This window comes from Cricetulus griseus, chromosome X (assembly GCF_003668045.3).
Source record: "Cricetulus griseus strain 17A/GY chromosome X, alternate assembly CriGri-PICRH-1.0, whole genome shotgun sequence".
Classification (NCBI taxonomy): Eukaryota; Metazoa; Chordata; class Mammalia; order Rodentia; family Cricetidae; genus Cricetulus; species Cricetulus griseus.
The window spans coordinates 102,061,853-102,206,031 of record NC_048604.1 but is presented as its reverse complement, the minus strand read 5'-3'; the positions used below and the strand labels follow the sequence as shown (position 1 = coordinate 102,206,031).

General features: G+C 41.1%; 2 protein-coding genes and 1 pseudogene across 6 annotated transcripts; 2 read left to right on the top strand and 1 right to left on the bottom strand.

Moving 5' to 3' along the window:
- Positions 1–18,955: 18,955 nt before the first annotated feature.
- Positions 18,956–19,492, bottom strand: LOC100768181 (FANCD2 opposite strand protein). The gene has a single exon (XM_027431849.2). The coding sequence runs from the start codon at positions 19,490–19,492 to the stop codon at positions 18,956–18,958; it is 537 nt and encodes a 178-aa protein (XP_027287650.2).
- A 60,867-nt stretch (positions 19,493–80,359) lies between these two features.
- Prps2 (phosphoribosyl pyrophosphate synthetase 2) lies at positions 80,360–118,250 on the top strand. 5 transcript variants are annotated; one of them, XM_027431828.2, is made up of 7 exons: positions 80,360–80,644; positions 88,920–89,112; positions 99,067–99,165; positions 100,630–100,754; positions 111,523–111,696; positions 113,026–113,185; positions 115,594–118,250. In XM_027431828.2, the coding sequence occupies exons 1-7, from the start codon at positions 80,523–80,525 to the stop codon at positions 115,684–115,686; spliced, it is 966 nt and encodes a 321-aa protein (XP_027287629.1). In that variant the 5' UTR covers positions 80,360–80,522; the 3' UTR covers positions 115,687–118,250. The 5 variants fall into 5 exon arrangements, with proteins under 5 accessions (XP_027287629.1, XP_035305692.1, XP_027287630.1 ...); XM_027431829.2 differs by having other exon boundaries at positions 80,361–80,644; positions 88,920–89,103; XM_027431830.2 differs by lacking the exon at positions 80,360–80,644 and adding an exon at positions 80,881–81,113.
- Positions 100,066–100,187, top strand: LOC113830860 (annotated as a pseudogene).
- Positions 118,251–144,179: the final 25,929 nt, after the last annotated feature.

The following is a 144,179-nucleotide window of genomic DNA, read 5'->3' as shown; positions in this document are numbered from 1 at the left end:
AGCCAGCCACTGGCTTTAAAGGTCAGCCTATTACACGCCTAGGCACCCAACACTTTACCTAGTGAACAAAAGCTGTTCATGCAGTGACCTTATCTGGTTCCAACTAGGCAACCAATCATCATTTTTGTAAACAACTCAGGACTCACCCATCTGACTTCCCCTCAGCACCATCTTTGACTGGCTCATGTGTCCTACAGTGCCTATCTACTGATATATTCCTAGTGGAATGGTATTTTATTATTTATTTATTTATTTTTGAATTTGAAACAAGCTTCTTTTTTCTGCAGTTTTTTATTTTAATTAGAAACAAGATTGTTTTACATGTCAATCCCAGTTCCCTCTCCCTCCCCTCCTTACCTACCATCTCCCCTCAACTAAAACCCTATCTATCACATAACCTTTCTGCTCCACCTGGATGGTAAGGCCTTCCATAGGGGGATCTTCAGAGTCTCTCATATCCTTTGGGATAGGGTCTAGGCCCACCCACGTGTGTCTTGGCTCAGGGAATATTCCTCTATGTGGAATGGGCTCCCAAAGTCCACACCTATGCTAGGGATAAGTACTGAAGGTCCTGTAGATTTCCGAGGTTTCCTCACTGAAACCCATGTTCCTGGGGTCTGGATCAGTCCCATGCTGGTTTCCCAGCTATCAGTCTGGGGACCAAGAGCTCCCCAATGTTCAGGTCAGCTGTTTCTGTGGGTTTCACCAGCCTGGTCTGGACCCCTTTGCTCATCACTTGTCCTTCTCTGCATCTGGATTCCAGTTCAGTTCGGTGATTAGTTTGGGGTGTTTCAATCATCAATCAGTCATCAATCTCATTATCAGGGGAGGGCATTTAAGGTAGCCTCCCTTCTGTTGCTTAGATTGTTAGCTGGTGTCATCTTTGTAGATCTCCAGATAAAAGACCCTGGAGGCTCAGGCCCAGGACTGAGGCAACCCCACTCACTAGGCAGAGGCGAAAGCTTGATGCAAACAGCAAGAGGCTTTATTGCAGTTGTTTAACGAGCTAATGTCATTAGCTTGGGCCTTTCATACATCCACCATGGCAGATGGCTGAGAAAAGACCCCAAAAAAACCCATGGGACAGAGATCTTATTGGGCAGCATAAGGGGAGTGTCTAGGGATACACACAGGCTCAGGATTGGTGTGCCTCCAGGAATGGAGGACTTGCCCTGTGTTGATTGGTCAACTGGTTGTTATGGCCATAGGCCCTACCAGTGTGGTTACTATGCTCTGCACGTCATTGCTGTGCACTTGTCTGTAAAGCACACCCAGAACCGTAAAGCACAGCAGCACCAGCTAACTTCTGATTGGTTCCTTGCCACAAGGCAGGCATCTGACCTCCTAGTGACCAAGGCAAGGTCAGACAAGCACATGTGAGGCTGTTATGGCTGCCAAAATGGGGAGCTGGTCCCTTCACAGACATATCCCTAGTGCCTGATTACTCTGTAAACCTAAAATGTCTCCCTCTATTATGGTATCTCCATTCTGAAACAAGCTTCGTTTACATGCCAATCACAGTTTCCTCTCCCTCTCCTCCTCCCATGCCCCCCACCCAACCCCTATCCCAACCCCTTTCAGCTCTCCAGGGAGAGTGAGGCCTTCCATGGATCTTCAAAGTCTGATATATCATTTGGAGCAAGGCCTAGATCCTCCCCCATGTGTCTAGGCTGGGAGAGTGTCCCTCTATGTGGATTGGGTTCCCAAAGTCCATTCCTGTACTAGGTATAAATACTGATCCACTACCAGAGGCCCCATAGATTAACCAGACCTCCAAACTAACATCCTCATAGGACTGTCTGGAACAGTCCTATGTTGGTTTCCCAGCTATCAGTCTGGGGGCCATGAGCAACCACTTGTTCAGGTCAGCAGTTGCTGTGGGTTTTCCCAGCCTGGTCTTGACCCCTTTGCTCATCACTCTTCCCTCTCTGCAACTGGATTCCAAAGTTCAGCTCAGTGTTTAGGTGTGGGTGTTTGCTTCTGCTTTCATCAGCTACTAGATGAAGGCTCTAGGATGACATATAAGGCACTCATCAATCTCATTATGGGAGAAGGGCTTTTAAGGTAGTGTCTCCTCTATTTCTTAGATTGTTAGTTGGGGTCAACCTTGTAGATCTCTGGACAATTCCCTAGTGCCAGATACAAAAGCAAGAAGATCAAGTCAGGGGAAACAAGCCAGTATGCAGAATTCCTCCATAGCCTCTGTATCAGCTCCTGCCTCTGAGTTCCTGTGCTGCTTGACTTTCTGTGCTGACTTCCTTGGATGATGAACTGTGATGTGGAAGATTAAACTGAATAAGTCCTCTCCTCCCCAAGTTGCTTTGGTCATGGTGTTTCACCACAGCATCAGTAACCCTAACTAAAAAAGAAGTTGGGAGAGTCATCTGAGGCCAGCAATCTGCTCGCCCGATCCGAATTCAGCGGCGGAACCTGACACACACTGAGGCACCAGTAGCAGTTCTGACTCCATCCGCCGGCCCAGGTTGGCCAGGGGCTGTTTTGGGCTCCCGTTCAGTGTCACTGCTCAGAGGCATCTAAGGCCAGCGATCTGCTCGCCAGATCTGAACTCGGCAGAGGTTTCCGATACACCAGACACTCCTGAGGCCCCAGTGGCAGTTCCGACTCCATCCACCGACCCAGCAGGACCCAAGACACCCGAAAACTGCCGAGGCCCTGGTAACAGTACCACTTCCATCCACAAGAAGAGGACAGACATCAGAGTATTGGATTTGTTTGCATCTACCAGAAAGGAACCTTGGTCCCATATGCACCAGAAGAGGAAGAGACTCCTGCTACACCCTCCAGAAGAAACGATGAGAAGAAGACAAGGTAAAAGCACATTCAACAACAGAAAACCCAATATGACACCACTGGAGACTAGGAATCATACACCAGTAAGACCTGAACATCACGATGCAGATGAACCAGAAAAGAATGACTTTAAAAACATCTTCAGGAAAATGATAGAGGACCTCAAAGAGGACATGAGAAAATCCCTTAAAGAAATGGAAGAAAAAAAACCAAAAAATACAAGATATCAATAAATTTCTCAAGGAAACAGTTGTTACGATAAATCTTTCCGCCAAAAGCTGCCTGAGCCCCACCGCCATGTGTGAGCTTTATGCCAGCTGCCCTCCCGAGTTAGGCCCAAATGAATACACAGAAACTTGTATTAGGTTCATCTGTTTGCTCAGTTTTAACTATTATAAACCTATATATTTTATAAGACTTATCTTATCGGATGCCTTATTGGCGTCCCTCCTTGTCGGTGGATCACATTGTGCCGATGGAGCAGGAGCAGAGGGAAAAAGAGGGCCCTTCCTGTTTCTCCATCGTTTAATATGAGTCTCCTTGCTATGTCACTTTCTGCATGGATCATCACTTCTCTACTACATTTCCCAGAATCCTCTTTGACTCCTAATCCCATCTACTTGCTGTCTCATTGGCCAAACAGTATTTTATTTAACAATCAATAAGATAAACATACACACTACATTCCCCATCAAACAGTTCAAGACCTAAAAACTGAAATAGAGACAATGAAGAAAGCACAATCTGAGGGAATGCTGGAAATAGAAAAGCTGGGTAAATGATCAGGAACTACTATGCTTACAGATGTAAGCATAACCAACAGAATACAAGAGAAGAGATGGAAGAGAGAATCTCAGAAGTTGAAGACACACTAGTGGAAATAGATTCAGCAACCAAAGAAAATCTTAAGTCCAATAAATCCCTAGCACAAAATATCCAGGGAATATGAGATACTGTGAAAAGACCAAACCTAAGAATAATAGGTATAGAAGAAGTTGAAGAAATCCAACTCAAAGGCACAGAAAACATATTCAACAAATCATAGAAGAAAACTTTCCCAACATAAAGAAAGACATGCCAATGAAAATAAAAGAAGCCTACAGAACACCAAATAGACTGAACCAAAAAAAAGTCTCATCGTCACATAATAATCAAAACACCAAACATACAGAATAAAGAGAAAATATTAAGAGAAGCAAAGGAAAAAGGTCAAGTAACCTATAAAGGCAAACCTATCAGAATCACCCCTGACTTTTCCATAGAAACTCTGAAAGCCAGAAGGTCCTGGATAGATATTCTACCTACACTAAGAGACCATGGATGCCAGCCCAGACTACTATACCCAGCAAAGCTTTCAATTAATATAGATGGAGAAAACAAGATAGATTCAGACAATACATATCTACCAATCCAGCCCTACAGAAAGTTCTGGAAGGAAAACTGCAACCCAACGAAGTTAACTACAACAAGAAAAATATAGGCAATAGATAACCCCACTTTACCAACAGTCAAAAGGAAAAAGGGATAGAATGATAGAATCCCACACATAACTCACCACCATCATCAAATCAAAAACCAACCAGAATGAACAATCAATGGTCATTAATATCCGTCAACATTAATGGTCTTAACACTCCTATAAAAAGACACAGATTAGCAGAATGGATAAGAAGACAGAATCCTTCCTTCTGCTGCATACAAGAAACACACCTCAACTACAAAGACAGACGGTAGCTAAGAATTAAAGGTTGGGGAAAGATTTTCCAATCAAATGGACCTAAGAAACAAGTGGGGGTAGCAATCCTAATATCCAACAAATTGGACTTTAAACTAAAATCAATCAAAAGAGATGAAGGAGGTCACTTCCTACTCATCACAGGAGAAATCCATCAGGATGAAGTCTCAATTCTGAACATTTATGCCCCAAACACAAAGTCATCCACATTTGTACAAGAAACATTACTAAAACTCAAATCACACATAAAACTGCACACACTTATAGTGGGAGACTTCAACACCCAACTCTCAGCACTGGACAGGAACACCAAACAGAAACTTAACAAAGAAACAAAGGAACTAATAGAAGTTATGGCACAATTGGACTTAACAGATATCTATAGAACATTCCATCCAAATACAAAACAATTTGCCTTCTTCTCAGAGCCACATGGAACCTTCTCTAAAATCGCCCACATACTTGGCAACATAGCAAACCTCAACAGGTACAAAAAAATTGAAATAACCCCCTGTATCTTATCAGACCACCATGCTTTAAAGTTAGAATTCAACAACAACACAAATTACAGAAAAACCTAAAAAATCATGGTAATGAAGCAACACTCAATTGCACAACTCCTGGGTCCACGAAGAAATAAAACAAGAAATTAGGAGTCCAGACACACCTCACCCCTGACTACACCCTGCCCTCTGTCCTGTGGCGGGTGCCCTAACCTCAGGTGAGTCTGGGCACTGCTCTGCCTGCCCCCAACCTCCTCCATCAACACCTGCTCACTTCTTCCTGACCCCACCCAGACAAGAGTGGGCCTCCCCAGTCCGGAAATGTCCACCCTGAGTCAGGACACACCTCACCCCTGTCTTACTCTGCCCTCTGTAATGTGGCGGTTCCATAACCTCAACGGGTGCATGAGCCTATGGAAGGTCTACCCTGAGTCTGAACACACCCCACGCTTGTCCACCCACGAGGCACTTCGAACCTGCTGCCGCCAGAAGCTGAGCCACCTGCACTCACTGGAAGAAGGGATGGGAAGAAGACAGAGTAAGAACACACTCAAAAACAGAAAAAACAATATGACAACACCAAAATCTAGGGACTCCACAACAGCAAGATCTGAAAAGCCCAACACAGAACATGAAGAAGACATGGACCTCTATTATCTTAGGAAGATGATAGAGTCCTTTAAAGAGGAAACAAGGAAATCCCTTAAAGAAATAGAAGAAAAAACAAGCAAAAAAATTACATGAGATGGAGGAAAAGACAAACCAAACAATTCAAGAAGTAAACAAGTATCTTAAAGAATCTAAAGAAAGCCAAGAAAAAACAAACAAACAAGTGAAGGAAGCACTCGAAACAGTTCAAGGCATGAAAGCTGAAATAGAAACAATAAAGAAAACACAGAATGAGGGGATGATGGAAATAGAAAGGCTGGATAAACCATCAGGAACTAAAGATATGAGTATAATGAACAGAATACTGGAGATGGAAGAGAGAATCACACTTGTAGAAGACTCTCTAGAGGATATACAATCATCGGCCAAAGAAAATCTCAAGTCCAACAAATCCTTAACACAAAATATTCAGGAAATATGGGACATTGTGAAAGGGCCAAACCTAAGAATAATAGGTATGGAAGAAGGTGAAGAAATACAGCTCAAAGGTACAACAAACATATTCAACAAAATCATAGGAGAAAACTTCCACAACCTACAGAAGGATATGCCTATGAAAGTAGAAGAAGCTTACAAAACACCAAACAGACTAGACAACAAAAAGAAGTCCCCTCGACACATAATAATCAAAACACCAAACCTTCAGAATAAAGAGAAAATATTAAGAGCAGCAAAGGAAAAAGGCCAAGTAACATAGAAAGGCAGACCTATCAGAATCACACCCGACATCTCAATGGAAACTTTGAAAGCCAGAAGCTCCTGGATAGATATCCTACAAACACTAAGGGAGCATGGATACCAACACAGACTACTGTACCCAGCAAAACTTTCAATCACTATAGATGGAGAAAACAAGATATTCCATGACAAAACCAGACTTAAACAATACATATCCACAAATCCAGCAATACAGAATGTTCTAGAAGGAAAACTCCCACACAACGAAGATAAATACACTCACAAAAATATAGGCAATAGATAATCCACGTCTACCAAACTTGAAAAGAAACAGGAGGCTGAAATCCACATACAATGACACCACCAACAATAAATCCAAAACAAACAAGAACAAACAATCAATGGACATTAATATCCCTCAATGTCGATGGTATTAACCTGCCCATAAAAAAATACAGGCTAACAGAATGGATACGAAAACAGAATCCATCCTTCTGCTGTATACAAGAAATACACCTCAACACCAAAAAAAGGTGTTACCATAGAGTAAAGGGTTGGGAAAAGATTTTCAAATCAAATGGGTCCAAGAAACAAGCTGGTGTAGCAATCCTAATATCTAACAAATTTGACTTCAAACTAAAATCAATCAAAAGAGATGAAGAAGGACATTTCATACTCATCACAGGAAAAGTCCTTCAAGATGAAGTCTCAATCGTGAACATCTATGCCGGAAATAAAAAGGCACTCACATTAGTAAAAACAAATTACTAAAGCTCAAACCACACATAAAACCGCACACACTTATAGTAGGAGACTTCAACAACCCACTTTCACCACCAGACAGAAACTTAAGAAAGAAACAAAAGATCTAACAGAAGTTATGACCCAACTGGGTTTAACAGATATCTATAGAACATTCCATCCAAAGACAAAAGAATATACCTTCTTCTCAGTGCCACATGGCACCTTCTCTAAAATTGACCACATAGTTGGCAACAAAGCAAACCTCCACAGACACAAAAGAATTGAAATAACCCCCTGTATCTTATCAGATCACCATGCTTTAAAGCTAGAATTCAACAGCAATACAAATTGCAGAAAACCTACAAACTCGTGGAAGTTGAATAACACCCAATTGCACCATTCCTGGGTTGAGGAAGAAATTTAAAAAAAAGAAATTAAAGACTTCCTAGAATTTAATAAAAATGTAGACACAACTGGAGAATAGTCACAGGAGAGAATTGACAGAACAATTGAAAGCTTTAGAGCAAAAAGAAGCAAACTCAACACGGAGGAATACACGCCAGGAAATAATCAAACTGAGGGCTGAAATCAATAAAGTAGAAACTAGGAAAACATTACAAAGAATCAATGAAACAAAGAGTTTGTTCTTTGAGAAGATCCACAAGATAGACAAAACTCTATCCAAAAGGCAGAGAGAGAGCATGCTAATTAACAAAATCGGAAATGAAAAGGGGGACGTAACAACAGACTTTGAGGAAATCCAGAGAATCATCAGATCATACTTTCAAAACCTATACTCCATAAAATTGGAAAATCTAAAGGAAAAGGAAAGTTTCCTGGATAGATATCACTTACCAAAATTAAACCAAGAATAGATGAGCAGTTTAGATTGACCTATAACCCCAAATGAAATAGAAGCAGTCATCAAAAGCCTTCCAACCAAAAAAGCCAGGGCCAGATGGCTTCACTGCAGAATTCTATCAGAAAGTCAAACAAGAGATAATACCAATACTGCACAAATTATTCCACACAATAGAAGCAGAAGGGACATTGCCAAACTCTCTTTACGAAGCTACAATCACTTTGATACCCAAGCCACACAAAGACAACTAAAAAAGAGAACTACAGACCAATATCCCTCATGAACATCAATTGCAAAATTACTCAACAAAATATTGGCAAATCAAATCCAAGAACACATCAGAAAAATAATCCACCATGATCAAGCAGGCTTCATCGCAGGGATGCAAGGATGGTTCAACATACGAAAATCCATCAATATAATCCATGATATAAACAAACTGAAAAAGAAAAACCACACTAGATGCTGAAAAAAGCCTTTGACAAAATGCAGCACCCCCTCATGATAAAGATCTTGGAGAGAACAGGAATAACAGGAACATATCTAATAATGATAAAAGCAATATACACCAAACCAACAGCCAACGTCAAACTAAATGGAGAGAAAGTCAAAGTGATTCCTCTAAACTCAGGAACAAGACAAGGCTGTCCACTCTCTCCATATCTCTTCAATATTGTACTTGAAGTTCTAGCTAGAGCAATAAGACAAGAAAAGGAGATGAAAGGGATACAAATTGGAAAGGAAGAAGTCAAACTTTCACTGTTTGCAGATGATATGATTGTCTACATAAGTGACCCAAAAAACTCTACCAGGGAACTCCTTCAGCTGATAAACACCTTCAGGAAATAAGCAGGATACAAAATTAACTCAAAAAATCAATAGCCCTACTTTATACAGGTGATAAATGCAATGAGAAGGAAATCAGAGAAACATCACCCTTCACAATATCCACAAGCAACATAAAATATCTTGGGATAACGCTAACCAAAAAAGTGAAAGACCTATACAGTAAGAATTTTAAGTCTTTAAAGAAAGAAATTAAAGAAGATACCAGAAAATGGAAATATCTCCCATGCTCTTGGATAGGTAGAATCAACAGAGTAAAAATGGCAGTCTTGCCAAAAGTAATCTACAGAGTCAATGCAATCCCCATCAAAATCCCAACACAGTTCTTCACAAACCTTGAGAGAACAATACTCAACTTTATATGAAAAAACAAAAGAACCAGGATAGCCAAAACAACTGTCTACAATAAAGGATCTTCTGGTAGCATCACCATCGCTGACTTCAAGCTCTATTATAGAGCCATAGTTCTGAAAACTGCTTGGTATTGGCACAAAAATAGACGGATAAACCAATGGAATTGAATTGAAAAACCTGATATTAACCCACACACCTATGAACACCTTACTTTGACAAGGATGCTAAATCTATACAATGGAAGAAAGATAGCATCTTCAACAAATGGTACTAGCACAACTGGATTCGGACATGCAGAAGATTGCAGATAGATCCATATCTGTCACCATGCATAAAACTTAAGTACAAATGGATCAAAGATCTCACCGTAAATCTAGCCACAGTGAATCTTCTAGAAGAGAAAGTGGGAGATAACCTTGAACAAATAGGCACAGGAGATTGCTTCCTGAACATTACACCAGTAGCACAGACATTGAGATCTTCATTTAATAAATGGGACCTCCTGAAACTGAGAAGCTTCTGTAAGGCAAAGGACACAGTCAGTAAGAAAAAAAAGTTGGGTGCAGAACTAAATAGGAAATTCTCAACAGAGGAATCTCAAATAGCTGAAAGACACTTAAGAAAGTGCTCAAAATCCTCAGCCATCAGAGAATTGCAACTCAAAACAACTCTGAGGTACCACCTCACACCTGTCAGAATGGCTAAAATAAAAAATACCAATGACAATCTATGCTGGAGAGAATGTGGAGAAAAAGGAACACTCCTCCATTGCTGGTGGGAGTGCGAAATGTAAGACCACTCTGGAAATCAGTATGGCGGTTGCTCACAAAAATGGGAATCAGTCTACCTAAGATCCAGCAATTCCTCTCTTGGGTATATACCCAAATAATTCACGTTCATACAGCAAGGACATATGTTCACCCATGTTCATAGCAGCATTGTTTGTAACAGCCAGAACCTGGAAGCAACCTAGATGTCCCTCAACTGAAGAATGGATAGAGAAAATGTGGTACATTTATACAATGGAGTACTACTCAGCAGAAAAAAAGCAATGGAATCTTGAAATTCGCAGGCAAATGGATGGAACTAGAAGAAACCAGCCTCAGTGAGGTAACCCAGTCACAAAAAGACAAACATGGTATGTACTCACTCATATATGACTTTTAGACATAGAGCAAAGGATTACCAGCCTACAATCCTCTTCACCAAAGAAACTAGGAAATATGAAGTACTCTAGGGGATCCTTGCATGGACCCCAGGAATGGGAAGGGGCAGGAACTCCTGAGCTAATTGGGAGCATGAGGGTAGGGGAGAGGGAACTTCCGGAATGAGAGCAGGAGAAGAGGAGAGGAGGAAATGGAGGAGCAGAAATATTGAGTTGGGGGAATAATAGAGGAGAGCAGGATGAGAGATACCATATTAGAGGGAGCCAGTATAGATCCAAGGAGAGATCTGGCACTAGGGAGACTTCCAGAGATGTACAAGGATGACACTAACTGACAATCCAGGCAATGGTGGAGAGGATAAACTAAACGCTCTTCTCATAAAATGAGATTGATAACTACTTTTTATGCCATCCTAAAGCCCTCATCCAGTGGATGATGGAAGCAGAGGCAGACATCCACAGATACACACTGAACTAAACTCTGGAACTTAGTTGCCCAGAGGGAGGTTTGAAGATCGCAGGGGTCGGTACCAGGTTGGAGAAACCCACAGAAACAGCTGGCCTGAACAAGGGGCAACACATCAACCCCAGATGCTGTCTGGGAGGCCAGTACTAGACTGATACGTACCCCTGAACATGGATGTCAGTGAGGAGGCCTCTGCACTCTAGGAGGCCCCTGGTAGTGGATTAATTTTATTTTTCCTGGTGTAAGAAGGGATTTTGAGAGCCCATCCCACGTGAAGGGTTACAGTCTTGCCCTGGACACATGGGGAACAGCCTAGGCCCAGCCCATGATGATGTGGTGGATTTTGTGGAGCCCCTGTTGAGGGCCCTACCCTGCCTGGGGAGTCGAGGGTGGATGGGGTGGGGGTAGGTCAGGGTGGAGTAGGAGGGGTAGGAGGGGTGAGGGTGAGAGGAGGGAGAGGGAGAAGGGATTGACATGTGAAACAAGCTCGTTCCTAATTTGAACTAATAAAAAAATAGTCTCCATGCTAAAAAAAAAAAAAATAAAGATTTCCTAGAATTCAATGAGAATGCGGACACAACATATCCAAACCTATGGGACACTTTGAAAGCAGTACAAAGAGGAAAGTTCATAGCGCTAAATGCACAAATGAAGAAAAAGGACAATAATCATACTAGAGAATTAACAGCACAACTGAAAGCTTTAGAAAACAAAGAAGCCAATATACCCCAGAGGACCAGATGCCAGGAAATAATCAAATTGAGGGCTGAAATCAATAAAATGGAAACTAGGAGAACAATACAAAGAATCAATATAATGAAGAGTTGGTTCTTTGGGAAAATCAACAAGAAAGACAAACCTTTATCCAAACTTACCAAACAGCAAAGAGTGAGCAAGCAAATTAATAAAATCAGGAATGAAAAAGGGGACATAAGAACAGACACAGAGGAAATCCAGAGCATCATCAGGTCATACTTTGAAAACCTATATTCCTCAAACTTTGAAAATTTAAAGGAAATGGACAATTTTCTGGACAGATTTCACTTACCAAAATTAAATCAAGAACAGATAAGCAACTTATAAAGACCTATAACCCCTAAAGAAATTGAAAGAGTCATCAGAAGTTTCCCAACCAAAAAAAGCCCAGGGCCAGATGGCTTCACTGCAGAATTCTACCAGAAATTCAAGGTACAGCTAATACCAATTCTCCTCAAAGTATTCCACACAATAGAAGCAGACGGGTCATTGCCAAACTCTTTTCATGAGGCCTCAACAACCTTGATACCCAACCCACACAAAGACGCAACTAAGAAAGAGAACTACAGACCAATATCCCTCATAAACATTGATGCAAAAATTCTCAATAAAATATTGGCAAATCGAATCAAAGAACACATCAGAGAAATCATCCACCAGGATCAAGTAGGCTTCATCCCAGAGATGCAAGGATAGTTCAACATATGAAAATCCATCAATGTAATCCACCATATAAACAGACTGAAGAAAAAAACCCACATGATCATCTCACTAGATGAAAAAAAAAGTCTTTGACAAAATCCAACACCCTTTCAAGATAAAGGTTTTGGAGAAATAAGGGATAACAGAAACATACCTCAGCATAATAAAAGCAATATATAGCAAGCCAACAGCCAACATCAAATTAAATGGAGAGAAACTCCATGCAATTCCTCTAAACTCAGGAACAAGACAAGGCTGTCCACTCTCTCCATACCTCTTCACTATTGTCCTTGAAGTTCTAGATAGAGCAAAAGACAACAAAAGGAGATCAAAGGAATACACATCGGAAAGGAAAAAGTCAAACTCTCACTATTTGCTGATGATATGATAGTCTACATAAGTGACCCGAAAAAATCTACCAGGGAACTCCTACAGCTGATAAACACACTCAGCAAAGTGGCAGGATACAAGACTAACTCAAAAAAAAATGTGTAGCCCTACTATATACCGATGATACATTGGTAGAGAAAGAAATCAGGGAAACATCACCCTTTACAATTACCACAAACAAAATAAAACACCTTGGGTAACACTAACCAAAAAAGTGAAAGACCTGTACTGCAAGAATTTTGAGTCTCTAAAGAAAGAAATTAAAGAAGATACCAGAAAATGGAAAGATCTCCCATGCTCTTAGATAGGTAGGATCAACATAGTAAAAATGGCAATCTTGCCAAAGGCAATCTACAGATTCAATGCAATCCCCATCAAAATCCCAACAGAATTCTTCACAGATCTTGAAAGAACAATTCTCATCTTTATGTGGAGAAACAAACGACCCGGGATAGACAAAACAACCCTGCACAATAGAGGAACTTGTGGAAGCTTCACCATCCCTGACTTCAAGCTCTATTACAGAGCTATAGTCCTAAAAACAGCTTGGTATTGGGACAAAAATAGACAGGTAGTCCAAAGGAATAGAGTTGAAAACCCTGATATTAACCCCCACACCTATGAACACCTGATTTTTGACAAACAATCCAAATTTATACGATGGAACAAAGAGAACATCTTCAAAAATGGTGCTGGCATAACTGGATGCTGACATGTAGAAGACTACAGAAGGACCCAAGCCTTTCTCCCTACACAAAACTTAAGTCAGAATGGATCAAATACATCAACATAAACCCAGCCACAATGAGCCTATTAGAAGATAAAGTGGGAAATATCCTTGAATTAATTGGTACAGGAGACCAATTCCTGAACATAACACCAGTGGCACAAACACTGAGATCAACAATTGATAAATGGGACCTCCTGAAACTGAGAAGCTTCTGTAAAGCAAAGGACACAGTCAGCAAGACAAAATGGCAGCCCATAGACTGGGAAAAGATATTCACCAACCCCACATCTGACAGAGGGCTGATCTCCAAAATATACAAAGAACTCAAGAAGCTAGTCTCCAAAACAACAAACAATCCAATTAAAAAGTGGGGTACAGAACTGAATAGACAATTCTCAATAGAGGAATCTAAAGTGGCTGAAAGGCACATAAGAAAGTGTTCAACATCCTTAGCCATCAGAGAAATGCAAATCAAAACAACTCTGAGATACCATCTTACTCCTGTCAGAATAGCTAAAATCAAAAACACCAGTGACAGTTTATGCTGGAGAGGATGTGGAGAAAGGGGAACACTTCTCCACTGCTGGTGGGAGTGCCAACTTGTACAGCCACTTTGGAAATCAGTATGGCGACTACTCAAGAAAATGGGAATGAGTCTACCACAAGATCCCGCAATTCCACTCCTAGGCATATACCCAAAAGAAGCACATTCATACAACAAGGACATCTGTTTGACGATTTTCATAGCAGCACTATTTGTAATACCCAGAAACTAGAAGCAGCCTAGATGCCCCTCAACCGATGAATGGATAGAGAAAATGAGGTACATTTACACAATGGAGTACTACTCAGTGGAAAAAAAACAATGGAATCTTGAAATTTGCAGGAAAATGGATGGAACTAGAAGAATTCATTCTGAGCGAGGTAACCCAATCACAAAAAGACAAACATGATAGGTACTCACTCATATGTGGATTTCAGACATAGAGCAAAGGATTACCAGCCTACAATTCACACTGCCAGAGAAACTTGTAAACAAGGAGGACCCTATGAGAGACAAACATTGTCCCCTGGAGAAGGGGAAAGGGTCATGATCCCCTGAGAAAATTGAGAGCATGGGATGAGGGGTGAGGGAGCTACGAGAATGAGAAGGGGAGAAGAGGAAGGATGCAGAGGTCATGAGGGAGCAGAAAGTTTGAGTCAGGGGAAGAATAGAAGAAATGATATGTAATAGGTAGGGTTTTAGTTGGGAGTGTGTAGGGGAGAATGGGGGCGGGGAGGAGAAGGGAACTTAGATTGTCATGTAAATCAATGTTGTTTCTAATTAAAATAAAAAATGATAAAAAAGTAAAAAAAAAAGAAGTTGGTACCAGGAGTAACAGATATGACCATGTTACTTGGAGGAGGACTTTGGAATTTTGGGTTACAAAAGGTGCTGAGTGTTCAAAACTTGGTGAGATGTTCTGTAGGAGCTTAGAAGATAAGTTTGAGGACAATGAAGAGAGTGGAGACAAGGCTTGGGAAGTTTCAATAGGAAATTTAAAGATTCTATCGGGTCATTTGTTATTTTGAATTAAGAGTCTACAGTTCTCATCTGGGTTGAAAACCCAGCTGTGATTAACAAGATACTGGAAGTACTGAAGTGAAACCTTTGTTCTGGGGGATATTCAATGCTGGTCATCTGAAGCTAAGAAATTAGCAGTGAATAAAAGACAAGCATCACTGATGTGAACTCTTGTGCAAAGTATTTCCAGAGTATCAGTACACAGAAGCTGTGTTCCAGACATGGCCAAGGTTTTACTTTCTCCTGGCAGCTGAACATGATAGTTTAAGCATCACCCAGGTGGTACTAGTTTTGAAGGCATGAAGGGGACATGGACAGCAGCTGCAGCTTGGCACTATAAGAGGCCAATAGAGGCCACTGGTGAATGTGCAACCTCAGTGGCAGTTGAAGGCCCAGGATCAAATAGGTCATGCAGAGAAGTTTAGGCTTGGCTCCATGAAGAGAGTCAATAGAGGCTATTGGCGAAAAGTGTAGCCCAGTTCCAGCAAAAGGCCCTAGCACTGCGGAAATGCCAGTACCATGGGGTCACCAACAAAAACAACAGCAGCCTTGGAGTACAGCTTGACAGAGCTCAGAGGACAAGCTCTGTGTGCTGCAGAGGGCAGAGCCAGAGAAGTGACCTAAACCCTTTGTAGGAGCTCAAGATCATGTGTGAATCCCAGATGTTGTATGTTATTTATACTGTTGGAGTTGGTTTTGCTTATTCAGATTGAGTCTATGCCCTGGCTCTTCCCTCTTAAAGTGAGGAGTTACTTGATTTAATTTTTATTTTTTTACAGGAACCTATAGCTAAAAGACTTTGGACGTTTAGGGAGAGAAGGATTGCAGAAACCAGAGAGGTCAAGGACACCACAACAAACCCACAGAATCAACTAACTTGGGCTCAGAGGGCTCTCAGAGACTGAATGGACAAGCAGGGAGCCTGCATGGGACTGACCTAGGTAGGCCCTCTGCATATATGTGACAGTTGTGTAGCTTGTTCTTCTTGTGAGACTCCTAAGAGTAGGAACAGGGGCTGTCTCTGACTCTTTTGACAGCTTTTGGGACCCTATTCCTCATACTGGGTTTCCTTGTCCAGCTTTAACACAAGAGGGGCGTGGTGCCTAGTCTCACTGCAACTTGATATGCCATGTTTGGTTGATATTTATGGGAGGCCTGCCCTATGCTTTTCTGAATAGAAATGGAGGAGGAGTTGATGATGGGGGCAGAACTAAGAGGAGAGGAGGGAGTGGAGCTGCAGTTGGGATGTAAAAAAAGGTCACTCTTAAAAGATTTTGAATTTTGTAAAGAGATTGGATATTTTAAAGAGACTGTAGTTTTATTGTGTTTGAATTTGTAATGACTGTAGTACTTTTAAAGTGATTTATATTTTATATTGGGATACAAATATTAACATGGGGATAAATGAGAAAGGAAATGTTCTAAGTGAAAAGTGACATATCTGTGTATCAGGTTGACAAAGTGTCAGTTGTACTGGATAGTTTTATATCAACTTGGCACAAGGAGTGGTCATCAGACACAAGGGAATCTCAAATGAGAAAATGCCTCCATAAGATCAAGATATAGGCAAGCCTGTGGAGCTTTTTCTTATTTAATGTTGTGACACCATCCAGCCCATTGTGGATGGTGCCACCCCTGACATGGTTCATAGGTATTATAGCTAGCTAGGACTGCTGATTGCCTCTCTTCTTTGGAAGCTTACATGGTACCTTCTGATACCATGAAAGCTAGTCCTCAGGAGGGTGAATTCAGGTCAGTTCTAGCTAATGGGTCTCTGGGCCCTGTTTCTGATGTGCATGGTATCTTCAGCAAGAGGTACTTCCCTTCCAACCCTGGGGAATAATCAAGGGCAACAGCAGTAAACTAGATTATTATATCTTCTTGTAATTCACCTTTATGGTTGTTAATTATAGATAATTTACACTGTTATAGATCCTTGTATGATGTAACTTATGTATAATTTGTTTGTCACACATCATCTTACTCTGTATATAGTCTTCTCTCTACTTAAGATGATGTATGCTTTGAGTTATGTTAAGATGTTTCGTACACAATTTAGTTTTGTCTCAAGTTTAAATGCTCTTTAGACTAAAAGGGGAATTGTAGGGAGAAAGCCTGATTAGAGGTACCACTGACCACGCCAGCTTGGGGGTGGTCAAGGTTTTAAGAAGCAGGGGGCAGAGCACGCCACTCTCTTTTGGTTGCTCTCTCGCTAGGCTGTGAGGACTGGAAGTATTTCTGGGTCCACACTTGTGTGAGTACCTTTCCTAAATAAACTACCATTGTAAACCTATCTCTGACTCTCTGAGCCAAGACACATGGGGGTGGGCCTAGGCCATATCCCAAAGTATATGATAGACTCTGAAGACCCCCTATGGAAAGCCTCACCCTCCCTGGGGAGCAGAAAGGATATGGGATAGGTAGGGTGTTAGTTAGGGGCGTAGTAGGGAAGGCGGGGAGGGAGAAGGGAACTGGGATTGACATGTAAAACAATCTTGTTTCTAATTCAAATAAAAAAGGAAAAAATAAAAATAAAAATAAACCTATCTCTGGCTACACCTTCTGTTCATCCATATCTGTCTCTTCCATAGCCCTAGTCAAAAACTCAGAAGATTGCTTCCCATGTCTGGTATTGGGGTTTTTGTTAAGTGTTCTTTGGCTCTTTGAGGAAGCACCATCAGCACAGATGAAAATAGTTCAATAAAACTATGTATTATATTTATACACTTAATTATGTGTGTTATAGGTTTCTTAGGTAAATAGTTAATAGTATAATTTCTAGTGGCTTTCTCAGCCATCCATATTGTTATTTTACCTCCTCCCTCCCCCTTCCCTAAGGAGCTTGCCCCCTACATGATCACTATGTCCTGCTCTTTCCCTTTCCCCTTTTCCCATTTTCTTCTGTATATCTCCCTTATTCTCCATACAGAACCTCTCCCTATTTCCCCTATCAGACCACTGTATCCAACCATTCCTCTTTGCCTTCTTCACAACTTCGTCAGTATTTACCTCCCTCCCTTTCCCTAAGGAACCCCCCTTTTCCCACTTCCTGATCAGATCACATGTACCCTGCTATTCCCCACTCTATTGCTCCTCAATTCCCTTTTGCTAGCAATGGTCCCATTTTCCTTTCCTGGTTTCTGTAGTTACTGCAGGCTATGTATTCCTATTTGAAGATATTGAGCTAGGAGCTACCAATTAGAGAACATGCAACTTTTGTAGGATAATTTTTAAACTCACAATTTTAATAGAACCCAGTTACAATAGGGTGAAACTACCATTTGGGTTTTTTGATTATATAATAATTATATTTTTAGTACTGAATTACAGTTTGAAATAAGAAATTTTAAACTCTTTTCAAATGAAACAATTGAAGTTTATTGGAAATATAACACTAGGAGCTAAAATGGGAACTCTCCTGTCTTCAACAAAAAAGTCCAGTCTCAAACCCGCTAGCAGTTTCATCCTTGTCAGGCTGTAAAGATTAATGTTGTTAATATTTTTACTCGAGTTGGTATTAGGGCTGTACAGTTAGGGTTCGTTGTTATCATTTGTTTGATGATAGAAGGCTGATCTCAAACTAGTCCTTAACCCACACAAAGATTTTGATTTTTGATCCCTTCATCTTCTGGTATACAGAAAACCCATGCATGTCTTTTTGAAACATTCCCTTTCTGCCCCCAGCTCTCCGTTATCCTTGGAGCATGAGTGTGTTCACACCATATTGGCTGCTTTGTGTGGTTTAAGAGTTCTTTATCACATGAGCATGCCAATGGCAGTTTAACTCTTAAATGTCTTTTCATCAGGAATGTTCTTCCTTGCTCAGGTTTGTTGGCCCTGACTCTGAAGAAAAAGTTGGGGAGGAACTTCTGGGTTGTCACAGCTTGAAGGATGTGCAAAATATGAGGCATGATATTACAGATCGATTTACAAGGACAGGTCTGTGTAAGCTCCGGGTACAGGATTCATGTCGGGACACTTTACTGGGAATGTTGCAGGACAAAGGTGCACTTTTTGTATAACGCATACAGGAGGAGGATAGAGCGTAACATCTGTTTGCACATAGCCACAGTCATCTCATTCTGAGGATCCTTGAGTCCAGTGGGCCACTTTTGTTCCTTGCTGATAATTTTGCTGAAGGCTGATGTGTCTGAAACTCTGAAGGTTCCAGTCCACTTGGGTGGCTGAACTGTAATATCCCTTCCAAAGACGCTATCCACTCCAATGAGGCGGATGGGCTCCGGCTTCCTAACTAATCCATACTTCTTGTCAGTGGTCTCTGGCTCTGATGCTTGGCCAGCTGAATCCCGGCTCTCTCCATTTTCCAATGGCGGGCTATCTAAGACTACAGCGACTTCCTGAAAGCACTGTTGCACTTCAAGGTCCGAAGGGCTCTTTGGAAATAAAGGAGAACCCCTAAAAGGGTGTTTGGAGCAAAGGGTAGGTGTTGTGTGCCGCAGCCATCGCAAGTTCTCGTCCAGAGGAGTCCATGGTGACCAGAGCTGGTATCCTGTCATTGACATGCTGACTTAACTCCTCCACAACACAGACTAAATGATCGCAGGTGAATCTTTTCTTCACCTGGCACCTAGCAACCACCTTTGTGACCCATACCATCAGAACCTAACCAATAGCAGGGCTGGAAGCTGGAGGCTTCCACTCTGTGAGGTGTCAGAACCCGCCTACTGCCCAATCCTCAGAAAGCCAGATTTTGGACTCTGGTTACATCATCAGGTTATGAGTGAAAGGTGATAGTTTAGAATTATTTTCTGTTGTGCAATAAAAGTGGATAGGAAGTAAGATGTAATAATTATACCACTGGATGATAAAAATGCCACTAGGTCACCTTTAAAAGCCTCAAATAAAAGAACACAATGGAAGTAATAAGCAAACCCAGAAAGACATTTTCCCCTAGTGTTCTTCATCTATCTTCTTTGTGGTTCTTTTCTCATTGGATGTTTTTGTTCAGAAAAACAGCTGTGGTGTTAGAATATGTCTTATTTATCCTGTTCTGTATTGTTTTTGTTTCTTCAAGAGAGAACCTATGTGTTGCAGTTCTAACTCACTAGCATTCATGAGGCTCTGAGTTCAATCTCCAATGCTGAAAAAAATAAATAAAACGATAACGACTTGCTAAGCAGCCCAGTCTAGTCTTGAACTTTCTATATAGCCCAGACTGGTCTTGAACTTTTTTTATATCCCAAGGTATCCTAGTACACTATGTAATTCAGGTTAGCCCCCAAAACATGGTCATTCTGCCTCAGTTTTCCAAATGCTGGGACACATACCATCATGTCTGTGCTTGTTCTCTGTTTTCTTTTCTTTTAGTTTTTATAATCTATCTTTGAAGACAGAGTGGCATTCACAAGTATGAAGCAATGTCACTGGCATTAAAGAGCACAGCTCCATACAGGTGGATAAACGGGGGAATTTGTCTCAGACACTCAAGTACCTCTATTCGGTATCTGAAGTCAAAGTGAAACAAAACCAGTGAGCTTTTTGGCAAGGGGAAAGGACAGATGCCCTTGAGAAGAGTCAACTATAGGCTTCAGGGGAGAAATAGATACCTAAGTTCTTAGCAGCAGCTGTAGAAGTGATATGGAGGTTTTGGGAGTTCACTATTTGAAGTAGGTAGTCTATAACTGAAGTTGAGAAGGAAGAGAAAATATATCTTGCTGTATTCATTTCCTTATAAAAACAAATTTTTACAAATGAAATTATAAGGTTATTTATGAAAGTACTTGGCAGCCCTAAATATAAGGAAGAAACATGGCTAAGATAGAAACATGGATGAAAATAAAAATATCAGTATAATTTTGCTATACAGAGGTCACCCAAAGCAGTTGAGATAGATGTTTTAATAACAAGTATGGTTCACCAGTCCTCTTAATAGTGTTTTTTATGGTATTTCGGGAAGAAAGTGTGATTTCTATGCACAGTTTCCATGTAGACCAGTCTCCTGCCAACTATGCTGAGACTTGACACAGGAGGAAAAATATTGGAGCCATAAAAATTAAGTTAGGTCTGAGAAAGGTTGAATCTTTTCCTGTATTTACATCCTACTTCAGCAACACACAAGTTAAGCAATCATTACCAGTTAAGATTATCATAACAATTGATTTTTGATTAATACATCTTGATTTTTAGTTACAATTTTAAGTGATGACTTTCCTGGAAAGTGTTTTCAGAAAGTGTCTTGTGTCGCTCACTGTACATAGCTATATCAATCACTTTTCTATTGCTGTGATAGAACACTGTGACCAAGGCAACTTATAAAAAAAAGCATTTCAATGGACTTACAGTTCTAAAGGATGATGGTCCATGTAGGTAGAGCAAAGGCATGGCAGCAGGAACAGCTGAGAACTCACATGCCAAATAACAAGCAGAAGGTAAAGAGAAAGAGCTTGAAATGGTGAAATGACATGAGTCTTTTGTAACCTCAAAGACCACCCTGTGATACACCTCCTCCTTTAAGCCCACACCTTCTAATCCTTCCCAAACAGTTCCATCCATCAAGTTCCAAGTATTAAAACAAATGAGCCTACTGTGGACATTCTCACAAAAACTACCACAACAAAATACATTGAGGTCAGAATACATTAGTGTTCAGTATCATAAAACTAAATTTTCAGACTTGATCTGATATAACTCTATATATTGTTAGAGCCTTAGGAACTTAATCCTTTGAGTTGTTTTACTTTAATTTTATTTTATTTCAAGACAGAGTTTCTCTGAGTAGCCCTAGCTGTTCTGGAACTCACTCTATAGACCAGGATGGCCTGGAACAGAAATATCTGCCTGCCTCTGCCTCCCAAGTACTGGGATTAAAAGTATGAACCACCACCATCCAGCATGAGTCATTTTATTTATTAACAATATTGGCCAAATATAAACATTATCAGAGAAGACTCAAATTAATCAAATGATCTCCCATAGCATTCAACCAATATTAATTTTGATGTATCTTATAAAACTAAATACAGAAATAACAAATAATCAAGAAAATTCAAAACATTATTATACATAATTTAAAGCATAATTCTAGCACTCCAAATAAAAATGAAGAATTTGACATGATCAAAACATTTTCACCGTTTTATCTCATATGTGTGTATGAATATTTTTATTCAAAATCATGGAGTAGATGCCAGTTAGTTTCTGGCAAAGGAAATTTTAAGTTTATTCATTTCCCTCTGATGCTTCAGTAATTTTCCTCTATGAAATAAATGAGCATTAGACAGAAAACAGTAAGAGTACACAAATTGCATTACATCTCTAAGGCATGTGACTATTAAATTCACATGGGTCCAAATAATTGTCCCACCGTTTTTCTGTGGTACCGAGGGCCACATCCAGGGCTTTGACCTCCAGGGTAAGTACTCTGTACTGAGCTATAGCCTCCACTCAAGTTGACTGTCATAAAATCCTTTGGGTTTTCAGGATGAAGGAGTGACAGAGGGTATGGAAAGCTTGGAAAGAAGATACACACTGAGCAAGAACTGACTGATACAGATGATGAAGTCTTCCAGGTAGCATCCACCTGTGGCCATCTCCATCTAAGTAGATGTCAAACACCCAATCTCTGCTTTCTGTGGGAAGATCTTCCTAGGCAAAAATTGGGGAAAGTGGAGAAGAAAAGCTCATATCTACACTCATTGTTTCTTTTACTAATGCAGAGATACATGTGCATTGCTCTTTTCAAAAGCATAACTTTACTGACTTTCAGTTGTCTATAGCTTTTTTGAGTTGTCAGCATTAAATATGCCAAAGAAATATATTTGGAGTGAAATATGTTACCTTCCCTCAGACTACACAGTCCACAGTCTTCTGTATTTTCCACTCTTTGCCCCCACAATGTCTTTTCCAATTGTCTTGTTTACTCCTCCAAGGAACATCCTAGTCACACAAGTAAGCCATTAACACCGACACTGAATCTTTTTCTGATATGACTTTGTTGGCACCTAGAGGTTCATGTAACCTGGGAAGGAGAAGAGTTGACTAAATAATGGGTACTAAAAGAGGTCTAGCACACATACTGATGCTCTGAAAAAAAAAGCCTGAGGGGCTTGGTGGTATAATTGTTAATCGTTATCATCTACCTAACTGGTTTATAATAACTAGATGCCTCTGGCCATTTCTGTGAATGAGTCTCTAGATTAGGTTAACTGAGGTGAGAAGATCCAATCTGAATTTGGTTGGTACCATCCTATGAACTGGGGTCCTAACCTGAATAAAAAGGAGTGATCTCAGCAGCAGTGTTCATAACCCACTGTTTCCTAACTAAGGGTGTATATAATAAACCATGCTGCCTCCTGTTCCTGCCATTGTGCCTTCCCTGCCATAAATGACTGTACCCTGTGTTAGTGAACAAAATACTCTTTCATTTTGTCCCAGCAATGAGAGGAGTAACTAGTGTAGTGGAGTCTTCATTATAAATGCATTATGGAATAGAAAAGGAAACAAAAGTAAATACAGGCCCATTTATTTATGATAAGAAAAATTGCAGCAAAATTTCCATAAGACACTGGTAAATACTGTAAACACAAGTCATAAGATGACAATTATTAATCAACTGCTAAAATGTCTCTTTTTTGCTCCACAGTCTTCTTGCTTTATATTCTCTAATTTCCTCTCCTTGGCTAGGAAAACCTATCAATAATACAAATCACACAAATATGAGAATTATCAAATTGGTAAAAACTTAGCAAGTTTATTTCCCATATAAGCTATGACTCTTCTAAGTATTTGAAAGTACTGTTACAGGAGCTAATTTGTGTGTGTGTGTGTGTGTGTGTGTGTGTGTGTGTGTGTGTGTGTGTGTGTGTGTTGACAGCACTCATTGACAGGCTAGTTTGTGTGGTAGTATCACAGCACGAATTTTGTGGCTTAATTGATATAATTTCATATCAAAACCCTGAGAAATAAATTCTAAAATAGTTTAATTCTGACAGAAGATAGTTTATATTTTAAGTAGCTGAAAATAAGAACTGAATGTTCTGCTTGCAATTTTACACATTTGAATAATTAGAGGGTTTTTTCCACAGACTAACTTCTGACTTCATTTCTAGCTCTATTTCTCTTTGCTCCTTGAAATCCTAGGCTCTGTGCACATATCTGCACTGAGATCTAACCTTAACCTTATCACTTGCAGGAGACAGAAGTATTCTTAGAAGGGCTTCATACACCAAGATAGCAAACACTAACTCAAGTGCACACAAGAGCATCCATGAATCATATAACTATCTCCTACATGTCAGGCTAAGCATATTCCTTATTTAACTCCTATTCACAGCTGTCCTTCTGCTTTGAAAACTAAGGGTAGGAGTAACAGAAGACATGTCATGGTGTCAGCAGTATTGTTAACTAATGCCAGTTAAATTATATTCCATTTGCAATACTTTTTGTATAAAAAAAGATCATTCAAATATATTACTAAGGCATTTACAAGGGGTTTGGAAGAGACACCCAGAAGTAAGGGCATCTGAGGTATGATGCATGCGCTTTCATAGTTTTTCAAAGGAGAAAGTAACTTCATCACTGGCCTACTGCCGTGATTCAAATGCGTCCCCAGAACGTATGCATCAGAAACTTGAGGCATTTTTGAGGTAGGACTTCAAAGAAGGGACTGTGTCTTGAGTTTTGCTTTAATGGATAGATTAATGTTGGTATCAAGGGTAAATGTGGTGTTGCATCTCTGCCTCCGTCTTGCACTTTTGTCTCATTCCATGTGATAATGCAGCAAGAAAACTCTCACCAAATGGTGGTTTCTCAGCCTTATACTTCTTAGCCTTCAGACAATTGGAAGTAAGTTGGTATTTATCATAAGTTACTCATTCTTGGGGCTTTTGTCACAGCAGCATGAAACCGACTAAGGCACATCATCTTGGAAGCCATATATTACAACTTCAACTGAATTCTGTCGGTTACCTGGATAGATTCTGGTACGATGTGAATATGAGCTATACAAAGGCATGACTTGTAGGAGGCAAGGTGCATTGGAGGCCATCTTGAATTCTAGGTACCATACTGGATAATCACAAACTCATGGCATTGTGAATGCTATTATTACCTAAAATTTATCTTTTAAAATCAGTTGTTTTCTAAACTTAAAGGCTAATTGATCTAAAAAAAAAAAACTCCTGAAGCAAATTCTCTGAAGGATGTGCTATGTAACATTGAAGAAGAAACAAAACATTAAACTAATTTTAATAAGCATTGCCAAAAAAGCAAAACTGAGAGGCAGTGATACACGTACCTGTAATAAAGCTTTGAAGCAAGGCTCAGGCATAATATTACTAAGGCTAGGGGTGCAGTTACCTCTACAAAAGGAGGGAAAATATGGTTAAAAGGTGATAGGAGGGGCTCTGTGCTCTGAAACATGCCCTAGTTCCTGCCCTGTTTGGTTGTTGCAAAGGTATTTTTCTACAAAAGTCATCATATTGCACATATTTAATTGAGTTATTATTTCATATGCAAGTTACAGGTCATAATTTCAAATTTAAAGTTAAATGTGCTGGAAAAGGGCTTGTCAGCAGGTGACTTGGAGAGTTTCCATGGTTGAGCTCTTTTCTTGCTAGATTCTTCTGCAGAAGAATGCTTTCTGAAACATTTCAAAATGGCCACCAAGAGAGCCTTAGGAGCAACTGGGCTTCCTGGTGAAAGGAGAAAAGTAGTGTGGCGACATCACTACCTGATAGCCACACTGGAAAATGAGCTTTGCAAGATGGGTCAGTGCCGTTGTCATCAAAAGGGGAACTGCATTATTTCACAAAGTGGTAACCCTATTAATACATTTCCATCCAGACAAGCAAAGGAGTATCCCAGATGTGCAGTCTAGTATTAGAGAACTTGTACTCTGAACCCTGTGTCAGTGGCTGTAAGCATGGTTTAACCTCTCTGCAGCAGCTTCAGTGAGTGAAGTGAAAGTTTCTCTGGTGCAAGAAGCTTCCATAAAAAACTTCCTCAGCCGGGTAATGATGGCACAAGCCTTTAATCACAGCACTTAGGAGGCAGAGGCATGTGGATCTCTGTGAGTTCAATGCCAGTGAAGTTTACAGAGTGAGTTCCAGGACAACGAGGGCTACAGAGAGAAATCCTGTCTCGAAAAAAAAAACAAAAACAACAAACAAACAAACAAAAACACAAAAACTACTTTCTCAACATCTTCCCCACACACACCCAACACACACACTTGGACTTTCCCATGTTCAACAGTGTACATGACCAGCCCTCGGCTTTAAGAAAGATTCTGTGGCTGGAGAGACAGCTCAGCCAGTAGGTTAATTGCTGTACAAGCACAGGGACCTGAGTTTGATCCTTAGAAGCCCTGTATAAAAACTCGGGCATGATGGCATGTGCTTATAGTCTCAGGATTAGGGGGCAAAGACAATGGGTCCTTGGGTTCTTTCTCTGTCCCTCTGTCTCTGTCTCTGTCTCTGTCTCTGTCTCTCTCTCTCTCTCTCTCTCTCTCTCTCTCTCTCTCTCTCTGTCACACACACACACACACACACACAGAGAGAGAGAGAGAGAGAAGAGAGAGAGAGAGAGAGAGAGAGAATTTACCACAAAAAGCCGGAGTTTGGGAATCTATGGCTGTTCTGCCAAGAGGCAGGAAAAATAAGGATATGTCACACAATACTTATGGTTTATTTTTAATATTGATCTCTATGATTTAAACAAATAGGAGTTGACTCCACCTCTTACTTGACTTGGTTCTATCCATTCCATTCTTTTCCCCATTCTTCCTCCATATCTTCCATAATCTTCATAATTACATAATTACAATCTGGTTACTCAAGAATCAAGCTTATCCTCTAACTTAGGTAGACAGATACAGCAGAGTTGCTGGTTCAGACTAGGAAATCCTTAGACTCCTAGTTCTATCAGCTGCTGACAATTGCTTATCATGAGCAACTTTGGAGCAAGTTTGGAACTGTCTAAAGGCATTTCTTGTTTTTATATATTAAAATACATGAAATAATACCAGCGGTAGTGGCCAGGGATGCTGCTTTAAAATATTAGAATGCAGTCTGGGGAGATGGTGCCACAGGGTAAAGTGCTTGCTGCACAGCATGTGGATCTATTTGGAATCGCTGGCATCCATGTGAAAGCTGAGGATGCCAGCACACATCTGTATTCTGAGCACTGGAAAATGAAGACAGTTGAAATCCCAGGCTGCTTACTTGGCCAACTGAACTAATCTAACCAAACTGGTGAGCTCCAGGTTCATTGAGAGACACTTCTCCAAAAATAAAGTAGGAAGTGATAGAGGAAGACACCAACATTGACCTCTGACCTCCTCATCTTCATGCATGGGCAAATGCAACACACAAACACACACACACACACACACACACACACACACACACACACACACACACACACACACACCCCTAAAATATCCCAAAATGCTTACAATTCCCCTCACACACCAACAAAAAATAGGAACCAAATAAAATTGGAGAAAAATGTTAACAGTGATGCCTAATGATACTCTGCTATACTCATAGATTGCTGACGACTCCAATTGTCATCACAGAGCTTTCATCCACTAACTGATGGAAACACATATGAAGACCCATAGCCAAACACTAGCCTGAGCTGTTGGAATCCTGCTGAAGAGAGGGAGGAAAGATTATCCAAGCCAGAGGTGTCAAGGACATCATAAGAAAATCCACAGAAACAACTAACCTGGGCCATTGGAGCTCACAGAGTCTGAACCAACAACCAGGGAACCTACATGGGAACAACCTAGGACCTCTACATATATGTAACAGTTGTGTAACTTGGTCTATTTGTGGGACTCCTAACAGTGGGAGCAGGGGGTATCTCTAGTGCTTTGGCTGGCCTTTGGGAACCTATTCCTTATCCTGGGTCGCCTTGCTTAGCCTTAGTGCCAGAGGAAGTGCCTAATCCTACTGCAACTTGATATGCCATGCTTTGTAGATACCCATAGGAGGCCTGCCCCTTTCTGAACAGAAATAGAGGAGGAGTGGTTTGGGGTGGGGTGGAGGGGAGATGGGGGAGGGAATGGGAGGAAAGGAAGGAGGGGAAATTGGCTTTCATATATAAAATAAATAAGTAAATAAATTTAATTAAAAAATATCTGACCCAAAGTATCAGAAGTGCTCAGACTGAGAAGCCCCTTACCCAAATTCCTCTATAGACCTGAAACACCTTGATCACTAAGCTCGAAATATTGGTTTCCCTTTGTCATGTATACAACTAAGACTAACAATGACTTGGTAACAACCAAGACTCTCTAATGAGCTCCACTCATGCCAAGATTTTCACAGAAAACAATTTATGCCTATTATACATGTTTTTCAATTTACATACACATACATATTCTGTAGGCATCAAGCATTCTATGAGAAATCCCTCTTAAAACTGCACCTGCTTGCTGTTTTAATGATGCAATTAAGAAGCCCACAGAGACTTGCCCACAAGCATGCTACAAATGAGATAGCAGTTATGGCTGGCTAACCATTGCTGATCATTTTTGCCCTGGAGTATACTAAAACTAGTTGGCTTGCTTTACAAGGAGTATGTCTGAAGCTCTTTTGCAGAGCCTTCTGGTCATTTTTGTAGAAAAACAGGAATCCCGGCATTTGGGAGGCAGACACAGGTGGATCTCTGTGAGTTCAAGGCCAACCTAGTCTATATATCTACTTCCAGGCCACCCAGAGCTACACAGCAAGACACAGTCAGAAAATAAATAAACATAAAAATGGCAGTAAATAATTACATAGATTTCATTAATGGATGTATGCATATTCTCTTTAAGGTCTTTGAACATATTCATTATAGCTATTTTGAAGTCCCTGTCTTGTGCTTCAGCCATATTGCATTTTTCAGGGCCTTCCATAGTAGGGTTGTAGGGCCCAGGTGGAGACATATTGCCCTGGCTGTTGTCAATTGTGGTTTTGTGCTGGCATCTAGTCATCTGAATTTGGAATGATTGTAATTGTAGGTGTTGGTATCTGGTTATATCTTTGTTGTGGGTGTTCTGTTCTTTTGATTCTGTTGCCCTTTTTGGATCTTGGTAGACTGTTGTGGTTGTGGATCTTTTGGTAGAGTGCTTCTGAGTCCCTGCCAGGTATAGCCACTGGGGGTGGGTCCTGGGTAGAATGTGTTTCTAGGTATTGGGAGCTGACATTTCTAGGAATGGGACTGGACTGGGGAAGGGTGCTAAGAGGATCTATAGGAGGCAAGAAAGACGGGCCTACCATGAAATTCTGTGGAATTCCAAGGGAATGAAGGAAGAGGGAGAAGACAGGCCTCTGTAGGTGGCCTGCTACAGGGCTAAGGATAAGACTGAGAGAGTTGGAAATGGAGAACAGGAAGAAGAATTAAGATCACCTGCCTGATTCCCAGACTGGCATGGCCAGTGGATTTCCAGGTTGTGTGTGCTTCCAGGTGTTGGCTGAGACAGAGTGATCGGATGAGGGAAGAAGCCTGTAGGGTATCTATTTAGTCCCCAGGAATGGCAGCAGAAAGGAGGAAGATTCAAGTAAACACAAAAACCTCCCCAAAAGATAGACAGGAAGTCAAGTCACTCTTAGACTGCTGTGATAGAAGTGTCGGGAGCAATCTCTAATAATTCTTTATCAGTCCTGTCCAGATCAGCTATCATTCAGTTGTGAAGTGAAAGAAAGAAAATATTCTATGATAAACAAAACCAGAGCATTTGTTGCTGACAGAGTTTCATCACAAGAAATATTAAGTAAAGTGGTTTAGCCTGAAAGAATATGGCACTGGGTAGAAAACAAAGGTTACACAAGGAAAGTGTAAATGTGAAAATAAATACCTTTAAGTTAAGAAAGGAGGAAGGGAAGGAAGGAAGGAAGGAAGGAAGGGAGGGAAGGAGGGAGGGAGGGAAGGAGGGAGGGAGGGAGGGAAGGAGGGAGGGAGGGAGGAAGAAAGGCATAAATTAAATTTGATGGGTTATAAAATGAGGACACAAAGTTGGGGGTAGTTGTGGATCAAAAATGTTTGGGAGAGGTGTGAGGATGAATATGATCAAAATATATTATATGAAATTCTAAAATATTAATAAAAATATTATATTTCACAAAAATAAAGAAAGCAGGGGATCCATAATCCACAATACTGTGGTCTTTCAAGACCTGAAACAAGGGTTGAATAAGACATGATGTGTACACAGTTCATAACCTGGTAGAACACACATCATAGCTGGCTCTCCCCAAGAAAGAAGTCTTTCTGCCACCACAATAGGATTTTCCATGACTACACATTTCTGTAACTGCCCATTAGTAGGCACTGAGCATGCGTGGGTGTGAAGTACTTACAACATAGCTGGTACAACAGGGAACTAGGCTTTTTAATTTTGCATAAACTTAAGTCATCACAGGCTTTATCATATTAGAAACCACAGGCATATACTGTCCTAGAGAAAAAAATTTGTTTATATTCTTGATTTTTTTATTAGTTCAAATTAGGAACAAGCTTGTTTCACATATCAATCACTTCTCCCTCTCCCTCCCCTCCCCCCCACACCTCTTCCCACCACCCCTGACCTACCCCCGACACCATCCACCCTCCACACCCCAGGTAGGGTAGGGCTCTCAACTGGGGCACCCCAAAGTCCACCACATCATCCTGGGCCGGGCCTAGGCCCTTCACCATGTGTCCAGGCCAAGAGTGCATCCCTTCACGAGGGATGGGCTCTCACAATCCCTTCTTACACCAAGAAAAAAAAAAACAAATCCACTACCAGGAGCGGCCTAGAGTGCAGAGGCCTCCTCATTGACATCCATGTTCAGGGGTCTGGATCAGTCCTGTACTAGCCTCCAGACAGCAGTGCTCCGCCTTGTTCAGGCCAGCTGTTTCTGTGGGTTTCACCAGCCTGGTACTGACCCCATCGATCTTCATTCCTCTCCCTCTGCAACAAAGATCCAGAGTTCAGTTCAGTGTACATCTGTGAATGTCTGCCTCTGCTTCCATCAGCCACTGGATAAGGGCTCTAGGATGGCATAACAATTAGTCATCAGTCTCATTTTAGGGGAAGGTTGTTTAGGTTATCCTCTCCACCATTGCCTGGATTGTCAGTTAGTGTCATCCTTGTAAGTCTCTGGAAATCACCCTAGTGCCAGATCTCTCCTCAGACCTATAATGGCTCCCTCTAATATGGTATCTCTCATCCTGCTCTCCTCTATTATTCCCCCAACTCAATATTTCTGCTCCTCCATTTCCTTCTCTCCTCTTCTCCTGCTCTCATTCTGGCAGCTCCCTCTCCCCTACCCTCATGCTCCCAATTAGCTCAGGAGTTCCTGCCCCTTCCCATTCCTGGGGTCCATGCATTTATCCCCCAGAGTACTTCATATTTCCTAGTTTCTTTGGTGAAGAGGATTGTAGGCTGGTAATCCTTTGCTCTATGTCTAAAATTCATATATGAGTGAGTACATACCATGTTTGTCTTTTTGTGACTGGGTTACCTCACTCAGGATGGTTTCTTCTAGTTCCATCCATTTGCCTGCGAATTTCAAGATTCCATTGCTTTTTTCTGCTGAGTAGTACTCCATTGTATAAATGTACCACATTTTCTCTATCCATTCTTCAGTTGAGGGACATCTAGGTTGCTTCCAGGTTCTGGCTGTTACAAACAATGCTGCTATGAACATGGTTGAACATATGTCCTTGCTGTATGAACGTGAATTATTTGGGTTTATGCCCAAGAAAGGAACTGCTGGATCTTGAGGTAGACTGATTCCCATTTTTCTGAGCAACCACCATACTGATTTCCAAAGTGATCTTACAAGTTCCCACTCCCACCAGCAATGGAGGAGTGTTCCTTTTTCTCCACATCCTCTCCAGCATAGATTGTCATTGGTATTTTTTTATTTTAGCCATTCTGACAGGTGTGAGGTAGTACCTCAGAGTTGTTTTGAGTTGCAATTCTCTGATGGCTGAGGATTTTGAGCACTTTCTTAAGTGTCTTTCAGCCATTTCAGATTCCTCTGTTGAGAATTCTCTATTTAGTTCTGCACCCCAATTTTTAATTTCATTGTTTGGTGTTTTGGTGGCTAGCTTCTTGAGTTCATTGTATATTTTGGAGATCAGCCCTCTGTCAGATGTGGGGTTAGTGAACATCTTTTCCAATTCTGTGGGCTGTCGTTTTGTCTTACTGTTTGCTTTGTCTTGCAGAAGCTTCTCAGTTTCACGAGGTCCCATTTATTAAATGAAGATCTCAATGTCTGTGCTACTGGTGTAATGTTCAGGAAGCTGTCTCCTGTGCCTGTTCTTTCAAGGGTATCTCCCATTTTCTCTTCTAGAATATTCAGAGTGGCTGGATTTATGGTGAGATCTTTGATCCATTTGCACTTAAGTTTTGTGCATGGTGACAGATATGAGTCTATCTGCAATCTCCTGCATGTCCGAATCCAGTTGTGCCAGCACCATTTGTTGAAGACGCTATCTTTCTTCCATTGTATAGATTTAGCATCTTTGTCAAAGATAAGGTGTTCATAGGTGTGGGGGTTAATATCAAGGTTTTCAATTCAATTCCTTTGATCTATCTGTCTGTTTTTGTGCCAATACCAATCTGTTTTCAGAACTATGGCTCTATAATAGAGCTTGAAGTCAGGGATGGTGATGCCTCCAGAAGATCCTTTATTGTAGAGAGTTGTTTTAGCTATCCTGGGTATTTTGTTTTTTATATAAAGTTGAGTATTGTTCTTTCAAGGTCTGTGAAGAACTTTGTTGGGATTTAGATGGGGATTGCATTGACTCTGTAGATTACTTTTGGCAAGACTGCCATTTTTACTATGTTGATTCTACCTATCCAAGAGCATGGGAAATCTTTCCATTTTCTGGTATCTTCTTTAATTTCTTTCTTTAAAGACTCAAAGTTCTTACTGTACAGGTCTTAAACTTTTTTGGTAAGTGTTACCCCAAGATATTTTATGTTGCTTGTGGATATTGTGAAGGGTGATGTTTCTCTGATTTCTTTCTCATTGGATTTATCATCTGTATATAGTAGGGCTACTGGTTTTGGGGGGTTAATTTTGTATCCTGCTACTTTGCTGAAAGTGTTTAGCAGCTGTAAGATTTCCCTGGTAGAGTTTTTCAGGTCACTTATGTAGGCTACCATATCATCTGCAAATAGAGAAAGTTTGACTTCTTCCTTTCCAATTTGTATCCCTTTCATCTCCTTTTCTTGTCTTGCTCTAGCTAGAACTTCAAGTACAATATTGAAGAGATATGGAGAGAGTGGACAGCCTTGTCTTGTTCCTGAGTTTAGAGGAATCATTTGAGCTTCTCTCTATTTAGTTTGATGTTGGCTGTTGGTTTGGTGTATATTGCTTTTATCATGTTTAGGTATGCTCCTATTATTCCTGTTCTCTCCAAGATCTTTATCATGAAGGGTTGTTGGATTTTGTCAACGTTTTGTCAGCGTTTAGTGAGATGATCATGTGGTTTTTCTTTTTCAGTTTGTTTATATGGTAGATTACATTGATGGATTTTCGTATGTTGAACCATACTTGCATCCCTGCGATGGAGCCTACAAGATCATGGTGGATTATTTTTCTGATGTGTTTATGGAATCGATTCGCCAATATTTTGTTGAGTAGTTTTGCATCGATGTTCATGAGGGATATTGGTCTGTAGTTCTCTTTTTTAGTTGTATCTTTGTGTGGCTTGGGTTTCAAACTGATTGTAGCCTCGTAAAAACAGTTTGGCAATGTCCCTTTTGCTTCTATTATGTGGAACAATTTGAGGAGTGCTAGTATTAGCTCTTGTTTGCAATTCTGGTAGAATTCTGCAGTGAAGCCATTTGGCCCTGGGCTTTTTTTTTTTTTTTTTTTTTTTTGGTTGGAAGGCTTTTGATGACTGCTTCTATTTCATTAGGGATTATAGGTTGATTTAAACTTCTTATCAGTTCTTGGTTTAATTTTGGTAAGTGACATCTATCCAGGAAAATGTCCATTTCCTTTAGGTTTTTTAATTTTGTGGAGTACAGGTTTTCAAAGTGTGACCTGATGATTCTCTGGATTTCCTCAGTGTCTGTTGTTAAATCCCCCTTTTCGTTTCTGATTTTGTTAATTAGCGTGTTCTCTCTCTCTCTCTCTCTCTCTCTCTCTCTCTCTCTCTCTCTCTCTCTCTCTCTCTCTCTCTCTGCCTTTTGGTTAGTTTGGATAGAGGTTTGTCTATCTTGTTGATCTTCTCAAAGAACCAACTCTTTGTTTCATTGATTCTTTGTAATGTTTTCCTAGTTTCTACTTTATTGATTTCAGCCCTCAGTTCGATTATTTCCTGGCATCTACTCCTCAGTGGTGAGTTTGCATCTTTTTGCTCTAAAGCTTTCAGTTGTTCTGTCAATTCTCTCATGTGACTATTCTCCAGTTTCTTCATGTGGGCACTTAGTGTTATGAAATTTCCTCTTAGCACTGTTTACAAAGTGTCCCATAAGTTCGGGTATGTTGTGTCTACATTTTTATTAAATTCTAGGAAGTCTTTAATTTCTTTTTTTTATTTCTTCCTCAACACAGGAAAGTTGCAATTGGGTGTTATTCAATTTCCACTAGTTTGTAGGTTTTCTGCAATTTGTATTGCTGTTAAATTCTAGCTTTAAAGCATGGTGATCTGATAAGATACAGGGGGTTATTTTAATTCTTTTGTATCTGTGGAGGTTTGCTTTGTTGCGAACTATGTGGTCAATTTTAGAGAAGGTGTCATGTGGCGCTGAGAAGAAGGTATATTCTTTTGTTTGGATAGAATGTTCTATAGATATGTGTTAAACCCAATTGGGTCATAAATTCTGTTAGATCCTTTGTTTCTTTGTTAACTTTCTGTCTGGTAGTCCTCTCTAGTGGTGAAAGTGGGATGTTGAAGTCTCCTACTATAAGTGTTTTTGGTTTTATGTGTGGTTAGAGCTTTAGTAATGTTTCTTTTACTAATATGGGTGGCTTCGTATTTGGGGCATAGATGTTCAGGACTGAGACTTCATCTTGAAGAACTTTTCCTGTGATGAGTATGAAATGTCCTTCTTCATCTCTTTTGATTGATTTTAGTTTGAAGTCAAATTTGTTAGATATTAGGATTGCTACACCAGCTTGTTTCTTGGACCCATTTGAAGTTGAGGTGTGTTTCTTGTATACAGCAGAAGGATGCATTCTGTCTTCATATCCATTCTGTTAGCCTATATCTTTTTATGGGCATGTTAAGACCATCGACATTGAAGGATATTAATGTCCATTGATTGTTGGTTCTTGACTGTTTTGGATTTATTGTTGGTGGTGTCATTGTGTGTAGGTTTCGTCCTCCTGTTTCTTTTCATGTTTGGTAAAATTAGATTATCTATTGCCTGTGTTTTTGTGAGTGTAGTTATCTTTGTTGGGTTGGAGTTTTCCTTCTAGAACTTTTTGTAGTGCTGGATTTGTGGATATGTATTGTTTAAGTCTGGTTTTGTCATGGAATATCTTGTTTTCTCCATTTATAGTGATTGAAAGTTTTGCTGGGTACATTAGTCTGGGTTGGCATCCATGCTCCCTTAGGGTTTGTAGGATATCTATCCATGACCTTCTGGCTTTTAAAGTTTCCATTGAGAAGTCTGGTGTGATTCTGATAGGTCTGCCTTTCTATGTTACTTGGCCTTTTTCCTTTGCTGCTCTTAATATTTTCTCTTTATTCTGAAGGTTTGGTGTTTTGATTATTATGTGTCGAGGGGACTTCTTTTTGTGGTCCAGTCTGTTTGGTGTTCTGTAAGCTTCTTGTACTTTCATAGGCATATCCTTCTGTAGGTTGTGGAAGTTTTCTTCTATGATTTTGTTGAATATGTTTGTTGTACCTTTGAGCTGTATTTCTTCACCTTCTTCTATACCTATTATTCTTACATTCGACCTTTTCACAGTGTCCCATATTTCCTGGATATTTTGTGTTAGGGATTTGTTGGACTTGAGATTTTCTTTGGTTGATGATTGTATATCCTCTAGAGAGTCTTCAACAACTGAGATTCTCTCTTCCATCTCTTGAATTCTATTCATTATACTCACATCTTTAGTTCCTGATGGTTTATCCAGCCTTTCTATTTCCATCATCCCCTCATTCTGTGTTTTCTTTATTGTGTCTATTTCAGCTTTCATGCTTTAAACTGTTTTGAGTGCTTCCTTCACTTGTTTGTTTGTTTTTTCTTGGCTTTCTTTAGATTCTTTAAGAGATTTGTTTACTTCTTGAATTGTTTGGTTTGTCTTTTCCTCCATCTCATGTAATTTTTTGCTTGTTTTTTCTTCTATTTCTTTAAAGGATTTTCTTGTTTCCTCTTTAAAGGACTCTATCATCTTCCTAAGATAATTTTTGAGGTCCACCTCTTCTTCATCCTCTGTGTTGGGCTTTTCAGATCTTGCTGTTGTGGAGTCCCTAGATTCTGATGATTGGTCATATTGGTTTTTTGTTGTTGTTGTTGAGTGTGTTCTTACTCTGTCTTCTTCCCATTCCTTCTTCCAGTGAGTGCAGGTGGGGTCTCTCTCTCTCTCTCTCTCTCTCTCTCTCTCTCTCTCTCTCTCTCTCTCTCTCTCTCTCTGCTGGTGGAGGGCTCAGCCTCTGGTGGCAGTGGGATGGCAGAGGGTGGTGGGTGGACAAGGGTGGGGTGTGTCTGGACTCAGGGTGGGCCTTCCTGGTCTGGGCAGGTCCACTATTGCCTGGGTGGGCTCACGCAGAAGCAAGCAGGGGTTGATGGAGGAGGTTAGGGAACAGACCAACACCCAGACTCACCTGAGTCTCAGGTGCTCTCAGCTGGACAGAGGGCAGAGAATGGACAGGGGTGAGGTGTGTCTGGACTCAGGGTGGGCCTTCCGGTCTGGGCAGGTACACTCTTGACATGGGGAGGGGTGTTTCAGGCAGAAGTGAGCAGGGGTTGATGGGGGAGTTTAGGGGAATAGAACAGCATCTAGACTCACCTGCGGCTTGGGCACCCTCAGCAGGACAGAAAGCGGAGAGTGGACAAGGGTGAGGTAAGTGTCCAGACTCAGGGTATGCCTTCCGGTCTGGGCAGGTCCACTCTTGTCTGTGTGGGCTCAGGCAGAAATGAGCAGGGGTTGATGGGGGAGCAGAGCAGCACCCAGACACACCTGAGGCTCGGGCAACCAACGCAGGTCAGAGGGCAGAGTGTAGACAGGGGTGAGGTGTGTCCAGACTCAGGGTGGGCCTTCCTGTCCGGGCGGGTCCACTCTTGCCTGGGTGGCCTCAGGCAGAAGCAAGCAGGGGTTGATGGGGGAGGTTAGGGAACAGAGCAATGCCCAGACTCACCTGAGGCTCGGGTGCCCTCAGCAGGACAGAGGGCAGAGAGTCGACATGAGTGAGGTGTGTCCAGACTCAGGCAAGAAAAAAAAATTTAACTTTGCCTATTAAGGATGAAATCTCCTGTCAGGTGGTGATGGTGCACACCTTTAATCCCAGCACTTTGGAGGCAGAGACAGGTGGATCTCTGTGAGTTCGAGGCCAGCCTGGTCTACAGAGCAAGTTCTAGGATGGCCAGAGCTGTTACACAGAGAAACCCTGTCCTGAAAAACCCAAAAAGAGAACCCATGACCTGAGACCAAACTATTTTTCCATTCGTGCTCTGAGTCAGTATTAGTACTCTTAAACCTATTGCAAGTAGATTGTGTGCATTAGAAAGGTGGATGTGATTATGTGGGTATATTAGGAAGTCCTGCTCCTATGTGTCATGTCTGCTGTTCCTGGGACTACAAACATTAGAAACAAACCTGCCACTGTCTGCTCAGTGCTTTCACATGACTTCAAATATAGAGACAGTATCCTGGTGATTCCTCAAATGATTAACCATAGTTACTATATCACACAGCAACCCCACTCATACATAGAGTGGAGAGAAACAAACCCATATAACAACACAAAATTTGAGTAGGAATGTTCATAGAAACTTCATGTTAAGGAAGTGAAAACTAGTGGGAAGAACTGAAGGGATTTTTCCCTCCATTTTTTGGTTTGAATTAGAAACAAGTTTGTTTTACATGTCAATCCCAGTTCCCTCTCCCTCCCTTCCTCCCCTCCCCCCACTAACTGACACCCTACCTATCCCAAACCCTTTCTGCTCCCCAGGGAAGGTGAGGCCTTCCATAAGGGGTCTGAAGGGTTTTTAATGTGGCTATATGAGTCAAATTTCCACTATAACGTAATTCTCTAGATAGTCAAGAAAGGTTTAGCTTATACTGTTGATGGTTTCAAACCATAGTGGGCTGACCCCACTGTTTTGCAGGTTGGATCAGGGGAGTATGTTAGAGGAAACCTATTAACCTCTAGCTTGAAAGTAAAAGACAGTGAGAAAAGGCCAGTGTTCCTAATCCCCTTAAAGGAAGTTACCACCAGTGACATTAAACTTCCTACTAGACCACCTTCTAAAGATTACAGCCCCTTCCACCAGTACCACAAAACCCTCACCACATTGTTCTTCCTACTTTACAAGGCATGTTGCTTGGTTGTTAACACAAAATAGAGTCACCTGGGAAGAGGCAGCCTCAATCAAGAAAATGCTCCTATCAGAATGAACTGTAAGCAAGTCTATGGTAACATTTTCTTGGTTGATGATTGATGTGTGAGAGCCCAGACAACTGTAGGGAGTGTCACGCCTGGTCAGGTGGTCCTGGGTTCTATAAGAAAGCTGGCTGAACAAACCATGGAAAGCAAGAAAACAAACAGCATTCCTCACTGCTTCTCCATTAGCCACTGACTCCAGGTTCCTGCATTAAATTCCAGCCCTGACATCCCTCATAAATGAAATATACCTTTTATGCTGAAATAAACCACTTTCTCTTCCAGCTGTTTTGGTTAGTGTTTCATCACAGTAGCAGGGAAGCAAACTGGGACACAAGAGCCCCAGATTTTGCTGGTGATATCACTGCTTCAAAATGCTCATTCTGAGTGCAAATTTGATTACACTCTGTCCCCTCCTTAGAAATCTGTACAGTCCCCTATGGACACTCCAAGCTGTTCTGGCCTTCCATCAGGAGTCTGGAAGGTCCTTCTTCTGCTTTGTTCCATTAATGAAGGCCTAGTCTTCTAATTTAATTTTATTATATTTTAGATATATGGCTGTTTTGCCTGCATGTATGTCTCTATACCATATGTGTACCTCATGCCAAAGGGAGAAATTAGAAAACCTTGAACTGGATTTAAATATGGATGTGACCACTACATGTGTGCTAGGTATTGAACCTGGGGCCTCTAAAAGAGCAACTCAACTATGTTCATAGCACCTTTATTCATAATATCCAGAAACTGGAAACAATCTAGATGTACCTCAACTGAAGATGGATAAAGAAAGTCTGGTATATTTGTTTATTTATTTGTGTGTGTTTGTTTGTTTGAAACAGGATCTTATATAACTCAGGCTGACCTCAAACATAAATGTAGCCAAGGCTTGAACCTCTGATCCTCCAGCCTTCACCTAATAAAGCACTTAAATTACATATGGGCACCACTTCTGTCAACTAAGCCACATCCCCAGCCTAGCGGACATATAAAATTTTTAAATCATTAATGCAATTCTGTCCATCTTTTGTCACATTAAAAATCATAGGAATATACAACTTGCATCTTGGCATCTGTCAACTTCCCTAAAATAGCACTTCTCCATCTGACTTTCCAAGGACGTTTGGGAAGAAGGCGTGGCATTTGGGTTTTGCCCAGTTACTATGCCAGGGTTTCCAGTACAGGGAAGGGGAATCTGCATCTGTGGAAAGTTTCCAAATGAGGCTGCTGCTACTGCATATTCTCTTGCAATCGCTACTTTTAAGATTTTCTCCCAAGGCCCCATAACCCATGATCTATGGACACCCCCTAAATGTCACAGTCTAACTGTTTGTATATGGTACACTAGATGAACACATCAAAATGTCATGTAATCATCTCCCATGTGAGAGTGGTCCATTATAGTAAAAGTCACTTCCTCACATTGTAAGGAGGAAGGGGTCCTGAATACCCTACATGGAGCCTAGACTTCTAATCCTCTGTCTTGAGATGGATACGTGTGGGTAAATTACTAAAGCTTCCCTGCTCTTGATTTTCCTATTCATAAAACATCTGTCCTTCTGAGCCTCAGCTCATGTAGGCAGCCTTATTCTGTACCCTGAATACTTCTCCAGGCTGTTCTGAGCCCCCAGCTCACTGGACCCTAATTTTTGAGTAATGCATTCCTCAGATCCAGACATACACTTTAAATATATATATACATATATATATATTTGTATGTATATATATGTGTGTATATATGTATATATAAACATATATATATATATATATATATATTCAAACAGCTAGAGATACCCTTAGTAAACATCAAATAACAGATACTCATTAAATGTTTACTGTTGAATGAATAACAGTAATAAACCCTGATCTCCAATAGCCCTTTAGGGCCTGACTTTATGCAAATGTGTTCATTTTAGCTGCTTTGAAGTATCATTAGGCTAGAATGCCCCCACCAAGTAGTGCTGGGAATGAAGGATACATAATTCAGTGCTTAATATGACTCTCCAGAGAGGAATACACTTTTAGGCTGCTGAGCTCCAAATGATTTTTTTTTAATTTTCAGATTTAATGATACATAGAATTATTTTTGCAGGTAAGTGTTTTTAGTAATGCTCTTTAGTGTGAGCTTTATTAAGGATAGTGGTCCTAATGGGCCTTGCTTTTACAAATAAACTGAACCTTTTGTTGTTGCAAGAATTTTCACTAACGAAAACAACATTCTGTAGTTAGGTGTTTGGTTCTTTGATTTTTAAATCACTTTGTACTTAGAATCACCTTGCTGTTGGTGAAATCATAAGGCCAAAGTTGTCTCTTTGGTTTTGTTGTTATTGACTTGGCTTTTGTTGTTATTGTTTGCTCATTTGTTTGTTGACTTGTGACTTTGGGTGAGGCATCCCATGTGAATGACAGAGAGAAAACAGTTCCTATTTTACAGTTTTTGTATGGTTCACACTATTTAAGAGATGTTTTCCAAAACTATCTGTTATATAGTAATCTCTAACAAAAAATTGATGCTTTGTGATTGAGTGAAGGGGAGAATTTGCTGGAGACTGTGATCTATAATGTCTGTCCATCACTGGAAGAACAGGTTGTTCTTCAAGCCAGGCAGCAGTCTTGGTGAAAGACTGTAAGTGCATGTGTGGTGGTTTGAATGAGAATGGCTCCCATAGGCTCATATGTTTGAATGCTTGGCTCCCAGCTGGTAGAACTGTTTGAGAAGGATTAGAAGGTGTGGCCTTGTGAGAGGATTTGTGTCACTGTTATACTATTGGTGGGCTTGGAGGTTTCAAAAAAGCTCATGCCAAGCTTGAGCCCAGTTCTCTCTGTCTCTCTCTGTCTCTCTCTCCTCTCTCTCTCTCTCTCTCTCTCTCTCTCTGCAACTTGCTGACCAGATATGAGCTCTCAGCTACTTCTCCAGCAACATATCTGCTGCCACACTCCCAAACATGATGATAATGGACTCACCCTCTGAAACTCTAGGCAACCCCACCCAATTAAAAGCTTCTTTTTTATAAGTTGCCTTGATCATGCTGTCGAATCACAGCAATAGTAACCCTAATTAAGACAATGTAGAAAGAGGAGGTCCCTCCACTCCAGGTAATTCCGAAGGTGATTTGGGCCTGGTGTAAAGGTGCACTCCTTTAATCCCAACACTCAACAGTCAATACCCAACACTCAACAAATAGGCAGGTGGAAAGGAGAAAGAAGGGAAAGAATGGTCAGAACCCTGTGCTAAGCAGAAAAGGGGGATTAAGGAGGCATGTTCAGTAACACTAACCATTCCATTGAGCTCCAGGTATTCAGGAGCAGTAGATGGTCTGGCTACCAACTGGTCAGAGTTTGACTACCCTGGGTGCATATATGGGGTTGGCTTTTGCCATTGTAAATTTTTGTGTTGGGTGACTTAAGGCTGGGCACAACTGCCCACATGTTCAAAGGTAGACAAAACATAGAAAACAACTAGAAGCAGAGATTGCCTGAATGTTACATAAGTAATAAGTCACTCTTTTTTCTCCAGTTCAAGTGGCTGTCATACAGGTATCTGAAATAATAAAGGAAATATAAAGCTAATGATAATAAAAGGCTGGGGGCCCAGGAAAGAACTGTGATCATTAGAGAGGACTGTCCTGTAGGTTCTGTAGTTAGGCTTGGGTAATCTCAGACAAGCCTGCTAGAGGAAGAGAAATATAAAAAATTGAGTTGCCCTTGATACCTTGTCTGATAGAAAGGCAACTTCCAAAAACAGAATGACCTGACTGGCCTACAAAACATAGCTACATGAGAGCTCAGAGGCAACCAGAATAGGCCAGTAAAGCTCAGCCTATACTTATGAGTAAAGTAAGGCATCTCCAGCTACGGGTGTTGTATGAAGTTTTGGAGAGTTGTAACATGACAATAGATAGCAGATTCAGGGAACAACGATGCTGTTTCATATGTAAACTCTATAATGTATGCTATCAAACCAGTATTTATTAACTGTAATGTTATAGGTATTATGTAAAACTATGTGCTTCAATACTGCTCCCAGAAGAAATATATTATTAAAGGAAAACCTCAGTGCCTAACACAGGATAGCTCCCTAAATGTTATTGGCCATGGAGGCCTCAGAGGTACCCAAAGCAACAAAGGCCATTATTTGCCTCTGTTCATGGTTCCCAGCCATAACTTGATGGTATACTCTATTGCTGAAGACACCACACAATTTGGTTACAGTAAATAGAGAAATCTATTGGGAACTGATTGGGAAACTTACTTCATGATGAATAGCTTTCATGGTGCCATAAGGTGCTACACAGACTACTGGGGAAGAAAAGATGTCAATGTCCTTACCTAACACTGGACCCTAAATGTTACAATACTGATCTGTCAGGCAAAGTGAATCCACTGATGCAATACTGGCATACCTATAAGGAGGTAACCAACTGCTTTCTGACTGGATATGAAGCCTGCTTCACAAGAGGGTTTTTGTGCCTGACATTGTAAAAGCTGGTCAAAAGCCAATGGCTTGGGAAGTCATGGGCCTTACAGGGGGAACCAACAGTTGTTCTACTAAATGGTCTTGTTGTCAATTGGAGAAGTTTCTTTTCTGCAGTAGACAGTGGTTACTGCAGACTCCTAGCTGGTCAAAGTACTGAGAATAAGAGACTGTGGGTGCTTTTTTGAACATGCCATAGATGTTACACACATGAACTTACAGCAGCTATGGTAACCTGCTGTCTTTGGGTTTCTATTGATGTGAAGAGACACCATGAACACAGCAACTCCTACAAAGGAAAACTTTTAGTTGGGGTAGCTCACAGTTTCAGAGGTTTAGTCCATTATCATCATGGTAGACATGGTAGCATGAAGGCAGACATGGTGCTAGAGAAGGAAGGCGAGTTATACATCTTAATCCACAAGCAACAGGAAGTGAACTGTCTACCACACCAAGCACAGCTTGAGAGCAAAGGAGACCTCAAAGTCCACTCCCATAGTGACATACTTCCTCCTGCAAAGCCTCATCTATTTCAACAAATAGTACCACCTCCTAATAGTGCCACTCTTTTTGGGAGCCATTTTCTTTCAAAGAACCACACCTACATAAGACCTGAACAAGACCAAGCCAGTAAAAATTCCAACATTTGTAGAGGAGGGGCTTCTGAGGTCCTACTCTTAGTAGAGGAGCCATTGGCAGTTCATGGCTACTCAAAGAGGGGAAAATCTATTTTCTCTGGAAGCATGGCCTTGCTCATTCTCCAGTGAATGGTCCCATATCTGTGTGCATATGGACAACACTAATTGGTCTCAGTGGGTTAATAAAAAACAAAGGCACATGAAGTTGGGAGAGAGATATGTTGGGGTCTGACTAGAGAAAGTTGAGGCATGGACAAGGAGATGGATATGATCAAAGTACATTGTATCATGTATGAAATTTTTAAAGAATAAATTTAAATATTTTAATGTCCTTATTTTAGGAGATGAGTAATATGATATTGTCACTGCAACTTTCTTTCAAGTGTTGGCAAAATTAAGCATAAATGCCTAATGAGTAAAGCAAATTATGACAAATGTTGCCAATTGTTCAATTTAGGTTATAAGTATATGTGGGATCATTTCATTGTTCTTCCAACATTTCTATGTAAAAAGGTGGAAAGCAAAATTTTAAAAGTCACTTGTTTCCCACACTAAGCAAACATATTCATTCTAAAAGAAATGTTTTTATACTTTGCCTTTGGAACTCTTTCATTATGAGTAATCATCCAATTAATATTTGACCATAATTTCTTGGTTCTTCTCATAAGCACTCAGGTACTTCAAACTCTAATTTGTAAATTGTGTTAGAAATACACAGAAATTTCTATCAAAATTATGAATTTCTGGAAACATTTATGCTTACCAAATCTGATAATTTATAAAGTTAACATGTTAAATCCCATAATCATTTTAATTGGATATATTAGTTAAACTTGATGTGTCAGTTTTATTTTTATTTTTAGGAACCAATAATCCATTCCTCCAGTGCTGCATGTTCCCATAGGCTGTGTAAAACAGTAGTTAATAAACAGTTAATTGGTAAAAGACCAGGTTTACTCAAGAGGTAGAGTGGCCAGGTCTGCTCCTCAGTAAAGAAGCCCAACAACAATTCAGTTGGCAAATAGACAGAGCTGTCCCTTGAACTAGAATATTGGAAGATATAAAGATTAGAAATAAAATCTAAATTATGCTATTTTTTGGTTTTTCAAGACAGGGTTTCTCTGTGTATCTTTGGAGCCTATCCTGGCACTCACTCTGGAGACCAGGCTGGCCTTGAACTCACAGAGATTCACCTGCCTCTTCCTCACAAGTGCTGGGATTAAAGGCGTGCACCACCAATGCCTGGCTCAATTATGCTATTTTATTCTTTTATTGTTACTATTTTATGTGGTTGGATATTTTGCCTGCATATATGTCTGTGAACCATGTGCATACTTGGTAGCTAAGGAGGCCAGGATAAGGAGTCAGATCTCCTGAAACTGGAGTTATAGACAGTTTTGAGCCACCATGTGGGTGCTGGGATCAAACCTAGAGCCCTGGAGAGTAGCCAGTGCTCTTAACAACTGAGAGAGCTCCCCAGTCCCTATTTTACTCTTTTATTTCATGATTTTTTAATTGTGTGTGTTTATTTTGGAGGATACTTGTTAATAATCTCCGGCTCAGTACCACCCATCTTTTATTTTGAGACAGGGTCTGTCACTGGCTAGTACTCAACCAAGTAGCCTAGGCTGACTGGCCAGTTAGACCCAGGGATCTATCTATTTCTTTATCTGCAGGGTTGGAATTACAAGTGGGCACCATGACACCTGGCATTTTTGTTTTCTTGTTTTACATAGGTGATGGGGACAGAACTCTAGTCCATTGCAATGCAAGCACTTTATCAACTTCGCTTTCAACCCAGTCCCCCAGTTATATTTTTCAGAATCGACTTAGGACTCTGATTCTCAACTCCCTGTATTTTAAGGTGGAGAGCAAGATGACCACATGACTAGATGGTGATAATCATAAAATTACTCTGTGACTGGATAGACATAATGACAAAAAAGTAGAAATCATGTGACATGCATGCCTTACACATAGTGTCTTATGACATCAGTGTCCTTGAGGCAGAACCTCTGCAGAGGAGGAGAAGCAGGAAAACTTCATCTAGCCACAGTTCAGCCTTGGCCAGGTCTCATCAGGTTTGCAGTGCTCCACAGCATGGACTTGAAGCACCCCAGAAGTCATGCAAGACAATTAACTGGAGTAAAAGGGAAAACAGTGCTTGTATTCTTTTCATCTCTCTATCACATATTTGTTACATTAACAGAGTGGTTCATTTATTTAATTATAAGTATATTTGTGCTAATTTACTAATGGAGAGTTGTATGGATGTAATTAGTAAGGAAATCCATTCCTTCCTTCAACTGAGAGGGATGTTCAACCCATTTCTGAAAGGAAGGTTACAGTCTACTGTCCTAGAAAAAATAATGGCTTCCTTTCTTAAAACAGTGAACTCTCTTTTAAAACAAAAATATTTATTTTTATTTCATGTATACGAGTGCTTGAAGCATTATGTAGATGTACCATATTTATGCCTGGTACCTTCAGAGGCCAGAAGAGGGCATCAGATCCCCCTGGAAATGGCGTTACACACAACTGTGAGCTGTCATTGGGATTCTGGACACCAAACCTGGGTCCTCTGCAAGAGCAGCTGGTGCTGGGCTATCTCTCCAGCCTAGGCATAGGACTCTTTTTCCTCTAATGAACCAAGAGACATAGGATGAAGCTGTCTAGGTGAATGTCAACTATCCAGATGCCCGTGAAGAGTGTACATATTATACAGGTTTTCCTAGAGCAATAGAACCAATCAGATGTATGAATTACTACACCAAAGTGTTGCATGGAGTTAGCTCATGAGATTATAGAGGCTGGCAAGTAAAGAATCTGTCAAGCTGACACACCATTTTGATCCCAACAGCCATAAGGATGCAATAGGATAAAGAAGAGCACATATCTCTATTCAAAGGTTGCCAGGCAGTATAATTCTCTATAGAGGGCCTGTCTTTTTGTTCTATTTGATTCTTAGGCTGACTGGGTGAGGCCCACCAACACTATGAAAAGAGTTTAAATTTAATTTCATTTTTAAAAAGCCCTTAACAACAGTCCTAAAACAGTTTTTGGAAATTATCTAGACACCCCGAGACCCAAAAAACATTGATACATAAAATTAAACATCTTAAGATGGTGCAAATGAGCAAAGCCTTATCAGAATATCAAGTATAATGCTATGTTTCCCTTCACACAGAGATCCTTGTGGATACACCATTCTTGGTTATACCATTTCCATCCGCAAGTACCAAATTAAAACTTCTGCACTGGACACTTTCAATCACTCTTATGACTGTTATTTCCACTGCTTCTTTTTACTTCACCAGTGGTCATAGTTCAAATCACATTCCCACCTGTCCCCAAACAATAAAAGTACAGACAGCTTATAGAGGAAGATTAGATCAAAATTTCAGATTACTAAAGCCTTCAAGTTTAGAGGAATCTTTGCAAGTTTATCACACAAACATGCTTTAACAGAAACAGGATGCACACTATAGTTTCTAATAAAGAGAATAGAGTTAATGAAGGGAACCCAGTCTTCTGGAACTGCTGATGTGTGTAGTAAGCCCACTGACACTTCATTTCAAAAAATACCTGTGAGTGATGCCTGCTCAGGTGGATGCGGTTTTGCCTGTATAAAAAGAGAAAAGAAAAAAGAGAAAAAGAAACAAAAAAACAAAAGATCTTTAAAACTACAACTAGGGAGGCCTTGATAGAGGAATGTTGTCTCCCCACCCAGCCCACATGAGGGCTAACTTTACCACTTACGAGTGGAAACTGCATTTTGCTATGCCTGTATCAACACCCCAATTTTGCTGCTAGCTCTTGGTGAATGGATTCCAACACTCGGAGAGAGAATTAAATCAGAAACCCTAAAATAAGGAACAAGAGTGGATGACGTATGTATTACTAATCATTATTTATCATAATTTCACGTTTCACCACTGACAAAGAAGATAATTCAACAAATTCCATTTTAATACTCGGAGAAGACTCCCTTATGGATGAGTGTGTACATGTGTTCACACTCATTGAGGGGCATGTACATGTGGGTACATGTGGGTGCGCAGGTGGGCATATGCACTTGTGTAAAGATAAGAGGGGCAACACTGACTATTGTACTGGCTGGTTTTGTGGGTCAACTTGACACAAGCCAGAGTCATCTGAGGAAGGAGCTTCAGCTGAGGAAAGGCCTCCATGAGCTTCAGCTGTAAGGCAGTTTCTCAATTAGTGATCAATGGAAGGTGGTGGTGCTCATGGTAGGTGGTGCCATCCCTGGGCTGGGAATCCTAGATTTTATACAAAAGCAGGCTGAGCAAGCTATAGGAAGCAAACCAATTAAGTAGCTCCCCTGCATGGCTTCTGCATCATCCCCTGCCTCCAGGTTCCAACCCTGTTTGAGTTCCCATCCTTGAAAGACCCCCCAGGCCCCTAAGGGGCACAGGGTCCCGAGGAGCCCCCGAGACTCAGAAACCAGACCCAGAGCTGCAAAAGCAAGAGGCTTTATTGAACGAATGCACATTCGGGTGTCAGCAATATTGGGAAAGCTGCACACCCTAGCATGGGGTGCAAGCTCCTTATATAGGAAAACACCGAAGATCAGCATACAGGCAAGGGGCACAAAGTGATTGATTACAAAGTATGATCTCATGTTAGAGTGTTCACCCAGGTGTGACCTGCTTTTCTACAAAGGAAAAGCCACAGAATGTACCCTGAAAAGTCCTCGATTGTCTGTTGACCAGGTGTGACCCAAAAAGGATTGTTTGTCTGCCCTCGAGTTGGGGGCAATTTCCTTGTCCTGGGCCTTTTTCTCTCTGTAAACTAAAATCTTTCAAAACTTTTTCTCTCAGCAAACTAAAATCTTTCATCCTGACTTCCTTCAGTGATGCTGAAATGGAAGCCAAATAAACCATCTCCTCCCCAAGTTGCTTTTTGGTCATGGTGTTTTGTCACTGCAATAGAAACCTTAACCAAGACAAGTATCATTCCTTGGGTGCCCTACGTTAGTATCTTATTGGCCTGAGATTTCACAAAGTAGGTTAGGCTAGCTGAGCAGTGAGCTCCAGAGATCTGCCTGCCTCTGTTTCCCATCTCTAAATCATTCATTCCACCTTAGGAAAAGAATGTAGAAGTAAAAACAAATCATTTCCAAGTTTCAAAAGAGAATGTATGGATTATGTTCACTTCTTTTGGCCCTTGCTAGTTACACATAGTGAATATACAGATATGCAGTGAAGAAATAAATAGAATCCAATGAGTGAATCCGAAATGACTATGAGACCAGAAGTGCTTTACCTCAATGGCTGGGGATGTATTTCAGTTGATAGGGTACTTGGCTAACATACACACAAAACTAGGATTCAATCCCTAGCATCATATAAGCCAGATAGGGTGCTACAAACCCAGCACTTAGGAGGCAGATGAAGGAGGATCAGATCTCAAGGTCATCCTTGGTTACATTCTTCAACCTAGGCTGGCATACACAAAACCTTTTCTCAGAAACAGGTGTTTACCTCAGAGAAGGCAGACTAAAAATGCCCTACCAACGTCCCACTTCTGGCACATGCCCAGACCATTGAAGTCCAGGATATGAACAAATAAGCAGGGATCAGTGACTGAGCAGCACTGATTACAATAAGTACAAGGTGGGTGGAACCCAAATGTACATGGGCAGATCAAAGACTAGTGCTGATATGATAAACATAGACAAGGTGGTGTTGTTTAACCTTAAAGACAAGTTGTGGAACATACTGCTGCCTGGATGAATTTTAAAGATATTGTTCTAGGTGAAATATGGTAGACAATGAAGGGGCAGATACTGGACAGTTCCACTTACATATGGTGCTGGTATTCACAATGACAACAAATAGGGAGGTTCCTTCCAGAAGCAGAGGAAGAAGGAGAAATGATTTAATAAGTACAGCAACTCAATTGGGAAAGTTGAAAAAGTTCTGGACAAGGGAACCTAAACAGAAGGTGAAGCATCAAGATAAAACACCAGAAGACAAACTGGGAAAATACCACATGCAGGTAATTAGGCTCCTGGAAAGCAAAGGGGGCCTGGATGGACGTGACCATGTAAAGAAATAACAGAAGGAGGGCTTCTTTTCTGAAATTCAGAAAAGCTTGATGAAGAAGCTTGATGAAGTCCAGATAATCAGAGAGATTTGTATAGCAACACTTGAATAATATTCTTGAGCTCTGGAAGCACATAGGGAAGCTTATAAGCACTATTCAGAGTTCAATAAAACATAGTAGATTTCCAACAACAGGAGAAACAAAAAAGGAAAATGTAGCATACATGCCCAAAAGAATATATTTTTGCCATATGGAAGAAGCAAATCAAGACTTTTTGCAGGAAGATGGATGCAACTGGAGATAAACATATTTAGTACATTAAATGAATCTTAGGAAGAAAAATGTCATGCATTGTCTCTCATTTCTGTTTCCAAGGTTTTAGATATCTCCTAAAAGTCGTATACATATATATTACATTATATATATATATATATATATATATATATATATGATGTTGTATATATGACATGAAAGGAGAAGTAAACCTGGTTAGGAGGACAAAAGGAGGGAAGGGGGTCACAAGAAAGGAGGGAGGGTACCATGAAGGGAATATGCTCACCACACATGAAAGCCTAAAAATGTTACTTATAAAGACAGAATTTTCATAAACAATAAATATTACAAAATAGAAAGAATGACCAATTCCCATAATGGCTATCATATTTGCCTCATGCACTAAGAAAGTGAAATAACATATATGAACTATTTTTTTTTACAAAAGACTATACTTAGAAAACCTAGGATCCAACCAGGATAGCACTGAGGAATAAGGGCAAAATGTAATGTTCCCAGTAATATGTTAAGCATTGACAGGCTCTCTGCCATAGAAAGTATAAATCATATTCATTTCTGCCTCCCAACAATCACATTAGGTCACTAGCTTTATTATGACCCCAGTGTTATATCTGAGGGAAATGTGACACAGAGAAGTTAAACTGCTCATGAATTGAAGTAATTACACCACTCAGATGTAGCAGAGCCAAAATTTTAATTCTGGCATTTACATTCTTACACCATCCGCCTGTTTCCAGAATCAGCTGCCTTGAGAAGGGGTGGAGATGGGTCTTGAGAAGGATGGTTTTCAAAGTATAGAGGATTGGGAATAGAAGACTGTGGGTTGAAGAAAGTGTATTGTGTAATATACAGAGGAAAATCCAAACATAAAATGCCATATGGTAACATAAATGTATAAAAATTGAATGCGCATAGTGACAATAACTTAAGAATAATGGGACATTTGAAAGCCTAAACATGATATTGATAAACCTCCAAACAATTTTATAAAGTTTAGATTTTATTTCTGTACATTGTGCATAATCGAGGGCCAAATCATAACATTTCAACCCTGGAGACAACCTACCTGGGCTCCATTCTCCTCATTGTTTAGTAGGTAAGGGTATATGGTGGGCTCTGGTGTATAGATTTCCTCTGCAGGTCAGTTCTACTTTGTGAGAAAGGAGCCAAACATTCCCCCTCCTGACCCATCAGTCTGCTACTACTGCTGTTTAAGAAGAATAGATGCTGTCATGGATCATAGGGTCTTCTGCTCTGGTTCCAGAACCATATGAGACCAATGAAGGACCTTCAATGATAGGTACTTAAAATCAGAAGTGAAATGCACCAATATTGGGAAAGAAACCTTCAGAATTCCTAAAGTATAGCCCCCAAATTTTGGGAGAAGCTTATGTGGTAAATTTATGATTTTTTTCTACTTATCACTTTCCTCATTACTGTGACCAAATAACTAACAAGCTCCTAAAGGGAGGAAGGCTTGATTTTGCCTCATAGTTTGAGGAGAACAACCTATCATGGTGGAGAAAATGTGTTGGCAGGAGAATGAGGCCGCTGATGCACATTACAGCCGCGGTGAGAAAGCAGAGAGAGAGCTGAATGCTGGTACTCATTTTGTTTCACATTGTTGTTGTTCCAACAGGACACCAGACCATGGAATGGCCACATTATAGTTACTTCATATTTAACTTCTTGTTTGTGGGGTGTTTTAAGGTAGTTTTTTGGAAGTAAATTTATTACAATTTAGTCTGTCGAAACTAGCTGCAGGAGAAGCAAATATGTAAGAAAAGACAACGGGACAGGTGAGATGGCTCAGGAGGTAAAGGAGTTTGTTCCCAAGCCTGACAACCTGAGCTCCATCTCCATGACTCATGGTAGATGGAGAGAACTGTCTCCCACACTTTGACTTCATACCTCCACATGTGTTCTATGGCATGTCCCCATGGCTTCTCTCTCTCTCTCTCTCTCTCTCTCTCTCTCTCTCTCTCTCTCTCTCTCTCTCTCTCTGTGTGTGTGTGTGTGTGTGTGTGTGTGTGTGTGTGTGTAATGTTATTAATTAGTTTTTTAAAGGGCACAAGTGGCTAATATATGTCCCTCAAGGAGGATAAGGGCAGCTGCCACTGACCCAGAGCCCTGTTCTTCCTATTATTTATCATGGTTATCTCACACCCACCCACAAGCCCTCTTTTCATCTTCCTCTTACTCTAGACTTTGTCATTTTAACCTCTTCTTTTGAACAATAGCCTCTGTTCTCACTGAAGCATCTGTAAGCAACTTGCCATCTTCATCATGGGACCTTTTCTCTTAATGCCAACAGAAAGCAAGCTCCTGTATCACATGGCCATGTGGTATTAGGCATTGAAACAACCAGTCAGAACAACTGTATTTCAAGCAGGAATGAATGAAAAAGGCAAAAGTCAAAAGGTCTTCAGTGCCAATACTTTGAAACGTCTTGTTTTGAGAAGAGAAACTTCTGAGAAAACTGCCTTTTCATCTCCTTAGGAAAGCCCAGAGGAAGTGCCTCAAACCAAATGGCTGGTTTACATGGTTTTGGATTTGGCCTCTGGGGTTGGGTCAGAAGCCCACTATCCTGGAGGTAAAAGGACGCTACCAGTGACATGAACAAGTCACTGTCTGTTTGAAGACTGAGCTGTTGGGTGATTATCTAAACTATGCTTATTCTGAATGGAACCATGAGATCTCAGGAAAGAACAAAGAAAGGAAACAGAAGATGATAGGAGTATAGAAAATGCAGCTATCTAATCTAAAGGACTGGCAAGAGCAAGAAGGGAACTTCAGAACACAAACAAGAATGTGACATTCTGAGACACATATAGTCAGCTACTGTGGCAGCTGTCTATCACCATAGCAAAACATGCTAACTTAGTGGCTTAAAATGACGCTTATTTATTGTAGAGTATTTGCCTAGTGGGGTAATTTGAATGAAAATGGCACCATAGCTCATAGAAAGTGGCACTATTAGAGGAGATGTGGCCTTTTTGGAGTGGGTGTGACCTTTTGGAGGAAAAATAAAAATAAAAACCTAGAGACAGATATTGGGGTTAGTGCTAAGATCAGATAAGCAAATGAGTCAGCCACTAGAGAGTTCTCACTTCTACCAATGCTCAGATCGAATAGGCAATCCAACAAACCTCAGACTGCACTGTTCTCCACCAAACCTCAGACTCCTAGAATGCTACTGTCTCCTTCTGCCTTATATTCCTCTCTAGTGCTAGGATTAAAAGCACGTCATCCCAAGTGCTGGGATCAAAGGTGTGAGCTCTGTTTCTCTTTTAGACTGATTCATTCTCATGTAGCCCAGGGTGACCTTTAACTCACAGAGGTCCATCTGCCTCTGTCTTCCAAGTGTTGGGATTAAAGGTGTGGCTACCACTGCCTGTCTTCTATGGCTAACTAGTGGCTTATCTCTGCACTCTGATTTTCAGGCAAGCTTTATTAGATCATAACCAAAGTATCACCAAAAAAGTGGGATTTGAGGTCTCAGATGCTCAAGCCAGTCCCAGTGTCACTCTCTCTTCCTACTGCCTGATGATCGGTATGTAGCACCATGCCATGATGATAATGGACTAAACCTCTGAACTGTAAGCTACCCCCAATTAAATGTTTTCCTTTATAAGAGAGTTGTTGTGCTCATGCTGTCTCTTCACAGCAATAGAAACCCTAATACACCTAGCATACATACAGCCAAGAGTTCAGTCCTCAGCACTGCATATATTAGATATGGTGGCATATGCCTGAGATTCCAGAACTCGGGAGACTGAGCAAGAAGACCACAAGTTCAAGACCCAAGATTAGGATAGACAGGATCTTTTCAGAAGCTAGTGGTTGCTATTTGTCCAGGTTTGTTGTTGTTTTGGTTGGTTGGTTAGTTCTCTATTCTCTATCATGTGCTCTCATTTCAGCAACTGTTCTGAAGCTCTGCCCCAGCTGACCTGCTCTGAAGTGCAAGCCACTGATCACAACCTCACATGTTGAATTTTCCTTAGTGTTTACTGCAAAACTGAGTGATCAAAGATCACTTTTCCAGCCTTGGGTTCTTTGGCCTGTCTCTGCCTTTAGAGCTGCCTTCAACTTTTCATGCAACTTTCTATCTAAAATCTGTAACCTACTTATTCCCAACTGCTTTGAGGCTGATCACATGGTCAAGAAAAAAGCACAAGGAGGTACCTGGACAATAAAAAGAGCCATTTGAAGAAGACAAAGGAAATGGAGAGTTATAGTGCAGCTCTATATTTCCTGGAAACCCTGGGTTACAAATTTTGCTTTCATTCCTCTTCAGGGACAAACATTTTCTTCAAAGTCAACTCATTTATCACAACATGGTACTAAATAAATAAAATGGATATATAATATCTTCAAGTATATTCATTCACTCTCTGCATAAGAGAGCCTTCTATTGATTCTGCATAACAATTAAAGACAAGCTATGCCCAATAAGCTGTCTCTTCCAACATCATGTGTCTCTAGTGACTGCTTCTTAGGGTTCCTACTCTGAAGAATGTATTGAGTATCTTCAGTGTGTCAGGCACTATGTCAGGTGAGGAAATAGTTTATTCCTGAGTCCTCAAAGAGATGCCTGGCTGTTCAACACAACCCCTGGAGAGCTTGTTAGAAGTCTCAGCACAATTGAATCCCAAGTTTCTAAATGGTCTGTGTGGGACAGAGGTGGAAATTTTGTATTTCTAACAAGTCCCAGGATAACACTGAAATTGCTGATCCATGGACCACACTTTGAGAACCACTGCTCAATAATAGTGTGAAAAAGTAGACATTTTGGAGGTGGATAGATGGCTAAGTGGGTAAAGCACTTGCTGTACATCTTTTAGGACCAGAGTTCAGGCCCCTTGTATCCATATTTTTAAAAAAGAGTCAAGGCATACAGGCCACCTGTCATCTTAGTGCTAGGGAGACAGAAACAGGGATCTCCAAGGCAAGCTTTCTAGCTAGACTATGAAGCTCCAGTAAATAAACTGGCCCAAGCCACCAGAGGGAGCCCGTGCCTGATATTGCCTGCATGGCCAGGAGCTAGAGGCTGGATGGCTCAGAGAACTAGGGTAAAACCAAACAAAACTGCCCCCAAATAGTCAATGAAATGATTCCTAATGATATTGTGCTATATTCATAGATTGGTGCTTAGCCCAATTGTCATCAGAGAGGCTTCCTCCAGCAGCAGATGGGAGTAGATGCAGAGACACACAGCCAAACATTAGGAGGAAATTGGGGAAGCCTGCAGAAGAGGGAGAGGAAAGATTGTAGGAGCCAGAGGAATTGAGGAGAGTAGGTGAACACAGCCCACAGAATCAACTAAGCAGGACTCTTAAGGGCTTACAGAAACTGAAGAGCCAACCATGGAGCCTGCATGGTGCTGCTGCTAGGTCCTCTGCATACCTGCTGTGGTTGTTTAGCTTGGAGTATTTGTGGGACTCCTAACGATGGAAGTGGGGTGCCTCTGACTCTTTTGCCTGCTCTTATGACCCTTTCCCTCCTACTAGGTTGCATTGCACAGCCTTGATATATGGGTTTTGCCTAGTCTTATTGCACCTTGTTATGCCATTTTCAGTTGTTATCATTGGAAGGCTTTTTCTTTTCTGAAGCGAAACGAGAAGCAATGGATTTGGGAAAGAGGTAAAGTCAGGGGGACTTGGAGGAGTGAGAGGAGGGGACACTGTGGTTGGGTAGTATTGTATGAAAGAAAAATAAATAAAAATTAAAAAATTAAAAAATAAAGTTGAGAGCAATGGAGGAAGATACCGAACTTCAGCCTCTGGCCTATACATACATACATACATACATACATACATACATACATACATATATATATGTGTGTGTGTGTGTGTGTGTGTGTGTGTGTGTGTGTGTGTGTGTTCACACACATGTAAACCTACATACCACACACACATATACATGCAGAGTGAAATTTAGATATCCTAAAGCATGGGTTTCAAGAATGTTACATGCTTTGCATGTAAGATTCAAGAAGAAGGGAGAATGGCAGTAGATACATACGTGCACCTGAGAAAGATTGAATTGGGTTGATTTCCAGCTACACAGAATACCAATTCCATTCATGAATGTTCATATAATAGGGTCAATTGTAATATGTGCAACATTTTTCTCTGTCAATAACTTATCATGTTTTTGGAAAAATATATAATGACCACGATTATCACTAGATGACATTGTATTGCAATGCTATGAAAAGATTGTATTTGTGCTGAAAGATCATTGGAAATTGGAAATGCTTGTTTCTTTTTCATAACTTAATTCATAAAAGCGTCCCATGATTTTTTTCTAGGAATTTCTATTGTTATGAAGCCTATGATCTTCATGGAGTTGTGAGAATCTATTGAATTCAAAATATGTTTCATACCATCAGTCTTCCCAGTTTTAAACTCTGAGAGTTAGTAATAACTACTGGCCTGACAAGGTATGCTTACTGATGCAATGGTGACATCCGTGTTATGAGAGTAAACAACCATTTTATGGTTGGATTTAAAGCATAGTCCACAATATAAAACTCAAGTTTCATATCAATAACTAAGCCAAAGATCCATGGTTGGGGGGATCATAGGCCCTTGGGGAGAGTCTACCACTATTTGCTAAACAAGCAATTATTATAGACAAACAGTATTAAACTTCCACCTACGTAGTTATCTTTACACTCATATATTAGTTCTTCCCCAACTCTGATCAGAGAAGCTTCTTTTTGGTAGTAGGTGGCTATTAATATAGAGATTCACAGCTGGCTATTGAGGAAGAATAAAAAACTTGGAGTGCTCAGACCCGAATGGAACATCTACATTACACCCATTCCTCCAGAAGAGGTATGGATAAATTATAGGAGATAGTGGATAATTTCAGTAAAATCATGTTCTCTGGACATGAGAGGACTGTTGCACACATAAATTTGTGGTAGCTATGAATGCATATACAAGTCCTGCACAAGGTCAAGTCATACATTCACGGACAGGTGAGGGGTCACAAGTCCCATCCCTAGCTGAGGAGCTATTGACAATTGATGACTTCTGGGAGAGATAAAGTAGTCTTAAAGGATGTGTCTCCCAAGAGGCTATGCCATGATTCAGTTCCATATACATACACATACACATACATACACATACACATACACATACACACACATACATATGCATACACACATACATACACATACACATGCATACACACATACATACACATACACACATACACATACATACACATACACACACACACACACACACACACACACACACACACACACACTGGCAGCATTAAGTGGACACACCTGTCTTTTCATAGAGTATATGAAGTTGGGAAGGAATCATTGTGGAGGATATAGAAGGAATTAGGGGGGGTTGGAAGTGTATTTGATGATTTAGTTTTATAAAACACAAAAGTTAAATTAAAATGTGAATAATAAAAACTATACTTCTCAGTGATTAAGCAGTTATTTTAAAATATTTTAAGATATGCCAATAGTTTCCTGCTACCTGTTCTCCAGGTAATTATCACCAATCCTTTTTTACCATGTAAAGATAACAATGATTTGAGGATGACTCAAAACTCTTCTTGGAGTTTTATCAACTATTTAAAGAAAATGGAAAACCAGGAGTGGTAGCACATGCTTATAATCCAAGCACTGGAGAAACTGAATGGCACGATTACTAACAGTTTGAAGCCAGCCTCTCTACATAGTAAGACTCTACCTGGAAACAAAAGAAAGGAAGGGAGAGAGGAAGAGAGGGATTGATGGAGACAGGGAGGGAGGGAGGGAAGGACAAAGGGAGGAAAGAAAGAAAGAAGGAAGGAAAGAAGGAAGGAAGGAAGGAAAGAAGGAAGGAAGGAAGGAAGGAAGGAAGGAAGGAAGGAAGGAAGGAAGGGAAAGGAAGGAAGGAAAAGAAACAGCAAACAGTATTAGGGCTTTTGTGGGAGAATGTACTAAATAGGAGTCTTCAGTTGCTGTTGTAACTACAGATTAAATGGTTCAAAATGATACAAATCTATTGACTTAGTTTTGGAGGACAGAAGTATACAACAAATGACCTTGAACTAAAATCCAGATATCAATGAAGCTGGATGCCATGATTTGATGCGATTTGCAGCTTCTGTGCTGATGCTTGGTCCCCAGTCAGACACAGCTGGAACTTTTAAGGGGAGGGGCCTAGTGAGAGGTAGTCAGGTCTCTATTTTGGAATGCCTGGAACCCAAGACCTGGAGAATGCTAAGCAAGACTCTAACCATGAGCCACATCCACGGACCAGGGAAGAGACTAGGTCTGTACAAGAGATGCATGCTGTTCTTCTAAGAGTGTGTTCTTGCTCTTAAATGAAGTTCTGTGAGGGCAGATTACTACAGAGAGAGACTGGACTACCTCCAATCTCTTGCTTCCTGTTTTGCCATGTGCTCTGTTTGATCCACACTCCTTCCTGCCTTTGTGAAGAATCCAAACCCTGAGTCTAACCCTAACTGGAACACTCCTCATAAACTTCTTTTCTTTACAAAGTGCCTAGCTTCAAAGATTTTATTATATCCACGAAAACCTAGAATGGGAAAAATTATTTCCCCCCTTTCTTTCTTTTTTCCAGTGTCTAGAGGCTTTCTGCATTCGTTGACTCATATCACCTCAGCCTCTGCTTTTATTGTCATGTTTTCTTTGATTCTTATTTGCCAGGCCACCTCTCTTATTTCAAAGGGCTCTTTTGATCACATGGGGTTCATCTGAGTAATACAGGAAATGCTCCCCATCTCAAAGTCCTTCACTTAGTCACCTGTGCAAAGTCCCCTTTTGCCATGTGAGATAACGCATTTGTAGGTTCAAGAGATTGGGGTGTAGCCATCCTTGGATCATTATTCTGCTAAGCATAGGGATCTTCATGAACCTCAGCAAGACCTCAAAGTTCACTACTCCCATTCACTGGCACCCATTCTTTAGAGCCACATTATGACTATTGGTAACAAGCTTCTACACATGCACCTTAGCTTTCCTCATCTATAAAAACCCCTACCACACAGGACTGTTGTTAAGAAGAGCTGCGTTAATATACAGAAAACACTGAAGACGAACTGCTTTTATCATCATTTGAAGAAACTGTCTAAGGTGAAAGAGAACAAGATGATTAGGCAGGAACATGCCACTGAAAGACCACTCGAGAAGATGAAAATGCACAAAAGCACCTGCCATTAATATCTTCTCTGAGAGATAACAGAAGAGACTACATCCTGGAATATGAATTGGGATGCTGTCAAAACAGAAGAACATTGGAAAGCAGGAGCAGGCTTTTGGAAATTAAAAATATCAGTCTGGAGTATATGAAATTGCCATTCTTAAGATCACAATCTTCAAATATTGGCAATTTCATACTTCAGAATTATATGAACCCAGAAATGAAAAGCTCAAAATAGCATAAAAACTTGAGGAGGGCATGGAGATGGCTCAGTGAGTAAAGTGCTTGTTGTGGAAACATGGGAACCAGAGTTCAGAGCCAGAGCACTCATTTAAAACTGAGCAATGTTACAGGCTTCTAAAAACAGGTGCTAGCCTACAATCCACACCACCAGAGAAGCTAGGAAAAAAGGAGGACCCTAAGAGAAACATACATGGTCCCCCAGAGAAGGGGAAAGGGACAAGATCTCCTGAACAAATTGGGAGCAGAGGAGGTGCAGGGAGGTAGATAGGAGAATGAGAAGGGGAGAAGAGGAGGTGTGAAGAGGACATGAGGGAGCAGGAAGGTTGAGGCAGGGGAAGAATAGAAGAAAACAAGAAAGGAGATACCATAATAGAGGGAGACATTTTAGGTTTACAGAGAAATCAGGCACTAGGGAAAGGTCTGGAGATCTACAAAGATGACACCAACTAACAATCTAAGCAACAGAGGAGAGGGTACCTTAAAAGCCCTTCTCTGATAATGAGATTGATGACTACCTTATATGCCATTCTAGGGCCTTCTCCAGTGCCTGATGGAAGCAGAAGCAGACACCCACCGCTAAACACTGAGCTCAGCTCTACAATCCAGTTGCAGAGAGGGAGGAGTGACCAGCAAAGAGGTCAAGAACAGGCTGGTGAAACCCACAGAAACAGCTGACCTGAACTAGGGGAGCTCTTGGACTGATCCAGACCCCTGAACTTGGATGTCAATTTGGAGGTTTGGTTAATCTATGGGGCCTCTGGTAGTGGATCAGTATTTATCCCTAGTACACGAATGAACTTTGGGAGCCCACTCCACATAGAGGAATACTCCCTCAGCCTAGATACATGGGGAAGGTCTAGGCCCTGCTCCAAATGATATATCAGACTTTGAAGATTCACCACGGAAGGCCTCACCCTCCCTGGGGAGCAGAAAGGGGATGGGCTAGGGTGTTGGTGGGGGACGGGGAAAGAGGGGAGGTAGAGGGAACTGGGATTGACATGTAAAACAATCTGGTTTCTAATTTAAATTTGTAAAAAGGGAAAAAATAAAAAGGGGCTGCAGGCTGGGGTTAGGCAGAAACAGGCAGGTGCTCAGAGGCCCCGATTCTGTCAGAAACTCTGTCAAAAACTAAGGTGGGAAGATGTCAAAGATGTCTGATGTCAACTTTTGGCATCCATGCGAGTGCGCAGGCAAGCAAGCAAGCACACATGCACCGACGCGCGCGCGCTCGCGCGCGCACACACACACACACACACACACACACACACACACACACACACACACAAAGTTGAAGAAATATCTCAGAAAATAGAGGAAAGAGACAAGCAAATGAAAAATTAGAAACAATATAAGAATGATCTCTCTATGGCAGTTGTTCTCAACCTTCCCAATGCTGCGACCCTTTAATACATACAGTTCCTCATGCTATGGTGACCTCCAATCACAAAATTATTTCCGTTGCTACTTCATAATATAATTTTGCTATTGTTATGAATCATACTGTACATATCTGATATGCAGGATATCTTATATACAACCCCCCACAAGGGGTCACAGCCACAGGTTGAAAACTGCTGCTCTAGGAGATCTGACTATTAAATACAAGAAATTCCAGAAAAACAACAGAAAAAAATGGGAGGGGAGAATGCATCATTCAAGAAATTATCCCAGAAATGAAACACAAAAATGGAAGGCTCACCTGAGAGCCATCTAGTCTGGAGTGGGAAAATATTACCACAGTAGACACATGCTAGGAAGAAAGAATCTCACAGATGGTTCTAGACAGGAGAAGCAACAACAACAAAAATAAGTGCGCTCAAGACATTTTCAGACTTTCAGAACCTCAAAAACTTGCTCTTCATCCACCATTTGGCACTGGCTAACAAGGCTTCTCCCCAAACAAAGGACTCCAAAAGAAAGGAACATATACTTGCAGAAAAGATTTAGAGGTGCCACTGGTAAGAGAAACAAGACTTGTAACACAGGTGTTGGTCTCAAGAGCAAAAGCAAGGGGAGACATAAAAAGGCATAGTGTCTCTAAGTACTCAGGCCTATAGAGAAAAACCTACCTGACCTGAGGCTAGAAGATAATTTTGATAAGAAGCAAAAAGGCCACCTCAGCCTGCAAGCACAGACACGCAATGATCTAGGAGGAGTCAAGCTATCTTTACTTTCCATCTCTGCAATGTCTAAACCTGCAGGCAATTCCAATCTCACTTTTATGGTCTACAGGCCCAGACCAGTGCACCTGCTGAAATTCCATCCCACAGGCCTTTGGCTTTCTCCACCAACAAGCGGACACAACATTCATCCAGTAGCAGCAAGCCCATCTTCCCTTCCTGGTGTTACTGGTTGTGTTGTTGCCTAGGAGAAACACAGATTGAAAGAGAGATGAGAAACAAAAACAGAAACAAACATCTACCCAAGCCTTGCATAAAATGGCCTGAGGTTGGCATCATTTGTTTAGCCGGCCATTTGATTTGCTCTCCTGGGTCTTCCCAGTTCCCAGGAGCACTGAGACTGCCAGAGGAAATCTTGGAAGAGGGAACATGCATTCACCATTGCTAGTATTAAAAAACAAAAATCAAGTGGATAAAGAAGAAAGAAAATTCTAAACTTATTTGTGTCCATGATGAATGAATTCCCTTGAAAATACTACTTAAGATCAGCTCATCCTCCCTGAGCAGGCTTTTATTTGCTTTTGAAGTGTGAATGCTGGATTGATTTATTTATTTATTATGGAGTTGGTGTTCATTTTAATTTATGAAGTCCTGCCATCTAGTGGTCAAATTGATACCTCCTTTGACCTCACCAGTTTATGCAGAGGACTCAAATACCATTTCCTTGAAACTTGAGGTTTTTGTTGTTGTTGTTGTTGTTGTTGTTGTTGTTGTTTCTTTGTTTTTTCTTTATTAGTTCAAGTTAGGGAACAAGCTTGTTTCACATGTAAGTCCCTTCTCCCTCTCCCTCTCCTCACCCCCACCCCCAGACTAACCCCCCCTGCCCCATCCACCCACCACTCCCTAGGCAGGGTTGGGCCCTCAACGGGGGCTCTGCATTGTCCTCCAAATCTTCCTGTGCTGGTCCTGGGCCCTTCCCCATGTGTCCAGGGCCAGAGTGCATCCCTTCATGTGGGATGGGCTCTCAAAGTCCCTTCTTGCACCAGGGAAAAATACTAATCCACTACCAGAGGCTCCCTAGAGTGCAGAGGCCTCCTTATTGACATCCATGTTCAGGGGTCTGGATCAGTCTTGTACTTGCCTCCCAGACAGCATCAAGTGCTCAAAATACTTGGCTATCAGAGAAATGCAACTGAAAACAACTCTGAGATATCACCTCACACCTGTCAGAATGGCTAAAATCAAAAATACCAATGACAATCTATGCTAGAGAGGATGTGGAGAAAAAGGAACACTCCTTCATTGCTGGTGGGAGTAAGACCACTCTGGAAATCAGTATGGCGGTTGCTCAGAAAAATGGGAATCAATCTACCTCAAGATCCAGCCATTCCTCTCTTGGGTATATACCCAAATAGTGCATGATCATACAACAAGTAAACTTGAGTTTTTAATGCAGAATTTAACGCAGAGCATTTGTTTTAAAAAGTTTGATGCATAAATGACATGTGGTTAAGATATGACATATGATACACTTATATATATACATCTGACAACATCTATGTATAAACTATTTTATCAGAACACAAGAATCCAGTATGGATCTATTCTAAGAGAAATTCTCCTCCACCTCCCCACTTCTCCCTTCTCCCTCCTCTCCCACTTTCCTCCTCCTTCCCTTTATTCTCCTCCTCAAACCCTCTCCCTATTCTTTTTGAGTCATTGTAGTACTGGCTGACCTGGATCTATGTAAATAAGACATATGATTCTAAGAGAAATTGTCCTCTTCCCCCTCTTCTCCCTTCTTCCTCCTCCCCCACTTACGTCCTCAAGGCAGGCTAGCTGGTGATAACACTTTAAAGCCTGTTTGGCTTCGGGTGGCTTCAACCTAGTTATAGAAAGACATCTCTTTCTTTTGATTTTAAAGAAGTCCTTGTGAAACTTTTTAATATATATATTGTTTATTGTTTTGAGAATTTCATATACTACTACTATATTTATATCATCTCCACCCTTCTTTATCCTCTTCCAATTCTTCCCATGTTCCCCCACTCCCTCTCAAATTCATGACCTCTTCTTGTTACATATATACATACACATATACATTCATATATGTGTGCTTATATAATACTGAATCTATTTAAACTTGTTCCCTCCTCCAAGGCCTCACATGCCCTCAACTCACTCTCAAATTTATGATCTCTTCTTCAATTATTATTGTTGCATATAGATAGGTACATATACATATATACATCCATATGCATCTTATGCAATCTACTGAGTTCACTTAATGCTGCTTATATGAGTATGTATTGAGTACTGACCACTTGGGCTTAGAGAAAGCATCAGGAGCCTCATACCTGGAGAAAAGAAAGCTCTTCCCCCAGCCATTGATCACTTGTAGCTCTTTGCCTTGGAGTGAAGCCTTGTGTGGGATTTCTACTGTCCATATTATATGTTTCTAAAATGAGATTTCTTCCAGTGCATCCATATTAGAACTTCATGTCTTGCTTGGGCCATAAATCTGAAGTCTCCCACTAACAGAACTTACAGTTGACTTATCTGACTGTACACCATGTACTTTAACTGACCATCAGTGTCATACTCACCAGTTTTGCTCTAGGCAAAAGCTGGTTTCCATTGTATTCAGCTTGGTTCTCTTCGCATGTGTTGTCTCTCTGGCTCCTGTAAAGACAGCTCACTTTCCTCCAGGGATGAGGTCCCTGGGGGGTTCTCCAACCCCAATGGTTAGCTCTAAATCCATACACATATGAGAAACATTAAATGAACTCTCTCTTGCCCCTGCCCAGGTATTTGTCCTCCAACAGAGTGAAAAATGCATAGAATGAATATATTAAGAACATTGGTGCTAAGTTCAACATGGCTTGTCGGTGTTTCATTTCTTCCTACAAGTGGACCTCACCCAAGGCATCATTAGAAGGCCCCAGTCTGTGGGATCCTCTTTCTAACACCAGCAGGCATCAAAAAGCCGTTTGTTTCTTTCTGGGCCTCCTGTGGCTTCCTGGACGCTTGGGGCTGCTTGGCTTTTCAAATATTTTCTTCTAACTTGGCTTTCTAATATAATTCTTCCAAATCAACTTGGTCATTTTTAATCTGTGTTAGTAGGGCTTAGTCTGGTTATTTTTGTGCTGTTTGTCTTGAAACTTGTCCAAATCCCTTTAGGAATGGAAATAAAATTAAAACACACACACACACACACACACACACACACACACACACACACACACACACACACACACCATAATTCCAGGTCCAGACCTCTGAAATCTTGTCAGGAAGCAGGTGTCCAGAAAACTGGGGGCCAAGAGACACCTGAGCCTGTTTCTTGCTCACAGCAGTGGTGGTGGGGTTGGGGATTGCTGGAGGAAGAAGTACTCTATTTTTCTTTTGCTTAACACAGGAATCACAAGCCATAAGGTCACTGCAATAAGTAAGGACAGTAATTGTGGGGATTCAGCAGACAGATTGGGAGATTAGAAACTCATAAATTGCAATCTCAACTCTGCCACCCCACAGAAGCCCACTAGGCTAGTTGATTTAAAATGGGTCTAGTAGTTTATGCCTCTTAGGGTTTCATGAGAATTAATTGAAAAATGGGTTGAAATAGTGGGATATTTGTAAATTCACAATATGGTATCTTTAGAGTTCAATGATTCTCTTCAAGAAGAAAATATGAGGGCGATATGGCTAGACAGTGTCTCCTTCCTCCTTTACCCTTCCATGCATGTCCCTCCTGAAGCTGCCCACTCACTATTTTGAAGACAAAGGGAGGACTTGACAAGTACCTGTGCTCTGCTATTAGAGCCTCCAAACAAGCTCTCAAGAAGAAAGCTAGATAAGGGCTGGTTTGGAGGCTAGTTCAGTCTATTGTTCATTGTTCTAAATAATAGGAACAATTAAAATCGTTTTCTTTTATGGAAAGGTGTAGGGATTATAAAACTATTTTCCTTTTCAAAAGATGACTCATTTAAAAGAAAAGTTGTGTGTGTGTGTGTGTGTGTGTGTGTGTGTGTGTGTGTGTGTGTATGCGCACACTCGCACGTGTGTGTCTTCATATGTGTACCCATGTCTTTGAAGGTTAGCTGCCCTCAAGTGCTAATTTATTAGGGCAGTTAAATGTCTCATTTGGGCAAAATAATACATGATCCACATGTATCCAAAAACACAAGTTTACAATACATAGCTCATATAATCATGAGGTGATATTTTCTTAAATTTCTTTTTCAAGAAATAGATTCCTTGGAAGTTTCTTCTGGAAAGGTAAAATGGCGATTTTTCATTCTTACTTAAGGTTTTTTTTTCCCACAAGTAGCATTTGCTTTCTACACTTTAGTTCTTCCCAATCATAAAGACAATATTCACACCATGATAATTCAATAAATCCTTTTACTGGAAGGCAATGAAAGTAGACATATGTTCTAAAATAAGTACTATCCAGGGCCCTAAGCTAAACCTGCAGCTCTCCCTATGGCTACAACTCAGAGGGAACAGAAAGTTACCAAGAAGCAGCATCTGAAAGTCAAATCTGAAGGCCCACAATTCTGTTGTTACCTGTTTCCTTTCAGGCTACATTATTCGTTTTAAGACGGGAATCATTATTTTTATATAAGAAAACAAGTCAGGCAGCAGATCTTCTGCAGTGAAAAGGAGCTGGTCCCAAGTAACTGTGGGAGTCTATCCCTACCTTGGCCTTCACTGCAACATTCTAATAAGGATACTACATGATCCAGAGCTTTGGTACAACAACTGCTATAAGACAACACCTATTCTGACCTGCTTGGTGCATTCCTTGGCTTTGGTTTGTTTGTTTGCTTGGTTGACTTTTTTTTTCTTTGTTTGTTTGTTTTTCATCGCATAGTAAAAGCACCCTCTTTTCCAGGAATATAATTACATTTCTCTAGACTTGTGCACGTCCTGAGCTGCAAGGCAGGCCCAGGGTAATTGGAGACAGGCAGCTATTTGCCCTCTAATTTAAACGGGTCCTGAGGCTTAGAGGCACACAGGCAAAAGCAGATGCCCAAAAGAGCTAACGAATCATTTGGAGTGATAGTCCCTGGCTCAATGACAAGCCCAAGCACAGTGGAAGCAGACAAGTACAATGTACATTTGGCCTTGGAAGAACTAACACAGAGATTGTGAAGATGCTAGTCGGAAAGCTGTTACATTTGGCAAAGGTGTCAGTCCAGCTTCAGGACAGGCAGACTACTGTGGCTGCAGGGGAAGGTAGCATCATGGTTGCCAGATTGTTCCTTTTTTTAAGAGGAGTCACAGATCTGGTATTTATATGAATCTTCCACATTTTCAAAGTTGGTTAGCATCTAGCTCATATTCAAGGCAACAACAAAACACATCTATGCAGACCTGGAAGGGAGATGTATACAAAGTTTGTTTCTTACTGTGGCATAGGGGGAAGATTTCTTCATGAAATATACACTGACGCAAATTCAGTACTCTTTTCAATTGTCCCTAGAAGACATTCTAAAGGGAAAAAATGCTAGCCAGGTGTGGTACACACCCCTTTATTTTATCCCAGTGCTTGGTAAATGGAAACAGGAGGATTAGGAGATCAAGATTATCTCCACATACATAGGAGGGTCAGAAACTCAAGGATTTCCTAACCTCCATGTCCAGTTCCAGATCAGCCTAGAATGTGTAAGATGCTGCCTCAAAAAATGTTTTTACAAATATCTGAATGTAGTGATGCAGGCCCACAATTCTAGCACTTTGGGCATGGAGGAGGAGGAGGATAAGGAGTTCAAGATCATCCACATCTGTATAGTAGGTTCAGGGCCACCCTGAGCCACATGGGAACCTTATCTTTAAAAAAAAAGACAGATGGAAAGGAAGAAAGCAAACAAGCAACAGCCAAAAATCCTAATGTGCATATGTCAGGCTGATGAGTTTAAGGCTAGCCTGGGCTACAAAAGCAAAGCAGGAATAGTGAGATGGCTTGGTGGATAAAGGCACTTACCATAAAGCCTGATGACCGAGTTCTATCCCTGGGACCACACACACACACACACACACACACACACATGAAAAAATGTTAAATAAAATTGAGAAATGTAAGCAACAAAAAGTATCTACTATTTGCAATATGGTAACCTGGATTGGATCCTGGATCAGAAAAGGACAGCTGGGAAAGTAATGGTGATACCCAAGTGGTGTCTGGAGAAATCTAGAATTCCTCTGGCTCCCTGGGGTCAACCTGCCCTCTCTAATACTAAACACTGAGCAATCATAAAACAAGAAAGAGTTCCATTACTTCCCAGGTAACCTTAGATAAGTCGTTGTGTGTGAGCCTCGGTTTCTTCATTTGAACTAGTAGAGCAATACCCAGCAAGGCTGTTGTGAGACTCCTATATGCATAAGTAAAAGAGCTTAGTATATCATAAGATTCACTATCTCTTCTTGGGGTCCCATCTACGAACAAATGAATGAATGAATGATCAGCCTTTTATTGTGATTGATTGATATGATTTCTAGCTTTTGTATTTCACACAATATGCTTTAATGGCTCTGTCTGAAGCATCTGGTATTGAGGATCTACACAGCAACAGAGAGGAGACCGCCGAATAAAAATTCCCTGGTAGTGACTGGCCAATTTTTCTCTTACCCGTGACAGGGTGACCTTGAAGGCATGCCAGGGAAGTTAATCATTTACTAAGCAGGGCTTTTTCCCCAAAGACACTTGAGCTGAAGCTTTTCAAGCCTGAATAAGGTCACATTAATCCTTCTTTGAAAAGCTCTAAAACAAAACCACATCATGTTTTTCAGCACTGGTATGAAGACAGTTTTTATCATAAGTTGGCGTTCATGGGAAAGCACATTTTGTTGTTCACAAACTGTGGGTGCAATCCAATTCTGGCATGATGATAAAGCTTCAGAGAGAGTACACACTGAACTCCCCTGCCTCTTTCTGAGCTCTCTCTGGGGAAATTCAAAGTCTAGAAAATATTTACCTTTAAAAAATAAGATCCTTTTTGTACAAGCAATTAAAAATGTTAAGAAACACTTGATTTTAGTGTTTTCTTGATGCCTTGGTGAAAAGTGTGAGTATCAAAAGTTGATATCCTTTTTTTTTCTTGTAGCAGGGTCTCACTGTCTAACTCAGGCAGGAACTCATAATCCTTATGTTTTAGCCTTCTGACTGCTGAGATTACAGGCATATGTCACCCCCTCTGGTTATAGTTGATGTCTTTTTCTTTCTTTTTTTCCAAGACAGGATTTCTCTGTGTAACAACCTTGTCTGTTCTGGAACTCAGTATGTAGACCAAGCTGGCCTTGCACTCACAGATCCACCTGTCCCTGCCTCCCAAGTGCTGAGATTAAAGCCATGTGCCATCACCACTGGGCTAGCAGATATCTTTTCTTAGCTGGCATCTCCGGTCTTTAAGTTAGAAAGCATCCTTCCTGTACATGGGCTAATAAGGAGAAACAATTATAATCTCAGTCCTCACCTCTTAATGATGGTAGGAGAAGACAATGGCAGTCTAAACATCTGAGTCATGAATAAAGCTTCAACAATGCAGAACTCAAACTCAGATAGAGCTGGTGCTGTTCAACAGCCCCAGCCCCAGCCCCAACCCTCTGAGGTATGAGAAAACAGAGAAGAGAAAATTCAAAATCTGGAGGGACAAAACACCTGCAGTAGAACTTGGCAGGTCCCTGCTGTTTTAGCTGTGTGTGCCTCGTTACATGATGATCAAAAAGACGTGTTAGCACTTCCTGCTCTAAGAAGTTTCTAGGGATCACTCAGTCCCAAGTGATGGTTTACAGCTAAACTATGAGTATAGCTGCACCTGTGTGGGATAAAGAGAATTGGGTCTCAACGTCTCCAAACACCCAGCAGACTCCTGGGTGGTGCGTACATCACATCAACTGCAGAAGAATCAGACTTCCATGGATACATGTACAATGCCTTCTCAAAAAAGCAAGCTTAAGGAGTGTCTGATGGAAAATATTTCTGATTTTTAAGCTCTTGACTACATGCATTATTTTTCATTAATTTACTAATTTAGAGAAAGGATTTGGTATATAGCTGAGGCATCTCTAAAATTTACAATCCTCCTGCTTCAGCCTCCAGAAAGCTGAGGTTACAGACATGTACAAGCCTGCCCGGCTTTGTAAGCCTTCTTTATTTAAAACAGAAACCACTTTATATGAGTCTGTCTGCCAGTGTGCTAGGTGAGGGACTGCTAAGCTACTTATGGCTTAGTGGCCAAATTCTGCACGTCCCACATCCATACAGACTTGGAGCTAAGAATGTTTATAAGATTTTTCAATAATTGGAGGCAATTCAACAAAGGAATAACATGTTTAAAAAATAGATTTCATGGCACATTAAAATGAAATGAGATGGAAATGTGGCTATCTGTAAATAATGTTTTATTGGCACAACCACACCCATTGCTTTATCTGCACTAAGACTGAAGACGGGTGGTGGCAATAGACCCTGTGGCCTACAAAGCCAAGCATATTTACTGTCTCAACTGCCACTGCATGTGAGGCTCTGAAGGTCAAACTATGCTGCAGATGTATTTAATCCCCAGACTGATGTCCGCCACCTTTCAGTCACAATGGTGAAGGCAACCAATATGTGACTAAAGACAAGAGAGTGATAAATTAAGATAACTGTAACCAAGGCGATCCACATCCAGAACAATGAGAAAAGAAAAACTGGGACAGGAACTGGAAGAAACGAGAATTGTGTACAGGGGGGAGTAAGGATGTAACATTACTGAGCCAAGATGACAAGACCAAAAGTGGTGGAGGAGCCAATGAGAGGAAGCACAGACTGGAAGATTCCAGGCCAGAAAGATTTATATATATACAACCTATCATATCTATCCTGGTGGCATGAAAGCAGTCGCAGAAAATATGTGAGTGAGCACGTATATAAATGTATAAAAATTGGTGTAAAAAAAAACAAGGTAGAGACAGTATCTAGTTCTTGGGCCATGGTTTGTTAACCCTTGTGAGTATAGTTGTATGTTTAACAGTAACCTTCTGAGAAAAGGTGTAGCTAGGGACATAAACATCTAAGTTATCAGGATTAAGTGATGGGCTTTGATGACATCAAAGAGACTGTTATGTAGCAAAAATTTAGAAGCCAGAGCTCACTGGCAGTGTGGATAGTTTGCTAGTGGAGCACTTGTCTAGCACACATGAAGCCCTAGGTTCCATCACCAAAACTTGGGAGGAGGCAGTAAAAGGGGAGGGCAAACAGTATGTTGAAACACTTTCCAGAATTGCTTGGCTTATGGGACAGTCTTCATCCACACTGCATCATTGAGGGCTGGGGAGATGTCTCAGTAGGTAAAGTGCTTGGGATTCAGGCACAAGGACCTGACTTCTAACCTCAGAACTCATAGAAAGAAGCCAGGTGTGGGGACTGGGAAGCTGAGACAGGTGGACCCCTACCCATCCGTGGTGGGCTAACTCAAGCTATTCATCTAATTATCGAGGCCCAGGTCAGTAAAAGACTGTCTCAGAAAAGAAAAAAAGTGAAACACTCATGCTTGACCTCTGGCTTCCATGCACATGTGCACACACATGCATCCAATGAGCATCCATATAGAACACAACACACACACATACACACATACACACACACACACACACACACACACACACACACACACACACACACACACACACACACACGTTGAATTACAAGGATTATTTAGAAGCTGAGTCCACTGTCATAAGGAATGAGAAATCCCCGTGGGTTTTTTTTTTTAACTCAATGATGTCAAATTGCTTCTGTTGATTGTACTTACATGAAGTGATGGAGGAGACAGAGAGCCACAACACAGAGCTCTCTGATCTCATAAGTCTGTTTGAAAGTTAGCCCTCTAATAAAAGATAAATACATGCACAACGTAATTGTTCCTTCTCTTAAAATCCACTTTATCCTAGAAAAGATTGGAAGCATCTTGTCTATTGTGATCCTCACTTACCTTAGACCCTCCACTTCTCTCTACATTTGTCTCACAATAAAGTTAGATTTTAATCAGGTCGTCTGCACTAAGTTAATGGCAGATGGCATTATATTAAAGTGAGCCCATGTGGCAGGAAAGCAAAGAGCCTTTTTGTTTGATGGCTTTGCTTCATTGTATAGCTTTTTCCTTAGAACCAACTCAGGGTCTCTCAAGAGTTACTGTCTTCTTCCCAGAGCATTGCTGCAATGACCAACCACAAGGCTCTGCCTCTTCATGTTTCCACAGTCTCCCAACATCACCATGCTAGGGACCAAACTTCAGACACAAGAACTGCTGAGAGACTCCCTGCAAGAACCTTCTACCTTGGCTGTTACACATGCTGCTTACACTTCCCTCTCTATGCAGGTTGTGAAATTCTATGCTACTTGTCTTGCCTCCATTCCTCCTCTGTGTGAATTATGCATACTGTCATCCTGTATCCAGCTATCCACAGCCAAAAGAGGCCACCAAACTCCTTGTATTTGACCTCATTTCCAGAAGTGCCTGACACAGCTCACATGAAAATGATAGTCTCATTAATACCGTCAGATTTCATGGAATAACCAGAGATATTGGTGTCATTCTACCTTCACCTTGCCTCTCAAGGAAACTTATACTTTAATGAACAATTTTCATGAAAATCAGTTACTTTGAATGTAACAAAAATAGATATCACTGGAATCTAATGAAAATTTTCACTTAGTTTTTTCAGATTTTTATTTGAGGGACTTCATTTTGGCCTTACCAGTTTTTATATATTGGGTATGTTTTAAGCAGTTATAATTTAATTTCTTTATTCATTGAAAATTTCATACATGTATACAATTGAATTGATTTTTGCTCACTTTTGAATCATAGTAACTGACACAAACTGGCATTTTCATCCTTTTAATCTATTCCTTTCTTTGAGATACCTAATGAAATATATCCTGGTTCACATGCCATCCATTCCTGCCACAGAACTTGAATCAACCAGACTTCCAAAGAAAGCAGAATCCTTTAAAGATAGTATATAAACTGTGCTGGGTTAAAAAGTAAACCTACATTGGGCTTTTCTAATCCAAACCAAATATTAGGGTAATCAACTGTCACCAGAAGAGAAAGGGAAGCACCTTACTAAGCAATTCCAGCTAATACCTGCAGATAGGAAGGAATGGCAGGATTAGAAAGTTTGCTCTTCTGGGGTGGGGGAGTGGTAGTTCAAAGTAAGCTTCGCAATGGAAAGAAACTGGTTGTCACCGCATGAAAACCAACAATGGATTTAACTGTCTGTAACTGCAGGAGAGTTTTATGTGTTGTACTGTCTGTGTGATCATGGTGTTGGTGACAAAAATAATGTTTATTCTGTCTTAGTTACTTTTCTATTTCTGTGATAAGATGCTTCAACCATGGACCATGGCAACTTATAGATGAAATAGTTTGATTGGGAGTACATGGTTCTACAGAATTAGAGTTCATGACTATCATGGCTGGGAGTATAGCAGCAGGCAGGTGGGTGGGTAGGCATGGCAAAGACTTACTAGCTGAGAGCTTACATCTTGATCCACAAGCACAGTACAAGGCAGAGAGCACTAACAGGAAATGATGTGGGTGTTCCCTAGTGAAACACTTCCTCAAAGGCTATAATGCTTTTTTAATTAATTTTTATTTAAATTTAAAACAATCTTATTTTACATACCAATCCCAGTACCCTCTCCCTCCCCTCCTCCCATTCCGCCCACCAACCCCCCATCCACTCCTCAGGGAGGGTGAGGCCTCCCTTGTGGGATCATCAAAGTCTGTGTCTATGTATGTCTCTCTTAGGGTCCTTCTTTTTTCCTAGCTTCTCTGAAGAAGCCATCCTGAGTGAGGAAACCCAGATACAGGAAGACAAACATGGTATGTACTCACTCATAAGTGGATATTAGACATAGAGCAAAGGATAATCAGCCTATAATCTACAACCCCAGAGAAGCTAGGAAACAAAGAGGCCTCTAAGAGAGACATACAAGGCCATAACTCTTGATCTCTCCTAAACACTTCTAACAACTGGGGACCATGTATTCAAACATATAAGCTTATGGGAACTGTTCTCATTCAAACTACCACAGTATCTTTGATTTTAACAACTTTACTGAGATACAGTTGATTTGCTATCCAATTTACCAAACTAAAATATAAAATTTAATGGCTGTTAGCCCATTTGCAAAGTTGGCACCATGATTAATGTGTGTGTGTCACATCTTCATCTACCAAGTGATGGAAATACAGGCTGATTCGAACTTTGGTCCTCATGCTTACTCAGCAAACCCTTCACTGTCATCTGTCTAGCTTTTCATTTATGTTTATTGCTGAATAATAGTCTATTGAATGGTGTCTTGATTAGAGTTTCTATTGTTGTGAATACACACCATTACCACAGCAAGTCTTATAAAGGAAAACATTTAATTGGGGTGGCTTGCTTACAGTTTTAGAGGTTTAGTACCTTATCATTATAATGGGAAGCATGGCAGCACACAAGCAGACATGGTGTTGAGCTGAGAGTGTTACATCTTGCAGGCAACAGGAAGTCAACTGAGACACAGGGTGGTATCCTGAGAATAGGAAAGCTCAAAGCCCACCCCCACAATGACACACTTCCTCCAAGAAGGCCATACCCATTCCAAGAAAGCCACACCTCCTAACAGTGCCACTCTGTATGAGATTATGGGGGCAAATTCATTCAGACTCTCACAAATGGTTACATGATATTTCATTTATATGCTCATGGTGGTCACTTGTTGCTTTCCTCTTTTTTGTATTTGAATCATGCCGTGTAGAATATTCATGTAAAGTGTGAGAGTGCCTGCTTTCAATTATTCTAGGCATATCCCAGTAAGTGGGATTGCTGGCTTGCTGGATCATACAGTAACTCTGTGCTCAATGCTGACGGAGCAGCAAGGCTGTTTTCCAAAGTAAATGAACCTTTTAGCATCCCTGCAAGCTGTATAGCAGTGTTTAAGTAGTTCCACATGCTCACCAACATATGAGATTAACTGTCTTTTTGATTATTGCTACCCTACTGGGTAGCTTAGTAGTCGTTTGCAGGGTTTTTTGCCTATGTATTTTCCCATTGTTTAATAGTGCTGAGTTTTAGATAAGTTTTATGCCTGCACCAAAATGAAGTAAAAAGGTAGACCCCTCACATACACACAGCTTTCATCACACTCAATACTCCACACTATAGTTCATGAACTTCTGTAGCATATCATGGTCAGAGTTGATGCTAGAATCAAGTCTTGAGGTGGTACCATCTGTGAATTTAACAAATATACAAAGACACATATCCACTGTAAGTTTTCCCACCTTAAAATTTTCCTCTGTTTCTTCATCCTTCCTTTCCCTCAAACCCTAGGAAGATACTGATTTTCTCTTACTGTAGTTATAGTTTTGTCTTTGTGAGACTGTCATGCAGATTGATGATATTCACTTGGTAATATGCATTTGAGTTTCATCCTTGACTAATTTTTCAATACAGTGCCTCATGAATTCCATGGTCATCTCTGTCTCACAACATAACCAAACCAGGCAGTGAACTTCTGATCCTCTTGCCTCCATCTCCCAAGTGTTGGGACTATAGGTATGCCTGTTGTGTGATATTGGGGATGGAACTCAGGGCTCCATGCTTGACAGACAAGCACTTCACCAACTTCACTGCATCCTCAACTCTGTTATCCACGTTTTTTCCTGGTTTAATGATCTATTTTCTTTTATCCACAGATGGTATTCCATCACCTAGACATATCATAATTTACTTAGCCTTCCACCTACTGAAGACTATCTTAGATGTTTCTGAGTTTTACCAAGTAGAAACAAATGAACAAAGCTTTTGTAAAAATCCATTTGCAGGCTCCTTTGCCCACTTTTAAACTGAGTTTTTTTTTGTTTTGTTTTTGAGTTGTGATCATTTTTCCATACCATAGTCTAGATATAAATTCCTCATGACATACAGGATTTGTAAGCATTTTATCACTCTTTGAGTTCTCTTTTACTTCCTTGACGCAATCATTTGCAGTACAATTTCTTCTTTATTTCAGTTTCGATTTCCAATTTATACATTTTTGTAGTGGCAGCTGCTTATAATTGTCATGCCATGTCAAAGAAATCATTGCTCGAGCCATTGTCATGAAGACTTGTACAGGTCTTCTTTCAAGGCTTTCAAATAATTTGACCTCTTCCATTGACGTCTTTTATCTACTTGGGAGGAATGTGTATGGTTTGATAGTCTGTTACGATAAATCTTTCCGCCACTCACTTGAGTTCTGCTCGCTGCGTTAGGGCCCCAAATAATACACAGAGACTTCTATTAGGTACAAATGCTGCTTGGCCAATGACTAGGATTTCTCATCTGTTAGCTCAGTCTTAATTATCATAAATCTATATATTTTATAAGACTTATCTTATTTAGGATGCCTTCCATTGGCGTCCTCATCCTGGGATCACATGGTGACTCTGGAAGAAGAGAGAAGGGCCCACTTCCTTCTTGCCCTTGTTTATATATGACTCTCCCAACCATGTCACTTCCTGTGGATCACCACTTCTTTACTACATTTCCCAGAATCCTCCTTAACTCATAGTCCCACCTAACTTGCTGCCTCATTGGCCAAACAGTACTTTATCATCCAATAAGACAAACACATACACAGAAGCACTTCCCCCATCAATGGTCTTATCTTTTTTATAGATTCTAACTAAAGAATAGATGGAATGAGTGAATATCTGAAGAAACTGGAGGAAAATTTGGCATCAACTCCATTGGGAAAAAAATTTGTAATTAGTAACTAAAAAGTAAACACATAGAAATTAAAACAAAAAACCCACTGAATTCCAAATGAAAATGTCACTAATAGAGGAATAAAGTTGAAACCACTTTAGGATATGCAGGGGCAAGGTATGCAGAGTGTGTGTGCAAGTGCTCATATGTGGTGTGCATGTATGTATACAGAGGAGGACTTAAGGTGTCTTGGTCTGTCACTTCCTCTTTCTCCCCTTGAGACAATGTCTCTGAGCCTGGAGCTTGAGTGGCAACCAACAATCCCAAGAGTGCCTCTTGTCTACTCATCCAAGCCCCAGAACTATGACAGGTGGCTACATTAGGTTTTTACCTGCCCTTTACCTGCTGTGCTGGAGATCTAAACTCATGTCTTCAAGCATACTCAGAAAGCTCTCTTACTAACTTGGCCATCTTCCCAGTGCCCACTTAGGTTATTTTGAAAAGTCTTTGTAGATAAACCTCAGTGTTTTATCATTATATCTGCATTATTTTCTAAGAGAATTGACTTGTCATGGGACCTTGGCTTTGAGTATTCTTTGAAACTATAACTGAAAGGCAGCAGCCACTAGTCATCTCTTGCTGTCCAGCATTTCCGATGTGGAAGACACATTCCAAGTGGCAATGAGTAATTTATAGATATAAAACAAACATCACAGTTTGAATGACTGCAACCTACAAGACAATGAACATCTCATTAATCCCTTCATGTTGATTAGATGTTGCAGTATACTAATTTGACTATTTTGTATTAAATAATGTGTATTATTAAAATGACTGCACCAGTTCCTTTGTGCTATTCTCAAAATGTGAATTATCTATGATGCTTGTAGTATATGCACTTGGGGCAACCCTGTTCTAAATTGAAAAAGAATGTTCTGGAACACTCACATTCTGATTCCTTTGCTACTTTTGAATATCCATGCAACTTTGAGATATTTATTCCATATATTGGTCCCAGGTGAGAAATAAATTCATTCAGCAAACATGCAGAAAACTAACTACATAAAAAGAAATCAGATAGATTAAGTAGAAAATACAAGATAAACCTGTCCTCAAGTTTTAACGTTTGATTCTTTAACCCATTTCACTTTTCCTCATTCATAAGTGCAGTCACATATTAACAATGGAAATTTTCACTATTTCAATTTTCCCATGAATATGTTGATCTTAAAATACTGATCATTATGTAATATGAGTAAGGACTGAAAACCCGTATGCACAGAGTGTGTAGTCTTTGTTTCTGAATTTAAACAGTGAACACAGTCTATGCTTTCCTCGAGCCCCTCTCCCCATTCAGGAATGAAGTTCCCAGGGGCAGAACTTTGGTAGACCAAATGTGCAACTCTTTCATTCATTCATGCCACATTGACTCTGATCTTGACCATATGACTTGCTTTGGGCAGCAGGATATTAGCAAGCAAGATACAAGCAGAGTGTTAATCTTTGCTCACAAGGCTTATCTTATTTTTAATTAATGTGTTGGTGGAGTACAAGATGAATGTCATTACATTTCCATTCATGTATTCTTTTATTCATTTGTCATTGAGGTTTGTCTTTTTGGAAGACTCCTTCTTGCAACTCTGAAGTTACATTGTGAGGACGTCTGAATGGCCACCAGGAAAAGGCCGCATAGAGGAGGAATGGACGAGGGGCTCACTCAGACAACTTGTTCTCAACCTGGAGTCATTTTGCCCTGCCAGGAGATATTTAATTGTGTCTGGAGACACTTTGGTTGTCACAACAGGTGGAGAGGGGCTACTGGTTTCTCATGGGTTGAGACTGGGGGTGGGGAATGCTCCTGATCCTATACATACAGGAGAGCACCATAACAAAGAATCAGCCAGTCTTTCGGTTGTGCTGAAGCTGAGAGACAGTTGTAGATCAAGGTTTTCCCACAACCTGCCTCCTGTGGATCAAAGACAAAGGTGCTTGGGAGAGAAAGTGTTCACACAAAATCTAGTGTTCTCTTAAGCCTGTACATTTCTCAGTGATAGCTCTGGGCACAGCCTGCTTCTTGGGATAATTTTTGACTCTTAATAGTATCCTCATCAATTGGAAGCACAGTTTGCCCTTGTACACCCAATACTCAAGCATAGTCCCTCAACAAGCATTTTCCTTGTCATACCAATACAGATAATTCATCTCACGCTACTATCAAGGTCACAATTTAATCTGAACTTCTAGAATCTCATCTATGAATTAACATTTTTTTGTGCTCCACCAGTTTGGTTATCAAAGAATCCTAGGACCCCCACACTGATCAGAAACTACTTTTCCCCCTGATAAGAGCATGCATATATTTAGAGAAATGTCATGATTAATAAATTCTATCCATGAGACAAATATTTAAGGACAGAAAAATTACAGTAACTTTGCTGGTAGTAAATTTTATTAGGTGAGTTTAGGTATAATTATGTTAACAGATTCATTCAATAAAATTTTTAGACATATGGTTGGGTATGAGTATAAATTTCATCTCTATGGTAATTTATTATGCAAATTTAATTATGGATAAAGTCATATGCCACTCACCATGTGGAATGTTTTGTGAAATACATCATGAGGTGAATTCATGCTCCGGTAAGCATTGTAAGCATTATAGAGTATACATAAATGAACCAAGACAGCTATAACATCATTAAATAATATAATCTTAATGATATGGTCTGTCATCTGAATCTTTATGCAGCACGTGACTAGGTGTAGCTTAAAACCCACAGTAGGTAGATTGTTGCTGCTTCAGTTGTTTTTGAGACAATGTCTCACTAGGTACCACAGGCTGGCCTGGGATTTTTGATCGGCATCTTAAACTCCCAATTGATGAGCTTACTTACATCATCACCTTGGCTTAAAAAGTGCAATAGGAGATACACACCTTTGTAAACAGAATGAAAAGGGGCAGGTAAGCAGGTCATTGGAGTTTCAAAAGAAACACTTTTATAAATCCAGTTTGCTTGGGTTTTGACAAACAGAGCAGACTGGCCTTGAACTCACAGAGATCCACCTGTATCTGCCTCCAGAATGCTGAGATTAAAGGTCTGCATCACTATGGTTTACATCCAATTTGCAAAGTACTAGAAAGGATCCAGATTTTAAATATCCAAGGATATGAACAATCTCCCTAATCACAGTAACACAGGAAGTACCTTTAGAGTGGGCTACAATTCAGCTGCAAATGGCCTTGGCTGTGGATGACAAGTCAATTCTCTGTAGACATTAATAGAGCCCAAGAGACAGAGTGTTGTGAAGGGAGCCAGAGCACCAGCCTATCTACATAAAATGAGGACTCCAAGCCCATTGGGTGGAGTCAATGGGCCACCTGAAAACAGGTTTTCCCCCCTTGCACTTGAGCTTAGGGCTCAAATGGTGGCTCACATTAATGGTTCCTTCAAGGAGCAACACACTTAACTATTAGGAACCAGACGCTAAAATTTTCAGGCTTCGTGGACCAAGAGGCAAAACAGAAGATTTTGCGTAGGCATTTATATAATATGGAAGAAAACGAATTTTCAGCTATTAATGGAAAATCGAAAACAAAGTAGTATTTGAGATAATTTTTCAAAATACACGTCTAAATTAATGAGAAAGGGAATTCTCGTTGGTGGGAAACTCTTTTGCCTAGTCCAGCTTCAAAGGTAGTGTACACCGTCACACAAAGTGAAACACGCTTCACTCTCAGGTGCAAATTCAGGCCGCTGTGTGGGTCTCTCCCACATGGACGCTGGGTGCACTTGAACCCTAAGTATAACCTCTGGGTTCTGAGCTTCCGGGTTGAAAGGCGAGACACCCCTATGGCCCCTTGCCGCAATCGCTCGTTCTCTGTGCCCACTCCATCTGATTCGTTGATGTCCCCACTTGAAAGCAAGTCAGAGAGGTAAAGTGAAGTACATCGCGTTCCCCTCCAAAACAATCGCACCTGGGTAATTCTGGGCCACCCAGAACTTCACAACCTGCTGCCCAGCCTGCGTGGGCAGAAGCCGCTTCCCAACACCCTCCAGCAACTAGTCCGCTGCTCCTCCTCCTCCTCCTCTCTCTCTCTCTGGCTCCTCCCCCAGCTCCTCCCCTCCCCTAGGTCCCGCCGCCGCGTTTTCCCGCTCCACCAGCAACCGCGGGCACCGCCGCAGCAACAGCAGCGCCAGCGCCAGAGGCAGTAGCAGCAGTAGCAGCAGTCTGCGTCGCTGTCGCTTTCTCTTTTGCAGCGTGCCCCTCAATCCCCGCACATCACCATGCCCAACATCGTGCTCTTCAGCGGCAGCTCTCACCAGGACCTGTCGCAGCGCGTGGCCGATCGCCTGGGCCTGGAGCTGGGCAAGGTGGTTACCAAGAAGTTCAGCAACCAGGAGACCAGGTGGGAGTCACATCGGGGCTGAGGCAGGAGCCATCGCATGCCCGGGCCACCTCCGAGGGCGCTGCGCTCACCCTTCCGGGGCGGGACAGCAGCAACGCGGCGGCTTCAGAGCCACCGCGGCTGCGCCCAGGGAGAAAGAAGTCCAGCAAGGGAACCCCCCCCCCCCGTCACCCTGGAGTCTCTGCGCGCTGTTGTCCCTCTGGTGGCCCGGCCTCCAGCACCCTGACTTCGGCGACCTGTCGACCCCCTAGGCACCCCAAGCCCCTCTTTTGCGCCTGGTGTACTCAGTCCGGAAGGGCGACATCGGTGCAGTCACAGCGTGTCTGAAAGAGTGGGCGCAGCCTGTGGGCATCACATCGGTGCCGGGAATGGTGGGGGCAGGGAGACATCTGTGGATCCGCCCGCCCCAGTTTCCGACTCTGTCAGGCGAAGCCCCAGACTTGAGCTTGGTCGAAAAACTTCTGCACAGGTCCGGGGCACTGGGTTTACCTGGGGAACTTTCGAACTTCCAGCCGCCGGCGATCAGAGTGCTGCCAGCTGCTCAGGTGACTTTCCCGAGCAGCCTGTGTGTTGAGCACTGCCTTATCCAGAAGGGTGGGTTTGTGTGAGAGTTGGAAAGAGCCTGTGAACGCAGGACGCACGTGTTGGGCGCCCCTGGGCTTCCTTTAACTTTACTGCATCAAATGTCGCGAACTAATAGCTTCTTTGTGTTTATGGAGCTCAACTGCTTACAGCCAGCCGCCAGACCCTAGTTTGGGAAAAATTCCACCCATTTCACACGTGAGCAAGAGGTGGTCACCAGTATTCAGTGCAACCAGGCAGGCAGTAGCCCTCCTCCAAAAGTGGACTGGGGTACTCCTTGTCCCAAGGGAGACCAATTTCTTTTCCTCATTCTGTTTAACCCAGGTAACCAACTATGCAGTGCACAGTGAAAGATAACAATTCTACATTTTATGTTTGGCAAGGTTAGGGTTCCAAAAGTTTACAGAAAAAAAATACACACACACCATTCTCCATATTTACAAAAAATTAATTAAATGGATCATAGACAGAAATGTCAAATCTAAAACTTTGATGTTTCCAGAAGAAAGAAAATCTTGACGACTTTAAGTCAATCGAGATTTTGTGAAGTTGGGGACATTTTTTGTTGTTGTTTTATTTTGGTTTTCTGAGACTGGGTTTGTCTATAGTATCTAGGAGCGTGGTGAATTCATGTGTAGCCTCCGGCAGGCCTCACACTCTCAGACCCCTGCCCCTACTCCCAAGTATTAGAATTACAGGTATCTGTGGGACCAGACCCAGCTAAGAGTCAGGCTAATATCGATGGCAAAGATAATCTTTTTCTAAAGGCTGTGTGCTTCACATGTGACCTTTTCTAGGTGGTAAACTCCAGTTACACACCTTGGATGATAATAGGAGGAGCAGATGGCAGATGTTATTACTGTGTAGACAACTCAGGCTAAGAATGTTCCTTTGGGGTTGGGGATATAGCTCAGTTGGCAGAGTTGCTTGCCAAACATGCATGAAGCCCTGGATTTGGTCCCTTGTACTATATCAAAACAGGATGTTGTAGCATACACTACAATCCCAGCACTTGCTTGGAAGAATCAAGAGAAGCAGGGATTCAAAAGCATCCTTGGCTGCATAGGGGGATTGAGATCAGCTTAGTTAAACATATAAAGGTCACTTTGCCTTTGTTTGTTTGTTCTCAGTATTGAGGATGGATCCCAGGTCCTTGTGCATGCTAGGCAGGAAGACTCAACTACTGAGCTACATCCACAGCTCCCTTTGTAGAGTTTAATATATGGAGGTTTCTGGGACTTTGGAGAAGAATGGAGCTAGGTTTGAATATTGCAGGATTTTGTCAGTCCTGGCCAAGTTTCAGCAGCTCTGAGAACACTAGTAGAATAAGCGTCTTTGTTCAGAAGGTGTTGTCATGTAAATAAAGGAGACATTTCTGGATGGAGGGAGTAGGTTTTGAAAGTAAGTAAGGCTACTCTTCCTTGTTATCTCAGTGCAGCACGATTCTTTGCTGGTGAGCACGGCTACTCCAGATGAGTGCCTTGCTGGGTTAGTATTGGATTTCTGCTACAAGTCCTATATGGGCTGTTGGGTGAAACTCACTGGGATGTTCAAATGCAATTGTTCATACATTTATTTGAAATAGAAAGCAGACTTGTTTTTATTTAGTTTGGCTCTCTTTTAACCAGGTTTGACCATTAGAAATCATAAGGTGTCCAAGACTCCTCAGCTCTGTGTTATGTTTCTTGTGTTTTGTTAGTTGGGCTGGGTTTTTCTTTTATTTGTTGTGGTTGTTTTGTTGTTGTTGTTTTGTTTTGTTTTGTTTTGTTTTTTTTTTTTTTTGCTTTTTGCTCTCTTTGTGTCAAGGTCTCATGTAGCCTAGCCTGGTCCAGAGCTCACTGTGTTGGTAAGTCCAGCCTTGAATTCATGGTCCTCCTGCCTTCACCTCCCAAGTGCTGGGATTGCAGACATATACAATACCTAGCTACATTTTATGTTTCTGTCCTCTATAAGAATTTAGAAGGAACCAGGCGTTGGTGGCGCACGCCTTTAATCCCAGCACTCGGGAGGCAGAGGCAGGTGGATCTCTGTGAGTTCGACACCAGCTTGGTCTACAAGAGCTAGTTCCAGGACAGCCTCCAAAGCCAAGGAGAAACCCTGACTCAAAAAACCAAAAAAAAAAAAAAAGATTTTAGAAGGTTAATGTGCTAACTGTTCTTTCTCATGGTCTACACAGTGACCGAGGTTGATTTTTACACACAGTCTTCCAAGTGAGTGTTCCTGTTTAGCTGTAGAGATGAGAAAACAAAGGGCAAAAGCAAGAGAAAATGGATTCAATTTATATAAGGTACTGTTTCCTCAGTGCCTCTTGCTGAGTGAGGAGCAGAAGTCCGGATGCTGTGTCCTGGGCCTCAGCACCTCAGTTCCGAGTTTTCTTAAATGCTACATAATGAGACAAGCACACTTCCACTTTCACCTTCTCATCTCCACATTGTTTCCATTTTGCAGGGAGAAGTGTAACCCAGCTTCTCTTCTGACCCCAGAGAACCCTCCATGACCTGGAGGACACTGTTCATAATGGTATCCCAGGTCTCTTGTAGTATTTTATCCTGGTTAATTTCTTGCTATAGGGTCCTTACCTGAACCATGGGACCCAGTATTCTGGTTACTGCCATTGAACAGATCACCCAGAACTCAATGACTTAAAGCAATCTGTTTATTTGGCTCCCAGACGTGAAATTTGTGCAGGTCAGAGCAAGGTAGGTTTGTTTCTGTCCCTACTGGTGGCACCTAGGGTGGGTAATGAGGCCTTGCTGCTGTGTTTGGCTGGCTGTTGCCTGGATGTTTGGCTAAGAACCACTCCATGGGGCTGCTTGAGTTCGCTTCTAGCCCAGAAGCCATGTTCCAAGAGGTTAAGTTTCAAAACACAGGAAGTAGTTAAGTACCAGTCTATAAAGTCCTAGCCTTAGAAGCTGGCATGCCATCACTTCTGTAATATTGTATTGGTCAAAACCCTGTTAGGTCGAGGGAAGGTCTAGGAAAGAGACTTAGATCCTATGCCACAATAGAGTCTTTAAAAAATGGTCAGCCATCTTTTAAATTACCCCAGCCATTCAGCATTGCTTCAGTCTTCTTGTCAGAGGATCTTTTGTCCTTGAGCTGATCCATGCAACCCATTAGAGACCTTTACTACAGATTGCAGTGGGGATGTCTTCTTTCTAAGTAGAAGCAGAACTGGCTTTGGAAGAAATGTTGCCATGGTGTTTTCTGTGCTCCCCTGGACTGCTAGTCACAGGAGGATTGCAGTTCCTTGGTGAGGAAAGGCAGGCCAAAGAATGTGATCTTGTGGGGATAAACAGTCACAAGACCAGGAGTTGGGAAACTTTCTGTAAAGAGCCAGATCGTAAATATTTTAGGCATTGCCAGCCACATGTTATCCCTGTTACTGCTGTGCCTTACATGTCTATACACTACAAGTTTGCATAGGTGAACAGGGCTGATGATGTCTTTGGACTTTTGATCCTCTTTTCTCCACTTCCCAAATACTAGGATGACAGGTGTGTGTCACCATATCTGGTTTTACCTACTGGTGGGGACCAAACTCAAGGCTTCATGCATATTGGGCAAGCACTCTATCAAGCTAAGTGCCAGTCCCCTTTCAATTTTCTATATACCCCTCAGCCCTGGGATCTTGAGACCTTCCGAAACAGAGGCTCTCTCTGATTTACTTTACTCATCACATCTCTTTCTACTCTTATAGTCTTCCTCTTCCAATTTGAAGGTCAGCTGTGATCACATGGAACAAATTTAAATAGTCAAGTGTGATCTTTCTGGGTTTTGGGGGGTAAGTGTGGGTTGGAAACAGCGTTTCTCGGTGTAGCTTTGGAGCCTGTCCTGGAACTTGCTCTGTAAACTAGGCTGGCCTTGAAATCACAGAGATGCACCTGCCTCTGTCTCTGCCTCTGTCTCTGCCTCTGCCTCTGCCTCTCTGCCTCTGCCTCTCTGCCTCTCTCTCTGCCTCTGCCTCTCTGCCTCTCTGCCTCTCTGCCTCTCTCTCTGCCTCTCTGCCTCTGCCTCTCTGCCTCTGCCTCTCTGCCTCTGCCTCTGCCCCCCCCCCCGAGTGCTGGGATTAAAGGTGTGCCCCACCACCACCGTGACCCTTCAGTTTTAAGATAAGCTCGTTAGCATGCTTGATTCCATCTGCATATACATATCCCTTGCCATATAATCTAACATATGCAAAGGATTAGGGTATCGATGTCTTTGGGGGTATTTATTACTGGGACTACCAAACCACTCTTATGGGGGCTGCATTTTGTCAGTCCCTGAGCTATATAATACTTGCCTTCCAAATTAAATCAGCCCTATCCTTGATGTAATTATGTTACATTTTAAATTATTTGTGTGTATGTATGTGCCCATAAATGCTATGACACATGTGGATGGCAGAGAACAACTCTGAAGAATCAGTTCTCTCCTTGCACTTGTAGAGGTAGGATTTTTCTTCTTTCTGTCATGCTATGTACCCCAGGCTAGCCCACGAGCTTTTGGGTGTTTCTTTCCTGCTGCATTGTCCAGACTTGCTGGGCCCCAAGCTTGGAAGTGTCTATCTGGTCCAAGCCTCAGACCTCTATGTAGGAGTTCTTTGGTTGCAGATGCATTCCAGATTAAATTAGCCCTATATTTGATGTAATTGTGTTAATCCAATAGTTGGAACATCCAGCTTCTTATGTGGATTCCAGGGAGTGAACACAAGTTGTCAGACTTGTGCTGTATCTGTTTTTGTCTACTAAGCTACCTCATTGGCCGAAGAATTGTGTTCATTCTTTAGCACTCAAAATAACGAGACAGATTTCAGTCTCTTTCTGTTCCTTTCATCTTGTGTTTATAGTATACTCTTAATGTCCATAACAGAGAGCCTTATGCAGGAGAGTGGTCAAATATCAAAACTCATTTTCAGAGCCCAGCATGGTGGCACATGCCTAAATTCTAGCACTTAGAAGATGGAGGAAAGAGCAAGAGGAGTTCAGAGTCATCTTGCCTGGGACTCTAAGTGTGTGCCACTACACCAGATTCTGATGATGTATTTTTAAGTAGCTGTATTCAGGTAGACACAGTGAAGTTTTCTGTATTCATTTTTCTAGTATTCGGGATGGAACCCAGGGTTTCGTGATTGTTTATGCAAATACTCTACCACTGAACTCCATTCATAGCCCCAGTTTTCTGTATCCTATCTCAAGATAAGAAGTTACACAGAAGCACAATGTTCCAAATATATCAAATCGTTCCGACTATTGGAACAGGATTGCCATTTTAAAACAAGAGTTCTATCAGAGCTGATCTAATTCTTTGTTCTCTGATACTCTGTGAAGGATGTGCCAGAGTATATGATATGATGTTTTCCTACTCTGTTTGGCAGCCAGATAACATGGATGGACTGACTTTCCAATGCTAAATACCCCAGGTTCTGTAACTTTAAGTCCAGACATTTTTAGACACATGGTTTTCAAAATGTTGGCTATTACTAACTCTCCAGGAGCTACAGGATGACAACTAGCAAAACAAGGAAGTATGCCATAAACAGATACAGAAAATGACCAATGGAGAGCTGCAAAGAGGTGTCAAGAATCCCTATGGCAGCTGGGCCATTCATGTCATCCAGCTGTGAGTAGGATATTTTCAGAATGGAAAAGTGGAGATGGACTTGAAGACTGACACTGGGAGATTGAAATTGTTACTGGGGTGTGGGAAGTGGGAAGTGAATATATAGTAAATAGAAAATTCACCAGAGAAAGCCTAAGGTAAAACACACAAACACACACACACACACACACACACACACACACACACACACACACACACACACTGAAACTTGAAACTTGTGCATGAAAGAAAAATATGAACATGAACATTGGTTTTATTTTACTTCACAACTCAGCTCTGATCATCATGGACAGAGTTCAAATGTAGCAGTCAATCTTTAGCTTGAATACTGTTCTGTATTGACATGATGGTGAGGTGGGAAGCATTCATCTGTGTGATGGAGAAGAGAGGAAGAGATGTTAAATCCTCATCTTCTATACTAAGAAGTCAATACCTGGTGCCTAATGAAAAATCAAGACTCAAATCTTGAATGGTAGCTGGAGACTTGAAAATAAATCTCTCTCTAAAAAGACATCTAATATTGAAACTGGTTGTCTCCTGGCTGTTTAACTGTTATAAGCCTTACAGAATGTGTGTGTGTGTGTGTGTGTGTGTGTGTGTGTGTGTGTGTGTGAGAAGAGAGAGAGAGAGAGAGAGAGAGAGAGAGAGAGAGAGAGAGAGAGAGAGAGAGAGAGAGCACTATTTCTCTGTAGTCCAGGCTGGCCTGGAATTCAGGAATCCTCTTCATTCAGCCTCCCAAGAACTGGGATTATAGGTGGAACTACCATATTTTGATCATGATTTGATTGTGTCTCTCTCTCTCTCTCTCTGTGTGTGTGTGTGTGTGTGTGTGTGTGTGTGTGTGTGTGTGTGTTTTGTATACATGCCTCCAGAGTATCAGATGTCTTTCTCTACTTTGTGAGATAGGACTCTCACTGAACCTGGAGCTCATTTATTCGGCTGGATGGCTGGCCGGCCAATGAATTCCAAGGATCTACTGTATTTGCTCTCCCAGATCTGGGGTTATCCATGTGTGTGCCACTGTACTTGGCTTTTTTTAAAATGTTGGTTCTGGAATGCCAAACTCGGGTCCTCTATGCTTGTGCACATTACCAACTGACCATCTCCCTGTGATTTGAATTTTTAAGACAATATCCATGCTTAATAATAATAGAAAAATCACCACAAGGAATTATCAGAGAAGGCCTGAAACTTAGAAAGGTTCCTTGCAAGGTAAGCTCTTTTCTGGCCTATGGAAACTTAGCTCTAACAGGGATTCCCACACCATTCTTTGGTAAGAATTGGCTTGTTTTGTGTGAACTATTAACAGCCAGGAAACAATGTGGCTTACACTGAGCTCCCGCCCACCTGGTGCAAAGCTAGCATTTTGGTATGCACTAGGCAGTGGGTGACTACATTGACCAGCTTCCAATAAAAATTCTATGCCCTAAGTCTCTACATCTACCCTAGTAGGTAGCTCTTCCCACTGGACACTTTGAACTGGACTACTGTGACTCCCCTGGGGGAGAATGCCTGGAAGTTCACACCTGGATTCCCTTGTGTACTTTTCCCTTTGCTGATTTTGTTCTGTGTTCATGCCATATCATATGTAACAGTTAGGATTGTGACTCTGTGCTGAGTCCCAGGATTGGACCTGCTCGATTGCTGAAGTTGGAGATAGTCTCAGAAAGTCTTTAAGACCTTGATATTAACCAGTGCTGTGATAGCTGATTGTTAGTTGTCAACTTGACAGAATCCAAGATCACCTGGGAGATGGGTCTGTGAGCCAGCTTGTGGGAAATTGTCTTAATTGTGTTAACTGAGGCAGAAATGCTCACCCACTGTGCATAGCACCATCCCCCAGGCTGGTCCCCAGACTCTGGAAGTGGGAAAGAAGCAGAAAAGCAGCATAAATTTGTACTTTCTGCTTTCTGATTGAAAGTACAGTGTGAACAGCTGCTTAGAGGTCCCTCCATTTTAACTTCCCAGCAGAATGGGATATACCTTGAACTGTGAGCCAAAATAAGCACCCCCTCCTTAAATCACTTTTCCAGAGTGTTTCTGAACAACAGCAAGCAAAGAAAGCTAATATGGCATTGTTCTTTTGTAGTGTTGAGATTGGTGAAAGTGTGAGAGGGGAAGATGTCTATATCATCCAGAGTGGCTGCGGGGAAATTAATGACAACCTGATGGAGCTACTCATCATGATCAACGCATGCAAGATCGCATCCTCATCCAGGGTAACTGCTGTGATACCCTGTTTCCCGTATGCCCGGCAAGATAAAAAGGACAAGGTAGGCGAGGTGTGTCTTGCCCTAGAATCCTGCTGTGCTCACCACAGTTTCCTTACATACTGCCTTCATTAGGCTACCCAGAATTATTGGCTTTCCTGTTCAATAATCATGTAAATATGTGCCCTCACCTTGTCTATTTCAGATCTGTCATTGACCCCACCACATGTATCAACACAGGCAATGTATGTATTCAAAGGTATTCAAATACCATTATCCTTCTCGTGATGGAGTTTTGTAAGGTGATGGATAGAGCTAAATATACACATTTACATACACACACACACACACACACACACACACACACACACACACACACACCTCAATGAATACAGGTGAACTGAAGACCATCCAAATTATCTCACAGCTTTTCATCAAGGTGAGGACTCCAGTTTCAATATTGTGTTCTTGCAAGTGGTTTCTGTTGTAAGACAAGGGGCCATAGCGTGTCTGCATTGTTACTTCCAACTGCATGTGAATCCACAGTGCCCCCCAAATTAATTAAAATCAATCTTCTCTCTCTTTTTAACCTTGTAAAGAGGACAGCATTAATATTGCTTATTATTTTAGCAAAATTCCCATTAGCGGAGGAGCCATAAGTTTCCAGGAGAAGCTGAAGAAAAAAACAGTTGTTCTTACCCTTTATGACACATCAGAAAAGTTGAAATTGAAGCAAATATTGAAGGAGCCTATCTTGGTTGGTTGGGGTACTATCACAAATTACCATGAACTGGGCAGATTTACAGAGCAGGAAATTATTCTTTAGAAGTTCACAGACCAGATGTCTGAGGTCAAGGTGTGTCAATGCCATGCTTGTTCCAGGGCCTCCTCCAACTCCCAGACATTCAGGCTTCTCTTGGCTTCAGTCTCTTTCTTTGTCTTCAAGACACTTCTCTCTATGTGTGACACTGTCACTGAATTCAAGGCCATCCTCATCCAGGATGATATCATCTTATGTTCCTTTTCTAATTATATCTGCAAGAATGCTACATCCAAGTGGCATTAACAGGTTCTGGAGGTCAGGACAAGGACATATCTTTTTAGAGGTCTTCAATCCACCACAATTTCATCCAGCTTCCTCTAAGACCCTAGGGTAGAATCTTCCCCACTTTGACCAGCTCCTGGCATTCCTTCATTGTGGCTACATACTTTCTGCCTCTGTCTTCTATGCCATGGCTTCTCCTCCAGTCTCTACTTCTATCCTTTATAAGGACACTATAATTGCATTTGGGGCCACTCTTATCCAAAATGACCTTATCTCCATATCTTTACATTAATAGCATCTGCAAAGACCTTTCTACAGAGAGATCCCATTCCAAACTTGTAGGCCAGTATGAATTTGGAGAGACAATATCATTCACTTCATGGTAGGGATGACTTTCAGAAAAGCACACAAGATTCCCATGGATTTAAAAAAAAAAAAACAAAATAAAATGATAACCTGTATAAGCATGAATCCTTGTACTCCTTGAATTTTAATAACAACATCTTCAGGAATGATTTCCAGAGTCTGTGCTGAACATAGCTAGTCACTCAGTATTTCACTAAAATGTGATATGAAGAATTCCATTCAACACTTAAGACGTGATTTACCATATATGGGTAGAAAGAGTTAGCCAAGGTTTTCTATAAATGACTGGTTTTTCTTACAGCTACTCAACTGTGTCCCTCAAAAGCAGAGCTAGAGGACAATATATAAATGACAGATATAGGGAGGAGGAGGGTAGACAGAGATGGTGGGGTAGCTTCTAGGTGAGACTGATCAGTCTGTAAAGCACGCATGTGTGAAACTGTAAAATAAATCAGAATTCAGATTTATTTATAGACACGTGTCACTTTCTATTTTATATGCCCTGAAACATTATTTTCATTTCTCCCCCAATCATTTAAAAATGCAAAAGAAACTTAATAGCTTATAAACAGGACCCAAGCATGTAGCAAGTTAGTTTTGGTCTACAAGCCGCACTTTGCATTAGAGTACTGCTTAGTTTTATAGTCAGTTTTATGTTAGTTTAAGTAAAGATCTGTGCTGAGTGACTTATAAAATAAAGGGTTTATTTAGTGAGGCTGGAAAATCCAAATAGCTCGACTCTGGCATCCCAGCAGGTGTTCACAATATGGCAGAGAAAGGAACTAGCAATATGGAGAAGAGATATGTGCGAGCAAGGATAAAAGAATGGGAATGGAGCAGCTTTATTCTTTTTATAAAAACCCACTCTTGTAGGAAGTTGCTCACTGAGACGGTTTATTTTATTTGTCCACTTAACACAACCTAGAATCACCTGAGAAGAAAATCCTAATGAGGGATCATCTAGGTCAGGTTCCTCTGTGGGCATGTCTTTGGTTACATTAAATCATGTCACAAGACCCAGTGTGGAAGAGGCAGCACCATGCCTTTGGCTTAGGTTCTGGGTTGAATGAAAGAAAAATGAGCTGAATGTAGTAATTCATACATTCATTCTCTCTGTTCCTGACTGTAAATGTGAGTAGCTCTTTGAAGTCAGTTCCCCCTCGAGTTTCCCAGAATGGTGGACAGTATCCTAGAATTAGGAAGCAATTAAACCCTTTCTCCTTTAAGTTGTCTTTTTCAGCGTGTTTTACAACAGCAACAGAAATGAAACTAACTGCCAAGGTGTTTGTCAGTATGATTAATTTAAATTAAGTTCATTTCATATAGGTTTTATATTTTGTGTTTGGCTTAGGAGATAATGTTGCATTGTATCTTCTTCAGTAATTTTTTTCCTTACAAGGGTCCTGTCTATTTGGGGTGGGAGGCATTTGTTGGAACTCCAGATTCTTCTTTCAGAGATACAAATATTGAGACACATTTGGTGGTTGTTGTTGATATAACTGATACATGGTAACATTTTCTCAAGTGGCATTTGCTAATGTCTCTTCTTGCTTTTATTCCTAATTTATGATAAATTAGCCCTGCCTGCCACTTTCCCCTTGCATTTCAAGAAATATGTTGGTCCTTTGGCCTCTGTCCCCTGACAGCCAGCACTGCCACCATCCACTGTGCCAGCAATAAGAGCTCTAAGTGTTTCTTACAACACCAATGACTTTGTTTGTTGCAGTTTTTTACATTTAGTGTGGGGATGAGTTTGGGTGTGTTTGGGTATTTGGGTGCACATGTGAAGGTCAAGACAACTTGTGGGCATTATTTGTCTCCTCCAACATATGAGTCCCAGGGATTGAGTGAACACATGTCATCAGATTTGCTGACAAGCACATTTACCAACCAAATCAACTTATCCCACCTTCTCTCACCCCAAGTGGCTTTGTTTTTCAGAGCTTCAGTTGTGACCCGCTATCTATCAGTTCCCCTGTTGTTAGACATTTAGATACATTTTTCCATATGGGGCCATTTTGAACATGTATCCCATGCTTTTCCAAACTTAGCTGCTAACAAGACCATCATCAATAGGGGAGGATATGATGAAGTTTGCAGGACAACGAGTACAGGTCAGGAAACTGACCCTTACTGTTAGAGAAGAGAAGCAACCATAGCAGTGTTTTATTTCTTAGCACCCCTGCAATAAATGACTACAAATGGGAATAGCTTTAAAAAGCAGCAGTGTAAGCTGACCTGAACAAGGGGGAACTCTTGGTCCCCAGACTGATAGCTGGGAAACCAGCATGGGACTGATCCAGACCCTATTAACGTGGGTGTCAGTGAGGAGACCTCGGAAATCCATGGGGCCTCTTGTAGTAGGTCAGTACTTATCCCTAGCATAGGAATGGACTTTGGGAGCCCATTCCACATAGAGGGATACTTCCTGAGCCTAGACACATGGGGGAGGGCCTAGGCCCTATCCCAAAGGATATCACAGACTCTGATGACCCCCTATGGATGGCCTCACCCTCCCTGGGAAGCTGAACGGGTATATGATAGGTAGGGTTTTAGTTGGGGGTGGCAGGGGAGGAGGGGAGGTAGAGGGAACTGGGATTGACATGTAAAACAATCTTGTTTCTAATTCAAAGAAAAAAATGGTTAAAAAAAAAGCAGCAGTGTATTCTCTGATAACTCTGAAGTTCAACAGTCCCAAATCAGGCACCAGCATTCCTAGTTACACCAATGGATATTAAATGAAGTCATTGATGGATGGGGTGAACATTTTGCTGGCTTGGTTAAGCTTTGACATAGTGTAGATAGGAATATCATTGATCACTTCCAACAGGACATTCTAGAGCAGTGGTTCTCAACCTTCCTAATACTGTGACCCTTATGTTGTGGTGACTTTAACCATAAATTATTTTTGTGGCTGCTTCATAACTGTAATTTTGCTATAGTTATGAATCATATTATAAATATCTGATATGCAGGATGGTCTTAGTGACCCCTATGAAAGGGTCATTTGAGCCCCCAAGGGGCCACAACCCATAGGTTGAGAACCACTGCTCCAGAGATTAAAAGAAAGCCTAAGGCTGACTGTGCCAGGAAACAGTATCCACTCCTCACACTGTTATTAGCAAGTCTGATACATGGCTACTATTGTATAGGTATGTAGCCTGAACTGCCTTTAAGGAGGCCAAGACCCATGCATTGTTCTGGAGCCGTGACTTCCTTTCTTTTATTTATTTTTTTTTAATTTTGTGCTTTTGGGAGGAGGGGTCCTTTTTTGGTTTTTCAAGATTGGTTTTCTCTTTGTAGCACTGGCTGTACTGGAACTCACTGTGTAGACCAGGCTGGCCTTGAACTCACGGAGATCCTCCTGCCTCTGCCTCATGAGTGCTGGGATGAAAGGTAATATGCCACCTGTACCTGGTGACTTCCTTTATTTTAATCTCTCTCTCTCTCTCTCTCTCTCTCTCTCTCTCTTTCTCTCTCTCTCTCTCTCTGTGTGTGTGTGTGTGTGTGTGTGTGTAGGTTAGAGGGTACCTTTGTGGAGTCAGTTTTCTCCTTCTACCTTTATGTGGGTCCAGCTCAGGCTTGCATAGCAAGCACCTTCACCTGTGAGCTACCTGACGCCACCCGCCAACCATGACTTCTGATGGATCTGTGTAGTCAGTGTGACTCAAACTATAGTGAGGGAACAATTTGGTTCTCTCATCCAGAATCTGTTAATCTGTTAACCTGTCATTCAAGGTGTCCCATTTGCATTCTAGAAAATTCTAACAATTGACTTCTTCCCTCGGGGAACTCAGCTTAGCTTGGTGCTGGGAAACTGCTTGCTGGGTGAGGGCAATGAGGACTCAGTGGGAGAAATAAGAAATGACCAGAGCCCGGTAGTGTACTTCATTTCTTAGCCAAGTGCTACCATTTTCCAGTGGCTGGGACTGTAAGGGCACCAACCATGATTTGAGATGGAGGAAGGTACTTCTATTTTTTTCTTCACTTAAGGAGGTAGAAAGCCAGGTGGTGTCTGAATGTCATAGAAAGCCATGTGCCACACATAATCTCTGGACCTAGACAGAGTGTTCTTGTTGGCTACAGGAGGAGCTCTGGGCAGCCCTCCCAGGCTGCCTATTGTTCTTTTCTCTTCCTTTGGGACTGTATTGCCCATAACATCTAATGGCACAGAGAAATTCTGTGTAATTGCCTCTACCAAGAAGTACCTGCTGAAAAAGCCCAGAAAACTCTTGGGACTTTAAACCATCTTCCAAACTTGTTCTGTGTGTGTTTTTACCCTTTACCCTCTATCTGTGGAGTACTTTATTTAGCTTTGATTTGTAAGTACCAGAACCCAAGGGCAGCTTCTCACAGGAAAGAAACTGTTTCATAAATGACCACTTAACACAATGGAATATTCACACAGGAAAGTGATGATTATGTCACAGTAATTGTCAAAGGCTTGATGTAAGCTTTGCAATGAAATAGGCTCAGCTTTGAATTCCAGTACCATTATTCACCCCGTTTGCCCTTTGTAAAAGTTACTTAAACTCTGTACCTTCAGTGTCCTCACCTATATTCTGAGGACCATCTTAGCCTCTATGGATGAAGTTTCTGGCCTAGTATACACTAATGGACAAGTTTTCCGAAAAGAAATGTGTTAATATTTGGGGCTTTGTAGCTAGCCCATTGGATGGTTATTGAGACAGCTCAACTTCTACCATTTTAGTGTAGAAATTGCCATCACCAATATTCAAATAAATGAGTGTGACTGTGTTCCAAGGGTACTTTATTTATGCCCACTGAAGTATGGATTTTATGTCACCTTCAAATGTTACAAAACCTTATTTTTGTCTGTTTTCCAAGTGAGGAGACCACCCCTAGGCCCAAACCAGGTATCAGGCAAGTCTAGCCCATGAGCCAACGTTTGCTGGCTCCTTTAATTGCTAATTGCTAGTTCTCTTCCCTGGAGAGAACAGTGGGTTGTGAGCCAGTCAGGGGATAATTACTTCTAAGAGAGTGAAGGGCTGTCAACTTGGATTTTTTTCTTCTTCTTTCAGAATCATTTGTAAGGTCAGGTTCATATTTCAAAGATAAAGCAATCGACACAAGTCCCTGTAGTCTTGTAATCTCTCTCTCTCTCTTTCTCTCTCTCTCTCTCTCTCTCTCTCTCTCTCTCTCTCTCTCTCTCTCTCTCTGTGTGTGTGTGTGTGTGTGTGTGTGTGTGTGTGTGTGTGTGTGTGTGCATGCAAGTCCTGTACACTTCCGTGTGCATGAGTAGGAGCATGAGCTCAAATACCATTCTTCTGGTGAGCTCCAGGGTATATGTTAGTCCCCACCTACTCTACCCGTGTGTGTGTGTGTGTGTGTGTGTGTGTGTGTGTGTGTGTGTGTGTGTGTGTGTGCATGCAAGTCCTGTACACTTCCGTGTGCATGAGTAAGAGCATGAGCTCAAATACCATTCTTCTGGTGAGCTCCAGGGTATATGTTAGTCCCCACCTACTCTACCCAGCACAGGGATTACAAGCACTCGTTACCACACCACAGCATTTTGATGTGGACTCTGGGCTTGAGCTCATATTCTCATACTTGCAAGGTAAGTGCTGCACCTGCTCTTTAAATGTCACACTGATTTTTCTCTCTATAGACTTGGGATGGTTTAAATGAGAGTGTCCCCTGTAGGTTCTTGTGTTTGAATGCTTGTTCTGCAGTTGGTGGAACTATTTGGGAAGAATCAGGAAATAGGGCCTTGTTGGAGGAGGTGTGTCACTGGGTGTGGTCTTTGAGGTTTTAAGAGCCCCGGTCAGGCCAGACCCAGTGTCTCTTTATACTTCCTGGTTGTGAGTGAGGTATGCTTTCAGCATTGCTGCAGTGCCACACCTCCCACCTTCTGCAATGTCCTTTACCATGATGGTCATGGATATACCTCTAAAATTGTTAACAATCTGCCAATTAAATGTTTTCTTTTAAAAGTTCCCTTGAAAGCCATACTATAGACTCTGAGGATCTGGTACAGACCTGTGTTGGCCCTATGCTTGCTGCTTAAGTCTCTGTGAGTTTATATGAACTTTAGTCATGTTGATTTAGAGGGCCTTGTTTTCTTGGTGTCCCCTCTAGCTCTTTACTCTCGCTCTGCCTCTTCTTCCATAGGGTTCCCAGAGCCTGAGGGAAAGATTTGATGAAGACATTCCATTTAGGGCTGAGCATTGCAAGGTTTCTCCCTCTCTGCATTATGTCCGGCTGTGGGTCTCTGTATTTGTTCCCATCTGCAGCAGGAAGAAGCTTCCCTGATGATGGCTGAACAGGGCACTGATCTGAGTTTAGCAGAATATCATTACAAGTATATTTTTCTTTTTTTGGCCAGTATTATTTGGTTTTACCCTAGGTCCCTGGGCTAAATAGTCACAGGTTCTTAGTCAACCAAGTGTCACCTGAGAAGAGAGAGATTATTTCTGGAATTCTCAAAGAAACAAAAAATTGCAGTATTTGAGCCTGACCTTGAAGGATCAACCACATAGGTATAGAGATGAGTTGAGCATGTGAGACAAGGCCATGGAATTCTCTAGAGAGAGAACAGACCCAGTCTACTTGGTAGGGAAGGACACAGAATCAGAGGCAAGGGACAACAGTTTGAATTGGCTACAGCCAGATAGACCAGGGTTCTCAGGATATTAAAGCAAAACAGAATACCATACAGGAGAGTTGAAAAATGAAAATGTAAGTTATGATATAAAGTTAGTATGGAAAAAACCAAATCAAAACAAAACACACACCTTTTTAAAATAAGAAAAAGAAAGGCTGGAGAGATGGCTCAATGATAAAGAGTACAGGTTGCTGTTGCAGAGGACCTGGGTAGTTCAGTTCCTAGCACACAAGGTGGTTCACAGTCATCTGAAACTTTATTTCCAGGGGATCTGACATCCTCTTCTGGCCTCTGAGAGCACTGTATGCACATGGCGTGCAGACATACAGCCAGGCAAAATACCCACACATCTAAAATTAAAAAAAAAAAACTCACAAGAAAAGCACTTCTCCTTTAACCTCAGCACAATAGAGACAGCACCAGGTGAATCTTTGTGAACTTCAAAGCCAGCTGTTCTACACAGCAACCTCCATTACAACGAGGGCTCCATATAGAGATACGATCTCAAAAAACAAAAAACAAGAAATACTTCCCCATAGTTTCATTTTCTCAAAACTCTGGTAATTTTAGGGGTGTTTTCTCTGATTTTTTTATGTGTGCGTAATTAATGTAAAATTAATATATTAAGGAATATGTTTACATATTAATTACATTGTTTATATACTCTTTATTGATTATATTTATGAATGGATACACTTTATATATGTATGTATGTATGTATACATACAGCAAGGTAAGATGTATTTTTGTAAACAACAGGGTGGTGTTTTAAAGGAAATAAATATAACATTAACATTTCCATACAACTTTTTTCAAATAACTTATTTTTTTCTTATTTACCTGTATGTCTGTGTGAGGGTGTCAGATCTTGGAGTCAAAGACAGCTGTTAGCTGTTATGTGGGTGCTGGAAATTGAACCCAGGTCCTCCAAAAGAGCCATTGGTGCTCATAACCACTGAGCCATTTCTCCAGCTTCATACAATTTTATGATTGTATTTTCTTTTTTGTGGCTTGTGTATAAGCATGCAATGCTGTTAGTAACTGATCTCTGCCTACATCATGTCTGGACTATGTCTAATGATATCTGTGTAGTCTTTTTGGTTGCTTTGATGTGGACTTTTTCATTGCCCGTGATTTATGATGTGGAAAATAAAGCTATAAAGAAGTTAGGTAACTTTAGAAAAGGTGTAATGACAATGTATTTGTTTCTCTGAATGTTCAATTCCCAGTTTGTTCTTCATTTTATTTTTGTTTGTTACTGTTGCTGTTGAATTTGTAGCAGGGCTAGCTTTCATCTGTCAGGGCATGGCACTTCTTTCATAGCTGGACTTCTTTGATGCCTGGATGAGCTGTTTGATGTTGTTTTGGCCCGGGAGACTTCATATATTTCATTGTTTCCTTCTAGAACACTCTTCTGCTAGCATTGGCTAGCCTTGCCTTAAAAGTGGTCTCTTATACCATCTTGTTGGACGTCTTCGTGCTTTCTTACTATTTGATTTACAGAAATTGTGATGTCACATGCATACAGTTTGACTTTATTCCTTTAATATTTATGTTCTACTGTAGTGTCAGGTAGCATGGCTTCACAGTAGGCTGGAGGTAATAGTTTAGTTGGTAGAGGGCTTGCCTGAGATACAGGAAGCTCTGGGTTCTAGCCCTGCTATCACAGAAATTGAGCTTGGTGGCACATGCCTGTCATCTTAACATTCAGGAGGTGGAGGCAAGAGTATCAAAAAGTTCAAGGTCATCCTTGGCTACATAAGTGAGCTCAAGACCAACTTGGGCTATATGAGATCCAGACTTAGTAACAAACAATAGTATATATTCACTAACCAAATGCAATGTGTTGGATATATCTTTTGTGTCACAACTTGTAATTTTCCTTATTGATTCCATCCATGGTTTCATTTCCCCGTGTATACTCTTTGTGAGAGGAATCTAACAGTTTCCATCTTTCTCTGATATTGAATCCTTGTTTCTATTTTTTAAGAGTCGTGCTCCAATCTCCGCTAAACTTGTGGCCAACATGCTGTCAGTTGCTGGGGCCGATCACATCATCACCATGGACCTGCATGCCTCTCAGATCCAGGTACCACCATTGTCTTTCTGCCAATGGTTAGGTCCTAACTCTCTGTAACTAATTTTGAAAGGTCTGAGTCTACACAGCTCTTCTCTGGGTTATTTGTCTTTCCTGTTGATGCCGCCATCCCTATCACATCTTGCCTCCAGTTCATTTCATGGGAGCAGGAATGCTTTTTTACATGCTTTGTGATTCCATCTAAATTTCTGTAAAATAGTTAAAATGGTATCATTATAGTATGCATTATGTATGTTTGTGTCCACATGTATGCACATACATGGGAAGGCCATTGGGCAACGCTGGATGTCTCCATCTTAGTTTTTTTAGGACAGGATCTCTCACTGAACCCAGAGCTCATCAAATCAGCTTGGTTGGCTGACCAATGAGCTCCAGGGATCTTCCTGCCTCTGCTTCCCCAGCACTGGGTTGCAGAATGTGCGCTATCATACCCAGCTTTACCATGGCTTCTGGGGATTCCTGTTCAAGACATCCTGCTTGTAAGTGTACTTTACACATTCACGCACTGAGCCATCTCCCCAGTCCTGCAAACACATTTTTATTTTCTTCATAACTTTCTTCCTTTGTCGCCAAAACATGCCACATTTCACAGCCTCTACTTATGATATATAATGAATGTGAAGGATTTGATTTGTGGTAAGTGCTAGGACAACAACAAAAGCCACCTGTTTTCCTCTCTGCTCTGCAGTGTTGCTCTTTCCCTGGTACACTGGCCACCATATAAATATCAGAGCATGCCCAGAAAATGGATTGGACCAAATGATATCTCTGACATCTCTATCATTAGATTTAATTCTGTTACAATTAGCCAAAGGGAGCCTGTTATAGAAAGTTATCTTATAGATAAATAATTTAAGTATTATTTAAAAATAGTAATTATCTTCTTAAAACCTGCATCAAGTTAAGCTAAGTTTCTTTTTTCATGGGGCCTGGTGTACAGTGGCTGCAAACAGCATCTTACTCAGGAGGCTGGCTGCTTCTATGGGTTTCTCTGAACGACCTTAGAAACAGAATTTATTGGTAGATAGTCATGTCTCTTATCGTATGCTGCCTCTAGTCTAGGCTTCACACAGGTATATGGATCACCTTTGAGAAGCTCCAGGACACAGTGGCCAGGCCATCATTTTGCTCTGTGCCAACCAGAAGGAAAAGGAACATGTGACTGAGACCCTTCACAAGGTCACGTTAAAGTTCCCTGGCTGCTGGAAAATCCACATCTCAAACAATTGAGACTTCAACAAATTTAATGCAGATGAATTGGAAGGCACAGTAGCTGAGATGCAGCTTTTTCCCAATGAATGTGAGCCAAATACATCTCCAGTTGTGGTCCCTCAGACATGTCATGGGCCCTGTACTCCTGAAGGTTTTCACTGACCCTTCCAATCATGTACTCTAATAAATCTCAGATTTAATCAGAAAACAAACCTGCAAAGTGACTTTGATTTCTCTCCTTAGGGATTCTTTGATATCCCTGTGGATAATTTATATGCAGAGCCTGCAGTTCTTCAGTGGATTCGTGAGAACATCACTGAATGGAGAAACTGTATCATTGTTTCCCCTGATGCTGGAGGAGCCAAAAGGTACTATGCAAGCAACACCATGCAGATTTCTCTCTTTACTTACTGCTTTCTGTATTTCTCTATTTCTTAAGTGAGAAAGCATGTTTTGTGCACTGGGAAGATTGCTCAGTGGTTAAATCTATTGCCCTGCAAGCATGAGGGCTGGAGTTGAGTCTACAGAACTTATGTAAATGCTGGGTGTGCTTAACGGTCTGCCTGTGATTTCAGCCTTGGAAGGGACGGGGCAATCCCCAGAGCTATCTGACTAGCTCAGGGTTTAATTGAGAGACACTGCCTCAGTGAATAAGGTAAAAGAACAATCAAGGAACACTCCTGACATTAACCTGGGACCTCCACATTTGTATGCACACCACACAAAGACACACAAAGAACTTCTCATAAAAGCATGCTCTGTGCGTGGTGTGAATGTGGTGTGTGTGTGTTGCTGAGGATAGTACTCAATGCCTCATAGATGGTAGAAAAGTACAGTACCATTGAGTCTATATCCCTGCCCCCAGGAAGCCTGCTCTTAATTATGTAACACTTAATTCTGCAAAAGAACAACTAAGTAGGTCTCAGGTTTTGCCCTCAGCACAGCAGCCCATCACTCTCCCAGCATTTCACATCATTCATGAAAATAAAATGAACACACATATGCACACTGTATAAAAATGGTTTTGATTAACATAATTGACTGAGTTAGTCCTTTTAAACACAAACACTTGACTGGAGTAGCCAGAATAGAACCTAGTTTTCCAAAAGCAATATATGTATGGGGAACAACAAGACTAGGAGATCACTAAAGCCTGCCTGCATACAGATAGTATTGAGAACTATACTCTGGTTGTCTAGGGGATGGGGCTGAGATGGGGAAGGACTGGCAGCTTGGTCTCTCCCACCTATGCAGTGGCCACCATAAAGCAGGGTGCTAAAAGCCAGACCCTGGCCAATAAGCAGGGCCTTTGGATGAGGGAGAAAGTAGTCACCCATGAGAAATCCAGCCACAGGCCTATGCCACAGGCAGGTGAATATGCAATTTCCCTTGGGTACTGCACTCCCTGAGCTAAGAAAATTAATGCAAACATTAGTCCCAGGCTCCAGAACCTCTATGGAGAAAGATTTCCACAGTTTGCATTGGTTAGGGAGCAGTTACAATGCGACATGACATCTGATCATCCAAAGCCACCCGGCCCTGAGGGCCTAATATGCCTGGACTCAGTTGTGTATAGCCATCAGGGCACAGCCTGCCAGTACTTAGGAGTGGTAGAATGACTGTCAAACGAGCAAGCTTACAGACAAATTGACCAGTACCATCCATAATGATGGCCTAAGACAGTAGCACTGAGTGGCAAAGTGATCCAGCTCTATGGAGAGCTTCAAGGAATGTGCGGGCCATTAGAGCACATGGTGTTGAGGTTTCATCAGGAATAAGAAGGTGGTGCTGATCTGGCACACTGCTTACTGCAAACAGACGCTGAAGACCCCTAACCTTGCATAACTTGCCATCTGCTGTCTGGAAAGACAAAACCTGGTGGAGTAGAGATTCACTGCCAAGGTAGGGAAAGTTAAGAGAGACATCTACCCACCAGCTAAAGTAAAGAGACCCATGAACATGAGTCAACCATTTGAATCCAGGGTCAAGAGTCAAAGTCAAGCTTCAGAAGGACTCAAAAGTGCAGTGGCCTTGGGTGTGGCTCAGTGGTGGAACATTGCCAGGCATGCCCACTGCCATGAGTTCTGTCCCCAGCACTATGCAGACACACTTGAGTACACACACACACACACACACACACACACACACACACACACACACACACACACACATTCACACACACACACACACACACACACACACACACACACACACACACACAGTCACACACACATGTGCATGCAGCTTCTCCCCATTTTGTGATATCTTCATCCACCTGCAGCCCAGCTGCAGACCTAGAATCACACTTAAAAACTTAGGAGTGGTCCACAGAGCAGCCCCAATGCCTATCCAGAGCAGTGTAGGCCCCGATTCTCAGAAGAGCACATTTGTTGTGCTCTCGGCTGCTGTCCAATAACCACTTCGGCTCCCTGAACAAAATAGAAGGAGGAAGAAAGAAGGCCAGTAATGGGAGAGGGGCCTCTGACAGCTGCCAGAAGTGCCTCTGCACAGGAAGGAGACATATAAAAGACAACGGCAGTTAAGTTTCCAAGCCTCCAGCTAGGCAGGGATGAGCTTGGAGCAGCACTGCATTATGTAGCACAGAGCATGATGAGCACAGTTGTGACCTTGGGCAATACATTGAGGTTTGCCCATGCGAGGTTGTCTTTTTAACAATGTGAGCAACTTTGCAGTCATTTCTCCTGGAAATGCTTGCAGTTAATATGGAAGCTTCCAGAGTGACGAGGTGTAACATACATTCACATCTATCAGACCTCTCCTAGGCCAAAGGATCCAGGAGTAATAGATACCTTGGGTTATAATATCTGGTCTAGGTGGTAATTCATATGCCGATGGTTCACCCATGTAAAGTATAAAACTCAGTGGTTTTCAGTATATTCTCCGATTAGTGTAACTGTCACCATTATCCACCCCAGGAGATTTTCATCACATCAAGAGGAAACCCCATGCCCATTAGCAGTTGCCAGCCATGTCCCCTGACTCAGCTTTTGGCTATACCAGTTTACGTGTATGGGACTGCACTTAGAGACATTTTCACATCAAACTGATCATATGGTAAATGACCATTTTGTCTGGCATTAAAAAAAATTTGGTCTAAAGAAGTCTAAAGAATAATAGATTCCATATAGTTCTTCTGGCCCCTTCTTTTTTCCTATCCCTGCTGTCTCTATATACAGCGAATTATATCATTTATGCTTTCAGCAATAAATAAATAAATAAATAAATAAATAAATAAATAAATAAATAAATAAAAATTGAAGTAGGGGCAAGTGAGATGGGCAGCAGCTAAGGGTACTTGTAACCAAACCTGACTACTACACTCTGATACTGGGTGTCTCGTGGTAGCAGGAGACCTGACTTCTACAACTTATTCTCTGATGGGCACACATGTGCCCTGACATTTGTGAGTGTGTACACACACACACACACACACACACACACACACACACGTAAAAACATAAATCAAAAAATGGTACAAAAAATGATTCAGCTTTGCAGTCTTCAAACACAGGTCGTCCATGTTTCATAAACACAAATGATAATGTGCTGCTATGGTTCAGACATGGACCATTGCCCACAGCCTCCTCTGTCTGCACACTTGCTCCACAGCGGCTTTGGAGGGTAGAGTGTGACTAGAAGAAGTGGGTCATTGTGGGGTGGGCCCTGTAGTTTATAACCTTGATCCGCTTCTACTTGCTTCTCTGCTTCCTGTTCCTCTAAGATGTGGCAAATATGAGCCACCTGCTCCAGCCACCGAAAAGCTGCCTACTACCAGCCAATGCCCACCATGATGGGCTCTGTTTCCTCAAAGCCAAAGTGAAGCCTCTCTGCTTCGGGTTGTTTTATTTTGGGTGTTTTCACACCAGTAAAAGTAACATAGATGCCATACACACTCCCGCACTAGGATTTTTAAAAAGTGCACTTGCTATATTTTAGCAGTAATCCCATAGTAACATAACAGATACTCTTGATCATTTTTTAAGGGAGGAGGATTTATTTTAATTTGTGATTTGAAGGTACAACCAGTTATGGCCAGGAAGGTGTGGCAGCAGGAGCATAAAGCAGCTAGTCACATTTCATTCTTGGTCAGAAACAGACATAAATACTGGCAGAGTGTTGCCTGCATTCAGAGTTAACATGGTTGTTTTTATCACTTGTGTAATAGTCCTTACTGAATGTAAATCGTCATACCCATGATTTGTTGCTGCTCACTCATAGGCACTGTAGTTTGTGTAGTCCAGAGACAGCAGGCTTGCTTTATCATTTTGCATACTTGTCTATGTAAGATACATTCCTAGAAGTAGAACTGCCAATCCAGAGGGACAAGCCATTTGAGTTTTGGTGGACAATGCCAAATGTGGGTGGGTCTTTCAGAAATATTCCAGATGGCATTATCCAGTATGGCTGCCAGTATATTGGTACCCAGCTTTGCTCGCATAGTATGTTATTAGTTTCATTTGACATATCAGGCAGGTTACCTGTGGTATATCTTCCTGTGAGCACAGGTTGTTGACAGTGAGGGCAGGCATCGTTTCTGGCATGATAGCTTTCCTTCCCATGGCAACTGTTGCTGTATTGGCTGGAGACTTTTTACCTGTGTTGTCAAAGGTAGGAGATTACAGCTCTGCTTTTTATGAGTGTCTCAGATAGTTTCTCAGATTTTTAATATCCTCCCCCTTTTACATTCTTATTCCCTGGAGAACTTCAAAAACTGTTTTCTAGTTATGCTTTCTTCACATTCTGGCTTCTGGGCTTATACAGAACTTGGCTTTATCTTAAAATTTTTTCTTCTCTTGTGATTTCGGATATTTTTAAAGACCTCTTTTTCTCTTTTAATGTTCTGATTTTTCTTGCATTTGACATTTATTGGGAAATAAAAATCCAATTCCCCATCTCTTCTACCAGCTATCTAGTCATTCAAGAACTATTAAATTATCCATCCTCTCTCTGTTGGTTTGAAGCAACATCTTTTATTATATACCAAGTTCTTTTATCTACTTGCTAACTTCTACATTTAAAGATCACAGAAGAGGGCTTAGGAAATGCTCAGTGGATAAGCATTCTTTCTGCTCAAGCATGAGGACCTGAGTTTAAATCCCAATGCCTGTTTAAAAAGCCAGGCATGGCTGCATACCCCTGTAACCTTAGCATGAGGGGTAGAGGCAGAATGATCACTGGGGCTTCCTGATTGTCAGCCTAGCTCCAGGTTCAGTGAGAGACCCTGCCTCAAAATAGGTAGGAATTGATAGAGCAAGAAGTTTGATGGCTTTTTCTAGCCTTTAGGCATATGTACCTGCAAACTCATGTGTATGTGCACTGCATCACAGAGACGGAGAGACTAGATCAGAGTAAATGTAAGTAAGTGACCAAGTTTAAAATGCTCTTTTGTTTGCAGCTCCTCAGAGAACTCTCATCTAGCCATCCATGTTTCCTCTGCTGGGAAAGAGCAGCTCTTTAGGGGTACACATATAAGAATTTGTATCAGCTCCTGGTTCTTTACCTTAAGTGTCTGTTATACTTCTTTGTCATCATCCTATTTTGGAATGAGCTGTTCTCCAACTAACAGTCCTGCTGGAACACTCTAGCAGGCAGTGTGTGATATATACAGTGGATGATATCTTTGGTTTCTTTGCTTAATGCAAAAAGGCTTATTTCACTAGAGAAAATATCGTTTATTTGGGAAATCTAAGGCTGATATTTTAGAGAAATATTTGGGGCCAAAGTAAAGCTTTGTCTTGCCACAGGAGGTCACTCTTGGGCAGTCTTTGAAGCTTAATTGAGTTGATGAGGAATATGAACCAATAAGAAAGAAGCAACCCTATAGTATATTAAATATCACTAACTGTAAAGTGATGTGTGAAGTGGATGAACCTGGGTACTTAATATATAAACTTTTTTTCTGGTTATATACTCTTTGATCACATGGTATAAAGAATTTGAGAGTTGGAAAGAAAAAAATTAACTACTTATTACCTTAGAGAAACAAGTAGGAATAATTTAGTGTATTAGATATCCTGAGAAATCATGTGAACACACAAAGAGAAAAGAGGGGAACTATATGACTAGAAGAAATAAAAAAATATGTGAGCCAGGGAATGGTAGTGAAATATCTCAGCAGATAAAAAGTGCTTACCATGCAAGCCTAATGACCTGAATTCAATCCCCAGAATCCACAACTTGCAAGAGTTGTCCTTTGACCTCCTCAGGTGTGGTCTGTGCATGGCTGTACTCACACCCATACTACTAATAAGAAACATTTAAATAATGCGTGTATATGGAGACATTACTCAGTGAATAGACTGCTTACTGTGTAAGCATATTAGTCTGAGTTTGTGTCCCTAGCACCAATATAAAATATTAGGTGTGGCAGTGTGTATCTCTAACACTGATGAGGCAGAGACACACAGACTCCAAGGGCCTGCTTGGTCGGGCACTCTAGCCAAAATGGTGAACTCTGGGTTCAGTGTACACACACACACACACACACACACACACACACACACACACACACACACACCCCGTCTCCAATGATAAGGTAGAGAGAGTGACAGAAGACAACACCAAACACTAATCTCTGGCCTCTATACATATATGCACCAGTCAAACATAATGTGTATTTTAATTCTTTGCATCTAAGATTTCAGTGTGATTTGTTGTGTTAACCTCGCTTATTGGGGGCACATATTGAGTCTCCATTGTATATATGGAATTAGTTAAATGCAGCTGTCTCAGGAACTGATAATATTATAGTGACCCAGGGGATTTGGGGCTGGAATCTTTCCCTTTCTCTTATGCTAGTAACTGACATGGCTGGAAGTCCATCCAGCTCAGATGTCCATGTTCCTCAGTGCCAAGAGCCACATAGCTCACTTTCTTTCCCTGGCCTCTGTGCTTTCTGCCTGCCTGTTTGTAGTGGGATTATGAGTTTATGCCTGGACTTCATGGGCTTAGAACTTCAGCCACAAATGGTAGTGTCTCCTATTGCTGTGCTGTAGACCAGGGCCCGTTCTGTTTCTTATGAAATAAATACGAATTATTCGGTATCTACATTTTACATAATCGGCTCAAGTGCCTTTCTTAAAAAAATAATGCTGTCTCATGTTTTGACAGACTGCCTTTCTCTAATCTGAGTTTAAAGGGTTTATCATGAAATTGGCATGTGCATAGTATATACTTGAAGATGATTATGGGGCAAAAGCTTTGCCCGCCTTCAAATTACAAGCTTCTTCTTTCAATTAACTGTTTAAGTAAGGAAACTGTTGGTAGATGGACACCTTCAGAAAGGAAGGATGTCTGTTGGGATGAGTAGAGTTTTTGGTTTCTACTGTGGATTTTTTGAATTGAGTTTCAGGCTGTATAGTTTGCCGGAACATATCTGGCTGCCTTCATGTGGAAGTGTAATTTTAGTGTCTATAGACTCACAGCCTGACTTCATGGTGGATGCTGAGAACTTGGCTGCTAGTCTCACAGCTATTCCTTTCTAGGGGACCTATTTTACCTCTTAAATAACATGTCTTCTAGTTCTTCTAGAAAATTCTCAGACATTTTTTGAAGTGGTGGAGCATGGGAGGGCGTGTGTGTGTGTGTGTGTGTGTGTGTGTGTGTGTGTGTGTGTGTGTGTCTGTCTGTCTGTCTGTCTGTATGTCTGTCCGTCTGTCTGTCTGTCTGTCTATGTGGCCAGTAGTCAGCCTTGGGTATCATTCTTTAGTAGTATTATGCTTTGTTTTTTGTTTTGTTTTGTTTTTGAGATAGTCTTTTTCTCTGTGACCTGGAGTTCCCAAGTAGTCAGCCTTCCTGACTAGTGAGCCCCAGAGATCCACTTATCTCTCCCTCCCCCAGAACGGGAATAACAAATACATGACACCGCACCCAGCTTTTAGGTAGATGCTGGGGCTCAAAATCAGGTCGCTGTGCACTCATGGCAAGCACTTTGCCAGCTAAGCAGTCTCCATGGCTTCCTTTTTCCTCTTGACAAACTACAGCTACTCCTGACGCATTGTCACTCTGCTGTTTGACTTTGCGCTCATTTTACATGTTTCCTTTCTCTTTTGTTTCTTGTGTTATATTCTGGACTATAACTTCATCGCATCTTTAATCCACTCTATCTTTAGATATTCTTATTTTGTTAGCTACTATGTTTATAATTTCAATAAAGTTAAAATGTGCTATTTTCTATTTCTCAACATTGTCTTCTCAAGTCTTGATTGGGCGTTCTTCATTACCCTTTTATTCTTGTCCAGGCATCCATTTTATTTCTTTAAAACATGAAACAATTCCTTCAGCCTGTTTTTCAACTAATTCTAGTGGCTTGTTCCTTGACCTTATGATTTGGTTACAGCTGTTTCTGGCCTCCAATTTGGGTGTCTGGTTATCCGAGGATGTCTTTTTTTTTATTAAATTAATATTTTCACATGTACTTTCCCTCTCCCTCTCCCTCCCCCACCCCCATTCCTTCTCCCCCACCTCCAACCTACCCCCCACCCCATCCACCCACCACTCCCCAGGCAGGGTAGGGCCCCCAACCAGGGCTCCACCAAGTCCACCAAATCTTCCTGTGCTGGGCCTAGGCCCCTCCCCATGTGTTCAGAGACAGAGCGAATCCCTTCAAGTGGGATGGGCTCTCGAAGTCCCTCCCACCCACCAGGGCAAAACGCCAGTCCACCTCCAGAGGCTCCCAGGAGTGCAGGGGCCTCCCCATTGGCATCCATGATCAGGGGGCTGGATTAGATGTCTTATGTCCCATTTTTTTGCAGAAAATTTTCTTTGTAATTCTGAGAGGACTTGCACGTATTTCCTTTGTCCCCTTGGAGAACTACCCTACATTATCACTTTAAATTCAACTCTGTGCTTGGGGGTTTTCATTGTATATATAATGGGAACTGAAATCAGCAACCGTCAGTAAAGCGGAGATGTGGTTTAGAGTGTTCTAAAAAGAACTTGCCTTCACCCAGAATCAGAAACAAGGCAGGGTAAGGTCCTTCCTGTTCCCACTGGGGTAGCAGGATGAGATTTCATTGCTTTCTATGCTGGACAGAAAATTTGCACAGGGGTTTCCTATTAGATTCTTGTTTCATGTGGTCCTGGCTTTATTTTCTCAACACTGCCACCCCAGCAATCCCAGCAGCAAAGCAGAAGCTTAAGATTAGGAAGCACTTGCCATTCTTAGCATATAGAGGACCAGAAATTGAGTCCCAGTACCAATGTCAGGCCACTCATAACCACCTGTAATTCCAACTCGAGGGGATTTGATGCCCAATTCTGGCACCTGTGGACACTTGTGTATATGAGTGCACACACACACACACACACACACACACACACACACACACACACACACACACACACACGCACACACCAAAAGGCAAAAAAGAGGTTGTCTCATTTTCTTTGGTCATATTCAGCAAAAAGTACCTTGATGCTGTGAAAATATTGGCTGGATAAGTTGTATAGAGTACCGTATGTTCAAGCAATTCTACTCTCAAATTAATGCTCAAAAGATTTGGAGGAAGACACTCAGCTATGTGTATGCCAAAATGTATAGCAGCTCGATTTAGTAGATGTGAGGTTTCCTTTTGGTTTTGTGGCCTGTTCTGGAACTAGACAAAGGTTAATAGCTGTGTATCATTGTGAATACACGTAATGCCATGAAATTAAACACTTTAAATGGCTTAAAAGATAAGGTCTATGTTGTATGTATTTACAATTTCCTGAACTTCTTGTTGAAAATCTTCAGACTTGGGGCATGGTAACCTGGGTTGAGTACTAACTATGTCTGCTTCTTGCTACCTTCTCAGTTACAGAAAGTGGATTTTCCTGATTTGGTGACAGTGAACAGTTACATTGGATGGCAGAGAAACTCGATTTAGGCAGGCATGGTTACCCTTCTGACATTATAACACCACATTTTCATGTAGAAAGTTTACACTTAAGAACCATGCAATTGAAACTTATTTTTAAACCTCGTTTTTGTGTTGTTTGATAATTCCATACATGCATATAATTTGTTTTGATCAAATCCTCACTCACCTCCAATTACTGCCCTATCTCTCCCACTACTTTCCCCTCCCAACTTCATGTGCTTTTTAAAAAAATATCTCAGGCTTGAGAGATAGCTTAGCTGTTAAGAACACTGGTTACGCTTCCAGAGGACCCAGGTTCTTTTCCCAGCACCCACTTGGTAGCTCACAACCATCTATAACAGTCCCAGGGGTTCCAACTTCTGGATTCCATAGGCACTGTATACACATAGTACATCAGACAAAGCATCCATAAATATAAAACAAAATCTCATGTTTTGAGTAAGCCTACAATTTTGTGCTGAACCATATTCATAATTATCCTTGGCTACATGCAGCCTACAAACTTCAGGTTGAGCACACCTGGACGGAGTCTCATTAGGCTTCAATAAAGCTTCTCCTCACAAGTAACAAAGAATTTAGTCCGTACCTTGGTTCCAGAAACAAAGCAAATAGTTAAGTCCTGAGTAACTTCTCTTAAGTTGTACCTGTGAGTTTTAAATGGATCCCCAAATCCTAAGAAATGGAGTAGCAGTTTCTTATCCAGCAGTCTTATCCAGCTTCCAGGGTACCCTGACATTTGTGGCAAGTTACAACAGAAGCAGAGTTCATCATCAGCATATTTTTCTACATGGAGTGTGTGGTGTAGTCTCAGCTATGCCTGATGTCACAAGTATGGCCTAATCCTTTGCATTGTCTTAAGTGTGGCTGTTTGCTATATTCCTAAAATATGCTTTTTTTCAAATACAGATTTTATTTTTTGTAGTGCTGGAGATGGAAATTAGAGACTCGACCATGCTAGGAAACAGCCTATGACAGGATTTCTCAGTGAGGGACTGTCTGGAATTCACTAAATAGACTAGCATAACTGGCCAGTGAGACCCAGGATCTGCTTGTTTCTGCCTCCCAAATGGCTAAGATTACAAGCATATGTCATCCATCACTCCTGGATTTTTTAAACATGGATTCTAGGGATTGAACTCAGTGTCTTATTCTTCCAAGGCAAAAAATTTATAATTGAGCTATTTCCCTAGTCTAGAGCCCAGTAATAAATTCTTAGATGGACTGTGTTGGCATGTTCCTTTGTATCTTTCCACAGGGTTACATCAATTGCAGACAGGCTGAATGTGGAATTTGCTTTGATTCACAAAGAGAGAAAGAAAGCAAATGAAGTGGACCGGATGGTTCTGGTGGGCGATGTGAAGGACCGTGTGGCCATCCTGGTGGACGACATGGCTGACACATGTGGTACCATCTGCCATGCTGCAGATAAGTATGTGGGATGGTCCAGGAAAGACAAGAAAACATCTCCTTAAGAAAGAAATATATCCATATAAAATTTTGTTTTATTTGTGTGTGTGTGTGTGTGTGTGTGTGTGCTTGCATGTGTGCTATGCTACAGTAGTGGAGGTCAGAAGGCAAATTTTGTGGGTCAGTTCTCCCTTTCTACTATGAATCACAGGGATCAAACTCAGCTTGTCAGGCTTGGTGGCAAGTGCATTTACCCATGGGACATTATTTGAAATTTAGCCTATGTTTCTTAATTATTGCTGATGACTTGGCAGTAGAATTTTAGGCCACGGACTCTCAAAATGAGACTCTAGGCTAGTAAGAAAAACAACCACCAATAACAATAATCCTTGGGCATTTCCATTTTCAAGGTTGGACTTTCCTGTCACTTTTTTCAAGGATGGATCAGAAAAGGTTCTTTCTGCCACACAAGGTCCAGAAAGATGGGATTTTGTTTGTTTGCACCATTGCTTCTTTCAGCTCAACCTTTGGGCTAGCCTCAGCTCATGTGGCTTTCCAAAGGCTACAGAGCTATAGTTGGCAGAATAGGAGCCCCGCCTCCTTGCCACACATGACTGTGAAATACAATTTGAGATGCTTTCAGTCTCACTGGTAATGTTCTGGCTTGATTACATGCTTGGGAACTATTGGTTGAAATCAGTGGTTCTTAACACAGGCCAGTTTTTTCCCTAGACAGTGTTTGACAATATCTAAAGATATCATGGGTTGTCACAATTAAAGACATGGGAGTGTTGCTGCTGAGTGAACCAGGGATTCTACTGAACTTTCCTATGATGGACAAGATGGCCCGTATGACAAAAAATTATATAGATCCAAATGCCAGGGTTGATAATCTTTGATTTACTAGAACACAGAGCATTTTGCTAACCCATACATTTAAAAGGTCCTCATTTTGGCTAGTAAATACAAATGGATTTTGTCCCATTTTTTTTGTAGGGCACAATTTTCACTAATAATGTTTAGACAATGTAGAATATTTGAATATTTGTGAACATTTAATTTTTGAGACTGGACCTTGCTCCGTAGTTCTAGCTTGTTTTTGTTTTTAAGATTTTATTTATTTATTATGTATACAACATTGTGCCCCCATGTATATCTGCACACCAGAAGAGGGCACCAGATCTCATAACGGATGGTTGTGAGCCACCATGTGGTTGCTGGGAATTGAACTCAGGACCTCTGGAAGAGCAGTCAGTGCTTTTAACCTCACAGTCTTCCTGTCTTGGCCTCCCTAGTGCTAGGGTTACAGGTATGCAATGCCACTAGTAACTTTTTGTCTTCTATTTTGAAGGTTACTCTCAGCTGGTGCCACCAAAGTTTATGCTATCCTTACCCATGGGATCTTCTCTGGGCCAGCTATTTCCAGAATAAATAATGCTGCCTTTGAAGCTGTTGTTGTCACCAACACAATTCCACAAGAGGACAAAATGAAACACTGCTCCAAGATTCAGGTACTGTCCATACCCCAGGCAGAACCATGCATCAAGGCACCCACTTCAGACCCTTAAAATAGTATCCAAAGGCAGATGGTAATAGAGACTGAAGCTTCTCATCACAGTAGGCTATCAGTCATATTTGATCCCTGAGAAAGACCAGGATCAAGAAGTCAATGGTCACTATTTGGAAATAGCAAAGAAAAAGAAAGGAAGGAAAAGGAGGAGAGGGAAGGAGGCTGGGGATGTAATGCTGTTGGCAGAGTGCTTGCATAGCATGCATGAGTCTGGGGTTCCAGCCCCAGCACTAAATAAAGTAGTTAGTTTTGGTGGTACACACCTATAATCCCTGTACTCAAAGAGGTAGATGCAAGACAATCAAGCGCTCAAAGTCATCTTCAAATTCAAAGCAATTCTAGGAAGAATAAGACAGTATCTCAAAAAAGGATTTAAAAAAGAAACAGGAACTAATCTGTATATGGTACTTGGAAGGTAGAGGCAGGAGTATAGTGAGGAGACTACCCTGAGCTGCACATAGTCTTGTCTCACAAACAAACAAGAAGAAATGGCAAGTAGCACCCATGAGATGGCTCAGTAGGTAGAAGGAGAGAAACAAAAGAAGTAGCAAATGAATAAAATCACAATATAAAACATTAAGAGCATTGGGGAAATAGCTTGGTGTAGCACTTGCCTAGCATACTCAACACTGAAAAACCAAATTAAACATAGAATTACTATGTAGCCCACTCCACTACTGCGTAATAGTCCCCTAACATGAAATGGGGGGTAGCAGGCTATACTAAGCATATTTGGGGGCCTGCTTCTTCATGTCCCTCCTGACTATATGCCCATAGGCTACCAGAGAGCTGATGGTAGTCACTTGACACCACTGCAGCTTCTGTTTTGAATTGATCTTTCAGTGGCTGCTGGCCAGTCACTGTGTTCTTAAGAGGCAGCGCTGGTTCCCTCATTAAGCATGAAGATGAGACACAGTGGTGTTTTCCATGATTTCTTTCCAAGTGAGAGAAAAAGAGGTCATTTGAACATAAGGAGATAAGTTTAAACATTGCCCAAATAGTGGTCCCTTATGTTTTTATGCATGATTAACAGTAGTGTAGTAACTGCCACCCAAAGGCCAAGTCTAGCCCACCTTTGTATTTTAAATAATGGTTTTTTTGACACATACTTACGTTTCATTCCTATGTTGCTCATGATTGCCTTTGCACCACAATGCATAATTGAGTGTTTGATACACTGAAGTTTTAACATTCTGATATTTTACAGGAAAATAGTGTGTTGACCCCAAGGTAAAATGATCATGGTTGTAGTTTTATCATGACAGAAACTCGTTGTTTTTAACAGTGCTTGGGGTCAGTGAGATGACTCACTAGTAAGCACTTACTGCACAAGTCTGGCGATCTGAGCTCCATTCCTGGAACCCACTTAAAGGTAGAAGGAGGAAACCTGATTCCACAAAGTTGTCTTCTGGCCTCCATATGCATGCCATGGCACATGTGTGCTTACCCACCTCTCTCTCTCTCTCTCTCTCTCTCTCTCTCTCTCTCTCTCTCACACACACACACACACACACACAAACACACACACACACTAACAACAACAGTGACCACAATAAATAAAAGCATTTTAAAAATCGTATTGGGTTGGCATTCCAAATTGAAATGCAGCCAAGTAGAAAGATAGGTTGTATAGGATTTGTTTTATAATATTTTATGAAAAGCATTGCCATATTTTATAAATAGGTGCTTGGATTATAGTAAAAACTTAAGAAATAAAATGAAAGTTGTAACTTTAAAAAAGATTATAGTCACTATCTTTTCTAAATAGGCAAAAAGAAATCCCTGCCAATGAATAAAGAAAACTATTATTTAAACAACCAGTGGTCCAACAAGGGACCATCTGTAAGTAACAGCAGCCTTGAGTATTCATGTTGAAAATATTCCCAGGAACTGGGAGTAATCACCTCAGCTGGTCCCTGGAAATGAGACCAGGATCTATCCCTAGTGCATGACCTGGCTTTTTGGAGCCATTCCCTATTGTGGGATACATTGTTCAGGCTTGATGTAGGGAGAAGGGACTTGGTCCTGCCTCAACTGAATGTACCAGGCTTTGTTGACTTCCCATGGGAGGTCTTACCCTTTCTGAGAAGTGGATGGAGGAGGATTAGGGGAGGAAGGGGAAACTGTGGTTGGTATGTAAAGTGAATAAAAAATAAAATAAAATATATTTTAAAAAGCAAAACTACACAAACAACTGAAGATTTTCAGTATGGACACTCCCACAAAAATGGCTAGAGAAGGTGCGACCAAACATACCATATGCATGCTGTAGAAAACATTTGTTGGCTTTCTGGCTTTTAAAGAAATAGAACTCACTCCTGCCTTTTGTGTTTTCCTTTTGCTATTCAGGTGATTGACATTTCAATGATCCTGGCTGAGGCCATTCGAAGAACCCACAATGGGGAATCCGTGTCCTACTTGTTCAGCCACGTCCCACTGTAGTCTGGATGGGGATACTGAAGGTGGAGCAAGCCTCCTCCGACTTCTCACTGTCTTTGTCTGCCTGCTGTTTTAGTGTTAGGACTCAGCAATTCTAGGGTGATCACTGGCAAAAGCATCTGATCTGTGTACACTAAGATTCCTTGTCTCCTTTCTAAAGTTCAAGACTACTTCTTTTCAGTTTGGTGGGGGCATGGGGAGGTGGTGGTAATTTGGTCTTTAAGCGAACTGTTGTCAATGAAAACTAATCTTTCCCTAATTTTTTTTTTTGGTACTTTGAGGCAGCAACTTTTAAGCCTAAAATCCCTTTGCAGAAATTTGTCGTATATGTATTTTGAGGTTGCCAAAAGTGACTTCAAATGAAAGCCTCCTGTGTACATATATAATGATAATGCCTGTGGACATTTGGGTAAAATCCTAAATGCCTTTCCTTTGGAGTGAACCCCAGAAAATTTACATCGTCATGCATTTTGATTTTTTGTTTCTTGGATATTTTTTAGGGAAAAATAATAACTGAGTTTATTATTGCCCTTAATTGGGACTGAATTTTATTGAGCCTAAGATGGTCAATGACATACTGACTTTCCTTAGTAGACATTAGACATATTGAAGACCGTATAAGGCTCTATCACTTTTAATTTCCACTTTGAGGATATGTCATAACTGTCAACTAACCTGACTACCAAATTGTTATCAGTGGTCACTGTGATTTGGATACCACTTGAGGATGTAGTCAGTAAGTTCATAGTCACATTGATGCACAACTTAGTTTATCCCAGAGGAATTTTCTTTAGGATGCATTTCAAGTCCTGTCAACTTATTCCCAGACTTCATCATTTTAGCACTAGCCTTTACTTTGCATTTGTTCCAATAATTTCTTGGTGTAGATGTCCACCAAAAAAAACCTTGAAATCCCTTCACATTTTTTAAGCTGATTATTATTTTGGATTTTTACATAAAGAAAATGGGGAAGTTTTAAGAGTACCACCAAATGTATTTAGCTTGGATTAAATGTTCTTTGTCCCTTTGTAAGCAGAAGCAGTAAATCTCTAATGACTGATTATCATCTCTAAAGCTGTTAAGATGTAGATACAAGAGAGGCCTGCAAAACAATGGATGCAAAAGTAAATAGTTGTTCAATTAGGAGCATCTTCAAAAAATGGTTCAAAAAGCATCACGAAGGAGAATTTCATTGAGGGTAGCATTCTTGGTAAAACTGTGGAGAATTGTGCCTATAATCCCAGCGCTCAGAAAACTGAAGCAGGAAAATTACAAGTTTGAGGCCAGCCTAGGCTAAATAGTGAGTTCCAACTAACCCGGGCTAGAGTTGAGCCCATGTGTCATGAAACAAAAACTAACAAAAAGAAAAACCTCTGTAGCATCATTTGAAGAGGCAAAGGCTATCCATTGATGACTGATGATATGCATGTTGGTGGACAACCTATCAAATTTTTCTGACCCCAAAGAAGCAGATTTGCCTACTAAGTAAAGATTTGGAATGCTAAACAATCTCTCCCCCTTGCTGAATCTTAAAAACTGGTAAAAAAAAAATTCTTAGCCCTAATTTTTTTCAGGTAGAAAAATCCTATCCATACATGTAACACACTTGATGAGCACTCTAGAATATCAGATTTCAGTGCTGCAGAAGTCAAACCAATATCATTTATGTGATTTTGGAAACTGGCATTTTGAAAATGCCTTATTTGTAACTGTTCTGGAGAAAGGAGTCCCATCACCAGGGATGCTCATGCTGATACAAATTGTCTGCAAAGTCTTGGCAAGACATGTAAAAACCCTGTTTGACACTATGCAACAGTTATTTTTGTAACCTCTGTATTTCTGGGGGTTTGTGCCTGTGCTGAATGAAGACATCCTGTGCACATGCTCATGGAGAAAGCTTGATGTATGTGTGCACATATCTCAAAGTGTTGGCACGACAAACACCAGTTGGTAATCCTTTTATTAAAGCTTAAGAATGCCCAGGGTATCTTCCAGTCATGATCTTCAGATTTTAATCCCCTTATACAAATCTGCCTGGCTGTCCTCTGAACTGACCACTGATGGTTTCTGGTTTTACTTGGCCTGAGTTAATATTTTAAAGAACCTTCAAAATACGTTGATAAACTAATTAGACTGGACTGAGCCTTATACAATGGAAATACAGATTTTAAATATTTGGTGGTTTCAGTTTGGCCAAAATGACGTAGCCTGCTTCAGGTACAGTCTAAGCCCAGGACTTTCCTGTTCCTTGCTGCTTGTGGTAAGGAAATGTAAAGGGAAATCACCAAGAGATCACTCTGTCCAGCTCTATGAAAGGAGGGCCAAAAAGGGGGGGCAGGAAAACAGGAATATACCAAAGTTGTTTAGCCTCCAGCTAAAATTTTCTTAGTCAACTGGTAGATGTTCCTATGCTAACTTCCCTTTGTTATATACAATGTTGACTAAGTTCAGGAATATATTCTTTACAGTGCTTGCTCTGGTTTTAGAGACTAGAGAATTTTGAGATCCTGTGAAGTTTACTAAGACATTTCAATAAAATCCTGCTGACTACTTTTCTTCATAGTTCATATCATTGTTTTGGCGTAATTTGTTTTGTTTTGTTTTGTTTTTTGATGAAGTGCCCTGTTGATGAAGTGCTGATAATGTTTGTTACTCTATCCTTGAGACCCAGTTTACAAAACTAAAGGAAAGCCAGAAGTTCAAGTCACCATATTGAAGCCTTTGCCTTGTGAAGGGCTCAGTAGCTATCTTCTTTTCAAAAGGCATCATAGCTGCTCCACATAATGGTCATTCTAGATATTAACCTTTCAAATTAAATACCAAGATTGGTGAGATGATATGTGCCACCAAACGACCTGAGTTCAATCCCTGGGACCCACAGGGTAGAAAGAGAATTGTCCTCTGACCACCACATGCAAACTGAGGCATGGGGATGTCCACCCCCACACACATATCCATAAATTGCTACAGTGTGTTATGCATCAGAGTAGTGAAATTCAGTATCCATCTATTGGAGCAGCCCAAACAAGTACAGGCTACATGGAAGTTGTTCATGTGCTTTGTTTCATGCCAGAAAGGCTTCCTGTCCCTTTAGAATACCCTGCCCCTTTCAGTGATGCTTTAATTATGCTTGTGGGGATAAAATAATTACATGTCTGTGGTGTGTGTGTGTGTGTGTGTGTGTGTGTGTGTGTGTGTGTGTGTGTGTGTGTATTGTGCACATTTGCTCATGCACATGTTCATGGGTGTGAACTCCAGAGGTTGGCATTGGGTATCTTCCTCAATTGTTTTCTGCCTCTTTTTTGTTTGTTTTGGGGTTTGGTTTGGTTTGGTTTTTTGAGACAGCATCTCTCACTGAATCTGGAATTTACTGTTTTAGTGGTACTAGCTAGCCAGTAAGCTCCAAGGATTTTAAATATCTCCATCTCCCCAGCACTGGTATTACAGGCAACTGCTGCCATGCCCAGCGTTTTTAAGAGGGACCTGGTGACACAAATGTAGGTCTTCATGGTTTTGAGCAGTAAGCACTTTAGAGACTTAGCTATTTCTCTAGCCCCATGACAAGATATATACACTATTATCTTCTTGTAGTGAAGCTTAGCTTTAAAGTATGAAAAATACTGCATGAGAGTGACAAGCAAAGGCCTTAAAATCACCCTGCAGCCAGGCATGGTGACACATACTTTAGTTCAGGCACTCAGGAGACAAAGGCTAGGCATATCTCTAAAAGTTTAGGGCCAGCTTGGTCTACATAGTAAGCTCCAGGCCAGCCAAAACTATATGGTGGGACTCTCTCTCTCTCTCTCTCTCTCTATATATATATATATATATATATATATATATATATATATATATCATACAAATGATCAGTTTATATGAGAATTTTAAACATTAGAGCAGCCATTTTAAGTATGCCTTTCAAATGGGTGTAAGACAGGAAGAAGCAAGACAGTCATGAGCTTTGCAGGTGATCAGCCTAAAGGTAGAATACAACCTCCTTGCCTACTACTGTAGAAAGAGTAAGTACATGTTCTTAAAAATGCCTGTCTGAGCCAAAGGCAGCACTGAGGCAATAACAACTAAATGCATTTGAGTATTACTCCAAAGTAGCCTACAGAAATGGCAGGTAGGAATGAATGCCTCATGGCCATGGAGACACTGCTCCACTGAGGCCTTATGAAGCTTGTTGGGCTCCAGCCCTCCGGCCACAGTCCCATCAGAAGTACAGTTGATAGTGGTGCCCAGTTGACTTCTGTGGCCAAAAGATAAACCAACTGAATTCATTTTATATTTTAAGAGCATGATAAAATGGGAAATGAGAGTGTCCCAAAATGGAAAGCAGTGGGAAGTGCCCTCAATTGGGAATGTAGCAATCTGGAGTCTGGTCCTGACACGCTATAAGCACATTATGACCTCACGACAAATGTCTGCACTTCTGAGAGACTTAAATGTCTCTGCAAAACTCATGTAAGAGAAGATGGTTACTGTACCGGGCTTTTTCTTTTAGGCCACCAACCAGCTCCCAAATCATGACATGAAGACTAACTAGTTTTGAATGTTCAGCCTTAGCTTTGCTCTTATTTTCACCTGTTTCTCTTTATCTACGTTTTGCCTCAGGGCTTTTTACTTTTCTTTCCTTCTGTATACCTTACTTTCCTGATATCTTCATGTCTGACTGTGGCTGCCTGGCTTCTGACCCCAGCCTTCTCTTTCTCCCTCATTCTCTTCTCCTTTCTTCTCTCTGTCTAGATTTCTCCTCTTATCTATTCTCTCTGCCCAGCAGCCCTGCCTAGCTACTGGCCATTCATCTCTTTATTAGACCAATCAGGTGCTTTAGGCAGGCAAGGTGAAACAAATGCAACACGTCTTTACATATTTAAACAAATGCAGCAAAAACAAATCCAACACATCTTTACATGGATAAAGTAATATTCCACAGCATAAACAAATCTAACACATCTTTGCCTAGTTAAAATAATATTCCACAACAGGTTTTCAGTGCCCCAGAAATTTTATCATTCTACATTTACCTGAAATTGTTGGACCGATTGTTGAGTGTGGTTCCAATGAGGGAATGATAAAAAGTTGCTTCTCCAGCTTCCTATATTGAGTGGCCAACTAACTCACTTTGGTTTGCCTGAAACTTTTTCTCAGTCTTAGAAGTTGAGGTCTGAGACAGGTGGTGATGTTGGTGCACACCTTTAATCCCTGCACTCGGGGTGCAGAGGTAGGTTGTTCTCTGTGAGTTTGAGGCCAGCCTGGTCTACAGAACAAGTTCCAGGATAGCCAGGGCTACAAGTAGAAACCCTATCTCAAAGGAGGAGGAGAAGTAGATGTCTGACATCTCTGGAAACTCTTCAGTCCTATGCAAACAGGGACAATTAGTGGTATTGTTCCCTGTCTTCTGAGGATGGAAGTTATGGGCTTCCAATCCTATTGTTCAGAGATAGGATTACATGCAGTTGATGCAGATAGAAGCTGGAGGGGATTCTAAACTTGCTAGAGGCATTCGTTAGAGGAGGGTATGCATACAGAGCACATGCAGATGAGGGAAGTAGACTGCCAAATGCACAGTGTTACAAGGAGTGTGTGTGTGCAGGACTCAAAGTGAAACAAAAGTCTGAAGATACCAAACTGTTTCCTATGTTTGCATGGCTCAGAAGTAGGCATTTGTGGTGGTTTGAGCGAGAATGGCCCCCATACACTTATATAATATTTGAATGTTTTGTCCCCAGTGGGTGGAACTGTTTGGGAAGGAAGAAAAGCTGTGGCCTTGTTGGAGAAGGTGTGTCACTGGGTGTGGGCTTGAGGTTTCAAAGAACCCAGTTAGCTTGTTCTCTCTCTGTGTCTCTGTGTCTCTGTCTCTCTGTCTCTCTCTCTCTCTCTCTCTCTCTCTCTCTCTCTCTCTCTCTCTCTCTCTCCCAAATCCCCCTCCGGCTTCATGATGGTCATGGACTCATCTCTGGAACTGTACGCACCCATTAAATGTTTTCTTCTATAAGTGGCTTTGGTTATGATGTCTCTTCACAGCAATAAAATAGTAACTAAAACAGCATTCAGTAATCATATTTTAGTAAATTTGAGGATAAGAAATGTAATAAATGAGCAGTATTAGCAATGACTAAAAGAGTGATTTATACCCGAATGAATACTTGTTTTAGAACTTTTTCTTTATTAGAATATTTTATTTTTATATCATTTAATATTCTAAAAGAATGGACTGTGGTATGGTTCAGTTGGTAGGTACTTGCCTAACATACACAAAGCCCTGGGTTCAGTATCTATAACTTCACAATCATGTGCAATAAGAGTCGGGAAATGCTTGTAATCAGAGCACTTAGGAGGCTAATAAGGGGGTTAAGTTCAAGGTCATTTTGGTTACATAGTAAGTTTGAGGTAAGCCTGGACTACAAACCTTGTCTCAAAAAAAAAATTCTAACAACACAATATTTATATCTGTAGTCTTCATCAAAACAAAAAATCTACATAGCAAGTTTCAGGACAGCCAGGGTTACACAGAAAGACCCCGTCTCCAAAAACAAAAATGAAAATAAAAAAGTTAAATTTTATGTGTATGTGTGAGTGCCTGCAAATACGTATACGCATCAGCTGCCTGGTGGCCTTAGAGGGCAGAAGAGTTCATCAGACCCTCTGGAACTGGAGTTATGAGCACTTTTGAGCTGCCTGATGGGGGTGCTAGAAACTACACCCAGGTCTTCAGCAAGTGCTCTTAACCACCAAGCAATCTGTCCAGTATTCTTTTGCTTTATTTGTGTTTTCTGAGAAAAGGTCTCACTATGTAGTCCAGGCTGGATGTGAACTAGTAAACTTCCTGGCTCTGCTTCCTGAGTACTGAGATTGCATGCATGCACTGAAATGCTCACCTGAGGCTTCATGATGTTTGCAGTCCAACATCCTTCAAAGAATCAGAAACAACGGATCTTGACCTCCTGATTCCTTTACAAGAGTATTGTAGAAATCCCAAGAGAAAGATTATTACCTTCATGTCTCCTAATTGACATGCTTCTCAGTATTCATGTCATTGTGAACTGCCTTTCCATGTTGAGTTTGGCCTTGGGCAACAAATAAAACACTAGCAAGAATGAGGCAAGCAAAGACTTAATATGTGCTGGTATACCAGATCTGGTTTCTCTTGAAATGCTTGCTGTTAAGATATAGCCACTATAAAAAGAAGTCCAACTTAATCACCTGGAAAAAATATAAGTGATCGCATAGCCCCAGAAGGCCTCTAATGCAAGCAGGCCCATCTGCATGCCCTTTGATCCCTTGGTGACCTGAGTGATTATAGATACAATGGAGTGTGGAAATAATTGTAGGGGGCAAAGATGGCTATAGATTGTCAGTATTCCTTTAAGACCCTTCTGCCTTCATGGTCTGAAGCAGACTGTAGGTTAGTGAAGAGGTGATAAGTCTAAATATTGCATAGTTAGAAGAAACTGAATATTATCTTTGCTTCCCAAACTCCTGCAGAGAGGCATTAGATAGAAGCAAACCCATCTGTTTGACAGCTTTATGGGAGAGGGTCTCCTGAAAGACCACAGATGTGACCAACTGAGAAGTTCCCAGTAGAGCTGCAGCCAACCTTGTGGGATTTACAGCAAACTGGTGCTGTGTTAGGATGATAAGATTTGTGTTGGTTTTTACACAGCAATAGATAAGCAAAATATGACATATCTAATATAAGTAGAAACATCAAATATGGGGGCAGGAACCTTAAACTCATAGCTCAGGATATGTCAAATTACTAAGGTCCTGGCTGGTTCCATAACTTGTAGTAAAATATGAGGGCGAGAAGTTGAATCAAGACTTGAGGTCCTGGAGAGATGACTCAGCAATTAAGAGCACACAAGGCTTCACAGAGGGTCTGGGCTATGTTCCCAGCACCAATGATGGGTGGCTGACAACCACATGTAACTCCACTTCCAGGGGATCAAAAGATCTCTCCTGGCCTTCAAACGTACTCCACTTATACACACAAACTTGACATATGTTCATATATACACATAATTAAAAATATCAAAGACAGGAGTCTGGCTTATTAATAAATCTATGCTTCTTCAAAGGTTAGCTCCCTTGTGGGCAAATTTGGTTTAACAATAGCTGTCTCCCAGGTATTCCATTTTAGATTGACATGGGAGATGGTATCTCTAATTCATGGAGTTGTCAACAGAATGAACACATTACTCAAAAGGCAAACTGACAAAATTTTCAAATTCTTTATGTCAGCAAACAAAGAGTTTATACATCAGAAGCTACATACCAGAGTGACTCAGGAACTCTGCTGAGGGAACAAAAAGAGGAGACAAATCTATAGCATGTCCACTGAAGAAAAGGAAAGCAAATGTTTGACTGGCTATAATTATACATTAGCAAGCCCTTGCCTTATTAGAAATGTGTTTCCTGCTTCTGATTCCATGAGCTTAAGAGCTCAGGGATTGTGGCTCTGAAGAATCAAATTCACGCCCATGTTATTGTTAGGCAATTGCTCTGTCACTGAGGTATGGCCCCAGTCCCTTTATATATGCATTTTCGAGAAATGGCTAGCTAAGTTTCCCCTGTATTTGTGACTTCATCTCAAAATGGCCTTGCCTTTCTTTGAAACCAAGTCAGCCACCCTATGATTTGGATCAGCTGCCTTCTTTCCAAACATTTGCCCATCTAGACTCATTTGGTGAACACCAGTGTGTATTGGAGACCAGCCTTCAGCCCTAAAGAAGGTGCATGTCACATTAATTTGCATGCCCTGCCATAGTTGTCTTCACAGCACTTTCATTTCTTAGTAAAATGAAACTTAGAAGAACTCAGCAGCAGGGTAATTCATATTTCAGTTTAAAGGGGAATGAAAAACAAAAGAAAAAGTTACTTATGCCAGTGGGGCTTTACAATGCTAAAAATGTATTATACATGAAGACTTTCATATTTTGTGTTCTTTTTCCATATGCCAGTTGCAAAAGAATGCTCAAAGTATCTGCAAATATATCACATAGAAGATTGGTTTAAATGTCCAAAGTCGTTTCTTACTAAAGAGGTCAAAACTCTGGAACTGTTATGAATACAGTGATTTGTGTTTTTGATTGTTGTTGAGTGAGAACCTCACATTGCAGTTCAGATTGACTTGAAGCAAACTGTATTGAAATTAAAGGAGAGAGTCACTATGCCCAGGGTCTGATGTTTGTCACCAAATGTCTTCTGGCTTATATCATCAGAGAGCAGAAACAACTGCAGGAATAGGAGAGTCCTTAAGAATGTTATCTGCCTCCCACTCACAGGCTCTCCCAAATCAGGCAAGGTTTGTGTGTGTGTGTGTGTGTGTGTGTGTGTGTGTGTGTGAGAGAGAGAGAGAGAGAGAGAGAGAGAGAGAGAGAGAGAGAGAAGAGAGAGAGAAGGAGAGAGAGGAGAGAGAGAGAGAGAGAGAGAGAGAGAGAGAGAGAGAGAGAGAGAGAGAGAGAGAGAAGGTCTCCTATACACTGGATCATTGGATGAACTTGAGCAATTCAATTAGCAAAATTATGTAGTTGGCCATCAGTAAAGAATTTTTCCAGCTTTAAGAAAGCATGTATCTGGACCCAAGACTGATAACTGGGAAACCAACATAGGACTCTTCCAGACCCCCTGAATGTGGATGTCAGTTTGGAGGTCTGGTTAATCTCTGGTGCCTCCGATAGTGGATCAGTATTTGTCCCTAGTACATGAATGGACTTTGGGAGCCCACTTCACATAGAGGGATACTCGGTCTAGACACACAGGGGAGGATCTAGGCCCTGCTCCAAATGATATGACAGACTTTGAAGATTCCCCATGGAAGACTTCGCCCTCCCTGGGGAGCAGAAAGGGGATGGGATAGGGGGTTGGGGGGGCAGGGGAAGAGGGGAGAGAGAGGGAACTGGGATTGACATGTAAAACAATCTTGTTTCTAATTTAAATAAAAAATACAAATAAAATATGAAAAAGAAAGCATTATCACGGTAGCTCTTTTCTTTCTTTTTCAAAATAATTTTAATTATATTATATATCATTTCTTCCTTCCATTTCCTCCCTCCAGACCCTCCCCAAAACCGTTCTTGTTTCTCTCAGATGCATAGTCTTTATTTAAAATCGTGGTTACATATATACCTAAATACATAACTATTAACCTGTGCAGTCCGTATAATGTTACCTGCATGTATATAATCTCAGGGCTAGCCACTTGATATTGGATAACCAATTGAGAGGGTCTTCCCTGGAGAAGAGCATTTTACCACTCTTAACATTCCCAGTTGCCCCAGGTATAGGTCTAGGGTTGAGGCTCCACAAGTTTTCTCCTTTCCATATTAGCATGTCCATTGGTATCATCCTTTGTTTGGGACTTACTTAGATCTCTCTCTTCTCCATCCAATGACTTCTCTTAAGTTAACTTCATTACAGAGGGCTCATCCAATGATACAGAACACAAACTATGGGCATCAACTCACTCTCCAGAAGGCCTTCCCCATGCCTAGGATTTTTGTTGTTGTTGTGAACTCTGTCTTCCAGGCATGACCTGTCTGCTGCTGTCTTGAAAACAGAGCAGATTTAAATACTGATGTTCTCACAAGACTAAACCCATTGTCATTTCCTCATTGCGGAGGGTCACAGGGTACACAATGTCCTACCCTCCTCAAGGATCTATAAGTAATTAACAATTGCTGGATAAGGGGAGACACTTCTTCAGTGGTAAGTTGCCTGTAAATTATCTATGCTCTAGTAAGAAACTCTTTTAACTCATGTTCCTGTAAGTAACCCGTTACGCTTATTTATGGTGGACTTGAGTTCAGTGGTTGCTTTGGTCTGTCTTCAGTGCCCTATCTGAGGTGGCTAGACTTTTGTGCATAGCTCCCCAGAAAAAGTCATGTGATAGTTGTACTAAGAGATTCGTAATACCAATGATAAGAAACTATCTGTTCTAGATCCTTATCTGTTGCTGTGAGAAAATGTTGTCACCAATAGCAAGTCAGGGGAGGAAAGGGTTTATTTGGCTTAAACTTCCAGGCCACAATCCATCACTGAAGGACGACAGGGCAGGAACTCAAGTAGGAATTCAAAGCAGAAACCAAGGAAGAATGCTGCTTGCAGTGCTCTCTCAGGCTGATATAACTTTCTTATATAATCCAGGACCACATGCCCAGGGAAGGATACTGCTTACAGTTCTGGTTCCTCAAACATGAATTAATAATGAAGTCAATGTTCCATAAACATGCTCACAAGACAATCGCACCTTTAAAAAAAAAAAAAACAATTGCAAATCCCTTCTCAGATAACTCTAGGCTGTGTCAAGTTGACAGAAAACTTAACTTGAACACTAGCCAGGTCATAATGGAGAAAAGAGGAATTATATTGTGGACTATTCATGCTAAGGAATATTTTGTGGCTGTGAGGAAAGGCTATAGAATTTAAAATATAGAGAGATGCTCTCTAGATTGTAGAATGAAAGGAATTTCAACTAAAAAGCCAAGAGTGGAACAAAGTATAAGCTAGCAAATGTAATTGATACGGGAAATGGAGATATGAATACATCTGAGGAACTAAAGAGATGGTTCAGTGGGTAAAAGTGCTTGCTCTGAAAACATAAGGACATGAGTTTGAATTTCAGCACCTATGTAAATATCCAGTCAAGGCTGTGCATGCTTATAACTGCAGAACTATGGGACATACACAGGTAGGTTCCAGGAGCTCCCTGGTCAGCCAGATAAGCTGAAATGTCAAGCTTTGGGTTGAGTGCCTTATCTCAGGGTAATATGGCAAAGGGATAGCAGTCAATGTCCAACTCTTGCCTCCAAAATATGAGAAGACTCATTATTTGCTTTCTTGCCCAGAAGTCCCATTCAATCTGCTGTTCTTTCTGTCTCTCTGTCTCTATCTCTGTCGCTGTCTGTCTTTTTTCTTTCCTTTTTTATTGTTCATGTACATAAATATTCAACTGATTTCTTTACTATAAAAGAGTTTTTATGACTATATTTTCTATTAAAATAGACACAGACCAATAGACTAGAATAGGGGACTCAGAAATAAAACCACACAGCTATGACCACCTGATTGTGGACAAATATACCAAAAATATATGTAAGAGGTTAAAAAAATACCTCTCCCACAGATGGTGCTGGGAAAGCTAGCTATCCACTTGTAGCAGAATAGATCTCTAACTCTCACATTATGCAAAAACAGCTCCAAATAGGCCAAAGGCCTTAATGTAAGAGCTGAAATCAAAACTGATGCGGGGTGGGGGGGGGAGGAGGGAAACATTTTAAAACATCTTTGTAGTTGGGGTATTTCTGATCTGGAAGATGGCAGAGTGGTTCAGAACACTGGGTTTTTTAATGAGTGGGGTTTGAGTTCCAGTGCCCACGTGGCAGTTCACAAGCATCTGTAACTCCAGTTCAGGGGATCCGACACCCTCTTCTGGGCTCTGTAGCCACCAGGCATGCACTTATATACACACTTTTTTGACAAAAGAGGTTTCTGAGTAGAATTCCAGTTGATGAAGAAATAGACCCAACAATTGATAAACAGAAACTTATGGAGTTTTTAAAAAATGCACAGCAAAGGAAGCAATGAAATGACAAGACAGCCTACAGAACAGGGAGAAATCTTTGGCAGCTAAACATCTGACAAAGAATTAATAGTATCCAGAGTACACAAAGAGCTCAAAACAACCCAGGAATTAAGTGGGCCAATTAAATGAGCATACAGTTCTCAAAAGCTGAGATGCAAATGTCCAATCAACATATGAACAAGTGCTAAACTTTGCTAGCCACCAAGAAACCCAAATAAAAACCACATGTGATCCCATTTCACACCTGCCAGAATGGCAATTATCAAGCAAACAAATAAGGGAGAAAGAGAACCATTATACACTGCTGACAGGAATGTAAACTAATGCAATCACCATGGTAGTCACCATGGAGATTCCTCAAAAAAAAAACCCACAAACTAGAACTATCATGTGGCCCAGCTATACCACTCCTGGATATTTATCCAAAAGATTGTTTTGATTTTCATGATCACTTCCATCATCAATAAAGAGCAATTTCTCAAGTGCCTGTTCTGAACAAGATTTGGGGTTCTGCAACGCCATTGGGTAACTAAGAGACATGAATCAAGGATATAATAGCAATACAACAAAGCAGAATATAACATCATAATCTCTCATGACATTGGCATGTAAGCCCTAAACACATCTTTTCTGATTGTACAGCATTATCTCTCTTTTTGTGACTAAGGAATTAGACTTAATTTTTAGTCATTTATGGAATCAATTTCCCTCCCTTCCCTCCCTTCCCTCCCTCCATCCCTCCCTCCCTCCCTCCTTTCCTTCCTTCCTCCTTGTCTCCCTTCCTTCCTTCAGTCCTTTCTTTTTTGAGACAGGCCTTTGCTATGTAGCATAAGTTAGCCTAGAACTCTTAATCCTCCTTTCCCTGCCCCCCAAGTGCCGCCATTACAGGAATGAACCACCAATGCCTGGCTGTTCCATTGCCATGTTTTCATTAAGACACTGGATTGTTGTTGTTGAGAACTTTGTTGTTGTCTGTTATACTCAGAAGGACTTTCACACTTTAAAATTATAATTTTCCCTGGTTTCGTTTTCATTTTATTTTATTGTTTTATGTGTATGAGTGTTTTGTTCACATGTACATATGTGCACCACATGCATGCCTGGTGCCCAAATAGGTCAGAGAAAAGCGCTCTGGATGCCCTAGGGCTGTTACATATTGTTGTGAGCTGCCTTGTGGGTACTGGGAATTGAATCCGGGTCGTCTGAAAGAGCAGCTGGTGATTTGAATCACTGAGCCAACTCTCCAGCCCTTCCTATGGTTTATTCTAGAACTCTCTGGTGTTGTTTCTTATGTTTGGGATTCTAAGAAAGTAATTGGAATATGATAAATATCTTTAGTGTTTTCTAAACCCCAAGTTAGTTACCCAAGATTATTTGAATGATCTCTTTTGCAATTGAAATGACATTAATACCCCTATGAGTGCTTTTGTCTAATTCTGACTTTTCTGTTTCCTTGCTAAGTCTGGAGTCAAACTGCTTGAGGATTACAGCATTATGGAAATGAATTCACAGATTTAGGGGAGAAATATTGACAGTTTTTCATTCACAATTACCTGGCTGTTGTAACCCTTCTTTGTGGGGCTTCAGTCGGATCCAGCCAGAAAGCTGGAAGATTATGCTGGGGGAGGAGGGTAAGTTCACATTGTGGTAAGAATATATTGTGGTAAGCACTTTGTCACACAATCCAAATCCCTTACATTTCCTGTCAGTTCTTTTTCCTCATACACTTCAGATTCTACTGTTTCAATGGCTTCTCCCCTTCCAGAACCAGTTCAGGTCAGTTATTGTTTCTATGTGAGATGGCTGTTAATTTGTATATGTTGTTTTCTCAGCAGAGTGCATGGATAGGGGGACATTTGCTTTTTATTGCATGCACGGTTATGACTTGCTATGTGATCTGAATGAAGTCCAATGCTCTTCTTGTACCAATTCCAGTACTGTAAGAAATAGGCAAGGAGACATTTGATTCAAGGATTGGAGAGATGGCTCAGTGGTTAAAAATACTTGGAAAAGATCAGGGTTTGATCCCCAGTGTACATAGGTTTTGATTCCCAGCACCCACATGGCAGCTCATAATTGTTTATAACTCCAGTTTTAGGGGATTGTTACTGCTTGTTTCAGTTGACAAGGTTTACTGGTTTGCAGGCATTATTGGTTGCTTGGGATTTTGAAGTTGACTTATCAGGTTTATATAACTACAAATTAGAAAGTGGATCAGAGGAAGATACTCTGAGCATATTGTAAAGTACATATCACCCAAATGATCATGGACTAGTTCATTCTCCCTTGCAGTGCCTAGTCTGCTTCTCAGTAATTCAGAATAATTGGAAGCAATCAAATATAGCTTTCCTCTGACCCCTTGTTATGGGTCACAATCACCTAAAGAAAATTTTAATCCCTTCACATTCTCTTAATTTCCATCGTTGTTCATGAAAAGCAGAAGCAGAGGGTACCATCTGGGTTGTTTCAGAGGTAAATTTATTTCTGATTCTATTGGCATGCTACAGCAAATAAAGAGGAAACGAGCAGCCATACAAGAAATCAGGATTTTTATATTAAACCCAGTCTCAAGTTCTCACCTGCTCATCCCAGTAGCTTGAACAATACAACTTAGCTCCTCATCACCACCTGTGAGGCCAACTCCAGTAACAAAGGATTCAATGTCCTCTTCTGATTTTCTCAGGCAGCATGCATGCACATGATACACAGACTTGAGCAAAACAATAATATACATAAAATAAAGTTAATAAATCTAAAGAAGATGAAGACATTTGCATCATTTTCAGCATTTAATGACATAAATATGAACCAATTACAACCACATGTTTTAACATAACATAATAGTCCCTCATCAAGTGTGGTCTACTTATTGTAGTTAATATTTTCTCAGCTAACTTGGGATATGAACGCAGGCCAGAATATTAAACCTGGTCATTATTAGCTGATCTATGCACCTTCTTTCTTGATGTAATAGGTATATTAAATAACTTTAAACACAATTACAATAATTTAAGTGGGTCCACAGAAGGCTCCCATAAACAGAAAAGAAGGGAATACTTCTCTTGAGGACCACACTTTGAGAAGCAAATCTTTTTTATATGACTCCTGATGGCAAGTATGGCTGACCTTTGGAAACTAAAATGAGTGACCCAGCTGGTAGCCTTTCTACCATTCAAAACCAGTATCCCTTCAAACTGGGCCAAAGACAAAGCAAGGTAAATTTAGGCTTGTTTTGAGATGTCTACAAAGCAATGTTTCTCGACCTAAAACACACAGCCTGTTGGGGCATACCCTACAATCTCTGGAGACATTTGTGATTGTCACAAGTGGAAGGAGGCAGTGATACTGGTATCTAGTGAGATAAGGCAAAATTCCACCAAGTATCCTGCAATATAACTGAGAATAATTCAGTCAAAAATGTCAATAGTGAGCTGGGGAGGTGGCTCAACAGGTAAGACCACTTGCAGCTCAAGCCTAAGGACCTGAGTTTGAAAACCTAGAACCCAAGTAATATGGTGACTATGCATTGTGGGGGTGGTGACAGGGGGATTTCTTGAATTAGCTAACCCCAGCCTAACTTGGGATTCAGTAAAAGGCTGTCTCAAAATGATAAGGTAAAGAGTGATGGAGTGGGACACTTGAAATCCTCCCCTGGCTTCTTCATTCACCTGTACCCTCATACATATCACATTAATACACACACACACACACACACACACACACACACACACACACACACACACACATCAATCAATCAATTGTGGCAAAGTTGAAAATCACTGCTATTAAAGAAGAGAAAGATTTCTGTAAAAGGCTGTTTGGGTTTAGAGATTTGCCCCAAGTCTGGTGATAGAAATAAGAGGAACCTAGTATTTCTTAAACCTCATGTGTGGGGAGGCTTAAATAGTCATGCTCCTTCCTGCCCCCTCCTGCTACCCAGCCTCAGTTTTGTACTTGGAAATCCCATGACCTACAGCTCAGATGTTCTGTGAGCTTATGCTTCCCGTGGCCTCCTCTCTGTCTTAGAAGACTCTACAGGCAGAACCACTCCATGCCACCAAGAAAGGTATTTTAAGCATTGGGACGCATTTGGATAATTTAAGTAAGTAGATGTATGTACTGTTGCAAGGGAGTGGGGAAGGGGAGGAATGGAATCCAAGTCATATACAAAAAAAATGTTTTAGAATTAAAGAAAATAGTATTGTAGTCTAAAATGTCAATTCCTCAAAGACACACTTTCAGTAAGATTGGAAACAGTCTGCTGGAGTCTGTTCTTCTTGTATCTAACTCAATGAAATAAATACTATAAGTATTCTTTCTCACCATCACATTTATAAAACAATATCCCCAGCATGTCTTTAAGCTGCAATATATTTTTGCTGCCTTTCAAGTGTCACATTTGATGTCTCTGTTTCTCATAGCTGATGCCACTGGGTTCCTCTCAGGCTGATCCTGGTCTATCTCAGGCTCTGCTATCCTCTACATTTTGAAAGAAAACTGAAAATGGTAAGGACAGCTAATGGAGCCTGAATTTGTCATTGGTAACCTTTGTGGTAAGAACTGAACTCAATTGGCCAGGATAATATTTGAGAATTGTTCAGGGATTGCTCAGTAGAAAAACACTTGCCGGGGTACACACAATCCTTGGTTCCCTCCTGTAGTGTTGTTTACTAGGAGAGACTGATTTCTGATATTTCATAACCAAGATGAATCAAGATAGTATTTCATAATTCCAGATTATCCATTGCTTGCTCTGTCCAACTTCCCCTACAAGTTAAATACAAACTGTAGCAAGCAAGAGTAGATGTTTGATTTGAGGATTTCAGTTTTTCTTTCTCCAATTTGGTCTGTAAAAACATATAGGTTGCTGAAGTGACCTATATTAATGCAATGCCTTTCCTACTATGTTGTGACTATCCTATATATCTGAGTGACTATACAGAAAGGGTGGAGCCAGGAGAGACATATAACTAGCATGCTCTACTGTTGTCAAAGATGCCCAGAGCTTATGATTAGATGAAATGGGATTATCAGGGTTAGCACACCAGAGGAAGGGGCCTCAGGATGCACCTGGACTCAGTTCTGAACACGGACAGAACAAGTGGGATTTTAAAGCAAAGGGTGGGTGGCAGCCAGTGGATGGAAAATTACTAAGAGAAAACTTCAGGCATGTGGGGGGGTCTAGCTGAAGTGGCCTGACAAAGTTCTTGTTGGAGGCAGGCCAGGATGGTGCACCATTTCCTGGGGGATGCGGGGAGTGAGGAATGCCATGAGACACAATGGGGGGCTGGGGCATGAAAGATGTAGGGAGGTTGGGGTGGGGGTGTGATCATAAACCAAGGAAGGATTCTCAATATAATGACTTAGCAAGATCTCTGCCCATGTGAGGCAAAACAAAGATGGACTCAAAGACCCATACCAAGGCCTAGGGCTTAGAGAAGCCTGACTGAATGTCAGTCAAAGAGAGTCTGACTATGACTAGCTGGGCAATAATGTAAATTTCACCTCAGTCTTCTGGCACTCACTTTCCTTGTCCGTGTGAGCATTATGATACATACATACATACATACATACATACATACATATCAGATGATAGTGAAGCTCAAATAACCATACATTTGTTCAAAGCCTTTGCAAGTAGCAATGAGGTAATCCAAAAGCAAATTAAGAAAAGCTGCTTCTGAAATGATTTCTCCCTCAATAGACTCTATAAAGTAGTGTTCAGCAGCAGCAGACTGTGATTTCCAGGCCGTCACGCTGGCCCCAAGCTCAACTTCTGAGGTCTAATGAAGCGTTACCCAGGGGGCCACACTACTACAAAGGAAGTGACTGTTTTGAGTTTCATTTCCTAGAAACCCAGATGTCTATTTTAACGCACACACATATCCACATCTGTCTTTGCCGCCTAAGGGTGGCATGCTAGGAAGATGGTGGAAAAGAGAGTTGAATTCATTGACCACTTGCTGTATGTAAGTCAAGCCTCATGCTTCTCTTTTGGTCTGAGGCACACACAGATAAAGAAACTTGGGTTTGAGAGATTAAAGAGCTTGAGGACATGGTCCCTGAAGGCCAGCTCCTGAAGCTGGTTCTCTTAAGACTGCTCTGTTCTGCCAAGTGAAACTTGACATTGCTTTCACCCAGCTGACACACAACAAATGTGAGCTGCATTGTGATATTCTATTTAAGAACTAAGGGGAAATTGGTGTACTTGTACATGAAAAATCATAAAAGCCATTTTCAAAAAAGTACAAAAGGCCCAAAAGTACAGAGAAAATATCCAGTCTTTCAATAGTCATGTCATGTGATTTAATCTGGAAATTCCACTTCTAGAATATCTAGTTAAAGATGACCATGTGGGTGGTGAACTATTTGACAAAATGGTACATGCAACAAGGCAAAGGAAATGGCTAATGTCCCATGAGAAGGGAAGGTTTGTTCATTGTGGGATACTTATTAAGTGAAATGTTATAGAACCATCAAATCATGTTTCGATGAAAGAGTATTGAACTGCTTAAGAAGATAGAGTGCCATGTTAATTGAAAGAAAAAGCAAAGGATAAATCAGTACAGGCTGTTTATTTTCTTGATACTTTTAATGCACCCACTAGACAAGTTCAGGATGCTTACTAAACACTGGATAATCTGTGGTTATGGCTTATACAAATAAGTGTGTTATGTACTTTAATTTCACAAAACAGGCTTGGATTATAACTATTTTAATGATTTATTTAAGTATTATTTATTTAGGTGAGTGTGTGTGTGTGTGTGTGTGTGTGTGTGTGTGTGTGTGTGTGTGTGTGCTTGTGTGAGTCCATGTACACTATGTGCATGCAGGTGCCTGTTGAAGCAAGAACAGGCTGTGGTACCCACTGCAACTGGAGGTATAGGTAGTTACGAACCATCTGGTGTAGGTGCTGGGAACTGAACTCTGCGGGAAGTGCTCTTAACAGCTGAGCCATCTCTTCAACTCCCATTATAACTGTTTTACAAGTGGGCAGTTATAGGTAAAGTGGTAACTGAAAACCAAAGTTCTTACCTGGAAGGCTAAGGGGTTAAAACCGAATCTCCCCTCTGGCAAAGCTCTGGCTATCACTAACATGTTCCTCTCTCACTACATGAGCTAGATGGTAGATCAGTCAGTGTTAGAAGGAAACATACCAAACTGTTTACAGTGGCAAAACAGCTTTAAAAGTGAAACATTTTACTTTTAACTACAGCTATTATTTTTCATGGCTAAATAAAGGGACAACAAGGCATTTACTACCTTAATTACTACATTTACTACAATAATTAAAATACAATTATTTTAAAAATTGGAACCTCTTGGTGGAATTAAAAACATCATTCCAGATGAATCAGGCAGCCTAAGAATAGATTATTTCTATCTCATAATCTCACAAAAGTTTATGGCTGAGTTTGAATAACTGTGACCATATGCAGGTTGTCATTTTTGTAAATCCCCAAAGCTAAGAATGCTGTCTGTGTTTTTGCAGTTCTTGATGGTTTCTCACAGTGAATTTTGGTCACTTTCACCCCTCCCCATCACCCTCTCTCATCTCTCCCCCTCTCCAGTGAAACTCATCTCCTCAAGTCCCCTTCCTTCTTGTTTATCCTTGTCTGTGTTAGAATACCCACTTTGTTAGGGTTGTCCATGTGAGAGAGGATAGGAGGTTCTTTGCTAGAGATGAATGCAGCTCAGAGGTGGAGTACTTGCCTGGCATGTACAAGGCATTAGGTTCAATCCTCAGTGCTGTTAAACAAATACATAAATAATTGAAATATATCAAAGGGAATTGTTAATCCATTATACTTTAAAGTTAAATGCAAATTTACATGCTCACAAAATTGTGTGTGTGTGTGTGTGTGTGTGTGTGTGTGTGTGTGTGTGTGTGTGTGTAGCTGTTTCTGGATTATGATGGTCAACTAGTCAATGAAGAGAATGGTGACAGAAGTTTTATGACCTACAGAGTCTAAAATGCTCTTTGTAGAAATAGTTTTCCACTCTGTGGCTTATGGAAATCAAGGAGATAATAAAATTGAAGGTTGAATACACTTCAATGCCTTGTGGTCTTTGATGACTATCATAGATAGTAGCCGCTGAGTACCTATTTACTGAAATGTGTACATTATATTATTCTCTGAGTTTCAAACCTGAAGCTGAAATGGTACAGAATCTATGAATTTTTTTAAAAAGAGTGTGCTTTATTAAAAAGTGGGTTACATCCTTGGACTTAAACTTCAATTTTTGTTGAACAATGGGAGTTTGATATCCATGGAATCTACATTTTTGCAGAGATTGGTCTATGAATAGAAATGTTTCAAAATTCATGCAAAGAAGATACTGAGTCATAAGTTTATTAGGGAAATTTCTAGCAAAGTCTTAGTCTATAAACAGTAACTTCCCTTATTCAAAGCTCTTGGGCCACTCCTAGAGAAATTTACTTATTACAAATCTCATTACCACACCATTTGGTGTCATATCAACTTATCCAAAGGTCCACTTCAAATTCAAGGGCTTCCAACAATGACTGCTCACTCCTCCCTTCTTTCACACGATTCTCTTCTCTTCTCCAGCCAGACTGCCATCACCTCAGGCCCATCCAGCCACAGGTTCCCCAACAGGGTATAACTTCCCCAGGTTTCCTTCCACAACTTCACTAAATTCCCTCAATCCTCCACTCCTCTGTCTCTTTTCCTGCTTCTACCACCCCTCCCTGAAAGTGAATCCCATCACTTGCTTTAGACAAAGGCACCTTAGATTTATTCTGCTCTGGGTTTTGAAAGGAGATTGCAGAAGTAGTTGAGTTAAGGGAGCCCATGCTCTGAAGACTGACATGCAGTAGCCCAGAGAAAACCCACTGTGATGGCTTTCTCATAAGTTGATGGAGTGAATGGGTAAAAAATTAGAGGTGGAGAGAGAAAGTAAGAATGATGGAGGAGGGATGAGGGAGGGAGGAAGGGGGAGGGGAAAAAGAGAAGAATTGTGAATCTCAACATGAATTCCATTCTGTGTTATTTTATGAAGACAATCCAATCATATAATCAATAATAGCTGTGCAAAAATTGTGTGTGTGTGTGTGTGTGTGTGTGTGTGTGTGTGTGTGTGTGTGTGTGGAGAGAGAGACAGAGAGAGACAGAGAGAGAGAGAGAGAGAGAGAGAGAGAGAGAGAGACTAAAATGGGGTTTAATGCACCAAAAATGTCTGTTTTGTTGAGGTTAGTGTATCCTTACTGCTCCAAGTTGTCCTTTACAATATACCTCCTCCTGTGTGAAACTCATGGTCTTTTGGACAACTCTGGACCCTCTCCTCTCTCTTCAAACACTGAGCATCTCATCTCCCAACATCTCGCTCTTAGCTAATTACCTTGCTTCCCATTTCACTAAGAAAACAAAGCAATTAGAAAAGAACTTTTCTACATCTCCCCTCTGTGAACCTATCTAGGGCATCCTTGCTTTTCAGTCCTGTCTGACTCTGTTCCATTACCTATCACTGAGCCATAGAGCACTTGCAAATGGAAAGGCTTCAAACAAGACAATTCTCCACTACTTCCTGTCATGGATCAGGGGTCACCTGGGTTTGGCTGGTTAATTTTCATACTGACTTTCTCGGCAGTGGCAGTCCGAGACTGGTTTGCATCATCCAGGAGCTTTGACAGCTTGGTGTCCAGAGCAGTGGGAGCTTCTCAAATGTCACTCTCCTTGTGATCTCTATAATATGATATCTGTAGTAAGCAAGGCTTTTTACTAGACTCCAAAGTGGGAAAAGGGAGAGAGGGGGAGAAAGAGTGTGGTAAAGAGAGAAATACTCCTGGCTATGTCTTTGTTCCTCTTGACAGGAAATCCCTCAGAATGTGTATGCTGCTCAATGCTTCTTATACTCTTGGTTGTGAGCCTACCCTTTAATGCCTCTCTCCAGCCCTCAATACTTCTTATATTCCTGTAGGAACTTAGAAATCATTGTACCTTCAAAGTACCTCGGGTACACAGCCAGTTCTCATTACTTCCAGTACTGCCATCTTGACTGCCATCTTGGTCTTTGCTTGACCTCCTAAACAGCCTCTGCGCTTGTCTCCGTTTTTGCCCATTTGCCTTTTATCCTCTGTTCTCCACACTGCTCTAAAAGATTAACATCTGCTTTCAGTCATCTGGAAAACATGTAGTGGCTCTGAACTCCACTCACAACAAAGACCAGCATTCCAAGAATGGTGGACATGTCCCTGCATGCTTGGACTTCCTCTCTGACTTCATCTTCTATTTTCATTACACTCTGTCTTTGTCATTGTGTGACTGACTATTCCACAATGTCTCCACTCTGGGATGTTTATAGAATGAGTTTCCCTCTGTCTTGAATGCTTTTCTGTTTAATATCCATGTGGGAAGCTTCTTCCTTTCACAAATATTGATTTAAATGTCAAATTTTGATAGTTCATGTCTAGGCCACCATATTTATGGTCACATTTCCACCCCCACATCCCTGATCTCCTTTACTTTAGACTGTATTTTCTTTCTCTAAAAAACTTACCATCTAACTTCCAATATAACTTGGAACAGGTGCATTTTTCTGTGTCTAGAGAACTTCATCTACAGAAGAGTAAAATTTATTGTTTTCACCACCATTACATCCCAAGCCCCAAGAAGAGCTCTTGAGCTTTTGATGATATCAGGAAGTCAGTGTTGCTTCAGGAGGCTAAGACATGATGGCTACTAAGAGATTGAGACTAGCCTAGAATGTACAGTGACTTACAAACAAGCCTAAGCCACAGAGACACTAACCACTCAATTCTACTTCCTCATATTTCACAACCATATAGTTCCCAGTGATATATACCTCTCATCCTCACTCCTCAGATTACAACCACGACTCACGCATGAGCAATGTTTGGAAGATAAAAGTAACTATTTGCAAAGCATGAATTTGGGTACACTTTAGCTGCTGCTTCCAATTACTAGTAATTTGAACTATACTTGTGAATATTGGGTGGGAATCTAATGGTGGTCTAAAATCAGGAGGGTTTGTGTCTTGTCTGTGTTAGGGTTTCTATTGCTGTGGCAAAACACCACGAATAAAAGCAAATTGGGGAGGATAGAGTTTATTTGGCTTACACTTCAGTATTGTTGCTCATCACTGAAGGAAGTCAGGACAGGAACTCAAACAGGACAGGAACCTGGAGGCACGAGATGATGCAGAGGCTGTGGAGGAATGCTACTTACTGACTTGCTTCCCCTAGCTTGCTCAGCCTGCTTTGTTATAGAACCTAGAACCACCAGTTCAGGGGTGGCACCATGCATAGTGGACTGGACCCTTCCACATCAATCACTAGTTGAGAAAATGCCTTATAGCTGGATCTCATGGAGGCATTTCCTCAACTGAGGATCCACCCACTCTGATGACTCTAGCTTGTGTCAAATGGACACACAAAAGCAGCCAGTACAGATCTGAATTCAAGATTGACTCTTACCAGTATTGTTGTGCATCTGTTCTCTTGGTCTCATCACTTTGACCAATTACCCACCTCTGAATTGATCACTGCCCACTGCAACCCGAAAATTCTCTGACCTAGGTTGAGAACAATACCAGTCTATGAGTAGAAACATAAATATTTACAAGGCAATTTGGCAGCATGACTATTTAGGAAATTAAAAATTATAACTTCTGCAGAAAAGATTATAAGCACCCCAGCCATGGTTACAGTGTCAGGAATGAAATTACCTCATGTGGAGAAAGTCTCAAATCCAATCAAAACACAGTTGCCCCATAACAGTTGTTCCACTATTACACATTTTACCTGGAAGGTTGGTATTGTGGCATGCAGAGTACAGTATTGGGTAAGATCATATAGATCTTTTCTCCAACAGCAGCTGGCATAGCATATTCTAGCACTGTGAGCATATAGGCAGTACTAACCAAACATACTGAATTAAAAAGAAGTTACATTAAATTGGGAGGGGACATATTGCAAGGTATATGATAGAGTTCCAGGAGGTAAATAGGGATGGATATGATCATATTTCATTGTATTCATTATGAAATTCCCAGGAATAATAAACAATTGCAAATTTTAAAAATATGCACCTGCATGGAGAGGTTGTTGCAATTTTGAAGACTTATTTGTTCTCGCTTCTGTTTGAAGAGTGGCCAAGAAGCAGTGCATACAGGCCTGGCAGCCCTTGTCCCATAACCTCTTATTTTCCCCTCACATGGGTTTCCCTGGGGCAGAGAGGTCTCTGTGCATAAGATGTAGCCAGCTCTCTCCATACGCACATGCATAAATAGGCATGGAAGTAGAAGGGTTAGTGGATCACTGAAAGTAGGAAAGCTGAAAAGAATCAAAATAATTATACAATGCAGAAAATGTAATAATGAAACCCATTATTGTGTATCACTAGAATATGATTTTTTCTCTTTTTTTTAGATTTTATTTATTTATTACGTACACAGTCTTCTGCCTGCATGCCAGCAAAGGGCACGAGATCTCATTCAAAGTGGTTGTGAGCCACCATATGGTTGCTGGGAATTGAACTCAGGACCTCTGGAAGAACAGTCAGTGCTCTCAACTGCTGAGCCAGATTTTTTCTTTAGAAAAAAGATGGGCTTTGGGCAAGCCAGTAGTGGAGGCCTTTGATTTCTAAATGGGTAGGGATGAAGGCCTGACTCATTTTCTCCCCTCTTTGTTGTCTAGCATTGACTAGACCAACAGTAGTGTTTGTTAAGTGAGAATATTATTATAGAGTTCCCTTCTAAGAAAGTGAATTTTAGTTTATAAATTCATAAAATGCCTAAGACAGCATTTCTGGACAGAGAATGAAATTCTTAAGAAATACTCAAGCCAAGAAGTTTTTCTACTCCCCCCTTCAATCCAGCCTCATCCAAAGCATAATAATACTTTCTATAATTTTTTGTTTTAATTTCTTTGTGGTACCAGGGCCTCATCCATGCTAGGCAAGCTCTCCCACACATCGACATCCATAGAGTTCTGCTCTATATTTTGTTTTGAGACACAGTCTTGCTAAGTTTGCTAGGCTGGACTCGAACTTGTGATCTTCCTATGTCAGCTTACCAAACAGTAGGATTAGACCCATGCACTACCAGGCCTGACTTGAATATTTTTTGAATACCTGTAAATTGTTCCCATGAAAACATCTCATTCTCCTCTCCCCTAGACAATATTAAATAGAACAAACCTGAGACATTAAAGTAACAGGAATCATTTACTCCAAAAGTAAATTAACAAAAATGCAAACACAAGTTGTATTGAGTGTGTTTACTGTAACTACACAAGGCAACCTGCAGATGATCATAACTGAGTTGGCATCTGAGGTTGCAATTGCCTCTGAGGTCTCTGCTTCTTCCTCAGTAAAACAGGCATATTTATGCGCCTTTTCAACTTCAGTATGAAGAGTTAGTGATTTTATCCAAATGGTCTGTCAATTTTAACAACTGGCACATGCTAAGAATAAAAGGCAACCATTAGAGAGAGGGTGTTTAAACACATACAACTGATTCTTGACTGCTCCACGTGAATTCTGCATTTTCCATTTTAGCGAATGAGGTGATTTACTGAGAGAATAGAAACACCTGTGCATAGAAAATTGCATATTTCCATTTCGACCATAATTACCTCACTAGTTAAGCATCCAAATTTACCCAGTACATTTGCATGTCCAATTAGTTGTGATTCGTTATCAAAGGCAAGCCTGTGTCATGGGGTACTGTGCCATTTTATAAATCAAATTACTGAAAGATGTATATCTTTAGGTATTCATTGTCCCCCACTCCCCAAAGCAAGGCAAACAAAATAATGTGGATGACTTGTAACACACACACACACACACACACACACACACACACACACACACACACACACACGGAGAGACAGAGAGACTTGGCTTTAAAATTTAAAATCATGTGAATTGAAACTAACATATTTTTTGAGACAAATATCTCCCAGTGTTTTAAACGAAGACATTTCCATGAGAATAAAGGAATGTTTTCTCTGTTTTGAACCATGTTTTCCAAAAGAGCTTTTGAATTAGGCAACCTCAGGAAAGGATGCTTTCCCTTTAATAACAAATTTAGAAAGGCTCTGTCCAGACAGTGCATTTCTGCCTCTCAGCTGTTTGCTCAGAGCCCAACTTTCATACTGTAGTTCAGGTTCCTGCTGGCATGAGTCTCAGGGCAAGCTGCAGGTATCTCCGAGTACCAGGCTTGCAATGCAGCCTTCACAGAAAGCTAAGAGAAGTTTCAGATGCTTTATACTGTTCTCAGGGCCGGTTCTGCTTGAGCTCAAGCACTGAGCAGAGGACGTATGTACTAGTAGCCTTTGCTTGGCTGTGCCTGTTCCCAGATGACACAGAAGAACTCTGTGCTCTCACTGGAGTTTCAGCTTCAAAAAAAGTAGAGCTGGAAGCGAGGATAATAATGGAATCCTTGTGAAGATCCACTTCCATGCCCTTCCAGTGGCACTTCTGAGCTGTACTTCAACCCCTTCCTTTAGAGGCCCAACTCCTTAGTCTCTCCTTGTACCATTGATAGAAGCTGATCTTCAACCTGCACAAGATTAGGCCCATAAATATTCCCCCCTTGAGTCAGAAAGGTTTCAGTCTCCCCTCCCCTCAGGACTGATTGGCAGTCAGTAGTTGGTGGGGAAAGGGGAGACATTTTCTTTAGTGATGGAGAGACTAGTAACCTGCCCATGCCCTTGTTAAATTACCCATCACCCATACTCCTGTGATCAACCCTAATGAAGAACATTGAGTCACCTCCCCCAATATATGTATATATATCTATATCTATCTATCTATATCTATATAGATATATAGATATAGATATATATATATATATATATATAGAGAGAGAGAGAGAGAGAGAGAGAGAGAATAGTTTGGGGGCTTAAAGGTATTTGTTTCCCTCCAATATGGAGAGATAGGGATAGTATAATAAGCAGCTAGGAAAGCAAGATCCGATCTGGGTCTTGGTCACCTGGGTCCCACCTTATACACCTTACAGCATGTCTGCTTTTCACTCTTTGTTGGAAATGAATCCACTCCTTGGAATTGGAAGGTGGACATCATTTTGAAATCAGTGACATGAATGGATTCAGAGGCTTTGCCAGAGCTATCATTTCTTTTTTTCAGTGGTGAACTTGGATTGGATGTGCTTAGGGTTTATGTCATGCAGGTCTGCAGATTATGACCTGTAGATTCAATCTGTTCTACAACCTGTTGTTGTTATCAACTGGATCGGGTAATTCTGATCGGTTATACACTAAGTGGATAGTAAAGTACCTACACGATGAGACTGTTGTCAAGTATTTATGTTTGCACTTGTTTCTTTGAGACCAAGTCTCACACTATACCCTGGGCTGACTCTGAACTCACAAAAAATATTTGCTTTCATGTAAAAAGTTTGCCAGCTCCTGGTCTAGACCAGTGTCTCACAGAACCCTCTCAGTGATGAAGATGCCTCATATCTGCATCCCTGACTACAGTAGCTATAAGCCTGGTAGGGCCTTGGGGGCACTGCAATTACAGTTAGTGTGACTGTGAAACTGAATTTTAATCAACTTAAAAAGAAATAGCCACAAAGTGAGTCGTGCCTGTCACATTAGAGCAGTTCCAGACCGTTTGCAGCCCAAGGACTCCATGTACTGTCTTCTTTCTGTGTCCTGTGTTTCTCTCTCAAATGGATCATCCATCCTGAGGCTGTGTGAGTCAAAGGCAAGACAGCTTTCTTAATCAGATTTCTGCCCTGAATGGGCTTTCACTGTCTGCTAGCAAATGCTTAATGGAAAGCACTTGAAAACAATGTATGAGGGCAGACATTCACTTCCTCTGAGGTGCTACTTTCTATCTATTATGTCTGCCTTTGTTTGTGGTAAAGTAGATGGCTTTTCCACTTGACCATGCCC

What these genes read in the sequence shown, in the direction of transcription:
- Prps2 (XM_027431828.2), top strand. Translation starts at nt 80,523, where the DNA reads ATGCCCAACATCGTGCTCTTCAGCGGCAGCTCTCACCAGGACCTGTCG. An exon ending in TTCAGCAACCAGGAGACCAG is followed by an intron (nt 80,645 to 88,919) that starts GTGGGAGTCACA and finishes GTTCTTTTGTAG; the next exon opens with TGTTGAGATTGGTGAAAGTG. An exon ending in AACACTGCTCCAAGATTCAG is followed by an intron (nt 113,186 to 115,593) that starts GTACTGTCCATA and finishes TTTGCTATTCAG; the next exon opens with GTGATTGACATTTCAATGAT.
- LOC100768181 (XM_027431849.2), bottom strand. Translation starts at nt 19,492, where the DNA reads ATGACAGGATACCAGCTCTGGTCACCATGGACTCCTCTGGACGAGAAC.